We start from the raw sequence: 144,179 nt of genomic DNA on the forward strand, positions 1-144,179 counted from the left end.
GAGTCATAAGGATTAAAGGCTGAACACTGTCAATCAGCTGCATTTACAAGTTGTACTTAATTGAATGCTTGTACCAGTCTTTTGTCCGTGAGAACTTGTGCTTTCATCTAGATATTGCACGTAGTAAGAGTAGTTTAGAAGCATTAGGAAGTAACTACTTTCCCCAGGGAAAAGCTGCTTAAACTCAAATTATAATTGAAGGTACTGTAATGGCTGCAATCAAACGGTAAATTTAGTTTCTTCATTTACAAATGTCATGAGCTAGCGAAAGGCTAAGTAAGGTCATTTGGCTTTATGTTTTATTTTATATACTTGAAAGTTAAATTTCAATGGGTAAATGAATTTAAAAGGTTAAAAGTAATGTCTAAATTATATATGAGGCAGAATGGAATGGGAAATAAAAAAAATAAGTTTTACTTATTCATTTGCTTACCCTTTTTGCTTTTGTACGCATCGGTGTATCATGAACGTATCGCGAGGGTACATCAGATAGAAAGACTTCAACATCATCAGGCACTTCTTCAAGAAAGTTGGAAGGAACCAGCCCCTTTTGTCCATTAAGTTCACCCTGCAACATGGTGAAAATTTCAGTGAGTGCTTCAAATAAAGCAAATGTAAGTTCTCAAGAAAGCACAGAAATACTCTGGACTATTTCAAAGCACGTGTGAGGAAGACAAGACACCCACCTGATTAAATTATTCCTCTTCATGAGGGAATCACAAAGTAGTACAATAAGTTAACTAGTGCTTAAAAGACTACGGAGCCCCTGTATTGATTGATTTATCACACAGGGATCGGCTGAGTGTAGATTGTTCTCCCCCGTGACATGCCTTACCTGTTAGACATCATTTACATGTCCACACAGATACACGTAGGATCAGCATGCACACTTCCCAGCAAACTAAACGAGGCAAATATGACTTATAAAATGCCAGAGGTGGCTCTGGGCCTCATGACCAAGGATCCTCAAAAACGTGCTAAAGGTGCAAGAGTGGCCGTTGCTCAGTGCTGCGTGATCTCTCTCAGCTGAGAGAGTTTCCCGGGTTCTGCCGCGCGCAGCAGCGGGAGCGCTGAGGGTGGCTCCACGCCCCAGCTCTCTAACAAGGCTGGTTGTGACCTCAGTCCTGTACATAGCGGGCGTGGCGATGCAAATCCCAACAGGCAGTGGTTCTGGACACGCCATGTAGGTTGACTTTCTGTCCACGGAGGATCACAGCTACTCCCACAACACAACAAGCTGGAATTGTGACCTGAAATTCCCCCAAGCTGCCATTTAATCATCCGTGCTAGTTAAGACTGCTCCAACAGTTGGCAGCAGTTTGACATGACCAAGCAGAGAGCAACTCACATAGTAAAAGCCATCTTCATCAATTTCCCCAAAGACGGTGATAATGTCCCCTGTGCAGAACGTCAGCTCAGCCTGCAGGGAAAGCAACACGTGACAGTACGTTTTGTTATGCCAGTGTTAACATTTTCCTTACTAAGAGTAAAGCCATTAATATTTTTCCCTCTCCATGTTAAGACACAATTGGTGAATCCAATTGGAACCTTGAAGAGCAAAACTATTTTTTTAAATTTGCTTACTTTTTTAAAAAAAATTGCTAAACCTGGCACCTCTCTCCCTAGTTCTGGACACCCACAGGACTCCCTACAACAAACAAGCTGAGTGCAGCCAGACTGTGGAGCTACTCAGAACTCATCTGCACGAAGCCTTGCACGGCCTGAACAAACGTTGAAGCACTGAACTATGCAGCTTCAAAGGTCCCTTGAAGTCAATCCCTCTGAAAGGAGGGAACAAGACATACGGGTGGGACGTGGTTCAGGCCCACGCTCTGTACTGAGCTGAGCACTGGGGCTAACGGGTACCGGAACAGCCGAGCCTGCTTTTCCTGAATCACAAAGCTCCTCCTGAGCTGAAGTGTGGAGCTGTACATGATCCTGTTCAATAAAGGCTTCATAACAGACACCTCCAGTCTGGGCTCTGCAGAGAGCACACCGGGCTCTTAACTGCGGAACAGTGACACTTGTGTCAATACCTCTACGTCAACGTTAGGAGAACTTTCTCTCGGATCGTAATCGTACAGTGCCACCATCCTCCTCGTAGACGCTGACTGCTGTCTGCCGCTCCGTCTGTTTCTTTCTGTTCCAATCACAAGGAGAGGAAGGGAAGGAAAGCTATCAAAGTTATTTTGAAAAGAAAAACAAGGTGCAACTTTTCCCCGCGTCATTTTCACAACAGCGCAGTGACAACGTTGACATTTCTCTCGCATAGTGATAAAAGATCACGGATTACCAAGCCTATTAACACAGATAAAGGTTTCAAAACAGCACGTAAATTCCATAAATAATTTTTAACTGTTGGCTCGCCCACTTTATTCTAAGCCATTAAATCCTCTGAATAGTATATAGCTAAAAAAATCAATGTTCCAAAATTTTCAACCATTCTTGGTTGTAAGAATCCGAGGTTACCAGGGTACACTGAGCCAAATGGTCAAAATTCATGTTTGTCTAATTTTATTCAAACTTCCACATCTACTCTCTATTCCCTCCCCGCTTCCTAATCACAAGGAATTTGCGCCTGGGATTATTTTTCCACTTTCTGCCGGGAGACTGGAAGGACAAATGGGCACTCTCAGTTGTCCCAAGACATAGTCAGTATGCAAGCAGTCTGCCATCTTTTCAAGCCTCTGGCTACAAAAACACTTTCTCAAGTACTGTTTAATTTTACAAGTTTCCTTCGTGAGGAAAGAAGTAAAATTTGTAGTTTCCAGGAACCACAAGAAATGTTTATTAATTGATATTAAACATTTGCAGAGAAGTCCAAAATGGGCTTCATTCCAAATTCGAATGCGATTAGCATGATTCTTGCGGATGATTGCTGCGGCAAGAGGAACATGCTTGTTAGTGCTACTTACAGGCAGGCACTGAGGGCAGGTCGGACGAGCGCTATGCGGTGTGACAAAGGAAACCTGGGGTTAGGAGGCACCTGTGATCATTCTGGCAGGAGGGTGACCAGGAAAGGTTCAGCTAATGTAGGAGCAAGTCCTGAGTGCGGCATGCACCCACAGCTCTCGTGTCACCCAGAGCTGACATGGAAGCATTCAGTCAGAGGAGATCACTTACTTTTGCAGTGGGTGGTTTGGCGTTATTTTCCCAGCTACCAATGCAAGGGATTTACACAAACGCAAGGAGAGATCCAAAATGAAGGCACGAATTGTAACAGACACGGGACCTGATCCCCCTGACTCCCCAAACCTGGATCAGCTGACACCTACAGAGTGTCTCAGAGCCACACTTTCCACTTCCAAGTATTTCTCTGGGGCGAGACACTGCTCACTGTTCAGGGTCAAGGGCCTCTCTATGACCAAGAAAAGATTCCAAAAAGGACCCTACAAGAAATTGCTACGTGACAGTATTTTCCAAGTTCTGGTTTCCAAAAGTTCAAAGGCATTAAAAAAAAAATTAAATCTAGACAGTTCAAATCATTTCAGCTAATTTACAGCTTGAAGCAAATTATTGGTTCTTAGCACAGACCTCTTTTAGACTTTCTGGATCTGCGGTGTACAGAGCGTGTGCTCTCTTTGAAACGGTCACAGTTGACTTCAGGAAAGGAATGCATACAAATAAAAGAAGAAAAGATGTCAAGCTGTTCAAAGTTCTGTTTTTAAGGATTTCATGTGGGCAAAGGATTAAGAAAAATATAGTCATATGAACACAGCATGTAAAGTGTCTGATAGGACACTAAAAGTATGAGTAACAATATGAGACAGGCTGGTAATGAGAGCCTGCTTCTGCTAAAATCCACCTGGGCAGCCTCTGCGATAGGGAGGGTCTGAGCACGTGGATCTCTGCTATTCAGAATTGTATTTGGTTTCAAATTACACCAAACTAACTATTCTTTCCAAATTCAATAGTAAGAGTTTGTTGGGTTTTGGGTTTTAAAGGGCTACAGTTAAAATCCATAATAAACAGAACACATGTGATGCTTTTAAAGTGCTAAAATATTTAAAGGTGAACTGCTCTGGGTGGGTTGCAAACAGCTCGCTCAGAGACATCCCAGAATAAAAAGGATTGTTTAAAAATGTAAGGTAGGACAACATTTCTGTCATAAATTGCCTCTTTCCAAACTGAAGACTTTCTGATCTCTCAGCTATTTCAGGAGACATTGCCAGTTGAGCACAACAAAAAAAGTCCAATTATATTTGCAAAATACGACTGCTAGACAGCTGAAATTCAAATTATGGGGAGCTACGTTTCATTTTCACAAGTGTTCTGTATCAACAACTTGCTGGCTTTGATAAGATCTGAGAGCACTGAGCAGCACTTAAAACAGTAACCGGAGCTGTTCACGAAGGTATTTTCTGTACCCACGTGTGACCTCACCACTAGAAGTAGAAACATATTTAGACACTTCTTCATCCCGTTGGGCCCCCGGCTGTGTTTACGGCTGTACCTGAAGCAGGTTTAGGTACCTCCTTCTAACTTCAAATGATGCTACAACTCCTCGTGCAGGCAGCCAGCCCGCTCAGCACACCGGCTGCTCCCACCGTGCGCCCGTCACCAGTTTTTGTCCTATAAATGTCCCTATAGGTGTATATGCTCCACCTGCCTGGAGGAGCAGATGGGCAGTGGGGTTTACAAGTGCCTGTGGGTGGGAGGATTTGTTGTATTTACGTGGCCTAAGTAAATAAATACATAGATTTGAATTAAGAACCCAGTTAAGCATTTAAGAACTTAAATCATCCCTCTCTTCCACAGACAATGGAGAACCTTAGAATACCTCAATACCTTAAAAAAAAAATCCAACAAAAATAATTTGTCTCACATTTACTAATATTTTGGAAATTATAAGGTTTTATTCAATCTAAGAAAACAATTGCGGTAGATGTTTTTTTAGCAACCACTTTTACAGTTCACATTTAAACAGGACTGAAACAATTCCAGCCCTCTGTATCATGTTAAAAATTTTAAAACACGTGGAGGTAGTTGTATGATATTTATTTTTAGAAAGAAATCTAAGTTAAAATACTTGCACTGTGCTTCTGTGTACACCACTGAACCAATGATGTAACACAAGTGGTTCATAACACAGAATTGTTTGGCCAAACTCTGCTTTGTAAAGGTTACTGCAATATCCATAAAATCTTATACTCTGTAGTGCTATCCCAAATGAGATTACACATAACCCTTTGCCACCATCCCTTTAAATTATTGGTAAAGTAGGAAAATGTAGAAGAGTAAAAATAACAAAAAATAAGTGATTCTTTTTATGCTTTGCAGCAGTGAGCATATCACAAAGCAACTCAGCACAGCACACTCCAAAGCACAGGGATCATGTTCTGTGTCTAGAAATCTTTCAGGTCACAAAAACCATTTTTTTTTTGAAGAAAGAAATGAGTGGAGTGGTGGAGATACAAGTCTTGATCTGCAGCAAAAGATGTGACCAAGATTAAAAAATTAGTTGAATAAAGTCATCCAGATACTGACACAGAATGTATCCCATGGTGTGGTAAATTGCTGTAAAATTTAGATGCATCTGCATGTAAGAAAAACAAAAGGCAAAGCGGATCCAGCCAAGTTAACAGTACCCAAAAGTTAGGAGAAGTGAAGTGTATCTATTCTCCCTTACCAATTTTCTCAACTGGTGTGTTCAAAGGAAGAAACCCTTGCTTTAGCAGCTGATCCATCATCTCTTCATCATCTGCTTGGATCTCCGAGACCATGTTACATGGGATAAGGCCAATTCTGGTACAGGTTTCTCCACGATAGAATCCATCAGCATCTTTGTCCCCATAAACCTGTTGTTCAAAGAGTGATAATGTTGGTTAATAAAGGTTTTAGCGTTTAGGAATTTTATTGCAGGCTGAATGGTTACTAAAGCATACACAGATGACTATGGTTTGGATGTGGAATTATATTAGTTTTTGACTACTCTCGCTTATGTTACAAACTGGGATTGTTATATTAATCTCAATTATTACTTCACAAGCAGAATTTGCACTTTGTCAGCACTGAAATGCACAAAAAGTGAGCGACACCATTAAGAGTCAGCAGTTTCTCTCTGTACACTTAGCGGTTTGCGCTGCTGCTTATGGCATTATCCACACGGCATCATCTTTGGAGCTTTGTGAATTAAATCAAAGATGAAGCATTTGCAAAACTATGATGAAGTATTGTCATTTGTCATAGAACAACTTGTATGTGATCAAAATGCCTACCTAATACTTAATATACTTGACATGTGGTTAAGCTCTGCTATTGTCTTTCCAGAAAACATGAATTTATGTATAATGTGGCATGGCTGTTCATCAATAAGAACAGGTAAATCCAAAATTGCTTCAACTTTCCAGAGCAGGAACGTTTTCTAGTTTTAATCATTCTGTATCCATGACTTACCTGGCACCACCACACAGTGCAGCACGTGTGGCCATAACACACGGAGGGGACAGACTTCACACAGCTCGTGGTAGGACTCACCCTCCACATCCCACTGCTCGGGTAACGTACAAAAAGTATTTGGGGAATGCAAACCAATTCCAGCAGCAGATCACAAAGTAATCACCATGGTCCCAAATATAAAGTAAATATCTGATGTGAGATCTCTCTAGACTTTTCAGTGCCAAACGTACAAATTTGTGAAGAAATAATTAAAATACCTGAGTGAAATGAACATTCTTGTAAAGAAAAATAAGCTCTTAAACAAGTTTCACAATTTTGGCGTAAATTTTATATCATGTAAGGAGGTAAGCAAAGTATTTATCATCTAAAAAACTGTGATTTAGGATGCAAACATTTGTGTTAGGATCAAAGTCAACGCAGTGGAAGGCAGTCAGTATTTTAAGGACTTTAGTTACAATTTTATCTTTGAAACGGGTAGTGTAACAGATTAGTCTATATTTTTTCAGGTTCTCTTTCAGCTCACAAATCTCAACTACCCTTGAACTACCAGCAGCTGCTCCTTCTGCCTCTCTCATTTCTGCCCGTTTTGCACCAGATCCATGAGCTACAAGGCTGCTGGAGGAGATGCTGACATTTGCTGATTGTACAGAAAAACCTGCTGGCTTTTTAAAAGCAGATCTGCAAGCTGAACAAATCTGTCTCACAGCTGTACAGTCGTAAGATGAGGCAAGCTGGGAGAGAGGGCTGGCCAAAAACACTGGTAGAGCCTAACACTGTCCCTGTCACTCGAAGCAGCGCTGACTTTTCTTCTGCGCCCTGTTTACAGGCAGCCTGTGTGTTTTATATCAAAGAGAAAAGGGAGTGGTTTTCCCAGTTTCAGAAAAGGATGACTCTAGAAGAGAAATGCCTAAGTTCTGCACTTCAATTAATCTTAAGTATATACTTGCTAGGAGTGTACATTGTTTTAAAAAACTGCAGCAGCTCTGGCACATCTGAGAGCCCAACACTAAGCACTCCTGTGGTACCTCTGCAGGAAAAACTTCCTCTCTTGAGCAGGTTTTCCTCCGGGGTTCATGACAATGGACATGGGGGGCTTCACAGTCACAGTTTTGGTCTTGGCACCCAAGCCCCTAATTGGGTCTGGTCCCAACTATCTGCAGCAACCCTGAGATTTTTCCGCATTACCTAATTATTTTTAAATCATCAGCACTAGATATGAGGTTCCAGACCCAGTGAGATTTACAGCCTGAACCTCTCAAGGCAAAAACCCTTGGATTCTAGTGACACGAGCTGCTTTCTCCACAGGAAACAAAAAGAGACTCTGTTTGTAAGACTGGGTCCTTCATTTCCTTTGGGTTTAGATCCCACCTTAATGATCTGTCCTTCTTTAAATGGCAGCTCTTCTTCTGCAGCATCAGGGTTTGGGGACATCGTCAGCGGATCATAATCAAAGAGTGCAACAAATATTCGAGTAGAAATATCTTCTGTGCCAGGATCTGTTTCTGACTCTTCATAAATATCTGGAGAAAGATGGTCATGACCACCATAGCCATCTATGAGAGTAAATTCAAAAAAGAAAATTCAGTTATACTAGTTCGCCTCATCTTTCAATTGTTCCAGTTAATACTTGAAAATTCACGTTCAGCATTTCGATTAAAAAAACCCAATAACTTAACACAGTCCTATTAAGCTTAGTGTGTTGCTTTTTAATTTTTTTTTAATCAGCAAGTTGTTATTTTTTTTAAAAAGCATATAAAGTCTGCATGCAATGAATGTGGTAATGATCCCCTACACCACACTGACATTTATAAAAGTGAATACAGCTCAGGTAAGATAATAATTTTTGTTAGATTCCCTAGAGGTTGCCATAAATTAATGAAACATGTTAGGAGTGACATAATGATGAGTCTGCTAGGCTTTATCATTACTGCAAAAATAATCATGCTTTGGATCCACCTGTTTTCCAGCAGAGCTGCTTCTGCTCTTCATGGACACAAGAAAGCACATCCCAGCTGTGTTGACAGACCATGTTTTAGGTACCAGGTTTAAAACATGGTTGTAACTTCTCTCCAGACAGGCAAGAAGAGACAGATTTCAGCAGTGCTACTTATGCCGGGGTTGGAACTACACTACTTATGATTTTGTTTAACTACAGTCAATAGTTAACATAGTCAGCAGTGCCCCAAACACCAACAAGACGTGATAATATCCAGGAGAAATGGTTAGCTATGACTGCATTTAAAACAGGAAAGATCATTCACAACTCTTAAGGCACTTGACACTGCACTGAACTGTGTCCACTGCGGGGCACCCAATCAATCAGGACATAAAACATGAAAATTGACATTTAGTCTCATATATCTTTCAGACTTTTCAGATGACCTGGAGAATGCATTTAGTCCATGATTCAACAACGTACCTAAGGATGGACTTCAGAAAAACTGAATTAGAAAACGAGGCCAAACAGCTCACAACGACTGTTTTGATTGACGGGTTTCAGAGGCTTTTAATTCTGTTTTGAAAGAGCGTGTGGCAGCACCTTCCCAAAAGACAGGCTCTTTCAAGACATATGAAGTCCCCAAAAATAAACTTCTCAAAATCACAAGCCATTTCTGAAAATCTTGGCTTATTGTGCAAGTCCTGATAACTTCAGTGGGAGTCACGTACTTGAGTTCTTTGCTGAAACAACACTTATCATCCAGTTTACAAGTTCCTTCAAAATTAATAAATTGAGAAAGTGATGCTCTGAATTATAATGATAATATAGTCAACTATATAATTTTTTTCCAATTTTCATATTAATATGATTTTTACTCGTATTTTTGATAATAGTTTGAACATTCAATATGGAACATTTTAGATAAAATTCCTCTTTCTGCCTTTACATCAGAATAATTTTGTTCAATACTTGATATTTTTAAACTACTAGAAAAAATTTTCAGAGGGTCACAGCTTTAAGGGAGCAGCTACTAACTTGGGTCCAGAGCACAAGAAAGAATGTGAATAGGAAAAAAATGCAGAACAGCAAAAATGCAGGGAAAAAATCCAGCCAAGAAGCTTTAGGCAGGCACAAAGCACAGAAAGGAAGTGTTGGAGAAGGGCACACTTGGGACAGAAAGCAATGGGACACAAATGATGGCATTCTTTGTTTTGTTGTCCTCTCACAGTCAGGCTGCAGTCATCCTGCGATTCACACTCAGGCCCACCAGGCAACGTAAACCAGGTGGGTTAAAGGGTGTTTTGGTTTCTTTTAAATTAAAAATATCAATTTCTAATCCAACTCCAACTGGGGGTTAGGTGCAAGCATGAATTATAGCCAAATGTATCTGTTAAAAGCACTGGTCTGTGACAATCTGACTGAGAGCAGTCACTTCAGTGAACCATAAAGCAAATAATCTCTTGATAAGCTCATTAGCCACTTATTCTTTCAAGAGGTATATATGTATGTCAGATATACATACACATATATAATTCTGTATGTAAAATTTTAGCCTTCAGATGCAGTCAGCCAGATTCCCAACTGATGCACAGTTGCAACCACAGCTGCACTGCATTCAGTAGATATACACACGCTGATGGCCTGGTTATAAGTCAGTCAGATAATAAATTATGATTTAACTAAACTTTCAGGTTCCCTTTGGTTTCATTTCAGATATTGACAAAGCCTTAACAAGTTTCTTAGTTCTATATATCGCTTGGGCTGCCTTTACGGGTCAAGTGTCAGACACTTCAATTTACTGTGTTATGAACTATGAAAACTGAGTGGTTGATCATGTAATGATTTCTATGGTGATGAAGCAACAAATACTATCAGTAGTGGGTATAACTGCCTTACTCACGTAACACAAGTTTGTCATTATGACGTAATTATTCCTAAAAATAAGAATAATTTTTGTCTTTGCCAAGCGACACAGCCAAAGTCCTTGTGTGGTCACTAAGAAGACCCCGAACCTTGGTTTATCCCAAATCATAAATCAGAATAACGTTTGGCAACTGCTTCCTATTGTAGGACACGGGGTTGTGATATACCAGCTACTGTTTGTCCCTGCCCGGTCCGTATGAATCAAGTGGGATGTGGTGGCTCAGATGAATGGCCGTTCAGGTGTATACAGTAAAGACTGACTGGCAGTAGTAGCAGCGTAGCTTCACAGAGGTTCATGCAATGCGTGTGCTGGCACTCGGCCGAGTAGGGCAAGGTGGCTGCACAGCAGTTCCAGGACAGAGGACTAGGGGCTGTTTGTCCCTTCCAGCTGAGCTGGAGAAACTTACCTGAGAGCGCACGGGACTTAAGAGCTAGCTCCCCTGGCATTCTGCTTGGCATGCAATGCTGTCATACAGAAACCGCACTTGTTAACACGCAGCTCTACAACGTGTCTGTCACAAAAGACGAAGAAGGTTGGGCATACCGTATCTATAGTCAGGGGCCATGGTACGCTGCTGAGGCCATTTCTTGTGTCCACCAATGCTGCGATAATAAGCTTCTTCTTTTACAGGTGAAATATTTCCCTCACTACCTGACCAAGACCAACCGCCTTCACTGTTACTGTCCATTGTAATTTCTACGGAGAAAAAGGGAATGATCTATTAAAACATATGGTATAGATGCCTTTGCGGAGGCTCCTGCGGGCAGGCCTTGCCTTCCTATTTTTCTGACTTCCATGTAGTAGGAAGGCTAAACACCACATATGCCTTGCCAGGTGACTCAGCCTCTAGACATCCTTCTTCAGCAGGGCATACACAGAAATGTGTATCTCCTTTTTAAAAACATCTGAATTTTGTGCTTTTTAAAATTCACACAGTGTTTGTTAGATCTCTGGATAGGAATCACCTCTTATGATGAGGATTAAACAATCCTGCCTGCCAGATCTGTAAAGTTAAGAGTATTGGAAACTGTTTCACCTTCTAAAATCTCAACCTAAACACAAAAATTAATTTACTTCAATCCTAGCTGCAAGAAGGTACTTATCTGAAGTATTTATAGCTTAATGGAGAATATGCCTCAAGAATTTAAATTCTGGAACATTCTGGAGAAAGGTTTAATCATTGGAATCCTAAGAACATCACAGCTTTGAAGGTCCTTCCCACTAATTTAACCTCGCAGAGCTGCCCTAAGAATTTCCATCACTAAAAAGACCCTTTTGCTGAATAACTCAGTAAAAACTCCAGGCATACATAGGAAGGAATAAGCTGCTGCCAAGAAATTTGGAATCCACATTTTTGAGCCATATGCTGAGGCCAACAACAGCTTCATGTATTTAAAAGCAGTCTAAACTTTGGCTCAGTCGTATTTACTTTCTTCATTCCTTTCATTTTACTCTGCTTTTTGCTTTGTGGAAATACATAGTATACCGACACAGCTATAATAACCTCCTTCTTCAAAAACCATACTTGCAGCCCTTATTCATGGGAAACTTCCTCTGTCAGCGGGAGTTCTGAACAGTGGGTTCAAATTTACGCAATGCTCTACTCTATGCTTTTAGATGCCCTACTTTTACCATATTTTTATTTATCTGAACCCTTGATACATTTCATATCTTCTAGATTTTTTTCCAGCAGGCTTACAGGAAGCAACTTCTGTGCAGAGTTTTATCAAGTGTTCGTATTTGCTCCACCTGAGCTATTTATTACAGCATGATGCTGAAAGCAAGAAATGTTGCATACGTATCTTTCAGCTATTTTACTCACTAGTCCTTTAAGCAGAATCAGGACTCTCGAACTCTAAACCACATAAAGTCTTTCAACAGCCTCACAGTAAACATGTTTTTTGTTAGATACTGTACATAATGCTCAGCAGTTTCCTTTTTACCAGCATTGGTCAATACTGTAATTTATTCCTACTGGAACATTCCCAAAGAGCGCTCGTGGCTTGTACATAAAACAAAATACACCAATTCACTCTTTAAGTTACACTGAAGAAAATAAAATCCGAGATTTTGTTTTCTATTTCATTATCTGTTTGAGCATAGATTGACTATCAGAAGTTAATTTCTTTATCTGATTCCTAAGATGTTGCTACTGAACTACTAAACAGTCATTCCTTAACTATTTCAGTGTCCTAATTTTGTTGACAGAAAATACGTGGTGATAAATTTAAACACTTGCCTTTTTTAAAAATTAAAAAAGAAAATTAAAAGGAATTCCAAAGGATTAATTCAAACATGTCTACTCTCTTGCTTTTCATAAAAAAAGGTTTAGGAGATAATATAAAAAAAAAGTTACATAGCCCAAACATAAACCAGAAATCCTGACAAGAAAAAGGGTGCTTTCAGAGAAGAAGAACAAGGACATGAAAATCTAACAGTATTCACACCATCACCCAAAGCTATGTGGTTCAGCTAACAATAACCTGACAATAGAAGTACAAGAGCCTTCCTGGAGCGAATTCTCCCCCGAACCATTTTCATACCAGTGTAATTCCACTGACATCTGTGAAGATTATCCTGGTTTACACCAGGATGTGGGACAAGGATCAGCCTCTGACCAGTCATGCTTTACTGAAGACACTAAGAAGGTTTCATGCATTATAGTTGTGGGTGCTTTCTGTATGGTTTCAATAATCATTACTACTATATACTAGATATCAAAATAACTGTGCCCATTAGCAGGATTTTACTTTTTAATTTACAGTATAGGCATTCTAGTGTGAATCTGTGAAAAGGGAAAAAATTTCAATGTTTAAAAATATAAGCATTCCCTAATGATCAGTCTCTTTCCTTCTGATAATCCCGTTTTGTAATATCTCTTAATCATATAAATATCAGGTGAGAACCGCCTAACACTGCTTCTTTCTCCTCCTGATGATGCCCACAGTATTCCCAAGGTGACATCCACATTAGGGACAGGAACCAGATCAGCTTTACATGTTTACGGAGGAAAGTTCTGCAAATAGCTCACAGAACTCTTTCTGCATTTATTTTTGGTGTGTTTCCTTATTTTCAGCATGAATGTTTCTTAGTTATCAGTATAGAGTGCAAGTTTTAACAGATATGTATTTGTCCATAGTGTCTTGATTCCATTATCTTTTCTGCACTACTTTTTGGATTTTCTGGTATACACCAGCACATAGTTTAAGTCATAAGTAACCCAGAACAGAGATGATTCTGTAAGAAGCATCATATGTGGTAAATATACGCAAGTTCTACTAACTTGTTACATTTAACAGCTTCCATTCTTGCTGTTAAATTCCAAAAAGTAGTCAAGAAAATGGAAAGTGAATGCAAAATGATGATTGATGAATGGAAGGATGGATGGCTGAATGGATGGCTGAATGGGTACATTTATTTTATGGATCAAATAGTAGCCTGCCTTCAAAATTCTTCTCAGGTAAGTTCTAAGCTTAACCAAGCTTCAATACCCACTAAATTCAATGAAAAGACTCCCAGTGATGTCAATGACTACTGATTCAGCCCCCTGTGAGACCCCAGTACACCCAGATGGAGATATTTTTAGTTCCATTTCATCCCATTTAAACTAAGAGTAACCACAGCTCAAGACAAGTGTCTCTTATTTCTTTTTCAAGGACTGCTTTCCCAACTCTGAGGCTGCAAAGAACAGAAATGCACCAATCTGTCCAACTAACCAATGGAAGGGACCAACATTGGTCGAGACCTTTGTGGCACTGCACTGCCATGAGAGGACCTTCGCCCTGCATGCTCCACCCTCTCAGGCCGTCCTGCGGATGATGGATTACCTAAAAGCTAAAAAACAACAACAGAAAAAACAGGTTTGTGAGTCACATGCATGGTAACATTACGGTTATATGGTTGGACATTAATCAGGTCAATCACATTCGGAAGCATAAGCTCTAAAGGCAACTAAACTTAGTTTTTAACTGAAAGGTTAGCTGAAAAGTAAATACTGTTGCCTGGCAAACCTGCAAAAGAAAAAATGGTTCCCTGATTTATGGCAGAGTTTTGTAACCAGCAGTCACACATCAGAACAAAAAGAAAAGAAAATAATAATTTTTGAAATATTCTTTTGCCTTTGTTGTTGCTGCTAAGATGACGTTTTATCTCCTGAAGAGTAGTACAACCAGTGGAGACCGGCCTGCCCTGAAAAGCCAAGCCTTTATTCGGCTACACAGCTTTGTCCGGTCTGCAGCACGTGACCAAGTGTAGTGTACGCCCTTCTGTCTCGGAGCACACTGCTTTTCTATAATGGCCTTCAGTTGTTAAAGCCTTTTAAAGGTCACTGGAACGTGTAGAAGGGAATGTAGACACACTTCGTCTCACACCACAGCTGTCTCTGTTCACTGCCCTTGCAGAAAATGTTGCTATTTTAATAACTAAATGGTACTGTTTTAACGCTCTCCAGAGTTTATCATGCAGTCATTGAGATTAATACGGCTTGGGCATCGATTTTAACGGGAGAAATTTTTAAGGATCATTGCAGCGTAAACCGCTAGGTTAGAAGAGCAGGCAGCTGATTTCTACTCTCAGATGAAACACATTAGATTTGAAGCTTCCACTCTGGACTGTTGCAGACTGAGAGGTTAAAGAACTTGCTTTGGTCTTTAGGGAGCGGGGAAGCCTATGGATGCATCTATCAAAGCGTGGAGACTCTGCTGTAGATTAATGGACAGAAATGCAAATAGGCAAGATCACGCAGAGGCATCCTTGAAAGATATGGAATGGCCCTGGCCTCTCCCATTGGCAGAAGCTGTTTGCCTGCATTCTCACGCAGAGATGCAGTCTGCAACTTCAAAGGCAAGAAGAGATGGTCTAAAAAGGAAGGCAAAGTCGTGACAGTGCAGAGATAAAGTAGAAAATGGAAATAGGATGAAACCTGTGACTCCATAAAACTGGGTCACTGTCACACTGCGGGGAGAATCTTGATTCTTGTCCGGAGATGTTTCATGATAAAGAGCACATCCTGAAAATTCTGGGAATGAGTTGAATAAAAACAACATGATGAAATGAATTCTTTGACATTAAGACAAAAAAACCAAAAAAACCTGATGAAATATTTTTCCAGTTAAAATGTAGCGGTTTTTAAAAGCAACATTTAGATGGGCAAAATAAAGAAAAACAATCTTTTGGAAAAATTATAGTTCAGCTAACCCTTAATTAAAATTTAGATTCAGTTGTCCTTTAATAAAAGCAGCCATTATTTTAATTTGTTCTGCGGGAAAGTAATTGTAAAGCAAATTAAACTGATTTCAGCATGACACAAAAGAGGACTGTAAAGGAAAGTGCAGAATACTAAACAAAAATGAATGGGGAGGAAAAAAAAGGGGGAAAAATGTAGCAGACAGGTCCAAAGGATGGACTCTAAAAATTAATTCAGAAAAAAAATGAAAAGAACAAAAAAAAGAAAGAAGAAAAGAAAGATAACAGACTGATTTGGCAAGCAGACGTTAGAAGGAAGATTTATTTCACACACCAGAGAGTCTTCTGCATCTCTGTGGGATGGCTTTGCAAGTAGACCAGCTGCCCTAGAGTCACCCATTTTTAAGTCGGTCTTCCAGCCTCCCTGAACATCTTCATTAGACAAATTATCTGTTCTATTACATTTCTGAGTGTCATACTTTTTCTCGTAAGTGGGCTTGACCTGTTCACTCCTGGGCTCTACAAAGGAAGGACCCAGGTCACCAAAATCTTCTTCGATGCTGGTTTGTCTGGTTAAAGTTTTCCTGCGAGCAAGTAATGGCCTCATGCTCTTCCTGCAGGAACAGGGAGCAGTCTCTGCACAACAGCTAGATGCAACATTGGCAGAAACTGCATCGCAAGTGTATCTGAAATTAAAACGAGATTCTTCTTCTTCACTTCCACAGTCTAGTCCACTGTCTGGGCTTCTTGATAAGGATCGGCTATATTTACATCCTTTGTCGTCTGCAGCAAAATCCTCCATGCCTGAAATTCTGTGCTTGGCTGGGTACCAGAAGTTGTGCTGCTGGTCTTGATTGTAGGGCCTAGGTGGTCTAGAGTCTCTAGCTATTGTGGGATTCTTTTTATAGGCCATACCTAAACCCTGCTTGTATAGTAGTTCAGAGTATTCACCATCCTCTTCAGCTACTTCTGGAATACTGAAAAGCTTTTTACTGTGATGTATCTGCTGGGAAAAGTCAGGATGTTCCAAAAAAGTGGCTTCAGTGGTCTTATTCTTATCGCACTCCTTAAGATTATGTAATGTTAAAAACCAGACAGGGAACAAATAGTGTGTGACAAAAATAAAATGGGAGGGAAAAGGGAGAAGAAAAGAAAAATAAAGACAGAATTAGTTTTAGAGCAATGGCAAACATAAGACATGCAGCTTTATTTAGTGAAAAGGATGTCATGCTTTGAATGAGAATCTGTGAAAAACAAAGACGTGATTAAGAAGTTGCTGGGTGTCAGATATGACATGAGAGGTCAGTACAAACAACTGAGCGATGCTCTTAACAAGAATAAACCCATGCATTTAAAAGAAAGCAATAAAAGCTGTGTACAGGTTCCAGCATGGTGAATGAGAATGGCACTAAAACACAGCACTAATGCTTTGTATGTACCTTGCCCCATGCCAAATTTCTATTTAATTTTTCTTTGTAACCAGAACTTACATCTGAGCATGAAAATTCTAGCAAACCTCCTGCTTTGCATCTGTCGAAGCATCCTATATGAGTAGGAAATACTCCTAAATCTCCTGCCAGAGGAGAGCTATTCTGCAGATATTGTTAAAGGAGCTCTAGTTTCGTTTGTAAAATTGTAAAAAAACCTTTAAAAAAACTTTTAAACCTTGGCTTCCACAGAAAGAACTCTGAGAAGCAGGCTGATCTCTGATATCATTGCACTGTCATCAAATCTCTCATCATAATCTCGTAACTGCTTGATAAAACCAGTATTTGAAAATCAGCCTATTAGCAGAAGATAGTGCAAAAGTCCCTGTTTATATCAGAAGTAGGCAAAAACTATACCAGCCTGGGTAAAAAAAGCAATTTGAACATGAGAGATACATTTTGTAATTTTTCTATTATATTTACACAAAACATAGGTTGGTGTAACAGAGGAATCCTATGCAATATCTTTGTTGGACTCTGAGAAGATACAAGAAAAATTATGCAGGAGCTGTTGGTTTTGATTGACATGGTTTATAGATTCTACATCATGGAGATCACCTCTCCTTGTACTTCACTCAATGTCCACATCAGGACGGTCTGTGGACACAACAGCACCCACAAATAATAACAGGATCATCTTGGAGACTTCAGCGATCTCTCCAAGTGTGTTAAACTTAACTAGGTTTTGGATGTCTTCCTCTTTCAGGCATTAGGAACTTTCTCAGTTACTTTATGATTATATTTGGTTCACCTATTTTCATTTATTTTAAAAATGTGTAGCACATTTGTGAGACTTTTGAGACAAACTGCCAGAGAAGTAAAAAAGAAAAAAGTCAATAAATATGAGCAAGGATAGTTTCGACTGGAGCTCAAATATCCCACATTCTACTCACTCACATTGGGTAAGTGAGTAGAATGTTCCCTTGATCACCTGTGTCAGCCTCTGTTCTAGGGAAACATTGGAAGGAATAATAATAATCTCTCAATAAAACAAATATATATCTGCCTGCAAAATACTTTCTTGTTACTTGAGGTTGTCTATTAACTCGAGAGAGAATACTCAATTATAGCTGTAAGGGCATGGCTGGCATACCTGCAGATGCAAGAGGAACAGAAATCTGACTACATTAAGGAAAATTCAGTAAACAAGTTTATCAGGTTTTTGTAAATGACTGATTTTGCAAAGTGAAATTGGATCTAGCGAAAGAGGTGAAAATTATTGGACACTTTGGGACCAGAGTCTGACCTGCATTTTAGATCAGAAAACGTCCCATCGTGGTGGGCCATATTCTCCAAATGAGACTCAGACATCCATAAGTCTCTCTCGAGGAAGCACTCATACACTGAATTTCACTTCTGCAGAATAATGAGTCAACCAGCTCTACCTTCACATACTCTACTACATCAAGAGAAATACGCCTGCAGACTTCAAGCAGTCTAAAATGATTTACTACACCAATAAAGGGTTTGGACCTTTCTTTTTAAATATCACCATACTACTCATACTAATTTAAAACTGAAGAGTAAATATACTCTCTGATGCATAAAGATCAAGAACAGTCTAGGTATAATTCACCTTTCCGCAGAGGAAAGGGACAGAAGCAGCACGCAGAAGGATTTCAGTTTCAATCTGTATGTTAGCAGAATAATAGAAACACTGATTATTTTTTCTTTTGAAAAAATATCTATCTTATTCAACATAGTATTGGAATAAAAGGACTGAATTTATAGTACATGAAAGCAGTTACAAGAATGGTCAAAACTTGTAAGCATGAGATAATAGTACTGGGTTTTTTAGTTAAATAACAGCATATTGGAAGAAAAATCAACCTGTGGGCTTCCCTGTGGTTGAAATTATCCAGCATTCTAAGAAAATGCAATTTAGTGTAATTGCTAGACACATAAAAAGCAAATACAATTTACATGTACAAATACAGTATGGGAAATATATATTCTGTATTGGGTAGGTTCTACATTCTACATATAGTTTTATTGTTTTATTAAAGTTGTCTTTCATAATGAATATTCCTGTGTAGTGTTAAAGCAGTATTTGTGACAGGTGTTTCCTGTCTCTGGTGATTCCTTAATACTCAGAACACAGGGATTCCTGATAACACATTTATATCAAACAAAGCTGACCAACTCCCTTTCACAGAATCATAGAATGGCCAGGGCTGGAAGGGACCTTAGAGATCATTTAATCCAACCTCCCTGTCATGGGCAGGGACGCCTCTCAACTACATCAGGCAACACATGGGGACCGAACGGGGATCGAACCCGTGACCTTGGTGTTATCAGCACCAAGCTCTAACCGACTGAGCTTTAAAGCATGCTTTGAAGCCTGGAGAAGAGACAGCACTCGGAACAGGGACAAATTGCTCGGGCATGAAAAGCCTAAGTTTCTTTTTTTTTTTCTATTCATATTTGTTTAAATATCCTCACTCAGAAACAACTCATTGGCTGGGAAGCACATGTAATATATTGTCGTATAGACACGAGAAAGGTCCCCAGATATAGAACACAATTTGCAACTTCAACAATTACATACATGAAAAATAGCAAATTAGTTAAAAGGTTAGTTATAAAATAATGAAAAAAAACCCCAGTAATTAATAAAGCAGCCTCGATATCATAAAGAATGTTCACCTCAGCTCTAGGTCTGTACGACAGCGTGAGTTTTAATGGTCTGCAAAATCCATAATTGAGTAAAAGAAATGCTTTGAAGAAAGAATCAAAATATGGAGATACTTCTAAGGTTTCTCTGCAGTCCCACTTACCTTCAGTGCATTGTGGGAAGTCACACTGACTCGTCGCCTTCCTCCATCCTCCAGCTGCATTTCAGAGTACAGCTCTTCCTCATCTTCTTCCATAATATCAGACAAGTCAGAACCTCTGCTGCTCTCTGTGTGGTACTCTTCACCATGGCAATAGTGAGGCTAATCGACAGCGTGAGAGGGAAACATATTTACTGAGTGTAGAGACGAAAATCCTTGTACAACAGCAATGAGGACCACAGCATTTCCTAGGTTTGAACATCACACTAGCCAACACATAAAAATTACATCATGCAGCCTGCTGGTCTGTTCTAGTGGGGAGATCACGTATACGTATACATTTTTTGCCCATTTATGCTCCCAATTCAAGAAATCTAATTTTAATTCCATAGGTGATACAAACAATTATGCCTGTATTCAGAGCGCCAAATCTAGTTCCAGTCTTGATTAAATTCCCTTGATTTAAAGAGGTCCTTCATGCTTCAGTGGACTTGCTGACCAAATTGTACAAGCCCTAGGATAATTCACACATCATCTGTTCTTCACAGCTGTTTGTTACATCACATTGTAGTTTAAAAGTGATCAGCATTTAATTCTTGCAGGATGTTACCATCACTGTAGGATATAGCTGATGGAATTTGAAGATTTCATTCTCTTAAATGCTGTCGGAATAGACTGGCTAAAACTTTAATTGTCCTTTAAACATAGTACAAATATTTCAAGTTCCTATAAGTTTCCAAGTAGTTGAAAGATAAGGAGGAAAAAGTTCTACTGAATTGCTCATGTTAAATAGGAGTGGCCTCTGTCAAACAAATCAGATCCTAAGCAAGACTCATTGTTTTTCCAAGGCCAAATTTTCAAATGGAGTCATCTGACTGTCACATTGTAGTAGAATGTTTGAAGAAATAAATGTTCTGAAAGTACTAGAATGCTAGAAATTACTGCATTCCTTCCCCCAGCAATACTTATGAAGAAGTAATTTCTGTGGTATCAGATCAATTCCCGCAGCTACGTAACACGCTGATATCAATCAGTTCCAGCAATGAGAGGAAAATGTCTGCAATAAGCAATTTCTCCAAAATGAATACGGATTTGCCCTCAAAATACAAGAGAAAGGTTAAATGCGGTTAAGTATGGTTATCAGGAAAATGAAGCTGATCCTGAGCTCTGAAAAATACTCTAAACTTTTTACACTGATAAGATTGTAGGTCCTGTTAGAAAATCTTGGCCTCTTTGTGTCCAGAATATTTGGAATTTTATACACAGCTACAGATGCATCTCACCCCAAGCACATTTTATAAGCATAACACAATTGCCACATGTTCAGAACACTGGAAATTTTGAGCACTGTTTACAAATTTATAAATGCTTGAACTTCTATAATAAACAGGACCAAAATTCCAGAAAGTCTCAGAACTGGTCTGAGAAGGAATGCCATTGCTCGGACCCTTCAATGTGGGAGGTCACATGTTTTAGCTAATAAGATTATTCCACCACGCCAAGACATAAGAAAACGTCTCTTTGCTACAATTCACATCTCTCTTGAAATTAATGTAATAAATTACTTTATATTTGTTTTCAGTGGGATCAGACTAAAAGCTGTGCAGATGTGCAAAATTCTTCTGGCAACATCTTTCAATTCATTGCTGCATGCCAAGTATATACAGTGTTGGTTTTCTGCTAATTAGGATTACAGGTTATGGCTTTTATGGAACACAAAAATCCTGCCCCCTTTCCCTTTTCCAGCAGCGTGTTTTCATATGCAGACATGCATATGCATTATACAGGAAAAGCCCAGAGCCCAAACATGACATACCAGTTACAGTTTCCATTTCAGTTTTTTCAGCTTCAGATTTTCAGTTTCCAGTGCTTAAGACTGTTGCACGAATAACGATCCATAGGTGCGAGGTGCCAAGCGTTCAGTTCCCATTGGACAGTGCCGTGTTCCAGTAACAGGACGTTCCTCTGCCTCCCCACAATTTAGCTGCTTTTTTGTATAGTTTACCAATACGGCTACAATAATCAGATGCTGGTCTGGATAGTCTACTGAGCTTCAGACAATACTTATTTCATGTTGGACACCTGACACAGTAACAAGACCAGGCTACTTACTTGCTTTCCAAGTTCTGACCCTTTCAGGAAGTCATCAACTGAAGCCCCCCTTCTTTTGACATTAGGAGAATCATAGCCATCTTCCTCATCATCTGAGTTAGTGTACTGGGCTGCGTTACTCCTTTCGCTAAAAACACTCCTCCTCTCCATCTAATAAAACAATAAAACAAAAAAAAAATAGAAAGAAAATCTGAAGCAGACTTGTTCCTACAACCAAGGGAAGAAATGGCAAATACAAAACACAAGGACTCAAGAACAGAAAATTTAAATATACTTAAGGTTTAAAGCAATGTTAGCTTCTCCTGACTGTAACCTTTCAGGAATTGTCAAGAAGTTTTTACTTGTCACGTTACACTCGCTCATGAACAGTTACATGCTTATTATATATGACCATCGACTCAGTTGCTAGCTTTCTTCCCCGCATCACTTCTGTCAAAATTCTCAGTATTCTAGTCAGAGACTGCTAATGAAGACACTGTTTCCCCTTGGCAGAGGGTTAGTCGGCAACCTCGTCCCTACAGCATTTTGACCCTCAGTACCAAAAGATCTATGGAATGAGATTTTGTGCTCTTCCTCTGCTCTGAGGTGACTCTTATCCTCAACTACTGATTTCTGTTGCTTACTCTCATGACAATAACCACCAGCCAGCTCACAGGTGAGATGAAGGGCAGGGAGAAGACACAGAGCTGCTTCTGCAGCAACCAACTGCAAGGGAAGACTCTACTAGTGGGGACTAAACATGACAAGTATCATTGGCAGAATTTGATCTAATTTGGAGTCAATCCATCTGTAAACTTGTGCCCAAATCCCTGAATAAAACATTTCAAGCATCACTAAAATTAATGTAATTTAATATGGTTCAGAGCATATGTTCTATCAGCAATTTTCAAAACTAGAAGAAGTATTTAAGCTCTCTTTCCCTACATGGTTAAATCAACTTTCATCTTCAGAGTGCTAAAGAAACTAATTACCTTTTCTGTATTACATTCATCACAGTTTATTTATAAACGATGAAATATACTCATGCTTATATATGTATTTAGCAGACCTTATTAATCCAGAATTATTCATTATTCAGCTTCCCAGAAGCTGTAAAGACTTCCACTGTTTCAATTCTGTTCCAAAACCAGGACAGTCAATAAGCTGGAGATAACAATGGGAGACCAAAGACTAGGTCTAACATCTAATGACCATCTGATGAAGGACCAAGAGAATGTGTGAAAAAAAGTGAGACCAGAGTTTGAAAGAAGTAACGGACAGTTCTGAGCAGCTAAGAAGGAAGCTGCCCAGGGCACTGGAAGCATTTAAATGTTGTATGCCTGGGCAGCAAAACCAGAGCATGTTGTTAGGATGCATACGCAGCAGTTACGCTGACCCAAGAGTCTCAAGTATGGGGTTTGAATTAACTAGCAAGCATTTGAGGTGCTACAGCAGCCAGAGGCCATAACGGTCTCAAAACCAGGGAGACTTCTGTGGGAAGTGATGCTTCTAGCAGCTACAAAAGGAGTTGTAATGAAAAGCTTTCACATGACAGCTATGCTGAAGCAGTTGTGAAGGTGCAGCACTGAGAAAGGGGCACTCTTGAAGGGCAAGTATGTAAAATTGAGCATACAAAATAGTGCTTTACGTGCATCAAAACTGCTATTTGTTATTCTGAAAAAGCAAATGGTTTCAGAATACAAACACATTTCTTATCTGACTGCTGGTTAGATTCCCTTATAGAAGTGAGGCTTTGTCCTCATTCTGTAAATTGTCAGAAAAATTAGCTTTCACCATAAGTTTGCTTGGAACTTCTATCTATCTGTCTATTTCCAGACCCATTTTTAATCTGTCCTTTATTGTTTTAGTCTCTTTTAAAGTACTTCAGTACTTGGCTGACTTTACTCGCATCGACACAAGCCTCCCTTTTGACTCCTGCAGGATCTAAACACAAACTTTGATGATTACTGCTTTTTTCCTTGCCCTCTCCCCCTGCCCCCCCAGAAGTAAGGTTCTCCATTTTTCAAGACAACATTTCTACTGAAGTTATGGGGTTTCTATGCTGATCAAAGGCTGGTAAATGCTCTTTCTTGTTACAAGAGTATTTGTAGAAGATGGCACAGAATTTTAGCACACTGCTGCTTCTCAAACTACGGATCTTCAGGGTTTAGGAATGATTACCTGCTCCTTAATGATGAAAAAATTCTTTGATGGAAAGTGCCACAATGAATAAAGTAAGCCCAAAAAAGCCTTAAGAAAAAGTTTGCCTTTACCCTGTTGCTCTCTGCAACTCGTTGTGCAGCTTCTCTTGCCATGGCTTTCGCGACAGTATTTGGGACAGGTGTGCCTTGAGGTTGAGGAAGGATTCGGTTAGGTGATGGAGACCTCCTTCCTTGAAGCGGGCCGTGAAAGTTAGGAGCAGGTGGCTCTAGCATGTGTCCATGAACAGGGGATGCCGAACGAGTCTGCTCCCATGACTCATCCATTTTTAAACGTGGACCTAAATGTTCTTTGGTTTCTGGGGCTCCGGCACTTGCTAATGGCTTAGATTTGGGAGCAGTTCTGGGGTGAGGGGTTGGAGGCACCAGTAGGTCAGACGGAATGGCAGCAACAGAAGAGTCCACTGATTCCCCTTGTGCAGAGAGGGTTCGAACTGTGACTTCCTTTGCTTCCAAACTCCTTAGTCTCATTAGTTCCACCAATGTGTTCTCTGCTGTTGGAAAGATCACCTCCGCCACCTAAGTACACAAACAAGCCATTTACTAGCATGAAGACATCCACCTCCCTCCCCTCAAGCCCACTGAAGTACAACCTTCAAAGTCTTAACATGGAGTGAATTACTGCCAACAGAGTGGGCTGCAAGAGCCCACAGCAGGGCTCCACACCAACGAGCACCAGTTGTTTTTAATCTTCTCAACCCGTTTGTCCAAAAGCTAAGTGCTTATAAAAAGGAAGATAACGAGCAAGTTATGCACAAACAAAAAATAGGTTTCACTGAAAGGTGAGAAAACATTCAAGTGCTGTCACATAGTTGTCTTTACCTGTCAGCTGAAGTTCACCTAATGTAGGTGCTCACCACAATGCTGGAAGGAGAACTCACCCGTTGACCTTTTGCATAAACCCCATAGCCTGTGACGCTGGCGCCATGGGAGGTCCCTGTGGCTGTCAGAGTTGGTGGTTTCCAGGACACCTGTATGGTTGCAGGGGTGGACCCAGCCCGTATGGTAACATCTTGAGGTGGAGCTGGAGGACCTAAGAAAGAGAAACCTGGTCACTCTTGAGCCTTAGATCAAAAGTATGTACATCAACTGGTACACCTGCAACTTGGAAGTGACAGATCTCAAAGCACTTTTCACACTTTTTTATTTTTTTTAAAAAGACGACAAAATTTCCTTCCTGCAGTGATTACATAAAACAGAAGCACAGGCTCAGCGGGCCATGGAGCCAGGAACTGACCCTCAGCGTACAGCCACTAACTACGCCACATTTGTTTGCAAGATGATCTGTACTTACAACTTGCTCTAGCCTACTTTTATCCCTCCAGGCTGTATGACTGCTACTTACTCTGAATGCAGACGATGTTAACAGAAAAATATAGGGAGAAAAAGGCCCAGGAGTGGCACCGCTAGTGGAAAACCGCTGCAGGTGACAGCAAGGGACTTTTTGGTATATATCTCTGAACCGAATGCACACTACATACTCAGAAATCACTTTCAAATTCTGTCTCTCTGGACCATCAGTGGCTCCAGGTCACAATTTACAGGCAAGAAGCCCACTGACACTAAGGCACATTGTGGACTGCAGGCTGAAACTTTAACCTTTTCAACAGTCATCATGGTGGTTTAAAGGACAACTGGACTCAAAGTCTTTTCTCTGCACTGAAGAAAAAAATATACCTACTAATCTTTTAAGGCATTTACAGTAACTAAGTGTAGTAGCACACCAAATACATCCTTAATTAAAAGACACTATTATTCTATTGTAAATGGCTCTACTTTGGACAGAAAGTCAAAGTAAAAATATCATAGAGATTATTAGCTCATGAATATTTCAGGCATCCTGTTGAGTTAATTTAACAGTCAAACCCTGAGAAGTGTTTCATGCTAAAACATTTGAGAAGCAGGGTTCACCTGCATCCATCTCTGCTTAATCGCTGGGAGAACACAAACCTTGCTTGCTGTGAGTTTGCTTTTGCCAGTGAACTAGGCACAACCAGTTTCTGTTCATCTACCAAAAAGCTACAAATATTTTAACTGTGTGCATTCATTGCTACCAAACAGATCATGATACAAGTGTAAATATCACACAAGCCTCAGCCTCCACATATGCTGGCAAATGATCAGTGCATTTCAGTAGTTTGCTGTCACTGAATTTCATCCTCTGGTGGGCAAGGATATAAAATTCTGGTCATGCTCAGGACGCTACAGGCACAACATGAAATTTTTGCCTACACCATCTACTGCATCTATAACGTATTTTAAACTTGAAAGGCCAAAGTGTGTAAACTGACCTAATATTATTCTGGCCAATATGTAGAATTTGATTTAGGATTGAATTTCAGCTTCTCTGACCATCCCATTTTATCCAGCAAAGCTCCTCAGCTTACAAAAAAGAATACATCTGGTCTAGTCCAGTGTGTTGCCAATGACAAGGACATTAATCTACTCCTGCAGGAGAAGTCACCTCCAAAAACCAAACAGTCCCCAGGGAGTCTATCTTGACCTTCACAGGCTACAGCAGAGATAGCTTTTATAAAGCATAATGCCCAAGGCTTAATACAGTTTCTGTTTACCCCCATTATTAAATGGGAAATTACTTGATAACTTTTGATGGTCTTGGTCATGAACATAAATGTTTCTTTCGGAATTCTGCTACAGTCTGGTCTTCATTAATTTATTACTTAAATTAGCTCAAAAACCATAACAGTCCCATTGGTTCCTATCCTGTCAATATTTATGACTGGTTTTAGATCTGAGCACCCAAAAGAGAACTTTTTAACTTAAAGAGAAAAGAGAACTATTTTAACTTAAGCAAGTCTAATGCTTTGATGAATCAAGAAGAGGGGTTCAACTGCTCAGAAACTAAAGAGTTGTCACTCATCTTTGGTCCGACAGGAAGCAACGTGTTTTCAAGTACAAATCATGCAAAACATGATATATCTATGCAAAGAGAAAAATGAAAAAGTGACCTCTAATTGTCCTGTACTTTTTATACAACTGCTCTCTCTAGCTTTGAGGTATGAAAAGTTATCTCAAGTTCATGTTTTGCTGAATGTATTCCTAAAAAAACTCTGAGATTGATACAGTGTGAAAATTTCACTGACCCCCATTCCCTTTTCAAAGTAGTTTTTCTATAAGGATACCACTGAACTGAGCAGTAAAGAGCAGAGCTTCTCAGCTTCGAATGAAGCAAGGACATGTATTCATTTGTGAATGTTTCTGGAGCCCCCTGAAAAATGTCAACACCAACATCAGCAGCTGCCTGTGGCCAGGGGTATTGCAGCTCATGCTGCACTGCGTGCTAAACCTGACATTCACCACACGTAAACCCTTATGTGACATCACTCACCCCCTAAAGAAGCACAATAACAGAAGAGTCCCTTCGCACAGAATACCTGTATTGCTCTCTCAGCATGCTCTAAAGTCATCTTTGAAATACGCTCTTACAATGCAGATAAACTGCAAGGTATTTAAGGTGGAAAAATAATCCAGAGTCTGAGAGAAAAAACAGTATTAGTTACATTAAAAAAACTTTATCTATTTTTCTCTTTCTTTTAGTTGTAGTTTGGAAGAAGAGACGTGATTACTTGAAGCCAGTACTATTTGCAAGCCAAAACCACGATACTGTGATGATAACTCCCATTGGTGACTCTGATTTCATAGACATCCCTTTCTCTTTGTTTCAATCACTTTCGAAATACAAACATCAGCCTCTAATGACTTCAACAGTTGCATTTGATTTTGCTATATAACAGTGCAAAGGTGAAATGGTTTTGTAAAAATGGTCTCTGTGAGATGAAGTGGGGGGGAAGACTCTGGGATCTCTGGATCTAAAAGCAGAGGCTCTGCTGCATTTCAGCTCCTCAACTAAGAACAGCTCATTTATTGCTTTAGCATACTGCAGCGACTAGAGGGAGATACAGCATGTTAAGTGTTTGGCCTGAAAAAACCTCACTCAAAAGACCTTTCCCAAATACAAGGAAGTCAATGTATCTAATCAGTTCAAGCAACCATCTAGGCAGTATCTCTCAGCTGCCACAGAACATATACAAAATTTAAAATGCTCCCCCTCCTCGGAGATTTTAAAATAGCACTACCACTTAACTCACTGAAATGATTTAAGACAAGAGTAAATGCCTGAGCTGAGAACATTTTTACTGAAACTATAAATCAACAGCATCAAAAGCAGCAGACGTACAAATTGAATTCCTTTTCTACTCAACCAGCATTGCTGTCCTGCCTGCCTCCTCACAGATAAGTCACGGAAGCCAAGGAAGAGACCAGAACTAACTAATCAAACCCCAGGAGGGAATCAGTGAAGCTATAACACAGCACACGCTAGTGAAATTTCACTTGCCAGGAGAGTCACTTGTACTTGACTCTTCCTGTTTCCGAGGCATTCTGAAAGTCTGAATATACAAGGAATCTTCTAATTGTCCTTGATTAGAAAACCTTGGTTAGACGGATTTATAAGGAGAGACGTTCATGTTTTTAGGTACTGCCATACACCTCCAAAATGACGAGATTATCCTTTAAACACACAGGATTTCTGCTCTAGTTTTCAACATTACTTCACTGTTCTTAAATACCGGGAAATGACTGGTAACACTTGACATTCCTAACGTAACAGCAAGGCGAGGAAAAAAACCTCAGACTTTCCCAAACACAACCAATTTGTCACCTTTACAAATTCAGTTGTACAATACGATTACAACTTCACAACCAAAATGTATTTACATCCCCTAAATGACTGTGTGCTCCTGAAACACGGCCCTGTTGTTTTTCATTACAGAAAATGACTGGATCATCTGTGTAAAAGTGCTTTAAGACACCCAAATAACATACAAATAACATGTCTAGTAAGTGTTTTTTCTCAGTGTTGTTCACACTAATGAAAATGAATTACTACCAGAAATACTATAACTGGACAAATGATATACAAATGGAGATTAATCTGATAAAACACTTAGCGTGTGACCTGTGATGATGATAAGCAAGGCTTTCACTAGTTTATCTCCTAAAACCACTTCAGTCCTTACACAGGAACAAAGAAGAGAATATTGCAGGACAGGAATAAATACCACAAAGCAATCTAATGATCCTCCATCTGCCCATGAAAGTGACAGAGATTACAGCATAAAGCTGAAGGTTTAATTAATTTATCTAGTATTTTCAGAGAAACTCAGCTGGAGAGTTTTGAGATAGGGAGAAAAACATCAAACCTGCTGGCAATGTAGAAAATTCCACAAAGGCTTCCTTTTTTTCTCGTTGTTCCAGGGGAAGCTGCCAGGGCATTTGATGGGGCTTTGCCATGACCTTCACCTTGTAGGCCATATTGGGCTTCAAATTAAAAAAATGGTACTTGTAGCTAGCAGCCTTGACAATGTCGAATTCTTCTTCATTGAGAAAGATCACATGACTGTAATTACTATTTGTAGGGAGCCAGGACAGCTCAGCCGAAATCTGGGTTATATTGTCCACTTTAAGATTAGAGGGGGCTACTATGACATCCTTCCCAACTAACAAAGTGCACTGCAGTTCATCTGAGTTACCCTTGTTTGTAATGCTCTGAATTGATATTCGGTATGTACAAGTAGAAATGTTAAGCTTTTCTATAAGAGCTTTTGTTCTGTTTCCCAAGGCTATGTTCATCCGTACTTCTTTGTCAACCAGAACGTTGTAGCTGCTAATGGTTCCCCATCCGGGTGGCACTACCGGTGGCTCCCAGCCCACAATGACACTTTTGGCTAGTTGTTTAATAAGGGTGATTTTTCTAGGATAAGGCACAATGTCTTCTCCAATTTCATCAATGTTCACATCCAGAGTCCCTGCGCCATTGCTGATTACACTAGAGTCTTTGTGACTTGGTGGACTTATCTCCAAGAGATCTCCTTCCAAAGTAGGACCCGAATGGTTGATAAAATTCTGATCTTGTTCACTGCTTAATGTGCTTGATAACCGGGTCTCATTGTCTTGAACGAAATCCACAAAATTTGAAGGGACTAGTCCTCTTTGTCCATCTAGAAGTTCCCCTGGTGAGAAAGAACAATGCCATTAAAATCCGCATGTGGGCAAGATAACATAGAAATGTAAACCGCACATAAACAACATTCACAGTCTGAGAATGTAAAGGCTCATTGAGGCAAAACCCAGACCTTTCAGTAAGATTTCTTGTCAACTTAAATCTTACCAGTAGGAAAAGCTGACAATATTAAATATCTTATAATTAGCTTTGCCTGCAAGGAGCGGCTTTGCTAGTGCAGAAACTCTGTTAATTAACACAATGATGATAGGGGTAATTTTAGCAACTGATTTGGTAGTAGATGAAGGAGAGAATCGGGAACATGTTTGACACATGAACTGATTTGAATCTGCATGAATTAGCAATAATTCACAGATGAAAAAAAAATACCTTCATAAAACCCATCTTCATCCATATCTCCATACACATAAAGGTACTTTCCTGCCGTAAGAGGGAGCTCTGCCTCTGGATTTTCATTTGGTCCATCAAAAGGGTTGTAACTGCAATGGAGCACAGATTGAAATGTTCACTCACAAGCTCTACATATTGGAGTACAGAGCAGAAAAAGGTGTACAGTTCTGAGATCGGACACAAAGGCAATTCCTCAGTTCAATCTTCTTGCTTCCCTTCCGAAACATATATTCTCTGTGGAGTCTAGGTCAGTTTGTTGTTGTGAACTCTAATTGTATCACCAACAGGCTGCCATGAAACACAGCCTATGCACTTGAGTGCTAAACACTTCAAACCAACATCCTTTTCTGTACTCACACACTTCTCACTCGAGTCTCTTTGAATACACTGGTCAAAATCTTCTTTATTTTTAAAAGTGAATTAAAGCAAACTCAGTTGTGAAGGCCTTTTCCAGTCCCCATATTCCTTTTTTTTTATATGGCAGTTTTTTACACAAGTTTATTAACTTCAACACAGACAAGTTAAATAAAGTAAAAAACAGTGAGTCAGGGCTAAAACAACCTTCTCACAGACAAAACCTTCTTATAAGTTATTTAAATCCATATCCATCCTGAAAGAAATTGTTAGTAACAGAAATTTTTATCACAACAGTACCTTATACCTGAAATTTTAATGTGCAAAGCAGAGATGTAAGGAACTTTTAAATCTTTCTTGCATTGATGAAAAAGCAAGTTACAAGAACAGACTGAGGTATCCTCTATAAAGTACAAGGTACGTGTTCTGATCTCATTTAGACATTGAAGGCTAGAAATACAGGGAATACAAAAAACAGCCGTGCCATGGCAAATTTCTCTGACAATTAAAGCACATGGAAATGGCACTGCTTTGCAGCCAGTGCACACAGGAAAGGGGTCTGCTATTTGTAACATTGGTTCCAAGTCATAATTCAGTGCATGAATAAAAGTGAAGCAAAACCAAATACTGAATATTACAAACGCGTATTAGATATGTAATGAGCTGGGTTTTTTACCTATAACGGGCAATGCAAAGATGGACTTTCCCAGAATATCTCTGCTTTGAGGTATTGGAATTCTGATCATTATCCATCTGTAGATTAAAAAAAAAAAAAAAAGACAATGTGATTTCAAAAAGACGCATGCACTGTTTTCCTGACAGGCAATATAAAATAGACAGCAAACATGCAACATTTAAAAATAAATAAAATTCTAAACTGGAATTTACCTGGTTAATGTGACTTAGAAGGGCTTAGGCTAAAAAGGAACTGCAATTTCAATTCTAACAGGGCAAAGAAGTTGAGGTAAATTCTTGACATCTTGCTAGAGATTCAGTCTGAGACCGGATCTTGTTTTTCCTCAAAAGCTAGCCTTGTGCTTTGCCCTTTGGTCAGTGGCTGGAGGAGATGTTGTGTTGACCACACCACTCCCTTTCATGCTGCTGACTGAAAAAACAGGCAGGACTCAACCATACCAGTCTCACTGACCACCTCACTTTCCTGACGAAGCTTTTACTAATGTCTTCATTAAAGCATAGTAAACTGAGTTACTCCAAGATGAGCCGTTGTAAGTGATATGCCTCATGTTCCTGGCCATAGTACAGCTACATGAGCACACAGACAACCTAGGCTCAGAAAACAATAGTAGAAACGTGATGCTAGTGACTAGGTACTTAAGACAAATGCTAAGTTTAAAGCTGGTACAAGTGTCAACTTCCAAACACTTGGAAACAACGAGTATCATGTAAAATATATCCTCTTGCCAATCGAATCCAATCTGCAGCAGCATCTGTTGGATTTCACCCTTTCTCCAAGCCTAGCAGTGCTTTTAAAGCAAGAGATGCACTTCTTTCCGCTTAGTTTACAGGACACTGCGAACCCTTTTAGGAAAAATAAACAACTTTTCACTTGAGCTTGAGAGATCTTCAATTAAGGCAGAAATACTAAGATTAACAGTGAGACCAAATAATATAAGCTGTCCAAATATTAACCAAAATTTTATAATCTGGACAGAGTGAATATTGAACTGCTGCACTCAGACCTAAACTAGCCCCTGCTTGGTTCCCAGTATGGAATAAAAATGCACCAGAAAAATATTGAGTTGAGTTACTTTTCCTCTGAGTTAACTCTTAAGAGGTGGGTTAACTCGTCGGGTTAGCACAACACACATTATTCTGCCAACACTCTACTTCCAGTGAGAAGGAGAAGGTTAGCCAGCGATGAGGTGTCTCCCTCTGTGTAGCATTTCTGGATAACAGCAAATTTTCAAGGGTTGTCACCCCGATACCTTTTCATGAGCATGTCACAAAGATTTTAGATTTATTTGTACAACCTCCCCCTGGGTTTGGATACCTCTAAAAAAGAATGGAGCTTAATTTCTGTGAGCTTGCATAATGTAAGTATGTATCACATAATTACACTCTAGAAGGCACACAATGAACAATTCTGCAAAAGAGGGCTTGACATTCTCAGTGAGAGATAAACTCAGAAATAATAGGAAAAGGGAATTAAATTTGACGTGCGCTTGTTCTGTTCCTTGCTGTTAGTTCTGCTTCCCTAAGTCCCATCGCTAAGCTGCTTTTTCTGGTTTGACTACTTCGGGCTGCTCTTCCTGTGTCATCTTAAAAGAGCAATGAATGCTCCCACTTTTCAGTAATGCTGCTACAAATAAATATATGCATATTTATTTGTGGATAATCCTTAACTATGCCCATGGAATTCCTACTATGCAACAGTGTAATACTTTTTTGAATATCCTACACAATACTTAGGATTGTGATCCATTTAAAAAACTTTTTGATTCTATGAGCTTCCACAGGTTCAGTAGCAATGAATATAATATAGATAGAAAATATGCTCACAGGTTCAATTTATTTACTTCTGTAAAGATTAAGAATGGGATTCAGGACTAAAGTGAGGGAAAAAATTTGAAGACCACTTCCTCACAGCTGTTGGCCTATATAAAACAGACTTAGAGTATTTAAAATGTCTCCTATACCTCCTTATATTTAACATTTGTCTCAAATATCAATGATCAAATTGCTACAGCACCTTTGTAAAGCGCTCCTGAGCTTCCTATTGGCTTCCTACGAGAATTCTACTGAAAACCAGAAAACCTTTCTAAGAAAGGAAGGACAGAACTTTTCGAAGGTACAAGGAAATACATGCTGTAAGTTGAATGGTGCATCAAAGTCACACCTTTTGGTAGGTATAATAAAATAATTATAAACCCACTGAACTTAGACATACATCAAAACAGGCACAGACGGAAATGCTGACTTAAACCTCTTATGCACAGAAGCAGTACAACGCTCTGAAGTCACCAATGAAATCGAAGGTTTTCACAGGAGCTTGAGGCTCTCAGACACCCATTTTTTTTTGCTGTGTAGCTAGAATATCAGCTGGGACTTCTTTGAAAATATCAGTTAAATTCCCACTGGTCATGTTCCCACGTTATCTCAGAAAATGAGAACATTCATGTCTTGACTTTTAAAAAGCAGGTGGATCAACCTGCATTGCTTCTCCGGAGAAGACTTGGCCCTATAACACACATTTTCAGTAACAAATTTAAAAAGACTCACGTCTGAATCAAATCTGCATCTTGGGGAACCAGATCTCGACTTGGATAGGAATGTAGGTTTGACAGACAATTGTTCTGGTTTGTCTCCAGATATTTGAAGGGGTCGTATAAATTCTGAGATTACACAACGACTTCCAGAAGGACTTTCATGACCTGGCAGTGAATAAAAAACATATGAGAATAAGTAATTATTCCCAAGCAGAAACACTCTCAGCTAATAAGCAGCAGTGCGTTATCCTCTCCTCCTGTTGGAAATAACTCCAGAAAAAGACTAATGTAGGTAGACTGCAGAGCCTAAAAGTAGCTGGGCGTACTAGTTACCAGTCTTTTGCTAAATTATATAAGTCAATATGTAATGGAACATCAAGTAGAAAGTGAAGATATTTTAATTCAAAAAAATCAGAGATAAAGTTTCTCCTAATAAAAAAACAGTCTACCTTTGTTTTGAGCACCTTGATATCTTTGAAGAAGTTATCTGATATGCTATTTTATGTGCCCAGCGCTAAAAAGTTGCTGCTGAAACCCTTTAATTTCCTTTGGGGACTGGGTTGTATACTGGAAAGCAGAATGAAGTTGTTCATTTATCTTGTACGAAAGTGACTGAAATGCTAATGATTTAGCTGGCAGGATATTAATTTTGCAATGAAGGGAAGTGGTTTGGCTTTAAACCAGTAAGGGCAGTACGTTCCAAGAGCACCTGCTTCATATTTCTTAAGAGCTCCTTGTTAATACCAGCACTAAACCACATAATTTGATCACAGTGCCAGCTCTCCAGTTTCTAAAACATAGAAGACATAGGCTGTGAAAAAGGAAAAATCTCCAGAAATTCTTTTGGAATATCTCTATTGTGCTTTTTAAAAGCACTTCAAAATAAAAAAGAAAAGACATTTTACACTGTACATTTAAAAAATCTAATGAGGCAGCCTTACAAGAAGCTGAACACTCTTACCTCCTACTGGCGCAAGTGAAAACCAGGGCTAACAGGGAGGAGAGACAAGTAAAAAGAACACCTATCAAAGACTGCAAAAGAGACTAAATACAGGATAATGTAAAATACTTCCATATCTTTTCCCTTTCACACTTAGTTTATCTTCAAAGCACACAAAAACAAGCAGGAAATTGTAAACTGAGCCTAATTATACTTGCAGCGTCAGCAGAACTTAGAGCAAGGCACAGTCTAGGGCATTGCTGACACAATCAGATATGCACAGAGCCTTCTTTTTTTCTCTCTCTCATTAACATAATGAACCTGTGCTCTAATTTTTCACACCCTGGATATGTGTAGGTTCAGCATTTCCTCTCCAGTTCTGCCCGAAATCTGTATAGCAATGTTTTGCTACTGAATTGCAAGCCTCCCAGACACATGGTACCAGGAATTATCAGTGGAACTTCTTTATTCATATTGCAGAGGAGAAAAAGCTCCAAAAAAAATCATCAGAGAGCTTTTCTAGTGTGCTTCTTAGTCCAGTTTGATTAATTCTCCCTGCATCAATTACATTTACAGCAGGAGAGTTTAAGCACATTGACAGCAGGGAAATACACAAGTCATCATACAAAAGATTAATTACAACCAGCCTTGCTTACAGCAACCGCCAGGCTGAAAAAGGGTACATATTTTATTCTTGGAACCTTTCTCACATATATAACAAAAAAGTCATCCCCATTCAGAACCGTTAAGCCAATTTAGCTCCTTCTGTTTGCTGTTAATGTGCTTGGCATGTCAGCCTGTCAGCGCCAAGCCTATAAATAATTGGTCCAACTGTGATTATTCAGTCAAAGGAAACTGCTGTTTGGTCTCATACCTCCTGGATTTTTCAGGTGTTGTTATTAAACTAGTTACACTGCGTACAAAATCTGGACAAAGATTCTTGCTTTGCGTACATATAGGATGATAACCAGGGTAAGAACACACATTATCAAGAACCTGAGGAATATGAAGACACTGGAAGATGCTCAACTGTCTGATTTTTTCCACTTCTGAAACCTTGAGTCCTCAATACAAAGGAGAGAAAATGGTGTGGTAGTTGAAACTACATCATGTGAGTGGTCACACCGAGGGTTCCAGATAGTGCTAGTACCTAGACACAGCCTGTTCCGATATCGTGCTTTCCATCTGAGTAAGTCTATACACTTGTCCATCAATGTATGTGGAAATACAGCTTCTGCCCCAAATCTAGATCTGCAAAATGCAAAATGTCTTCCCAAATGGACTTATTGCCACCTTCAGCATGCTCGGTTTCTTCATCTGGCTACTCATGCAATACAACATCTCCCTGCTCAGTACAACCTGCACCAGGGGCCATCAGCTCCTGTCTCTTTATGAAAAAGTGTGTGAAGTAACAGAAGCTCATCCTCTAAGGCTCTTTCCCATGCTCTAGGACTGCTTTTATCTGCGACCACAGTGTGACCAATTTCTTAAAGCAGCTTAAAAATTACTGTATTTTCAAGGTATTCTAATATCTGCAATAAATTGTAAAGAACAGATTTTGGGGTGAGCTATACCATACAATGTTAGCAGGAAGTTCCTATAAAGTTCTGATAAAAATGGCAGCATTTAAAAACTTGCTTAACTTCACTGCCAAACTAAGTAGTGATTACAAAGTAGGGTCTCTTGTTCATCCAAGGCAATTTCAGAGATGTCCCTGGGCTTGAACAACAGAATGTTGAGGAATCAGACCTATAAAGATTGTTTTAAAATTTCCTAACTCATTGGAAACTAAGAAAATAAATGGCACTTTTATATTTGCACTCTGGAAAAAACTAAGTTAAAAATGAAGAATACAAGTTAGTAAGAATGCACAGCAGCTTCTAGAAATGCCTCTTTTCCCTCTAAATACTAGAGAATAACCTTATAAAGCCACAGGTTTTTGTCTGTAAAGTCTCATAAAATCCATATATGCTCAAAATGGCCTTTATCTTCCCATGACTGGCAAATTAGGAAGTCTGAAGAACACCCTTTCAAAGAAGAGCACCTTAATTTAAGTATCTCAGCAGAATTAAAGCTGGCTGTAGCCATAATACAATCAGATTCTCCGTTTTATTTATTGGAACCGCTGATTCATTATGGGCTCCCTAAATTATCTAGAGAGGCCATTTAAATGAGCCTTTTATCTGATGAATAATAAATCTTGGGGTTTCTACATCTGATTTTGACATTATTATATGTTTAGAGTGACCTTTTTACATTCTAATCTATTCTGGCTAGGTTTATTTCATTTCCTGATACATTCAAACATCACCAATTAAGGCAAAGCAGCTGGTCATAAACTGATCTCATTTCCGTCACTTGCTTTGCTTTGAAAGCTGTCCTTGTGTTCCCCCTTGTGTTCTTTCTTTCTCACACATAATAAAAATAATTACACTTCTGGTTTGAAGAACTTGCTGTAGCATTACCATCATTACTGTGAAATGGCTGATTTCAATAAGTAACAAATCCTGCCCACTCGCTCAAATATTATTTTATTGTTATCAATGCATTCATACTGAGAATGAATGTTCTCCAAGGATTTCTGATGTTTACACACTAGTGCTGCAGGCCCTGAATTGCAAATTTCATAAAAATCAATAGATTATAAGAAAAGGTTTACAGAGGAAAGCCTTGAAATTACTTTACTACAGACCTAGCTGTGTTTTCTTTGGTTTTAGTGAAGGATTTCTTTGAAGATTTGTTTGTTATGTTCTGAGGGGTTTTTTTTTTTAAAAAAAAAAGCCATTGTCATTAGTATTTCAAGAATAAAGAAAAGTTAGTTTGGAGAACTTGACTGAGGATCTAAAAAAAAGTTTAATTTATTTTTATTTGAGGATATTCCAGAGATACAGACAAGACCTTCACTAGTTTCCTAAAGCACATTTCAACACCTAATTACCTTTCCTTTACAATTAATTGTTGCTTTGAAAATGCTGTCTTTAGAGACATGAGGAGCTAATCCTGCTGATATAAAAGAAATTTCTGCTAAATTCTTACAGCTACCAGGTAAAGCCTTCTGAATTTAGAGCACTTCAATACCCATTAGGTAAGACTTGCAGCTCCAGAAAAGCCTATAACCTAACATGCACTAAAGTGGGCAAGACTGCAAGCAGCTCGAATTTTGTGTTTAAAAATCCAAGGCATACAAAATACAAAGTTAGTGAAGTGAAATGAAGGAAGGATGTCACCTTGGTTCCTTTTGACTTGGTTTCACATTGAGTTTAGCACCCTTCACTGAAAATAACTGCTCATCTGTAACGATAGGGAAATAATTTGTGATTTCTAGGCCCTATGCCTCAGAATTGTTCTAGAAGCTTAGGAAGATTTAATAAAAAAAAAAAAAGTCAAGGCTATTTCATTTTTCTGGTCCCTCTTCATACTTATTTTAAAACTACTTTGGGGGAATCTGTAAGCACTAGAAATTACCTGACAAGTGTTCTTTGCAGAACAAGGAGTTAAAGTCAATCTAGCATGGGTGATGCAGAGCTGGTCAGCACACTCCTCAGTGTTGTAACACACAATCTGACATATGATTAACATGTAAGCTATTTTCAAGTCCTCAAGTAACCTCTTGCCTCGATCTTTGCTATTTTCTAATGTATAATGAACTGTTAACAACGACACTTAGGAGGAGCAGATGCCTCTGGCAACAGATGACCTGGTGACAGTTCAACACAGATCCTGGAAAAATATATACTATGTGGAAGATACTAAGCACTGTAAGTGTAAGAACAAAACTCAAATCAACAGTATTTTTGTTGTGACTTTTCTGTTTCTAAAACACCTGGCAGTTAAACATGCAAATACTATTTTAAACACAAAATTTTGAACATACCTTTGCACAGTTTAGTAAGCAACTGTAGGTACTGTCCCTACTCAGTTCTGTTCAAAAACATCCTATGAAAATCCTCTCCAACTAAAACGACTTTATGACAGAATTTGTATTTGTGTAAACAGAGTTTGCTTCCATTAATTTCTTTTTAATGTTTTACTTTCAAGTTTTTATGGAGAAGTACCTATTTTCTTTTGAACAAATGCAACTTAACCAAAAATATTTTCATGTTTGTCAAAATATTCCATTCAGTTTTCACATCTTCTGCCCAGATGTATTTACAAATTTCTGTTATTGGTGGCTAATGCAGTGAGAGGTTTCTATGCTTTCCTTCCCCATGACCTGCTGCTTCAACAAGATAGCAGACCTGCTCCTGGGCCTGAAACAGTGAAGGTTTTACAATAAAGCCTGTATATGCAGACAATCTTCCTTCTTCCAAGAGAAGTAGATATTTACATAAGCAATGCATCATTTTATCACTGAACAGGTTTCTAATCTCTACACCTAACAACAATTAGAATTCTGCTCACAGTAGTGCCTGAATAAAACTGCAACAACCTCAGCGAAGGCTGAAGAGATACTCTGAAATTTGAACAAGTCACAAAACAGAACAGGAGTGAATTCTATTCTCCATTTGTACAATCAAACCCTATTTACATAATTGAGTTGCATCTTAAAACCCACAGGGCAGAACAGATACGTACAAATAAAATGCTGGTCCTTACCTTTGCCTATAGAAGTTGCTATTCCATTCATTAACTGGGATAGAGATTTACCGGGAGAACCAGAAATATCTGAGGATGCCACCGTGCTGCTGCTCAGGAGGTCAATCTTCCCTGCTTGCTGTCTAAACTTCTCCAGTTCTCTGGACAAGAGGTTAAATTGCTCGCTCTGTGTCCGGCATTTCTCCTCTAGCTCTCGGACCTTGGCCTGCACACGTGAAAGATAGCACAGACATTTGACTGAGATCAGAATGACCGGTGACTGCCTCAGATTCTTCTTAAGTACCAGGAAGCCAGCATAGGCAAACTATTTGGGATAAAAAGGCCCACAATCCCACTTTTCTCCCCTTAACTTCTCGCTCATACTCAGAACAAAACCTTTCTCCAGACCTGTAATACTGAACTAAGTACTCCTTTCTTCCCTGATTTCCAAAGGGGAAATTTCTCATCGTGTTTTTTGACAGTGATTAAAAAAGCACAGCCAAGAACACCTGCAAACAGATCTTACAGCTTTGTGACTTCTATACACATTTGAATGTTGGTTTTGTGTGCTTTTCCAACTTTTTCCTAAAACCCAAGTATACTTCTGAGGTTTGCCCATCCTACGCTATTAAGTTGAAGCCTGCTGAATTACTAGATTAACATTTATATATTAAGAAAAACCAAGAAAACCTCCATGGTGGTTGGTGCAGAATGTAGGCCTAGCTACTGGCTGAATTCCCTTTCAAAAATAATACCCCTAACTATACATGCCAAGCCACAGAGAAGTAATTCAAACATCAGCCAAGAGGAGATTGTCTGTAAGCCTGTGAGAAGTACCAAAATGTCATCGCTGGCAAACATTTTTGGTTTAATTTTGCAGCATCAGGCTTCAGCAAAACAGAACTTGAAAGATAAGCTTCTATGCTGACTTGGGAAATTTGCCTACATACGGTTTATGAATTCCTGATGTGAAAAAACAGATGAGGTGATGGAAAAGAAAGATTTCCTGGCTTTGAAAGGCATGAGAAAGGCATGAGAAGTCAGCATTTATTCTACAACCTTTACTCAAAACATACATGAGAGTAGTGAAAAGCATGAAGAAAACCTTTTATCCAAATTTGCACGTTCATTGTACCCACTAAATTCAGGATATAACAACATTTTCAAAATAATGCGTTTAGATTTCAATTTGTATTTATAAACAGCCTGTATATCTGTTTTCATACGGTATCAGATACTCCTGAAGAGATAAAATACAAATCTAGAGTGCCCAGAGAGGTAGGAAGGAGCATATGAACAGCTGGTGTAAAGGCTGAAGAACGAGCAAAGCTCCTGAGAATTTCATGGGAGGCGCGATTGTCACGTAGGGCCACACACTTGCCCTGTACTCGGGAAAGGTGCCAGACCCCCTGGGGACTGGGGAGGGAGCACTCGTGTCTTACACGCTGCGACCCACACGCAGCAAGCAGCAACACCTCACCCAAGGCAGTGCCAGGCTTCTTGCATGAAAAGCAAATGCTTGCCTGGTGCTTTATCATGAACAAACATTGTTTTCCTTCATTAAAACCCCCTTTATTGTGTATGCCTAGTTAAACAACTGTACTACCAAAGGAAGTCTGGATATCATTTAGATTCATTCAGTTGTACTAACGGTTCCTTTTTCCTGAAAGAGAACAATGTTCTTAGTTTATGTAAGAAAAACCGCACATATTACATACCAAGAAAACGACAACATAACATACATATACCTGTACATACAGGTGTATGCGCCTATACACCTATGAAAAGATCTTAGCACAGCTAAAGATGATCAAAACACAGTCCCCAGAAGAATATAAAAATCTAAATTTCCAGCTACAGAAGGGGGTACTGTTTGTTCCTTTTTTGGTAACAAAAACATTTTTAAAGCTGCAGTGAATTTCTTTGCATTGATAAAGCACAAATGAATCTAGTTCTGCTAAAGAAGTCTCAAGGTATCTATCTGACTGACTATGAAACAGAAAACAATAAGATATAGAGACATTGTGGGAGTTTTACACAAACATTAAATGCTTTGATTTTTGTTTTTTGTCTTTCATCTTTTCACTGTGGTTCTGAGCAACCAAACTGCAAGGCTTTGCTACTTATTAAGTTGCTGCTTGAATAAGGCATCTATGTACAGTTTTAGAAAGAAATTTTTTTTTTTTAGAAAGAAACAAACAAAGCAGTAAAGTGGTTTAGGTTTTTAGATCCCCTTTTCCTAATGGACAATTTAAGGTTGAGCTATTCAACTCTCTAAGAATATATACTGACCTTTCCACAGGCAGTTATGGAAACTCTAGCATAAAATAAAAAATAAAAACATCACAATCCAGACCCCAACAAGCTACTAAGGCTGCCTTAAATATATTTTTGAAAAAATATGAATGTAACGAATTATTCTTATTTAATAATTTAAAACTCTTTGCCTTTCAATATATGCTTTCTTTGAATTTTCTTTTGAGTACTAGAATCTTCAAGCTGTTCTCACACGACAGTATGAAGCCTGGAGGAAAATGGCCTTTACTTTTTTGAATCAAGGTTGTGAGTTAGAAGTGAGAACAAAGTTAGTAATACATAAAGAAGTAATTGCCATAGTACTAACAGGAGCCATCCACATATCTATTTTTGTTTCCTGACTTCAGGCAAACGCCTGGTTCATTGTCAGCCGGCCGGACTCACTCACTGTGGAAAATCTATGTACTCGTGTACGGCACCGCAGGGCGAGTACTGAAGTACGGAATTTTTATTGTGTATCATGGCTCTGCCCATACAGTCTTGCTCAGTTTCTCACATAAGACAGAGCGCTATTTCTAAAACAGCTTCTTCAAGGGACAATGAAGCAGGCTTCGCCCATTACAAGACTGATACTGTTCACACAAGACAGATGAGACAACGAGCAACTTTCCAGGTGGACAGGCTTGAATTCAGATTACCTCACACATTCTGCTACAGAGATAGTGCTTCATAGTTTAACTGTTTACATAGGAGCAACAGCTTTCAGTGGGTGGCTCAATAAATCAATCTCACGTGAAAACAGCGCAAAAAATTATCTCTGTATTAACAATCTGAATTCAGACAAAATCCACAGTCAGAAAGCTACAATCTTGAATAAGCTATCAAACCATTCTTACTGGGCATGCTCATAAGAAATTAACTTGCAAAATCAGTATCTGTGTTCTCATTAAATCACGCCATATTTGAAGATTAATCTCCTGCAGGAAAAAAAACCCTGATTTTGGTGATTTGGCGAGGCAAATAAATGCCAAGCATGCTTGCATAACAATGGTTCTAGCACACATCCCATGCAAGGTTAGGCAGGACTATTGTTCTCATTTTAAAGGGAAAAGTGCAGGATTCAGGACAGGGAAAGGAGAATTTATGCCCTAAAATACCTGCATGCTGTCCAAGGTGTTCTGGATGAAGTGCAAAGCAATAAATTCCAAATAAAGCACAGTAAACAAAGAGATGTGAAATAAACAAAGAAATAAAAACAGTTTTGAACACTTTTAAATTTCAAAGCAAAATACACTAAAACAGTTAACACGTGTACAAACATGCATTAACGCAAATCACACTATAGAATGTTTCAGAAATCAGTACCACTGCTGATCTTAAATTGCTAAAGGCAGATTAAATAAAATGCTGAAAATTAATGTACTTAATGGGAATAAAAAGCAAAAGCTTAGGAAACTTTGATGGGGTTATGCAAATCGGAGGTCGCAGACAAATCAGCTACATAGGAATTTTGATTAGCTTGAGGGGGGTAAACAATCATTTGCCTGCTTTTTTTCCTACTTATGCTTTCCTGCACCATACACTTTTTACCAGGCATTAAGTAATAATTTCATCTCATATTCCTAAAGGCAAAGCAAACTTTAATGTATATGGTGATAATGAGAGCTTATGAGTAAAATAATTTCTGTGGGAATATTAACTTTTCTAGATTCAAATAAACTTTTTTTTATTTTTTTTAAGGCGATCCATGCACCAGAAAAACCATCTTCCGTCAAGGTATGACCAGTAAATACACAGACAGAAGAACTACTGTGAGAAGATAAAAAGACTAGAAATTACATTCTGCTTAAAACAGATTTCTAAATGAAATGTTGACAATGCACTTGCTATATCCATTATAAAGATTTCATTATCATAAGAGCTTCAGTTTAATATCTCTAAAAAATTCACTCCAGCCTAAGACAAAGAGTTTTTGCAAACCCTGTGCTATTTCAACTAAAATTGACGGTGAAGCTCATGGTTTTTGAATGGGAGTGAGAATTTGCTCATATTCTTCACGTCAATTGTATAGAAGACACATGCAATTCTAAGACTAAATTACTAGACTGTACTTTCTTTAGGATAAATTTCTTGAAGAAAGGCTTGAAATGTAATGCAAAGCCAATAAACACAACTACTAATGAATTCACAGGTAATGCCCCATGCCAGGGTCACAACTGCTATAAGCAAATGCAAATGAAAATACTGAGATTTTTAATATATTTTTATGGATGATATTCCCTTCATGGATGTCAGTATGTGCAGGTATTTAGTACCTGAAAAGTTAGTAAATCAGATCATCTAAATCATCTCTCAAAACTTAATTAATTTAACAGTATTTACTCACTAAATCAAATAGTCACTAGCAAATTCTAAAAACAGCATAGCTGGGGAGTGCGAAGAAAGGCTACGTCTGGTGATAAACAGCAATAGGATTAGAGGCAATGGACATATGGGTAGCATACAGAGAAAAATTCTGACAGGATACAAGAATAATATTCTTCGTAATTAGAGTGCCTGAAGACTGAAAGAGGCTGCCCCATGGAGGTTGTCATATCTCCATTCCCAGAGATATTTAAAAGTGGCCTGAGCAAAGACTTGAACAGCCTACAGTAATTTTGAAGAGGGACTTTCTCTGAGCAGGGAATTGGATCAGATAGCCAGAGGTCTTTTCCAAACAGAATTATTCCATGTTTCTAATTAAAAATCTGATTATGTTTCTGGGGCCCTTGATTTTCAAATGCTCAGTTGAGTCTACCTTGCAAAGATCTAGCTTTCCAGTAAAAAGAATGAAGTGTTTTCTCTCTAACATACCATTTGAAGGCTTTTCAAAGTAACAAAATTCTTTCATTAAGTTTAAAAGTTTTGGATCTTTAACATGCTGCTTTATGTTTACTAGACAGTATTTGATTAGAAACCTTAGTTAACTGATTAGTTAATTGATTGGTATTGCAGCTGTATTTCCAACCTAAATGATGATAATTCTAAGAAGTAAACAGTTCCTTCCTATACATTTCCCAAAAAATTGTACCAAAACTTCTATTCTATACAAAGAGAAACTGAGGTATGTATAGCAGTTCCAACAGCTCAGCCTAATGCACTCCTAACTGAATTACTATCTTTAAAGGATGCAATTACATTAGAAGGGAAAAAAACCCAAAACCCTATGTGTCTACATATCATCTGAAACTTTCAAAAGTCATGATACTGTATATTTAGTTATCATTCAGAATGGAATGTCCACAAGCAAAGGTAACACAAAGGGTATCTTCTTACCTCTAGCAATTGAACTGCTCCCTCATGCTCCTTCTTAGCTTCAACCTGAGCCTTGTTTTCATGAGATGAGAAAAGAGAAAGAAAGAAGAGAAGAGAAGAGAAGAGAAGAGAAGAGAAGAGAAGAGAAGAGAAGAGAAGAGAAGAGAAGAGAAGAGAAGAGAAGAGAAGAGAAGAGAAGAGAAATCAATTAATCATGCCACATGTAGTATGCTCTAACCACATAAAGTAGCATACTGTATATTCAAATCCAAAGCCAATTATAGTCTTGAAGGGATGGGTCTGCCAATACTACTACAGCGCTTTGGTTCCAAGCCACTGAAATAACTGCTTATTTTTAGGCTATTGAATCTCAGTAAAGCTTAATAGCATTGGTATTTTGTTAGACCAAGACAAGCATGCTCAACACACTGTAAGAGCACATCAGAAGCATCTCTGAAAGCCTCTAAATTAAAACTGGAAAATGAGCTTGTTTTTCTACATTGCAGGAGGTTCATAGTGTAGAAACCTACCAGACCAGCCAGGAGAAAGCAACACAAAAATTAAGCTCATTCTTTACATGCAGCAACAGTATTTATCATCTAAGTAATAGGTCACAAAACACTCAAGGGAACCACTAGAAAAGTCATCTGAAAACAGCAATACTACATTTAGGCTCCAATCAACTGAGTCAATGAAGAGGGAATAAATAAGAGCATAAATGTCTATTTCATGTAGCTCACAGTTATCGAATTTTGGTTGGGAGAAGTCTAAACCTTAAAAGCAACAAAAAAAATAGCACTCAGTAACTTTGTATTATCTTCACTTTATTTCCAATTAAGTTTTTACTATCTTCCCTGTTGAAGCTTGCCCAAGAGAAGCAAAACCATTTTCACCATTGTATCAAGATGATAGCAGTGTGATGCACTAACTTTGCCTCTCAGCTCCTTATTCCTGTAACCCAAAGACAACATTCTGAACCCTCCTTATCAGAAAACAGTCTTAAAACCCTCCAGTTTAGCAGAGGGCACCACCCCACAGTCTTTCTAATATAGTGGGCCAGATACTCCCATGATTGACTAGCCTACTCTGTTACTGGCTTCAGTGGAAGCTGGGTCAGGCCACCAAGTCACAACCAAAAACACAAACCCAAACCATACTGCACTGTCAGGTGTGGTAATAAACCTCTTTCAGCTCTGCAAACACAATCACATTTCTTCCTGTACCACAGTAATAAGTCCTGTCGCCAGCACCTGACAAAATATTGGCTCCACAAGCGTTGGCAAACATATGACGACAGATAATAGAAAGCCTTGTGTTATCCATCATAGAAGTTTAATAAAATCTACCCAGAATATGAGTTTTTGATAAATGATTAGAAAACCTGCATCAATAGCTATCTCTCTTTCATATCGAACTGTCTGTATTTAAGGCTTTCTTGGAGAAAAATACCATCTGATTCCCTATCAGCACAAAACGCTCCTTGATGAACAATATTATATTCTTCCTTTTAGGCTATGAAAAAACACAATGAAATTTTATTTATAATATCAAAATGTAACAGCAAGCACATCAGTCTGTACCAGTAACTTGCTGTGTTTAGAAGTGCACATTTCTGTGGTTCGTCAGCAACTTTATGACAGCAACAAGATACACTGTGAAATGTCATCCTGTAACAATCTGGAGTTACTACTTTCATTTCACAGTACTTTTTCAAGTAATTAGATGGCTCTAATAAAAAAAAAAGGGAAGAAAGAATTTAACATACGTGTACTAGGTCAGCTCTGGATGAAATGTAAGCCTGTAATTCCTGTTTTATGGTGGCAGAAAACCATTATAGTCGCTCAGGTACCAGCTTTATTAAAATTACTTTTCTGATGATATACATGTGTTGAATACTAGGACCAGTTAGTCTGTGCTCATCTCCACTACCATGCCTAGAGATCTAAGGGTAGCTTGGGTAGCTCTACAAGGTAGAACAGTGCACAACACCCACATCCTCCCAAAATCTTTTAGTGTTTTGAATACTTCTATCCATACACAGTACTAATCCAGTCTTCTTTCTAATTCTGTAGCATTAATAACAGCATTACAGAAATGACTAAGCATCTCAGCTGAGATCCTGACATGTCACAATGGAAAATAATCTGAGCTTGGAAGGGCTGAAAATAAAAACTGGAAAAAAAATTTTCTTATTTTGTTTTTAAGTGGTATGTAGAATGAATATCACATGGGGATTATGTCAAGAGATATGATGGGCAGAATGTTCATTTAAGTTGTCACTGATCCTGATCATGAAAGGCAATAATAATAAAAAAGACACAACAGCAACTTAAATCACATAAAGAATTAGATGTTGCTGGTTGAAAATGAGTTTCTGTGCAAAGTCCTGTGAGAAATATTCCAGGTTATTGAATGAAATCAGTAAGAAGGATGAATTACTTCTTAAATACTTCCAAGTAATGCACAGATGAATTGTTATGGTGGATTTCAGTGTAGGAACTCTAAGCTAAAATTCTAGTAGAACTCAGTAGTGAATTGTTATTAGCTAATAAAAGATCTTGTATTCCATGTTATTTCATGTCCACGGAACAAGAATTAAATCACTAGCTACAGATTCTAGGGTAGTTGCACTGAGTAAAATACTAAATACAACACAACTTCATTTGTGCTTGAAGTCTATCATGCTACAGCTCAGCATAAGTGACTGGAGAAAACACTAGTAGAGAGATTTGTGTCCTGTTGACAATCTGTAACAAAAAGACCCACATAATGTGGATTTATTACAAGAATGCAAAAAAAAATAGCAAAAAGAAAAGGTGTACCTTTCTTTGAATTCTTTGCTTTGCCAAGAAATTGAAGTCTAAAATTTATGTGGAAGTTCAAAGAGCTGAGTATAACTAGAAATGGCATTCTGAAATATGCCTATGTAGATTAATCGCAAAAGGCTGAAAGAAAATAAACTGGAAGATTTCACTTGGTCGAATGAAGCTTTCTATTTCAAGCACACTCTATTAGATACATCTTCTGTTCTGCTGATAATGGCCCTCCGAGCCAACATTTTCTACTAAATTATCATTAGCATTATTATTTCTGTGTTTTAATCTAGTCAAGAAATTGGAAAATTTCAACATTACTATTGAAACAATTGCAGCTTTAAGTGACTTCAGTAAGACTGAAACTCAATATCTTTTTTTTTTTATATTGTAATGAATATTGAGGAGATGCAGTGTGAAAAAAAAAAAGTCTTGTGAGAATAAGCTTGGAAATGAAGTCCTTAAAACAACTGTTTAGTTCATGAAAAAGATCAGCTGTCATATGAGTATGCTGACAAGGATTTACTTTAATCTAGTTGAGTGGAGAAAGTAAGAATTGACAGTATCTGGGAGAGGGAGCCAAAGAAATCCTAACAAACCATTAATATGTCAGTGTGAATGATTAAGTGTTCCAGCAAACTGACAAGGAAGTGGTGGATTCCCATCAATATTTCCCCAATCAATACTTCGATTGCCATGAAATTAAGACCAGATACCTTCCTGATGTTCAAGGAATTCAAAAATATTTCCAAACCCAACAGAGAGGGAAGCAATGGAAATACAAAGGAAATATGTGTATTTGTGGCACTTTTCTTCCTGTTGGGAAATACAAGGATTTAGGTACACTGGTCAGGTTAATCTTCACTGACACAAACATTTATAAATCAATTCATATAGTGATGTAAATCCAACAGTAATTATCCACTTGTGGCAGCTGCGTCTGCAATCAGACATAAAAATCCAGACCAGGAACCAGTTTGGCGGCTGTGCTTCAAGTTCCTTCCAGCCAGGAGACCTGTTCCACGATCTGTGCTGCGCTTCGCTACTTCACCTTTACTTTCCCTTTCCCCACTCACCTTCTGCAGGAGTTCAATTTCCTGCTGTTTGGCGTTGAGAACAGCCAAGGCTTGCTCATGCTCCAACTCCAGCTGTTGCCGCCGTTCAGCAGCCTCTCGCATATGCTGTTTTAAAGGAAGCAGAAGAACTAGCAGGAGACTTCAGCTTATTCTACCTGCAGCCAAACATGTCGTCATCCCCAGGCACACAGATGTTCATCTCAACATAAAAGTTCTCTGGTATCACTGACAAACAAGCACAAACCTGGGTAGGATTTTAATTTGGTTATTACTTAGAGGCATATTACCAACGTTCGACTCGGGCATTTTGACAGCAGTCTCTTTTAGGATCTCCAGCTGTCACTGTCAGCAATGTGCCTCTGCGATGCAGAAGTGAACCCGTTTTACCCGTTTTACCCATCAGGCTCACAGTGATAGGTGGCATCGTGCTGAAAAACTAAAGCTTTGGGAAAAAATACCTTGACATGTCCCTAAATGCCTCTTTTTCTAGGATACATGTTTGTGATTTGTTTTGCAAATGATGAGCCAAAAGAAATAGCTCACCTTTGCTAACCTCTGCCTATTACTTATGTCCAATTAGACAGAGAAAAACAGGCTGATTTGGAAGAAAGTGACTATACAGTACTCAAAACCTACTTCTGAAGTACAGTTGCTACTAATGATTCAAAGCAATATGAGAAACCTTCTTGGGAAAAGCACAAGCTGAACAATGTCAAGATACCCTTTGCAGATAGAAATCTTTTTCATTACACGTTAATATGATTCTCCCAGTATCATCAGAACTTTCAAACACCCTGTTAATAAACGGGAGTTAAGAAAGATCTCTTTATAGATTGTGATCTCTTCTCTGGTGAAACTCGTATTAAAGACTTTTATTTTCCAATTACATATTATTCCCATAACACTCTCAGAGCAGAGGCACATGTCTTATCTGCAGCACCATGACTTATTACACACAAACCTATTAGGAATCAGCACTTAGAAACACAATTGCGTGGCTGAAATTGATGAAAATAGCCCCAAACATTGCTTGTTGTGTAAAAGAGAAAATTTTATCAAGCATATTGCTAACCTTTAATGAGCTGTTATTCTCTGTTACTCATAACAAAGACAGACAGCATAGTGAGGCCGACTTCTCTCAATCTATATATGCTTAGAAAGGAAGCAGAAATGTCTCCAATATATTGCTAAGCTTTAATGAGCTGTTCTTCTCTGTTACTCATAACAAAGACAAGACAGCATAGTGAGGCCGACTTCTCTCAATCTATATATGCTTAGAAAGGAAGCAGAAATGTCTCCAATACTCCATTTCACCACTGGTTGGGATTTATTTATTTTCATTTAATGTGTTGATTAAAAACAACCAAAAAAAATCAACAAAGATTTGTTTAACTTATCAGTTTTGACTCTCAACTATGGCTTGCTTTCTGGGAGTTTAATGAGGATTCGGTATTTTGACTGTAGACATCTGTGAACTGTGCATATTGTACAAAAGTTAAATGGATCTGCGCGTGGGTAGTATCCATTCTCAGTATTTAATAATGATCAAAAATAAGGGTCACTATTCCCATCTCATCTGATTGAACACAACCTATTTTGCTAACTAGTATTACTCGTGATTTAAATCAGAATGAAGCTACATTTATCGACCTCAGCAGCTTTCGTCAAGTCTTTTGTAAAATTTAACACCAACAGAGTATCAGCACATTTTACATATTCAAGAAATGGTGGGGCGATCAATTCATTCTTGTACCTTTAATTAAAAGCTTCAGTTATCACAAAAACAACAAAGGTTTTACTTCACTCACTCGAGATTTAGTACTAGATTTGCTACAGCATATTTCGATACCGTTAAATTGTTATTACTATTACAAAAACTACTACAGAACATTTCTTGTCCTTTGCAGAGATCAAGAAATGATTAATAGAGTGACCATACATTGAATCTAAAAAATGTAATGAATAAATAAATTGTGATACATGATCTGTGAATCCCTCCAGCTTTTAATTTCTCTTTTCCTAAAATATGCATTTAACGATCTACAGTTCACAGTTTTTAAGGTCCAAAAATACCACTGGTCATCTATGTTAACCCGAAAGTGTCTCTCAGATCTAATTAGTATCGTCATGATCTACTTAGTACTGAAAGCAGCAAGGATGTCTTCACCCCAGCATCTGTCCCTCCCCTGGCACAGCAACTAAATGTTCCCCAAACCAGAAGGAACTCCTCCCCTGCCACTCTGCTCACAAACTGCTTCCGTCTGCAGATCTGTTTCGCATTTCCTATCTGCACATCAGCTGCTGTCATTTCTTCTTCCAAGCCTGAGGGGAATAGGTTAGGGTGGTGGAGGTGGACAGCAGAGATTGCAGGAAGAACAGTGGGCAGAAAGCTCTGAGCTGCTGAATTCCTTCTGCATCCTCCTTCAGGACTGACTTTCACAATGATCACACTGCTATGGTTTATGGAGGTGGTGGCAATCCACTTGTCCTTCCTACCACTGTCCTTAATATGAAGAAGGTTAGAACTTTCTAAACACGTAAATCTGCACTTCCCTGTTTGCACCCTTTCTGGAGGTCCTAATAACGTTACTCTAGCATCAGAAATCAAATCTACATCTAAAAGAGCACAGAAAAAAATACAGTAAGGACTTCATATTTCAAAACAATTGGCAAATAATGATCTATTCTTCAAGGACAGTGTGAATAAGAAACCTTTTCAGTGTATCTTTCAGATCAAAGGCAAGAATCCTTCTAGGCATCAGAGAAAGATGGGGGATATCGTGCATATCTCAGTTTTCTTTCGAACTACAGAGCTAGACAGTTGTACAGTATAAACTGTTTCTGAAATAGCAGTTAAGGGACCTACTCAAACAGTTCTTGCTATTCGAGCTTCCGCATGGGCAGCAGAGGGATTTGACAATGAACAGCCCACCCTAGCTCCAACCATTTCACTGGTTGCACTGTATTACCTACAGCTGCAAACAAAACAAAGAAACCTATTCTTTCCTAGAGCAAAGACTTTTACAGCTCTAAAATGTGCAACTGGCTAATGCTAGAACAAACTCAAACGGCTTTCAAGTACTAGAGTCTTGTTTCTGAGACAGAATTCATACCCGATGCTGAATGGGGAGCAAATTTAATTCTCACCCAAGTACTCTTATCAAAGGACTTGTCATCTGTGCTTGCAGATGGGTGGGTGCGGTTACAGTGGAATGAACTGAAGAGCCGGCTGCACACGTCAGAAAATCAAAACTGTTCTATGGGAGAGGCGCTGTGAAGATTCTCAGAAGTTAGCTAATTCAGCAACTCTTCATCTTCCCTTTCCTGCTTTGTTGATACATCCTGAATTTCTCAAAAGAGAAACTCAGTTTCTCTTTTGACAGGGAAAATAGGCGAAACATTTATGAAATCTTTACAACGGTTGGAAAGCTGTAAACCATTTTTTCAAACTACTAACTTCCCGAGCATGTGAGGACATACATGAAATACACAATTAACTGCATCTACTTGGGTGTGGTTTAGTGCTAAAAAGGAGATTCAGGATTTCAAGTCTGTTCAAGATGCTCTGCCAGATCAGAAGGGTTCTGCTCAAGGGAGAGGACTTCTGAACATGGATAGTCAAATCTCTATATCCACCAGACAATTTTCGTTTCACTGAAACAAAACTTCAGAAGGAGTTCTTAAGAAGAACAGTGAGATTCACAGAATGTTTCTCCCGCAAATATTATTGCAACAGCAGCTAAGCAAAATCAGCCAAATATCCAGATTCAGCTCTTCTACAGAACAAATTTGGAGGAATCATTAAGTCAAATGCCAGCAGATAACCTAATTAGAGAGTGGAGGAATGAAAATTGTTTGGTGTGGCCAAAGAAGAAAGTACGCTGCTTAATTTGTTTGAAAAAAAAAAAGACAGTTCATCATTAGATGAGTTTCAAGTGTTCAAAAATACACAAGCCTAGCAAAATAAGTATCTAAACAAGGTACAAGAAATGAGTTGTACTCCTCGTGAAAGCATTTTTTTAACAGCTCAGGAGGCCAGCCAACAACAGTTTGTATTTTTATTTGATGAAATGAGAATTAATGCCAACTTACTTAGAGTAAAGTCTAATCCTCATTGGTTTTATGAGCCATGAATTCACGGTTCATTTCTTTTCAAAACTTTTTTCCTCTTATCTTTCTACTATGTGCTCCTTAAAGAACTGAATTTCTGCAGCTATCAAGCTGGAATGCCACAATCATTACATGGAGAGCACAGGCAAGTTATACCTTTCATATGTGTCGATCCCACTTTTTATAGGTACTGGCCACATGGCTCATGGTAAAATCACAAATAAGTAATAAAGGTCTGTGGAACTGTTCGTTTTCTATTCCCCAAAAGAAAGGTCAATAATAACAGAAAAAGTAAATTATCTTCCATTGATAGAGAAAAACCTCCTACTTGTTCCTTGGGAAAGTTGTAGTAGTCTAAAGACAGATAACAGTGTATCACTCCGCTATTTAATTAAGCAGTTTAATTTCCCTCCCCAGTAGATGTACTTCGTATTTGCACATAATTCTAGATTTATTCCATCACTACTACCTACTGACTGGTAAACAGCACGTTGATAGTTCACTGCACAACACATTAACAGTTAACACCCTCTGGCATTGCCTAGTATGTGATTTCAGCTGCTCATATACCTAGAAGCTGCTGGAATAAGTTGGTTTACAGAACAGTCAGCTTACTTGTCTGAATTACAAACAAGTGTTTACAAGTGTGTTCGCTCTCAAGAATTCACACCGCAGTCCTGACCAGTGCAGTTATTCCACTGACACGGACAGCTGTAACTGTATGACATTTCCCCTCTCCCCTTTTTTTAAAAATAATCTTAGTTGCTTAACTTTTTTCAAGGCATGTTTTGGTAGCAGTTTTCCACATCACAGCATCTGTATTTTCTACAACTAAGCAAGCCTGGGAACTGTGGCCCATTCAAACCAGTTTGCATTTCCATGACATCGTATGCTTCCTTCCACTGGCTCTCTCTACCCATCACATCAGACACCAGCTCACTGCCTATGGGGCATTTTTCAGACCCTTCTCCATTAATACTGATCCATCTATCAGGTTTGGCTTATAGACTTACTGACTTCCATCTTTATTTAACCAATTACACTTCAGGGATTTGGCTGCTCCCTAGCAAAAAAATATTTTATTCCCACCACTAGAACTTTTTTTGCACTTGGTTTCAACACAGACAAACTGCTGTCCCATGGAGTTACAAGGTAAGTGATAAACCCTCGGTTGATTCCATTTGCTAACTGAGTTTTATTCTCACTCTACCCCATCATGTCAGCTAGATCTTGTCTCTTAGGTTTCCATGGTGAATTCCACTATTTCAGAGAATCAGTTTGTCCCATGACATTACACACAATAACCAGGAAAACAGAAGCAGGATGACATTTTTAACTACAAACCTCTACTGAAGAATACACTTCGGATTCTAAATGCAATACTGAGTTTTTCTAAGTTGAAAAAGAAGCAGCAAGCTGATGATGTGAAATCAATTGTGTATCTAGAAAACAAGCATGGTTAGACATCAGCCCACTAAGCTTCTCTAGAAGCATGCTAAAAGAAGGGTGGCTATGTACCAGGCACTCTAATTCTTTCTCTCTAATGAAACAACAGTAGGTTTGCAACCGTGTCCTGACAATGGGATGCGCTCTGCACAGGCAACATGACCTGGTACCAACAGCTTCTTTCACAGGCCACAGTAACATTTTGCATCAAGTTAGGTTAGCAGACAAAGCTCTCTTTAAAGTAAAGTATCTTGGCAGTTGTTGATATTTCCTTCATTGGCAGCCAGTTGTCATCCTTTTCTTCTTGAACTGCCTCAAAGAACTGTACAGTGAAAACCTACATCCGGTTACTTAGAAAGTATCAGATAAAGATCTCTAAATACGTCTCTACTCCAACAGTCTGAGATCCCTTGTAGGTACCTGGTCTACTGTATTCCACTCATTTCATCATAACTAATAGGGGCATTCAGTTCCCTAGTTTGCAATGCACTTATGTTTCTGTGACTCACTGAATGAACATCATGAATATTAAAAAACCAACAGAAGTACTGAATTGTTGCACTTTACAGCATTATACATACCTTTAGGACCTGCTCTAAGTTCTCCAGCTTGGCTTGGAGCTGGTATTTTCCCTTTAGAGCCAAATCTCGTTCTTTGGTCACTTTGAGAAGGGTTTCTCTAAGATGGTCATAATCTGATTTTACCTAGAAAAAAGTAAAATGTGGTTATTGCCCAAACAGCTAACTAATGAAGGGAAAACTATATCTGACACAAACATTTCTGCATGTTAAAATGGAAAAAGGAATAAAGTTCAAAGAAAATAGGAAAGAAGAAGACAAATGGAAGGGAACGTTCACTGAGGAAATTGTGGGCAGCTCATATACACATACGTATGAAAAACATTTTCTTTCAGCAAGGGCTACAATCTGGCAACTAAACTATAGTTATGTGTACGTTATGTAAATTTAAATAAATATAACACATAAAATAAATGACAATCTGGATCTCAGAGATGTCAGAGATGGTAATAAAAGGTAAGAAAGCAAAGAATGATCCATAATATTTTTAGCAGAGAGTGTTTCCTTTGTTAACTGCAACCCAGCTCTGAAGGATCAACACTGGTGGCCAGATCACTGACTGCAGGAAGGCAGAGCAGGACAAAGTGTCAGGATAAGGCACAGGCTTTAATCGTCATGTTTCCTTCTAACCTGAATTGAGGAAGTGACAAGTTCTTTTTTCCCATTTAATTACTCTAATTTCTTGGGTCTTTTACAGAATGAAGGGCATTAAGCAATCTCTGGCATGGATATCTCCTGGATATTTTCTAAAGTGATGTTTTGGAAACTGATTCAGCCTTTCTATTTGCCTTCTGGCTCCAGTTTGTTAACTTGCAAATTTTGCCATGGACCAAACAATCTAAATGGTTGCAGCCAGCCCTCATATTCATCTTTGCAAGAGAGCTCTTTAGAGTGCAGTGGACTAGAAAAAAGAAAGAGGAGAATGGAACAAATCATGTTTTCCACAAGAATTGATGCAATTATTGTCAACCTCAGGATTTGTTTTTTCTGTGCACAGATTTCTCTTTTCCTCTTCCCTAATTTCTTTATAACTAAGGGAACTATTAAACAATGGATTTTCAGAATCTATTAACTTCCTGCATCCTTTATATTGTATTTCATTGCTCAGATCAGTCAGTGTATATTGTTGAAAAATAATGGACTGGAAAAAGGAAGCAATGAGGTATCACTATTAACAATGTAATTTTATTATCGTCTGTGATTCTCAATTAATTTAGTGAGGATGCATGAAGTACAATATTTTGAACAAGTTTCAAGAAAGTATTTTTTTCCTCAGGCGTTCCCTGTCTCCAAAACAATTGATACCAACTGACTACCCTTGTGAGGAATTTTCCAACACTTACTCATCATCATAGTCTGGATAATTTTTTGGGAGTTCATGACCAGGTACCTTTCAGCTACGTGTTTTTCACTGCTGGCAGTGAAGGGGCTACCAGAACAAATGGTTCTTACCAGACTGCTAATGTTGTTTTGGAAAGAGATGAATTAAAGACAGGTAGAACTCTAGACATTTTACACATCCCAGGATCTTTCATTTAGGATCTCACAGAACATACCTGAATTAGTTACATTTAGGAAGACACAAATGGTTCTGATAATTTCTCTACTTTCTCTTTTGGCAGATCAGCTTTTGAACAAAGTTCTGTGCATATTTTCATTTTGCAGGTTGGAAAGAACATAATTAGATCTACTAACCACCTTCCGATAATTACTCTTGTTATTTCCAGCAACACTAACAACTTTTAATATTTCTACGAAGCACTCTTGCCAGATCTTTCTCCTCTGAAGATTATATGCTACACAGAATGCTGTCATATACACACTCATATAACCCATAAGACAGCACAAACTTGAGGAGTTTACCATTTGCCTTTTTGTTTGTTGTTTAGACAACATTTGTTCTTAAATGTGAATTTAATGCTCTCTCCAAGCGGGCTGTTTAAGAACATATGGGATATACATGAACTTGAATTACACACACAGCGCATCAAAACATCAATGCTCCCAGTGGCAAAAAACAGTTGACCTAAATAGAGTGCCATCCTGAACAGTTCTAATTTCATGACAGAAACAAAGAACATTTTGATCTGTGATGCTTCGCTGTTCAACGCATCAACCAATTTATTTTTCCTCCCATACCTTCATGCTTACTAAACGTGCCTTCATTTGAGCCAGTTATGAAGGCCAGAATACTGCTGTAGTGTCTTCCACTTCCTGAACACTTAAATAGAAACCAGCTATTGAAAATCAGGACACCAAAATGAACCGGCCGTTTATTTAATTGGTGAAAAGCTCCATTAGCTTTATGACCCACCCTTTGCTTTAATTCTATACTTTAGAGACATGCAAATTTCTCAAACAAGTGATATTGTTCAGAAAACATTATTCAGAAACTGCCACGAAAATGCTATGATTTCAGGTATTCTGGAAATAAATTTGGAATGTATAATGCCTATTCTATTTTCACATAAAAACACTAGTAGCCATACATATTTTGATGAGCCGGAAAAAAAGTCAAAACCCAATGTCATAGCACTCCTAAGGACACAAAATCCTTCCACAATTACTCTACTTTGGGAATGCGACTTTGTTTCTCTTATGCAAAGTACCAAAACTAAATCATGTAAATTATGTGCAATTTTAGCTTTATTTTGTGAATTTAAAGGTAGTCAGCCTCATATCTACTCGTTTTTAGAGTCAAATTTCAGCAATCACATTGTGCAAAAAAGAGCAGTAGTTTTATCTGTACTACATAACAGAATGCATAAACACTCCTCCAACCCCATTTGCTTGGATAAAGTTGGCCTGTTTTTCAGGCCAGCTCTCAAGGGTGAAGAAGAATAAATTATTTTAGGCAGGTTTTCCCCTTCAGGGCTGAGCCCTAACTCTGTTAGAATTCTGCTCCAACCTCCACATCCAAAGCTGTAGAGTTTCACACTTTCTGAATAGTAAAATGCAATCTCAGCTGCACAACGGATCACGAACCTCATTGTGTGTGGTAAAAAACCCCACACAGCCACAACCAAACACAAAAACAAATGAACAGGAAAACCCAAGTAACTCCCTAAGAAAACATTTATGCAACAAAGAAAACACAAGGTTTGTTAACATTCAGGGTATACTGCAAAGGTTGTATATTGTTAAAACTGTTAAGAGAGTACGCTTAAAGCAAGTCTTTGATCCTGTTGAAGCTGTGATATTAAATCAGTGGCACAGGCATCCAGAATTGTTGCATTGTATCTTTCACAGTATTTAATATATTTGAAGAAACAAACCCCCATAGTATGACAAATGCTGACACTACAAACAGTAAAAGGTAATTTTATTACTAACTTAGTGGGTAATGTGACAAAGGTTGGCATTTTACCTTCACATTTTAAATTGCTTTTACCAGGTTTTTTGATGTACCTCAAGCTCTTCAGTACAGTAGAAGAAAAACATTACTTATAATAAAGCATTATTAACTGCATAGTTCTTCACTTTCTGATAGTAAGAGGGCTAACACTTTCAGTGTCACCAATGTACTGAGTCTCCACTGCATTAATGCTGCACGCTATTCCCATGTCAGCTGGAATATAAAACTGCCTAAGTAAGACTTTATCTTTATGTGCTTTGGGAAGTAAAGGCGCCGTGTAAACAGCCATAAAGAGACAAGAAAACCATTAGGAAAGGGAGATATTCTGGACAGATGGATGAATAAAATTAGGCGATGTGATGATACACATGGCTTCCTCCTATCATAAAGCATTATCACACTGTTATTTTATATAAAAACAATTGAAATTCCTCAGTAACAGGAAATTTCAGGTCTGCTTGGATACCAGATGCTAGACACAAAATGCAGAGTACATGCCTAGCCACCTCTGAATTTTAGCAATTTGCATTGTTTCAGGGACTTAATCGGACATCCTTTGGTTTGGAAATTCAGCAGTGGCTGCTCTGCGACACACGCACATCAGATATCAAAGCACGCAGCTACCACTGTTTTGCAAGCTTTGAGGATGGGCTTTCATCAGAGCCTGTGTGAGCTACAGCTCTTCTGATATGAATGAGGTTGCCGAGCAACTCACTTAAGCCCTGTAGAAATCCCAGATTGGAGTTTTATTTTTAGCTAAATGTAGCCCTGTAAAGTGGCTGCTTCAGGATGTTTCTTCCACTGAACGCATATGTGGTGAGGTAAGGCACATCGGCTTCTCCTCCCATGCTCGTCACACCATGCAGTATTTCCCATAGATATAATCACACTGGAGGCAGGAAGGTATTTTTTTTTGTCCCGTAACAGGCACAAAAAGAACTGAAGAAAAATGCTTAGTATTAAAAGAGATTTTATATCAGGGCCTGGAGGAGCTAAGACTGTGCCGTGTGCCGTGTTGCAGGGGAAATAACAACTCCTAGAGTTTTGGACACTTGCTGCTGAACAAGAGCTTTTCAAGATTTTATTAGGAAATTTAAAAATAAGAAGAAAAATGCCAAAAGGTAGGAAAAACACTGACGAGACAGCAATTACTTCTATCATAATTTTTTTGAAAAATAAGAGAATTTTCCAGTTAAGGCTCATCAAAATCACTGGAAAAGTCTTTTTACCAAAGCCTAATACCAATTTACAATACTAAGCAAATATGCATCAGAGGAATGATGTACCACTTTAAAAGCTATCACATGTTACATTTCCATTTGAAAATAACAGTTGTTCATAAAATAGATTTTAGTAATTTATTTTTAATTAAAATATTTTACATTCTCAAGTAGGAAAAAACAAATCAGAACAAAAAAAAGACTACACAATCCACTTTTACCCACCCATTCCTATTTCTCTACCAAATGAATGTACGAGACCTGTGCTCATGATGTTACCTGGTCATATTGCAGTGCTTTGTGGGACACAGTTGCATACTGAAGGCTCAGGAGATTCTTTTCTTGCACAGCATCCTTCAGTTTATTTTCCTAAAGTACAAGTAAAGAGCGTTATACACCATTTATCTCCATTACAGTATATCCTATTAAGTACTTAAGGAAGCAATGTTTTTGCATTATTTGGTATTAACAAACTATTAAGAGTAATATGAGGCAAAGAGCCAAAGGCACTGAAGGTGCAGAAGCAGCAGATTAGCTTGCAATTACAGTTGGCTTTATCGTAAACCCACATGTTTTCAGTAGATGATCTGATTAAAGATGTGCAAGCGAAGAGAGATGACCTGACTTCACAAGCCTGGTGCCTATAAAAATAATAATAAAAAAATCTCGCTGTGGATGTCGGAAAAAGCTCAAACCTGACTGCCTCACTTAGAGCTGGGAAGAGGAAGAAACCTGGGTCCAGCAAAAAAAACCCCCAATGGCATCAAACCTAGGTCTTCAGAAGGCATTCTGAGGGCAAAACCCAGCAACTGGAATGTATACACATGTACATATTTTTATATTCACATATTGCACGTCACTTACAATGTATACCTATTTATAATACATGTATATATACATATTCTAATGCAAACATTTCAAAGTCTAGATAGAGAATTTATGTAATACAGTGGCAGGCAAACATGAAATGCAGAGGGAAGTCAAAAGGTATGTAACCTACGCCTAAAGATGAAGGTATTAACTACAGCCTCAGAAATGTATTTCTTTATTTATTTAGACAGCACTATAAGGAGGAAAAAAGGAAAAGTAAGTAAAACCTAAATATACAGTCAAGGGTCAGACTAGAGGAGTGGAAATGCTTTGTCAGGTCACACAAATCAAAATACGTGCAGCTCAGGAAAAAAAAAAGCAGAATCCTCTGATATTTCCAACAATTTCCTTTTTGCACAAGTTCACAAAGGTAGCTTAAATACTGACATGTTACAGCACCATCACTGTACAATATCAGAAAATCTGATAATCTGTGGAGAGCCATTCTCTTGACTAAGCATTAAGTGCTACTGCATGGAATGAAATCAAAACGACAAACTGCAGAATATTCACAGTCGCCTGATGGCTGACACACCTACCATCTCACACATCAGCAGCTCAGCAATTATAATTTCTCAAGTCTGTTAAGTTTGTTGCTCAGGGAGCAATTACAAGTGGCAGTCAGGCTCTGCGAGATGCTAGACTGTTCTGAGGGCAAAAGTGAAAAGAATTTCTTAGCTCATGTTGCCTTTTCAAAAGTGTGAACTAAATAAGTAAGTATTTTTATAATATTAACAATATTAACAATAACAGTTTCTTGGATATGCAGATAAATTACTGCAGCCTATTAACTGCTGGAAGTCACTTCTAAAGCGTTGTGTGCCTACTCTGCACTTTACAAGGTGGAAATAACGCTACCTGCTCTTCCACCCATCACAACCACAGGCTTCTGTCAAGCCAGATGACATTGACTTTAATGGATCAATTTGCATGTGTTCGAAATAAATACTGCTCAGTTGACTTTAATGGAGAACAAGTTACAATGAGTTACCAGGTTTTAATAAAGTTATTAAAAGGAATTCAAGCAGAAATGGGGAGGGGGGGGAGGAGAGGAAGAGTAATTGATGGCAATCTAGGCCAGCATCTTTCACACCCTACTTAGATTCTCCAGAATGGAAAAGGTTATGAGAGATGGCACAGCGACTGGGCTGGCTGTTAGCCCTACCTAAAGAAAAGATATTTTACTATGTTATTTCCAAGGATGAGTAGAAATAGGGTAGTATCTATCTCAGTTTCACTGGTCCGTAGTTACAAGCCTATTTCTTTAAACTTGTATTTCTGTTCAACATAGTGGCAATTTCTCTCACTATTCTTTCCCATTTGTCAGGATAAAGCCTACCTACGTTCCCCATCACAACCAAATCTATAAAGATGAAGAATCACCTGAAACAGAAGCAGGAATTACTGGAATGTTTCTAGCCTGAAAAAAACACAGCAACTAAAACTCAGGTGCAAAATTTCCACTCGCAGTATTTGCAACAAGGATAGAATGAATTTGCATATATTATCAGTGTGTTTAGAAGTGACACAAATACATGTACACTTAGAATATTTAGATTGTTTGCTCTCAGAAAAAGCATTAAGGAAGAAAGAAAAAATGACTTGTCAAAGGCTCAGAACAATAACATGGTAAAAGCCAGAAACTGAACCAAAGTCTTGTAAACTTCAGCCAAGTTCCTTTATTGAGCTACGTCTTCTGGAAATAATCCAAGTCATAATTACTGTCAACTCAGAAATTCCCATAATATTAGCTTCAATTTGATGACTAGAGTCATCTCTCAACAACAGTGAATGCCTCCAACAGAGGCTCCGACAGAAGGATGCTGGTAGATGCAGCTGCAGTAGCTGCTGTAGTATTATTGGGCGCATCCCTGAAAGTACCCCGTGATGTGGTTAAATGAGGCAGCACATACTGCTGCCCAGCGGGGAACACAAGCTAGTTTCTGTGTAGTACGCATGAATAGTGCTTCAACAAACAGTTATGTTCTCCTCCAAAATTTCTCGTGGCCGGTTTCTCCAGTGTTGAATGCTTCCAGATGCTGCTACTTGGAGAAACACACTGACAGTACTCATTATCCAACTCCTCATCATCTCCTCATCTCGTGTGTCTGTGAAATACCACCTGGGTTTTTGCAAGTGATAGTCATGCGTCATTGCAGTTTGTGGTGTTCTGCCTAATCCATTAACTTCAGTAATTTGGTCCCTTAACAACATTTTCCACATTAGTTAAATATAAACCTTCAACAAAAAAAGACCAAAGTTAATCTCAGCTACCCTAAAACTAAACTCCACCCAATAGCAATCCATATATTAAAAAAAGAGAATTGAAGTCATGTAGAAGGAAAAAAAAAAAAGACATTTTCTTCCATGTACAAACCAGAAAACTCAGATTTCTGGTCTAAGTTCTTATTAGTCCACAGCCTGTCTCTCAAAGTTGTCAGTTTGTGGCCACTCTTCTCAAAAGTGCTGTCATACCATCAGTGTGACACACCATGTGACAGGTCAGAGCAGTACACAACAAGGTGTTTTTCATTTGGAGGAGAATTCAACATACTTAATTACCATTTTACTATGCTGTGAGTTGTCTTCATTAGGAAAGAGCTTTGAAACTTCAAACACATTTTAAGGGAGACAGATGCCTTTTGAAAATCCCAGCTACTCGCACATGAAGGCTACGCTTCCTTAAGATGCTATACTGAAATAAATACAGTATTTTTCCATTTGCTCTCCTTTACTTGGCAGCTAGCACTGAATGCATTAACAACAGGGCAACACTTCTCGCTTTAGCTCTTAAAACTGCCAATTCCAAACAGAACCTCCAAGTCAACACAAAGAAGAGGTCAGCAAATACACAGGGCAGCCATCACAAATGACGGGCTTACTGGCAATAGGCTGGATATGTGCTTCTTGCCTCCAGCTTGCCTGCGAATGCTGCAGATTCTCCACTACAGACTGCCACACTCTCAGTTTAGTTAAGTTTATCAAATTCTGAAGGGCATGTGCAAAGAGGCACCACTGTGCTATTGCTTGGACCCAAGAGGAGATTTTGTGGGATTTTGCAATTAATTTTGGAGTACAACATGACTGAGCTTTTTAAACTTTTTGACAATGAATCAGTACTAGTCCAAAAGCCCAACCTGTGGAAAATATTACCATGCATTATTCTCTCATCCTTTCTATTTTTTAATAGAAATAGCTTTTGACTTCTTTTATAAATTTAATGGGAATTTGTCCTTTCTTCCTCTGCTGCCCTCTCCACTGTTCTTCATTTATTCACAGTAGGCAACAATTCTGACAATTTAATTGTGCCTAAGAAGCAACATTTTACTAGAGTCAAACAAGGTCTACCGTTTAACCTATGCAAACAAACCCACTGCAGCTGTTAATAAAGACAGAGTGAAGATTAAGGACTCATCAAGCCAGTTAGTCCAAGACACTGTATAAAGGCAAATGCTGACTAAATGTTAACAGACTAAAGTGCAAGGGAAAAGGAAGCAGTACTTCATACTTTACAAAAAACCTTCTCAACAGCTTACAAAGCCTTGGCATTGGCTTTCAGTTATTAGTTGAACACTCTGTCACCTCCCTTCTAATGATGTTGCTACATTACACCTGTTTAAAAAACTCAAGGGTTTGAGGCAATTTAATTACTAGCCTAGCAAGTGTCCACAAATTTTACAGAGAAATGAGTGTGAAAAATCAACGATAAGGCAAAAAACCAACAGAAGCTGTATGTAGAACTATTTTATCTTCCACCAGAAAAAAAAGTATTGTCACAGATTACCATCAATTAGCTACAGAACAAACCAAACCCAAACGTCTAATGCATGTAGGCAGAAGTTGCACCGAGCTTAGACTGCTCCTGCTTAAGCTTTTATAGCAAGTTAAATACATGAAGTGTAAACCATACTTACGTATATTACACACGGGGTGCTATGCCAGTCAAGCTGTATTATGTCAGGACCATAATAAACATAATTTGCAAAAAGAATCTGAAATTACTTCAGCATGTCAGACAAAATTCCAAACAGCGAGGATACTTCCTGCTGGATGTAAGGAGTGCTTCAGGCATTCAGAGCTCACACAGGCATTTTGATTTAAGAAAACAACACTAAGGATGATCTTTTCTGAACCTGCCAAGTAAACTGAATTAGAAAATTGACAGCCCTCCCGAATGTATATAAACACAAGCAGTCCTGCACTGTGATATTTTTAAAGGGGTGCCCAGAGCACTACCGGGATTTAAAGGCTCACGCACCAGTACATACCTTAAAAAACATGAGATGATTAATAAAGAAACGTTCATGAAAAATTAAAAATAAAAGACATAAAAAATAAATTATGTTACCTTATATATAAGTTGCATCTTTTTAAAGTGCAGAAATGAAGGCAAAAATGTATGTTTGTCACAGAATAAAAGTAAAAATTCTCCTACGGATATGAGGAGTGACTACAAAAATTCGTGGTAGGAGGATGACTTCTGGAGATTTAATACAATCTGACACCGCTGTCTGGGTAACAAGGTTCTACATTGCCTGGAGAAAGGCATCTGTTGCCCTGTGTGCTAGTTTGCTCATCCATCAATTATTTTTGTTTAAAAAAATGTTATACACTATTCATTTATTTGTAGCTCCTTTTCTTCGAGACTTATTTCTGCCAGTAACCTGGAATGACTGTAGTAGAACACTCTGATTATAATCCCCTGTGATAGTTTTCTATTTTGATGGTACATGAATAGAATTAATCCAAGAGAAAAGTGAAACCCTCTAGTCTACAGGTACTTAAAAAGGAAAAAGGAAGAATCTTCTGGTCTTTTCTCATATATTTTTGCCCTGCAAATGACTCACTTCTAAGGTCAGGTTCATCACCACCAATTCGTTTTTTTCTTCTTGTAAGAGCTGGATTTTACTGACTCATTCTGAACAGTACACAGTAGAACTATTTAAGAATCTCAACATGGACAAGCTAACACAGGCACAGCCCGTACAACAAACTGCCATTAAAATCTTTCTGACTTTCTTTTTGTAATTGGCATGTAGATGATGCAAGAAAAATACAGGCTGTCCCCCATCATTCTAGCCACTTTGTAAGACTGCACTGCGCAAAGTGGGACCAGACTCCGGCAGAGAGCACGGGCTTTCCCGAGAGATCTGCTGTTCGGTTACCGTTGACGTTCTGACACCATTTTCGTTACACCCGACAGTTTTGGGTGTGCAGCAGTAAGATAAAAGCATGATCAAAGAAAGCCAAGATGTCCCTTCCCTGTTCCATGAAGGGCACAGTTCTATCCCCTACTGGTTCCAGAGTTATCAACTTTGACAGTTAGGAAGTTGCACTTTTAATAAATTACATATTATAAGTAAGTTAGTGGAAAACTATTGAATGCAAAGAAAAATAATCAAGCTCAGGAGACTTTATTCTGAGGTGTTACACTATTTCCATTTGACTGTTCCTCTCAATTGTCATGATGAAGTACACATTAGCAAGTAGTACAGGAAAGTGGTCAGAGATTTTATGATGATGTTAACATTTAAAAACCAAGGAATTTCTAAAGAGAACATTAACGGGCGTACATAATTTTTTTCCACTACTGCTCTTTAGATAAAGGAAGATCTACTCAGAAGTGCTTGCATTCTAAATAAAATCACTTCGTAATTTGACTTCCGTCATTTTAAAAATAGGAACTTTTCCATGCAAATTATACTTTGTTCTAATAAAGGAAAACAAATGCAGCTTTACCCCTCTAATTAGTAGGCTGAATTTAGCATGAGAAACACTATATAAAAATAGCCTGTCTTAAAAACCACAACTAAATAAGGAACACAGAAACTGTAGCAGTTCATTGGACCTGGAAATCACCAGTGTCTTGGCACTACAGCAACCAGGACCAGATGTTACAGAGGCTCAAACAATTAATGCATGGTATTATTTTTCACTTCAATAAGACTCTTAAGATTACAGGCTCTGTGCTACCAACTCAATTCATTCATACTTTTTTTGTCATATCCTTTGGAGTATTAGCTTTTCATGCAACTGTTTCTCGTAACGTGCCCACACAATCCTTTCTATCACCTCAAATCCATTACCCACACAAGAACACTGACTTACATGATGGAGTAATCACTGCTATGTTTCGCAGGATCAGAGAGGAAAAGGACGTATCAACATCAGAGTCACTTGAACTTCCAGAAGATTCCTGCATTTTAGAATCACGTGTAATCATATTTGATTTGCTACTGTTCAGACTATGGCCGTCAATTAAAAATGTCCATCTTATTTTCTCCACTTATGTCATGTTCTTACTACGTGCCAAGATCCTCTCATCTCTTTTAAGAATGACAATGGGTGAAGCAATAACCTTATATCTAAGTGCAATGATTTCATTATAGCATCCATACTCGTGAATAACTAACAAAGCAGACAGCTGCAGCTGTTCGTAACGAATTACCAGATATGCAAGTTCTTGTCAAGACATTACTTTTTGACTTTATACCTACCATGGCTGAAGGAAGTAATCATAAAGACAGTAAAAAAAGCAGATCTTCCTCATGATAACATTATTTAGTATTTGCTATTATGTTTGGGGTTTAGGATGCCTCCTCCATGAGGTACGTGGAATGCATGAACTAGGCTCTATACTCCACAGTATAGTTGATAACTGAAGAATCAATTCAAGGCAATTTTAGGCCTGTCAACTTCAAAGAAAAATAAGGGGTAAAGGAGAGGTCAATTCTCATCAATAATGTGTTATTATGTATGTTAGCTCAGTAATGCTTTCAGGCTTAGGCTGTTCCAATAACTAAAATTACGCAATATCAATAATGCTTTCATTGGTGACCCTGTAACAATTATTTTAATGGATATAAGTTTTAACATAAGCTTTGTACCAAAGTAATTCTACCAGTGACAACATAGCTTTTAATTTAGCCACCTAGAGCACTTATCCAATGTGCTTTAGCTTTTGTTCAGGCCTCCTGAAAATACCTGCTCACCTCAAGTTAGCCAATCTACTACTTAGTATTTCCTTTAAAAAACAAGCCCATTTATGTTCCATCTTTCAAATAACATCCAGCTGCTGGAAATATAAACGCAGCCAAAGATAGAGTAAAAATACATTTTCGGAGCCTTTAGTAGTGAATTAATATTGCAGCAGTGTTTTCCCTTGGACAATATTAGAAAGTCAATCAACTTGACTTGGGGGCTGAAGCAAAATCAATATTTATTCAGGGGGTTTTCTTTCAATTATTTTTACACTCACTTCACAACACAATAAATTAATCTGTGTATCTGAGAGACAGAGGGTCTAGTTCTCATTCATCATGGCACAGTTCTAGTTTCTTCAGGGACAACTTACACCCAAGGGAAGGAAAAATTATCCACTGCCAAGGGAGAAAGGAGCAAACAAGGTTCCTGGTTATGTATAAAGACACAAAGGAAACACAGAGTGGCTTAAATGTTAGTCCCACTCGAATCCTGGTATCAAGCTGTCATGGTCTGAAGGGGACATTCTCCACTGTCCCCTTAACAAATATGTTCTTCTTATTTTACCATTATACCACATATTTTTTGTTTCACATCTCCAAGTGGTAGTAAATTGTTCTTTTGCCGTGAGTCCAGTGGATGTGTCAAAGATCTAGTTTTTTTGGGTTTTTTTCTGTAGGACAAACTAAATGCCACCAAATATTTTAAAAGAATTAAGATACATAGTGGGGTTTTAGTGGTTTCTGCACTCACACTTTGTGGTAATTCATAAGAAACTCGCTATCCACACTTGCTTCGATTTCATCAGTGGCAGAAAAAAAAAATACATCAGCTAAAAAACGTGAACAAAGTCGTTCTCATCACCACTGGAGCTCATTAGGGATGAGGCTGCAACAGAAAACATCTATTCAATTATCCATTTGCTGATCCACAGAACACAGAAGCCTGGTGAACAGCAATGGGAACTTAGGAGATTTCAGCAAAATACTTCTAAAGACCACGTACGCTGGTATTCTGCTAACACACCAGTTGCAGATGCTTTTATATAGGAATAGCTCGTGGAGAGATCTTGTCAAATTTGATTACATTCTCAAACTCTTTGTGCCATTTCTTACAATAGAAATTTCTTATTCTTACCAAAATAGAACAAGCCATCTCTTATTCTATTTCACTGATAATTAAAATGCAATTAGTTAGATCAGCTTTCACAAATATTTCTCAGAAAGCTTTCCTTTGTCATGCACACAGAGAGAACAGCAACCAAGACCAACTGTTGCCATGGTAACGGCATGCCCCTTCAGGTGAAAAACTGTGGCACTAAAAAAAAGATGTTATGAACTGAACCTAAGCTCAACAAAGCTCAACAAGCTAGCAGTTTGTTTTTTTTCATAGACTGCCATATTTTTAAGCAAAACATTTAGAGAGGCAAATGTTAAAAAAACCCATATGAATTCTGGTGATATTAGTAATTGTTCAGTTTTCTCAGAGTAATTTTATTGGGCAGACATATGCACTTATATGTTGCACATTTTTGGAAATCTCTAGGTGAAATTTAGCACAATTGTTAAAAACTGTAAGTGACTTGAAAACAGAAGATAATTTTTCCTTTCAAGACAGATCCAAGAAAAATATGCTGAATAATTTTAAAGGTTAGACGCCAGAAGCATCATTCAAAAACAGCTCTTCATGCTCCAAAAGTTCTCTTTTTAGAACAGATAATATTACAGCCTTCAAGTAAGGCTGTACAATCAATTTTTCATCTTTCGTTAAGATGGCATCTATAAACACTAAATAAATTTGTGAGTTAACTAAAATAAAGTATTACAGGCCACTGTAATATTTTTATAATGATTTTTTAAGAAAAGCTGTACAGAAACATATTTTGGTCCTTCTATGCTCCAACCAAATCTTCCTTAATGAAAATTATCTACAAGTAAGTGCCCACCTCAAAACACTTCATTTCCATTTACAGAGATGGGAACAACGCTTTTCATTCCTTCCTGTGGGAGAACAGTTGGGTAAGTCACAAAGCCTTCTTTTCATCTGCAGGGCTCTCGAACAATGGGAAATCACCATCTATCATACTCTATTAATCAGAGCTGTTTTCAAACCATTTTCAACACAAGTTGAAAACTAGGAGAAAAAATGGAACTTTATGTGATTTTTTTTTACATAGCTCAACATTAAATCTGAAAGGTCTACACAGTGTGTACCAAAAAAAAAGGAAAATATAATTTTCTCCATCCATGTAGCAAAATGTAACACCTTTAACAAAGTTAATAGTTTTATTATGTCTGTATTTACAGCGCTATTTTTCTAAGGATTCTCAGGAAAAATAAATCACAAAAAAGTAAGTTTAAACAGTCTGCCAGTCATAATCTTAAATTTATTCATTACACAACAGTCTTTGGGCAAGCAATGAGCGAACTGTGCATTCATCCTTCCTAAGTGCCAAAAGAGAGAAGACAGCTCTGTCACCTCACTAAAGCAATGCTCTTATCCTAATACTCGATATCATCTGCAGTTCCATCACAAGGACATCAAGGCAAAATGTAAGAGCTAGCAAATATCAGAATTCATAAAATTTGATTATTTTATTTCAAATATTATGTCATTATTTTATTACTTGAACTTCAGTTCAAGTAATAACATCAGTAATGTACCAAACTTCATATTAGGCACTACCCAGTTAGAAGAAGGTCCCTGCCCAAATGTATTATTTTTTAAAGCATTAGAGTTAGAATCAAGTCTAATTAATACATAATTTTTGGAGGCAAGAAATTCTCTGTCTATGGAAAAAGAAAAGTAGCTTTACAGTTTTTAAACAGTGGCTATTTGAAGAGACTTTGCAGCTTGGAGTTTTAAAAACAATGTTAGTAAAGAGTTCAAATGAAGAGAATGACCGCATTATCTCCATGAGAGTAATGTGTATATATATATATCTCTCGATATACATACATGCTGAGGATGTCAATAGTTTGTACAGTAAACCTGGGAAAAATACATGGTAGCTGTTTTTCACAAAGAAAAACTCAGTAATTAAGATTAAAAAATAGTGATTTTGGATTCCTCTGCTGGTTGTAGATGTTGCTGAAAAACTGGGGCAGTCACCAGCAATGAACACTTGGGAAATGTGGTCGTAGATGATTTAACTGGCACCGAACAGCAACATGAAAGGAGAGTCAGGGAAAGATACTAACATAAAAATCCTCCAAAGTATCACACTCTACACAAACATACAAATCTTTGAGCCATTAAAATCCACCACCACTTATTATTTCGCTGTCAGAAATCTGTTCTGCAATCTCTGTAGTCTATTAGGAGAAATTTCCAAACATTTTTGAGGAGAGCAGAACACAGACGAAATATTTTGTGTTAACATACCCTAAGAAACAACAAATCTAAACAATGGATTTGCCACGTTACTTTTCCTTATCTTATTTTTCCTAAATCTAAATAATGCTCCCAGGAAGATATGTATTTACTGTTCCGCTCAACATAGAAGAAATTAGAAATTCAAAAGAAAATTAAATCATCAAGGCCCCAATTCAGGCAAAGAACTAACTGTTTAAGAACAGTGGAATGTTGAAGCAATTTATCCAAACCCCCTAGTATTTTTCCCTTCATTAAACTCTGACACAAATCCAAACAGTGTCCTGACTGCTTTCAAAAGAGTCGAAAATCATCAGCTAGAAATCTGAATTATTTCTTCGCTCTTTCCAAGTCTTAGCAAACATATTGTTTGGCATGTCCGATTAATCTTAAATTTGCTTCAACACAATTAATTAGGTGTCTATTACCCTCAGTCTTAAACCATTAATTATTTCATTACTTAGAGTTATATGTGGTAGCAGCGAAATGTATTTCACCCCCACTTACTCAGAAAGCAGTCCTGGATATATGCAATGGCTTCCATCTTCCCTCCTTAATGACACAGGCAAACACAAAGAGTCACAGTTGCCTTCTGCTCATTCAAGCTGTACCGCATCATACTCTTAAATTAAAATTAACCTCCCTCCCTAGCTGAAGCTGACCTTTTAGCCACTGCCTGGGAAGAGAACATCACTGCCCTGGGGCTGCTCCAGGGGAGGGCTTCTCCTGCCTGACACCTCGCAGCCACCCCACGAGATGAGGCGAGGCGGAGGCACATTGAAACGGGTAATTTGGCAAGGGATGATTAATATTATTTATACAAGGAAGGCTGGCAAGCCCCGCTCAGCTTCTTGCTTCCTTAAGTACCTGAGGCAGGGAAGCTCTTTGTGATCTGTAACATCAGTAAATATTTACATTCTGGTTTGCTCTTTGTAAGTCTGTAATTAACTGCTTGAAGCCGAACAGAGAGGTTCCGTGAGCTTGCACTCGGTTTCTGTACCCAGCTTGCTAGTACTGTATCCCTGAACTAGACCAGGACACTTCGGGGCTTTCGTATTCATTTAAACAACTAAAGTTTATTCGTAGTTTTTCTCAAGATAAAACCTTGACACGTTAAGGAAGCACAGAGTTTATGTTTTTGCTGCTGGCTCACTTATTAAATGAGATGTGTAAAATAGATACAGACACTGCAAAAGGTTGTGTATATATACACTCTTTTTTTAACATACACACACATTACTCATATCCTGAATGTAGCTTTTAAAAAAATCTATTTCTCAAAGTCAGTTCATATAAAACTTGCACTAATTTGTGTCCTCCCTAAAAACATATGTCATCTTTGTCGTTCAACTTGTACATTTGCTGATATTTAATCAAAGTTTTATATTTAAAATATAACCAACTTGAAAACAGCTCAGAAGTCTGAAGACTACTAGGGCAACCAACCAGGAAGACTCTAATCAGAGCACAGAATTCATCTTCTGTATAAAATACCAGTTGATTAGTAAATAATCCTACTTAAGGAGAGAAATGGAAAGGGGAGGAATAATGATGCAAAATATTTCTGATTTGTGTACAGGCAGAAAATACATTTTGACTCAACCTCCTGGTTTCAGAGCATCAGGACAAAAGTCCCTGGGTATGCAAAGGGGAAATTAAAAAAAAATAAAAAAATAAACCCTAGACAGTGAAAATAACCATACTCAAGGAAATCTCTGAAAACAGTGAGACAATGTAAAGGATTACTACCACTACTGGAATAGAGTATTCCACTTAACAAAATTAAGTGTTGACAATTTCTCATGCTGAATTAAAGATCCAAATGAAAATAATTCCAATGTTAATAATATTTAGCTTTAGGGCTTGTCATATTTAATTTTTTCAGTTCAGAAAAATCAATTGTTGTGGCAGCTACAAACGCAAAGCCTTGTGGAAGTTCTCACAAAAGGCTTTGAAGATAGGAAAAAAGAAAGAGAAATACTGAAAAACAGTAGTCACAAAGAATATCGTAGTTTTCCTCTCTTTCAAATTGCTACTCACCAAAACCATATAAAAAACACTGTTCCTATGCTTATGCATTTAAAAACTTACTTCTAAATGAATTAGGACTTTAATATCCCACTACTCGAACCGAAGGATACTGTCAGCTACCTTATGCTAACAAATATAGTTCTAATGCTAACTTCTAGGTTTTCTTTTGTGACAGAAATTAGGATGTTTTTAATAATAACATTCTCCATACTTCTCTTGATCTGAACAGTACCTTCATTCAGCTATCACTCGACTTCAGTCTAGAAACCTCAAAATGGCACAGTTTTTTCAAGGAGACTGTATCAACATTGACCAACTAATCAAACACAGTTTAACTGATCATAAAGATTTTTAAAAATTATTTAAAATTGGAAATAACTGATGGAGTACATATCTCTTATCTGGTCTGAGTCACTGAAGAGCTTTTAAAATAATTCAAAGACTGTACAGCCTAGACCAAAAGGCTGGTGTCCAATTTTATTTCAAGTTTTAAGTAAGTACCAGGTCAGTTTGAGAAACAGATAAATGAAATCATGACTTGTTTAATAAAGGACATTAATTAATTATTAATTATTAATAAAACCTAACATGTTAAGATTGCAGTCAACACCAGGAACAGTAAGACCAACTCACTGTACTGTTGAGACTTCACCCATTTCCTTCTTTTTACATTCACAGACATACAAAGGGACAAGACTATTTTTAGAAACACCCACAGTAATATACAACATCCCAAAACTTGAAAGAGAACTAATTCAGTTAAATTTCTGGGAATTTAATTCCAATTTCATTTCACCTGAACTGATCTTTCCTTAGCAGTTTCTGTTACTCACATTCTGTGCGTTATCAGTACACTTGAGGGAAACAATGAACAGAAATATTTTACCTTAATTTATCTAAAAGTTGTTTGCCGTATATTTCTTAAAACTATCTAAATAGCTTTCTCATGAATCACTAACTGGAAGAAAGAGAAAATATTATATTTATTAAAATAAGCCTCATGTTTCATCTTCATATAGTAACCTCCTAAGGCATACAGACAATATCAGTATAATTTCTTAACTCTCCCAACTCACCAATTGAAACCAAACCTGCAGCTGAAAATCTATCCATGAAGGAAGAAATGGATCCCTCAAAAGTAATTATAATTCTCTGTGCAAAACAAATCCTTGGAGAACATTTAAAAACTACACAAAAATTTCCAGCACTTCAGACACTTGAGACCAGATACTGTCAACTGTATTTCTACCTGTCTATTAGGAATTTCATTAACATTTATTTTTTCTTCATACTGAAGTACTTTTCAATTATTGCTTTTTTCCCCCCCCCCGATGTATTTATTTTTAGCAAGGAATGCTGAGAGATCTTCATTCCTCAAGCAAACTTATTAGCTCTAATAAAGCCAAAAGAAATTAGTTTTGGTTAAATATTAACAGATAACAAATGTAAGCGATGCTTCTGAATTGCAATGGGCTGAATTTCCAAACAGAAGGTTAATCAAAGAAGAGGTTCAATTTATCTCCCATTTTGAATAAAGACTTTGAAATTAGGCACATGAGGAATCAAAAAGACAGTGATAACTTATGTGCTTATATGAAGGCTATCAGGAAACCTGAGGAAAAAAAAAGTAGACCACAATATAGAAGGGAATATTCAAAAGAACATAGCTTAGCTGTATTTCGGAACATATTAATTCAATAGTATCGATCACTATTAGCTGAAGCCCCTATACTTCCACATAGCATCCCAAATCTATCACTTTAACACAAAAGTAAATGCAGGTAGCTGCTCTCTGCATCTTTTAAATAGACTGTGATAATAGTTATGTGTCCATTTTAAATGTTGTAGCGTAGGGACACCAAATGCAAATGATGCCAAGTGTTTTCCCTTACTGAGATCTCAGTGAAATCTCATCACACTGGCCCTAGGTTTATATGAAGCTCAGCATCGCTGAATTCTGATACAGCTATCAACAAAGTGGAGAATGAAACTGAAAATTAAAGAAAGCCTCTGATGGCTGCACATATATTAACTATTCTAAAACATAAATTTTATAGCACTGATTCTTTTTCTAACCATCTACTGAACAATGCCACCTGCCTGCAAGTAAGTGATTACCAGAGATCACTGAGGTACCAGAGATCAAACGTCTTGACAGATCCCCCTGCTCCAGTGACAATCAAAATGTCTGTCATTCTACAGGTATAAGAGCAGAGCAGAGATTAGTCTTTCTCCTAAATTTCCTAACGCAGAGTATATAGCTCCAGAAATGCTATTTAAAGAATTCCTGTTGCCTGTAGCACTAAACTAACTTCTATTTTCACAAAAACATTCTGACAGGAATGTACAGCTATGGGAATCATAGCACCTCATTGCAAATGATAGATGAGACTTAAGCACCACTGCTAGGCCAAACAAAAAGAAAAATCTAGACATAAGGAATTGTTATGTGTTGTTTTTTGACTGCCAAAACATAGCCCAGAGAGCTGATCAGCTTTGAAATCACCTCTCCTGCTTATACAAAGGAAACCACAATTTTGCTTGCTGTTTCTGTAAAACTCTTTTTTACTCTGCCAGTCAGCCTACCTTTCCCCTCCTTAAAGGATAACTTTGGACACTCCTGCCAATGCCTTTCCTCCTCTATTGCCAGATTAGTGTGAAGCCTAATAGAAATCAGGGATAAAACCTGCTTTTTGGAATGCAAACTCAATTTTCATAATAAGTCAATATTTTCCTACTTGCAAAGACCAGTACCATTAATACGAATGCAAAAATCTGGTGTAAGCATTTTACGAGTCAGTCATACAAGCTAGAAAGAGATCAATTGCCTCTTTGCATATGTTCTGACTTTCCCTAAAAAACCGTAAGGAAGACAAGAAAAGCATGATCAGAGATGGCAGGTCTCCCAAGATGATACCAAAATGAGCTTTTTATCAGTCTGAAGGTCCATCTTTGCATCTATGGTCACAGGGCAGTCACAGTCATGTATTTAAAACGAGGTGAACCTCAGCAACATAAAATCATGGGTCTTTAAAAACCCAACATACCCAGTAGCAAGGTAACACTGGAAAGAGGAACTCTTCATAGCAGAGCTAGAAGAAGAGCAAGTGGTAAACAAAAGGAAAAAAAAAAGCGCCATGTTTAAAGCATAGCATGGAATTTGCAACTAAAGCATTTTTGTGAAAAGCCAAAAATGAATATGTTGTAAAATACTCAACAGTCAAAATTCAAACACCTGTCTCAGCCTGCAAGATGAAACACACACACTTTCTCTCTCCCTCCATGAAAGACTTCATGAAACCTTCTGGAGTGCAGGATGTAAAAACAAGACTTAGCATTTAATTTATCCTTTTCCTAAACAGCAATGACAGCGTTTTGACTTTATCCTGAATTCGTGCATCCCCTCATTAGCGATCCCTTCCCTTCATTAGTGGTTTACTGTTGTTCTATTTAGTAAGCTTCCAGCAAATTAACACTAAATTGAATTCCATAGAAAAAGATGTTACAGGCTTTCTCTTCCATGCCTGATTTAATCACATTTTCTTCTCTATCAGTTTACGCTACATTTAATGGTAGAAATTACTTTAAAGATTGATTTCTGATGATTATGCTTATTATAGTTCAGAGGATTATTATTCCTGTCTATCTTTGGCTAATTCTCAAAGAAAAGATTTGATCTGGAACAACTTGTGAAGGGCAAAAGTGATATTTAAACAAAAGATGATTTCTTTTCCCTTCTACTTCCTCTTTACAGCACTACACCCAGCATGTGGCAGAAGGCTTGGAAGTGCTCACATATTTCCTTCTTTCACAAATAATTCTAGCAAATGGTGGAGCACAGACAGAAGAACCAGAAACAAATCAGTATCCTTACTTTGATTTACATGTAGAATAAATTCTTCTCATTATGGACAAGCAATCGACCTATGGCCAAGCCTACACATAGAGACATTCCTATAATGTTTTAAAGTGCTCTGAAATTCTTTTAAGAAAATGATTATTTATTGGCAATATGTAATAAATATAACCTTTCTTTCTTTAAAATGTCTCCATAAAAAAAAATTATGGCTTTTTAAAACCCTATGCTCCAAACTGGTTGAAGTATGATAGGAGATTATCTGCTTAATCCATTTCTTTCACTCAGGCATTTCAGATTTCATGCTGCTGTGCAAAGTTTAGTTCTGCTTAACAGACCTGTGAAGATCTTCACAAAGCAGAAAATGAGTCAGGAGAAAAAAATATACAGCTTCAGGGTAGTTTAAAAAAAAAAAAGTGTAGTGAAATTGAGTAGTGGGAGAAATTGAGAGTTACATCTCTTACTGACTGTAACTAGCCAGAGAATCCATGTTACCTTTCTCCTTTTATTTCTCTGCTGAAAAGGTGGCAGCTGAAGGACCCTTGTTAACTCTATTTCTTCAAACTTACGACTCTGTTTCAGTTGTTGCCAAAATGGAGACTGCCCCCTGATTAGGAGCTTGACCAAATGCAAACTACTGTGGCCCTCAAATACCCAGATGATGCTTTGTTTATCCAGAGGAAGTGAAACTCGCTGCCAGCAGGTTTTGTACCCAGTTTTCACACCTGATTCAGGCAATCGGAATCTGGGCCTTTTTACTGTTTTCAGCGTAATTCAGTCTTGTATCACCTTAAGTGGTCTTTAACTACATAATTAACAAATGACTTAACATCACTTTATTCTTTCTTTGAGAATGACTGGATTTAAGTTAATGATCTGTCCATTTCTCCATCTCTTAACCATTGCTAGCAGAACCACATGTAGAAAATGAAAAAGCAGTTTTCCTGAGGGTCCCAAACTGCCCTCAATGAAATGATATGCTTCTGCAGGGCGAAGATGGCAAACGGAACGCTATGGCGATCTACATCTCTGTCATAGAACAAGTGAAAATCCCTGTCGTTCCCTGGGCAGGTTGGAAAACAATCCAAATTTTGAACTTTTTTTTTCTCTGCCAGATTGTCAAATGGCATTCCTTCTTCTCATGTGCAAAATGTGTGTTGAAAGTAGCTCAAATGCCAAAATGTGTCTAACCCTGCTATAATGTGGTACAGAATAATTTCTAAATTTAGGAAGTAATTGCTTTGCTGTCCAGTGAAATGTACACTGAAAAAATAATCTCCTCTAGGCAAGTCCTCATTTTAAACACCAATTCAGACTTCAGTGAAAACAAGCACTAAAGCTCTGGAAAGAAAAAGAAGCTGCACAATTCCATTGTTGCAGTTTACTGTTTTCATCTGTGCTCGCTCTGTATCACAATGCAATCAAAATAACAATATTCAGTGCTTAAATGTCATCCAATACATAGCAGCAAAGTGCTTTGCAAATAACACTACACAGTTCTCCTGGGTAATATTCCTTCCTGTGGAGGATTCTGACTTTCCCAGTTGTGGGTTTTATTAGAATTCTGAACAAAAACTTGACATTTGAACTTCTTTGTGCAAATGAAAGGAAGGAAACGTTCTTGTTTTAAATACAAGCTACCTGACACTGCTGCCCTAGAGCAGTTCATTGCCAACTTGAATCTTGGGAGCATCAAGTTGTTGATTTCAGGAATTTCAGAGGACAAAATTCTTCGCTTCTAAATTCTGAAAGAGACTGGAGTGAACAAACAAGCTGGCAACAGAATAGTTTGCCATCTGCCAATTTAAATTACTCTTTCAGTAGCCCTACAATGTGGGTTTCAAATACACTGCCAAATCCCCAACCAGCTAATTAGTATCATTCATCATTTTAAGAAATTAACAGCGATGGTCTTCAGGTATTTATCCTGTACAGCTTTTAGCTTCACATATATTTGATATTCTATGAATTAATACAAAATAAAAGGTTCAATGATAGACACGTTCTGCATTTAAACTATGGTTTTACAATTCATAGGACTGGGCATGAATCCCGCTGGAGGAAAAAAAAGGCAAAACAAAAACCCCACAGACCAAATTTACCATAAATTTTCATAAGCATTCAAAAAGAATCAAGCTGAAACCCCAGTGAAACTGCACATGCCAGTCTGTGAACTGAAATCACAGGCAAAGACAGTATGAAGGATCACCAACGAGTGATAAGCAGAAGCCTCTGGAAAATACACCAAACTCCCAAAGTACTGTCACCATCAACTACTGCCTGGTTAGGGGAAGGGGAGGAAATTCAGTCCTATTCGTAACAGTTTGTATACGTGCACTATCTCTTGTCTCCTACAATAAATCCCCTCAGTCACCTTGCTAGCCACTGACAAGACATGTCCCTGCAAGTTTTCAAAGACAAAATCCTTTTAATGCTTTTGAGGTGTTGATGCATTCTCATTAAACATGGGCAAATCGTTCACAAACATATGGAAGAAAATCTGCAAGTCCCCAGCAGAGTTCTGCAGATTCAGAAATTCACTGTTCTTTACAAGGAGGATCATCTGCTCTGGTAGTAAAACGTCACCACAGATTAGAATCGTAGAATTTACACTTTTAGTAAGAACTCATACTACACTGGACCAGAGCTTTAAACATTGCAGTATATCCCATGTAGGTCTGTGTCACTATATAGGTACAATCTGATCTTGTAAGCCTAAGCAACACACTGTCGTGCAGAAGTATCAAGGACATGACAAGCAACTATCAAAAATCTCTTATTTGATCTTCCTGGTTTATCATGAAACTGCATTCATTTACTTCGCAACTACAAAATATCACAAATTAAGCCTCTGTAAATTCTACATTCTTTTTTCATTTTGAATTTAATCCATTTCAGTTCATGGCCAATGTAAATATGAGTATTATCAAAATGATCCATAGAACAAATTAAAATAAAACCCACTATACATAGTAATTTTGTGTTTTGGAGTTCAACAGATACCGCAAATGAATACAAGAAAATATGTTCAACAAAAGGAGACACAATTACACTTCCACTTAACCTTCATGTTGAGCAAGTCTCTCTTCACCAGCACCCCAAAAGAAGCACGCAGTTTATTTCATTTCATTTGCCCAACTATCCACTTTTTTCATACATTTTGTTAGAGAAGAGAAAGTGGAAATCATTTAGTTTAGTGCTAACTTGAGGCCAGTAACTTGACAGAAACCTGTAACTCTCATCCACTGAATCCTTCTCTTTTTCTCAGTTTAAAAAATAGATAATAAATATGTAACAAAGCAAGCTCTTTACTTTAGTATTCACTGCTTTCAAAATTTACCAATACTGTTGTTATCTGACTGCAGAGCAGAAGATAAATAAGTAGGAACGACCAAAGGCCACAGAATCATGTTGTGCCTACCATAACTATAATAGCTGAATAGCTGTGCAAAATCGCTAACCTGTCAAATTCCTGTTTAGTACTGGCTATATAAAGAGGTTTTTTCAGATGTGAAAACCCTGTGATAAATACGGTAGTTAGAACTGTATTAGACCATTTTGCTTTAGGATCTGTTGGACTTCTGTGGTTTGGCTTTGTTCATCTGTTTTTGATTTGAGGTCCTGAGTTGCTGTTAACTGTACTAAAACGTACACTGGTCCTTAATCAGTGACTCTTCAAATGAACATATAGTATAAGAGTAATAGAGGGATTTCCCTATTCCTCTGAAAAAGCTTTATTACACATCCTCAGTGTGTCCATGCTATACAGGGACAGGCAGGTACACAGGCACAGAACGGCTTCTCTCTTCAACCGAGTGAGCTAAGAGAACAGGGCTTCTAAAAATAATTTGTTTTGTTCAGCAATAGCTTTCATCATTATTCTTATTTTTGCTATTCTTGCAGTCTGTGAGGAAGGCTAATTTTTCTTCACAGATCTCTGTATGTGTTCTAACAGCTCAACCCAGGCTTTGATTTTTCAGCCCGCTCAGGAACAAGAAGAGGCATTTGCCAGGTGGGAGACATTAATGTCATTTGAATTAAACCTGCTTTAGAACTTTTATTGCCATATTCTAAAGAAAAGATTCAAAACAGGGATCATGGGGGAAGAAAACGGGGGGAAATATTAAAGCTGTTGCTCACTAGCAGGAATAACCATCTCACTTTTATTCACTAACTTCTTGCTAGCAACTGAAATAAAATGAATTTCTTGTAATGCACCACTTACGTGCAATCTAGTTACACACAGTAGTCATTCCTATCGAATGTCTATCCTTCATTCCATTAACTGGCTGAGACTGTGGGCAAGCAACACTCTGCCAGAGAATGAACCATTCTCTTGCAGAAACCTCCTCATTCATTTGCTATTGCATGGAAGATCCCAGCCCTACCCCACAGCTTCTTTGTGATCATCCGATTCACAGCAGGACAGAGCTCTGCAACTGCTGGGCGGGACACAAGCTCCCTTCTCCTTCATGGACAGATGCTCTTAAAACTGTGAAGTTTGGAGAAGGACATGGCTGATGAAAACCAGATGGAGAAATCAGCCACATGCCCAGAGGACTTCTCACGATTCACAGATCACAGTTGGCAACCTGGCCTTGCGAAATTGTAACAAACACATTATTACAGGACTTCAGTAGCTTCTTATTTCATCGGTACTTCAGAATTGTGGAGTTTTGGAGTTTTTAAATAAATTTCATTTTTGTACCACACATCCATTAATACAGGGTTCTCAAAACAGCACATGTACTATCTGCAATATACAAGCAAAATCAAGCCCTTTAAATACATTTACAGATAACTCAGAATATTTTTTTAATTCTTATTCAAGTTGAAAGTATTATTTTGACAAAATGAAAATTTGAAAAAGCTTCTGTTTTTCTTCAGTCATCATCAAACTTTTATTCAGCATTGACCATTGCATATCTATTACTTTAAATAAATCAGAAGTATATAAATCAGAATCTGCAAATGGAAATTTGCACTAAGCACTGTCAACTTGAAATGACTAAATAAGATTTTGGATTTTTTTGGTTGTTGTCAGCTCTATCAAACTCCTCCTTCTGACAAGAATTCACAGAAAATTCTGACGTTACCAATTCTATGGTTTCTGTCAGAGGAACTGTAGACCAAAAATATCTAGTTTGCTAAAGCACAGGTGACATTTTTATACATGACCCAAAAGAGCAAGATTAAAATCCTGAGTGGTTTCAAATGGTTAATATTGACCCTAAAAAAAAAAGGGCTTCACTCCTTATGTTGAGATAAAACATTACATCTAGCTAACATCCCATGGTGTTCAGCTACTTAAACTTGGTTTAACAATTTTTTACAGTGCCTTCCCTATTACTCTTTTTAGCTTACTAAATATGGTGCTACTTTTTTTTTCCAGAGGTAGAGATTTCCCAATAACACTTGAGGGGTTGTCTTGGTTTTAACTTAATTATATGGTAATGTGCTAAAAATGCTGTTACATGGGAGGACTGCAGTCTTACTCATTTTGTAGATAAGGACGCAGTGCTATTTCAGGAAAATTATTTCCAGAATCTGAATAGTTGAGATATTGTAAAAGGGTATGTCCCAGCTCAGCTGTCAATCTAATTTGGTTAACGTGACAAGAAAATGCACTCACAAGTCTAGAATCCAAGATACAGAACTGAAATTAAATTCCAACACTGAAGTTAATAAAATCCCACAAAACAAACAAAAACCCCCCAGTGGTACAGCAACAAAGGGAAGTGAGGTAGGGAAAACTAATAGTAATTTTCTGTATCGGTGATGTTCTGCAGAAGTAGTTTTGTCCCTTCAGTTATCTACCATGGAGAAATACATAAACTTCAGTTTGGAGTCAAAGATTTGATTCATCAGATTTTTCTGTTCTCTAAATCATTTATCTACAAGTCTCTAGCTCTGAAGTTGGCAGTGGTTTCATTGCAGACATAAAAGCAGGCAGAATTTACATGGCATGCAGACATTGCAAGGACATGAAGAAAACTAGACAGATTTCTGAACCAATTTCCATAATTTTCCTTTGGTAAGTAAATTCTTCTCTTTCAAGGTAATGCTTAGCTGCATGGCAAAATAGAAACCATTCTACTGAAGGAACAAAATGAGGTTTCAATAGAAGAAATGCGTGGTTGGTTCAGAGGCCTGAAATAATTCAGAAAGAATCAACTTTTTCCCTTTATATTAGTTCTGCTTGTTTTTCAAAATACTGCCCAGACCAGCAGAGATCTTTGAGTCCTCTCCCACCACCACAGAGAAAATATACAGAGAGGTATGAGCCCAAAGGCTTTTCCCCAGTGAATAAGCTCCAACACCAAGAACTCTGTAGGAGCAGTGGAGAAGAATGGGCCACAGAACTCGTAAACAATTCTACTCAGAAAACCAGAGTAAACCCTCTTTCTTTCTCAATCACCTTCCACAACTGATGACTAAACCGATCACTGCCAAGCAGTTTTGAATTTGTTTGGAATAACAGAAAAAATTACAGCCCAGAATAATACAACTCCAGTGACACAGTAGCCACGTAAACCAAGAACATAGTAAATCATCCGTGTGTACGCCCAGTGAAACTGCTCATAGTGATTGGTTAGTGCTGCTATTTAAAATGACTTTCCGGAAATGGTTAAAGAGACAGTGCTTTGCCACTGACACGTGTGACAACATTTCTGCGTACAAATCTAACCTGAAGACTATTCCACAGCCATATGAACTCAGTGCAAAAGATACGCACAAGACATATCACATCACACCCGTTCTTCTGTATCAGAGAAGCTCTACTTATTTCTGTCGTAGGGAAGTTGTCTCATTCTTACTCAAAAATCTGCTTCAGCAACTGGAAAGTTTAGTAAGTATCTGCAGTGGTAAACCAAGTAAAATGCAGAATTTAAAGCTTTGGACCCAGTGCAGTGGCAGTCTGCATGTTGATTCTGGAACTGATGTCAATGTGCTTGGAGAACATTTACACTATGGGAAACGCAGGATTAAAATGCTAATCTTAGTATGGGTGCTGTTGCAGCCTGATGTACTCTTCAGTTCTTTGAACTAAGCAACTGTAGAAAATACACAGCACTTTGAGGCAGAAAGCTTTCAGAAAATAACCTCTTGTGATAGCTAAGATTTTCTCCTTGGAACATGGCTTAACATAATTTTGCCTGGGTACAGATTCATTTTAAGAGACAGTGCCAGACAGTGATGTAACAGACAAGCAGTAAGAAGCACTTTTATCCTGTATGTACCCTTCGTACAGTAACTTCAAGGAAATGTAAAAAAAATTACATACCTAAGGCTCACACAAACTCTATGCTTAAACTGTATGCTCAAAGGCTTAGCCATGTAAAACACTCATGGAATCAAAAAAACCTGACTTTAAACTTCTAGCTGGACTGCTCTCTGCTACAACGATTTTGACCCACACAATAATTCTGTTACAAAATTCTCTTGACCCTGCTATGGCTTTTTTATTTACTTATTCATTTATTTTTAGAAAAAGAGAAGGGAGGAGGCATTTTGTTTTCTTAGCTCTTCCATCATTCTTTCAGAAAAGAAGATCAAAATTTCCTTTGTGTTAGAAATGTAGTATTTACTTTTGAGCAATGAGCCCTTTAAAATGTGGTTGCAGTGTACACTTTATGGTCACTATGAAATATATAAAATCTAACATATTCAGGATGGTTTTTTACATGTATTCCTTTTACCTGACCTCTCGCTTCCAATCATGTACATCTGGATTCATGGAAAGAAAGAGCTCCTTCAAAGAAGTCCACAGCACAGTGATTGTGAGACCCATTAGGGATTTTAATTCATAATTTCACTCAGATGGATTCCCAAACTGACAAAAACAGGTTATCTCATTTCTACAGGAGTTCTTGGATGAAAGGAGACTTTGTTTAATAATGTTTTGGCACTCTAGAAAATCTAGGAGGCATCCATTATTCAGTCAGCCAGCCTATAAAAATTACATGACTTTTAACACACTTTTTAATTGCTTTTAATTATTAACATTTACATTGCTCTCAAAATGACAGAGTGTCTCTGCTGGAGACACCGTTAAATTTTTAATAACGCTGGAGAGCAAAGCAACTAATGTCAGACTGTAGATTTTAAACATACACCATGTTACATACATGTGTATTTATAGATATAGGCTTATCTATATAAATAAGTATAGAACTCTCTATATAAAATACAGAAACAGAAAACATATATATATATATATATATATGTCTTCATGCATGTATCCTTAACGAAGTCTCATGACCATGATGCTCAGATGGTAAAATAGAGATTAAGCTCAGAAGGCTTTTGGGCTCCATGTGCTTGAACAAAAATGACTGCCTAGACCCTTAAAAAGCCTGTCTTACTATAGTTTTATTTTGTGGAATTTTGTCAGTTAGGAGAACAGCTCTCTCTGTGTCTCACTCATAATGCTCTTCCCCCATTTGTATTTTAACAATTTATATGTCTTTGTATGCTACATCTTAAAATTAATTCTATCCTTGTTCTGGGTTTATTAACCTTAGAAAGCAAAGGCAGGTTAAGTACAGTAACATTATTTTGTTATTGAACTTTCTCTTCTAATTTTTGCCAGAAAAATGAAATTATCCTGGTGGTGTCACCATCAGATATCTTCCATTTTATATGACCTGCTCATTTCAGATAAAGTTTATAGATATGTTTGCTGCCAAGCAAACCTTTTACCTTCTGAAGTTTCCAAACATCTATTCTCAGAAACTCATCTCTGTCTGCAGTGTTAACCACAAAAGAGTAAATGAGCCACAACACTGCTAAGGCTAATGTCATTAGGTTGCCAAGAGATACCTTGAATATATTTCAGATTGACTCACAGCTAAGTAATGCTATTAAAACATCCCCACAGGCTTCTTGTTTTTTCTTTTCTAGAAAATAATTCACACAATTACAAAATAGCTAAAACAATTTTAAAAAATACTAGAAAGCAATGAAGATAGTTCCCTCCACTATTTGGATATGAACACACCCAGTGCTCAGGCTCAATCCTTCCTCTAAGCATCTTTTGCCCCGGTCACTCACCCTATCCTTTTAAAAGGATGTGTCACGATTTTGACCTTCGTCTTGCTATACCACTTTCTGTTTCAGCCCTGGATGAGCCTCAATCCTCTGACAGGAATCCTAAGAGCATGTAAATGAAAGTTAGACTCCCTGGGAAAGACTTCAAGCAGTTTGGAGAGGTGGAAGTACCTCTGAACTCTTAAGAGATTAGAAAATATTTATCATAGGCAAATAACACAGAGAAATTCGTTTATATGCTTAACGAGAACTAGGAGGCATCTTTCCTCAACAAAGGAGTGAGTCTCATAAATGTCCAACTTTCAAGGCTTTAAGGAACTGGAAAAACCATGCAAGAAAAGTATGAAAACTGAGTTTGTCTGAGAGGATTGGAAAAAGAATAGTGTTCATGCAGTGCTAGTAAACAAGGTTCCAGTTTCCTTCTTCTGAATAAAACCTGCAAACAATACATCTTGGTTCAAATCCAAACAATAAAAGAACCCAACCTTGCATGACACCCAATGCACAACTCTGTGTGCCAGAGATGCTCAACCTGCTAAAACTGCCTCCTGAAGTTGTAAAGTTGGGTAATAAGAGATTAATTACGTAATTCAGAAATTCTCAGAATACATCTTGCCACTATTGTTACCTTTCCTATTAGGGTGTATTAAATTTTTCTACGTAGACTTCAGACCAAAGAATTGCCAAATTTGCAAAGTAGCCAACATTTTCTACAGAGAGAAATATGAACAGATTCTTTTATAAATATATTTTTGTCAGTTTTCTTTATCTTTTATTTCTTCCTGTCTTCATAGTCTTGGTTTACATTTCAGAATGTGACAGGAGCAGGCTGATTCCACTAAACCAAATAACAGGTATTAATTAATGGATCTCGCTTGTTTGCCAGCTCCTACAAGCAGAAGGTTAGATAAAAATGTATTTACAGCAGAATTTAATTACCCATTTTCAAGCCACTGGCCTCCTGGCAAAAGTCTCCCAATGTAGTGTAGAATAGGATTCGGATTAAGAATTAATTTACTGTCAGCAATGATCTGCAATTTAATGGCTTAATCAAGTTTGCTATGAAATTGGTAGGGAGCTCTGGAGCCTAATACTGCCCCAGAGCCTGCTGCATCCACAGACAGGTTTCAGAGATCCATAAAGTAATCATCATGAAGCAAATCCAAGAACTCTCTCATATAATCAGGAACTGCCTCTAGCAAGCTTACTAGTCACACTACAAAGTCAGAGCTCCTGGGTTTGAAGTTCAGTGCATACATTTGGCTCTTTCCTACTCTTCCAGCTAAACCTCCCAAAGAAACCCTACTTGCATGAATACCAGGATTAGCATGTAAATACAAGCCAGCATGTGACTAACACATTCAACTCATAATGCAAATATAGAAAACTGCTAATAAAAATGACAAAGGTTTTTAACACATAAATGCTTCTTTTAGCTCTATTCAGAATTTCCATACACTGGGCAGAATGATTACAGAATTCTTTCTATAGGAGCACAGCTGAAGATGGAAGTAAGAGATTGAGACTTTGGAAGTTACAGTCGAGATAAAATTAGCTATGAAGTGAGCCTTTTGTTTGTTAGAATTTTGAAATTTAAAAGATCTTGATTATCTATAAAAATAAAATCAATTTATTTATAAAAATAAAATCAACTGACAGAATAATAAAAGTTTAAGTGCTGAAATAAAAAATGTTATGCCAGAAATAGGAGGATAAAAACTATTCTCTTGAGTTTTCAAGGCTAAACTGGAAAGTAAAAATCACTAAACAGGACTGGGGTTTTTGCTAAACCCAGGACATCAGGTTTTAATGATTTTGAAGGCTTTAATCTTTTAAAAAACATGAGTAGGTTTCTCACACAGGGTGTTTAGCTGGGCTGAAATATTCCAAATGCTCTGCAAATTATCATCAGTTGTCAAAATATCCTGGCAGAAACTCCTAGAAGTGCTTTGAACACCGTATCATCACAGCACCTTACCTATTAAAAAAACCCTAAGTCTGTGAGTCATCCTTATGTCCCACTCTGTCACCCATCCGTATTTACATCATATCTGGCACAATGCTGCTAGTACATCCAAATGTTTCTTTTTGCAGCATCAAGGACTGCTTTTTTTATCTTCCTCCTTTTTTTCTGTTTTTCTCTTCTGTTTCCATTTTTCCCTTTTTAAAAAATAACTTCAAAGCCTTTCCCCCTCATTTCTTCTCAAAACAGAGTAATACACAATGTCTCTAAAGAAGCATTACATCACTATGTGAATTTTACGAAACTAATGAACTTAAGAAACATAAATACACAAGTTTTGGTTCTTAATTCCTAAGTATGAAAATGAACATGGATACATGCAGAATTTTCCTGTCAGGACCACCATCACCAAAAGATGACGCACAAGTATGGAGCAAGAGTACCCTCCCTCTTTAAAGTTAGGTGAAACTCATGGGTTAACAGTGATGAAACTTAGGTGTAAGTGAAGATCCAGTACAGGCCCATAAAGTAGAAATTTAAGTTCATTTGATTGTTTTTGTCAAGAAAAATCTTAGCTAATAGCAAACTCTTGTAGTAGTATTTAGGCTAACAAATATTCTGTTGTCAGAACGGAAGCATGTGCCAACGGTAAAACAATCAGAATTGTGAAATATCAAACTAACCTCACAAAAAAACCCAAAACGCACAGACATGATGAACTACATGTTAGATGTAATACTGTGGATGGATTTTTGAGTAGTGATAATTTTTATAACGTAATTGTTTAAATAAAGGCAGTACATTGAAGAGATGAAGAATGCATCTCCATAAAGAAAAAAAGCTAAAGCCTTAAATCATAGCTTGCCATTCCTAGTAAGTCCTTCCTGTAGTATTTCTCAGTTGAGTTTGCACAAAATACATAAATTGACGGTAACTCCTTTAATGAGCGTGTTGAGAGTACTGCAACATGGAGTCAGACATTCAGAAATGTCTCATGAAGCGTTTGACCACATCCATTCTAAATGGAGAAAGTTATGAGAAAATTATTCTGTATCATAGTTAAAAAGGCTAATTAGCTTTTATTTGTAAGACTGAGCTTTAATCCTTTAGCCTCGCATCCAATCAACTGAGTTACCAGCTAATAATAATTTCTTAACATCTGTATAGCTCACTGGACTTCTAATACAACATTTTCTTAAAAAATACATTGCTTCCATATATTCTACAACACTGCTTTGATTAGTGATCTGCAATGACATGTTTCTCATACCATGAAAACTTCTTCAGAAGCAAGGAAAAAAAGTCTCCTTTTTTACTTTAGTTCTAGAGGGTTCCTGCACATTCTGTTTTAAATTCTATAGGTCATTTATTACAAGGATATGTTGTGAAATATTATGGTATTCATCCTCTGAACTCGCCTCCAAAGACAGCTGAGAATATAGTTGTTAAACTCTTCAACATCTTAACAAATAAGTGTATACTTACCAGAAAAGCAGAATGTTCATTCATAAAATATATGCAAAAATCTCTTTTACTGCATTTTATCCTTCCTTTGTCAACACAGTGTACGTGCGAACATGGTTATGCTCATCCAGAAACTGCAAATTTCCAGAGCACATGTACAAAGCTTAGAGCATGCAGCAATGATGGCAATGACAATCCAAGTGGGTTTCAGTTGTCCTAAAAATCATTTTCCTGCCCATTACGATACTGTTTACAATTACAGCAGTGAACTGAAAACAGCAGCTCCTACTTTTTAAACTCCCCTTTCTTATCCCAGACACCATGTAATGAAGGTAGTAGGCCTAAAAATTCCCTCCACAACTTCAGCAGTGATCTGACACTGGTTTCTGTGCCTGCACATCAGCAGTCTGGTTGGTGTCCCTTCTCTCCACAACAATATCCCTAGCATTATATGCAGATGGTATTACCACAGGTGATTTTATCGATCCCATCACAACAGGAAACTGGATGTTCTTGACCCTTCAATTTTTCCAGACCTTGATCTAAATTTTTAAACTGCCAAATATTTAAACACAAGTTACACTCTCTCCAAGTTACACCATGATGGACTTCCTCTCAGCATGAGAGAGCAGTAGGCATAATGCTTTGCTTTGTAAATTCAGAATTAATTTTTTTTTTAGTGTGCAATCATCTTCAAATTTGCACACTGAACGCCTTTCTAAACAGCTGCAGAGGACTAGCTGCTAAGAGCAGGCGACAGCAAAGCCCGCTGCCACCTCAAGTGGGAAGCTAAGCGGCAAACCCTCAGAATCCCAAAGGCACAAAAGAGCATGCTTGTCCCAATTTTTTCATGTTGTTTTGGCATACTTTAAACAAAAACAAACCAAAAACCAACAGCACATAACTCATTAATTATAACCTTTCAAAAGTGTTTTCCTTTCCCTAAAAGTGTTAAAATTTAGTAGAACTGCAGCCAAAGTTCTAATAAAACTATTTTTAGCCATTGCCATGCAGAGAACATCATGAAGAGCATCATCTTTCTATTAATGCAAATATATTTAAGCAGTCAGTGCAAGAAACTAAAATATGCTAATCACTGTTTCTTTGGACTCCAGTCTCTGATGTCTTTGCTGATGTGTACATATCATAGACAGGCTAAGTAAAGCAAACACTGTCATTTAAAGTGTCAATAAGTATTCACAACTCTACAAAGTGACAGCCATATGAATATTTTATTGTCACATTTATATATTTCAGCAATTTCCACATTCAACATCTTTTTAATATATAATGTTCTTATTTTCTGGTATCTAAGCTGAATTTCCCCAGTGTGTTATAAATGGAAATGCTTTTGCTAGTCACATGCACTGTTTTTCTTTTTAAAGTGATTCAATGCTGATGAAAGGGGCCAGATTGGTGGCCTTGCACATTGGAGTTCCCTGTTAATCCACAAAGAAAACAAGGCACTGCCAGGACAGTAGCTGGGCCAGCTTCCCTCCAGTACATCTCCATTTACATCCATAAGAGAAAAATAAAAAACTCCACATACTTATCACATCTCTAATGCACAGCCTGACTCTGCCTGCTCACATCCTTGGCTTGCTTCTTACTTTTCCTAGCAGAGACAGTCATGAAAGAAAGCGATGCATTTCTGGGATTGGACTGCTGCCCATGAGCTGCTTTGTGGCACACGTTTAAATCCCACCGTGTACATCACTCTTAGGCCAGCAAGTCTATCTTCAGTGTGTAGTTAAAAGACTACATGAATTTTATGTAATAAAGCATGGAGGTAAAGTTACTGGGTCTTACTTGGCTTCAGCACTCCTTTTCCAAAAGCAAGGCGTTCTCATCTGGGTGGAATGACAGATACTGTCTGCAACAGGTTGCTATGAGAAGAACCAACCTACTAAATACAGATTACGTAACTCTAAATTGTGTCACTATTATTTATGAAAATGAACGTATATTTTATTAGCAATGTGGCCAAAATATTGAAAAACGTTATTCTGAACATTAATTACCTACCCTAATACATTTATGGCAGCAAGCATCACATCTGAAAGACAAGGCCTGGACACTTGTTCAAACCATCTACTAACTCCTAAATTATAAAACTGAACTAGAAGTTTGCAGAACAAGGACAAATTTTTAATGACACACAAATAGGTCAGCAATTCGGGAAGGAAATGTTAGCATGGAAATAAACAAATTGAAACATAGGATTTTAAAATACCAGAAGTAGCTTGGCCAGAACTACAGCTACATGGCTTACACATACGGCTACAAGAACACAACAGAGCGACGTGGCCAGAAAGAGTTTCATTGTGCGGTGATCGCATTTTTGCCTTGCTGAAACAAACAGAATCATAGAATGGCCAGGGCTGGAAGGGACCTTAGAGATCATTTAATCCAACCTCCCTGTCATGGGCAGGGATGCCTCTCAACTAGATCAGGCAACATATAGTCTCAGTTACGCCTTTGAGACCATGCACTCAAGCCAAGACACTTTTGGCTCTACATGAGCATATTTTTAAAATGTTTTGCTAATTATTTATGTAGCTAATTATCTCCTTGCTATGCCGAGCACGACTCACTTCCCTCATCCACCCACCGCCTCTCAGGTAACGATGAACTAATGGTTTGAATGTATTTGAAACTATTAGGTTTTTAAGCAGGAAAAAACCCCGCACAAAACAGTACAGCCACTTTGGAGGAACATTCAGTGTAACCCAAAAAGGAGATCTCACTGTCAGTAGATTTGAGAAGCAAGGCGTTTACACTGCAACTTTCCTCCAGATATAGAAATACATCTATGAAGGTTTCTTCAAAAAGTAATGTGGGGACCTTACAGACAGCTGTGTGCATAATGAGAAAGAAAGAACATCCCAAGCTTCAAAACTTCAGGTCCTCCAAAATAAAATAACACAGTGGGAACACTTCCACACTTGCTAGCCTGTCTTTACAAAGAATAGGCACTGTTAGTACTTACACGAGTCAGCTACAACTACACACACCATCTGAGAGCCCTGTTCTGCAGAATCTTATGCTTATCCAAGCACATGGCGAGCTGTCTGCAACATCAGTGCAATCCCTTGTGTCAATTACTTGCAATGGTAAATAACTGAAATATTGCACAGGCTTTCACGCACCTCACTATTTATCAGCAATTTTGCACGTTGCCAGTGCAGACTGAATGTTTTCAAGTGTTTGAAGACACTCAGAGCTTCACACGCCCAATCATAATCAATTAGAAACAGGACTGGAATGCTTCTTTGAAGAGCAGAATCACAACTGCTGCTTCAAATCAAGAGTTGAAGTCTGAAAACCATTTGAACAGACAGGAGGAAGTTTCTATTCCTTTAGGAAACTGGTCTTGTCCAATTCCCAAATTCATTCTATTCTCATCACAGTACTTTACCCTGAGAAAGTAACTTGCACTATTTTCTGATATCAAGCGAATCTTCCAAGTTGCAGGAATGTTTGCTGAAGGACAATGCTGAGGACTACAGTACTTTCAATTTTAATTTCAAGTTAATTTACCATAAGAATATAAAATTCTGGGACTGTAGTCTGCAAGACATACCTTGTCAGGTTTAAACTTGCCACAGAAGAACTTTTTCTTGGTTTTTTTTTAGACCAACAGTTATCAGTAAAGTGCATTTTACATTTGGAATCTGTACTAAGATCGTCAAACATAGATGCAAATACAGAATCTGTGCATATAAAATATGCATAAGTGCTAAGCACAGATTAACACAGGAATTTGTAAACTTCAACATACACTAATTATGGTTGGTTCACACATCTCAGTTTTTCTGGTTACATTTGATGAAAGAGGACAGCTCAGAAATACAGTTTTATACATCTTTTTGACATTCAATATACTTTTCCCCATTCGCCTTTGATCTCTGATGTACACTACCAAGACATGGGCTCATCATAGCCTCTAATATCCATATTCAGAAAGGGATTTAATTTAAAATATCTTTCTCCCAGCTGTGCTGCCTTTATAAAGTGCTGTGCACTTTGCACAGCGTTTATATAAACTGGGATTTTTGATCCAACATTTCTGGTGGGTTTTTGCCAGGGAAAAGCAAGTCTGGTAGCTCTGAGCAGCCTTCTTGCAGCAGTTCAAATCACTAACCGTTCTCCATAAAATGAGTGAAAAGTTTGTTCACACAATGAAGACTACTGTATTTTTATTCTCTTAGAGAACAATTTGATTACTCATACAGATAAGGCTGGATCTTGCTCTACCTACTCCTATCACTAGCCTTCCTGACCTCAGGGGCACTACTGGTAATCAGAATTTGGCCTGTATCATGTGAAAAAAAATAAACACCAACACCAGCCAGAATACTTGTAGATATTTAGAAACAGAATACACTCTTCTGGCTTTACGTCAGAACACAGATTCTGTTGCCACTCAGTCACTCATTTGAGTAGTGTTTGCAATCTCTGGCCATGTGAAGGCTGTTAATGAGTCTCTTACAAATACATTAACGGACCCAGTCCAGTTCGAGAACTAGGAGACAACTAGAAGTTGAAGAAGCAGTTGTTTCATAACATAAATCACGGCACCAAAATTAGTATTAAATTGTTAGTATTCTGGAAGCCTCAGCACAAAATCTGAAATATTGCTAGACTTGAATACCAAACAACCAACAACAGAGGCATTACTGCTGTTCCTACTGGAGGAAGCTTTGATGAGCACGATCATTTTCATCATCTGGGTTTGATGCAATAACTATACGAAGGTAAAATATAAATTTGCATACATCTATAAAGAGTCAATCAGTCCCCTAAATTATTTTTAAATTAAATCTCAAGGCAAAATCAGAGAAACATTATCTAATTCACCACTGAATTCAGTAGTATCACCACTTAGCTGGAAGATTTTAGTGTAGGCTTTAATTTTAAGGCTTATATTTTCTAGTATCACCTGAATACTTTGTCTCCAGCCAATTTACTGGACAAGAAACCTTGCAAATGAAGCTACTACACAATTCAGCAGACTGACTCATTAGTACAAAACTTAATTAAATCAAGCTCTATCCTCAGACATACTATTTTGTCTTAAAGACGATTAAACAAGAGGCAAATGTAATCAGGATAGGAAAAAGTATAAGCAAAAAAATAAAACTTATACTGTGTTTCAGAAAACTGAAGTAATAAATCACCTTACTCTGTAAGGTTTTTGTTTTGCTGTAACTGATAATGCATTGAGATTCTTCAGCTTTCCTGTCTGATACAAGTATTAAATTTGTGGAGACAATACAGGATAAAACCAGGACTGTGACTGGACAGTATATTTAGGAGAAAGATAATATATACAGCTGAGCTTATGCAGATGGTGGCCTTCCATCATCTGCATAGGTGAGGAATAACAGAAGACGATGTGTGAGATCAATGAAAAGATCCATAAACACAATGTGTAGATTAAAAATATGTATATACCAAATGTCTCTTAAACAGAAATCCAACTCATATCTCAGGTTCAGAGAATAACTGTTTCAGGGAAGGTGGAACCTTTGAAGGTTTGCATCATCAGCTGTTGTTGGCTGGATACATTTAAATGACAGAATACAAAATTCAAAAAGAAAAACCACGCCCTGCAAACATTACGTAGGAATAAGAAAAATCAGCATTCATCTCCTGAATCTAGGAATAGAGATAAGAAAGTTTCATCATTCTTGTCTGTTTAGATGGGTTTCACTGCTCAGTTATCTCTGTTATACTAAGATAATTTTGGAATGTCTCCCAAATCAGCAGTCACAAAACTCAAAAATTCTAGTTTTCAATATAAGAATCTGTAGTCTGAATATATCACACACAATAAAGGTTATCAGAAGGGCTTTCATTTGAATTTTACAGTCCAGCAGGATTAACAGATGTATTCCTGAGAGAAACAACAACTACAAACCTACACTTGAAAAATATGCAGCACATTTTTTCCACCATTAGAGCAAGGCAGCCCTGCAACCTGCACAGGCAAAACTGCCCGGAGCCTGCTAACGGCCTGACTGCCCTATGCTCTCTTGAACATTCGAGCACGCCTCATCTCCAGAGCTGCCTGAGCAGCCATCATCACGTGTGTGAACCACTCAATCCCAGGCAGCTACGTCAGCGCTTGACAGTACCTGCTTCTGGCTGGTGCCCCTCCTGACCTACCCCGAGTGTGGCTCCGATTAGTCCACCAAATAGAAAAAAAAGATGGACATTACGTTACAAGGGTGTATTTATTAAAAGGTCATATTTGAGTCAACAATCTACTTAAACTGAGGGAGTAAGAATGTTATGTTCTAGGCAAGAAAGAAAAAAGGTCATCTTGCCTTCATGGCTACTAATTTAATCCACTCTTGTACTCGACGTGTCTCCTTGTTTGAGCCTTTAAATATTTTTTACTGCTTTCACCCATTCAGGAATGTAAAAATGTGCTTGAACTCTGATTAGAAAAACATGGGTTTTTAAAATCACTTTAAGATCTGTTTTTGAAGGAATTCTCTTTACAGCCTGCAGACAGGGCAGGCAAGAGTTAATCGAGAAAGTATCCAGAGAGATGGAGGCTATATAAATCACTCCATTGATATGAAGAAGAAAACTGATGATGGAATGGTAAGGGGAAATAAATGATTGAAGTAGCTCATTGGCACTCATTGCTCTAAGTTTAAAAATGCTCAAAAGACACGCAGAATTATAAAATTTAAAATACATTAAGATTAACTTCAACGGTTATCAAAATCCAGGTACTGGTTTTGACCATGAATACTGTTTTCATTGCTAAAAATTCCAAACAGTACAGAGCAGAAGAAAGACCGCTAACCTTAAAAAGCTCCTTTCACAGACCCACCTATCTAGGCTAAACACTAAGTATTACATCAGAAGCATTCATATTTTTTCTTATACTAATATCCAGCCTCATTTTTCTGTCATCATGAAAAGACTGCAAACCATCTCTGAATAGCTCAACATATTTACAAAATGAAAAATAAAAATATTTTTTTATTTCAGCCCAGTCTTTGCCTATTATAAAAATCTACTGCTCTGACCTCAGTAAACAAAGGATCCAAGTGAATGTTTGGAGAGAATGACAGTTACCTGCTTTGCTCAGAGACAAAAGGCTTAAATGGAGCAGAGTGTATTTTAGAGGAAACTACATATTGCAAAAGACTGAAGCAATTACAGTTTTCCTGTCATGAACACGTGATTGAGGGCTATATCTCAGCAAACTGCTGTTGTTATAGAAACTCTGCTGACACGTTGCTACTATGGCAAAAGTGGCATTATGCTCACACTAATGTCCTTTTTATCAACCTCCATTCAAAATTCGGGGCACTTTAATTTACAATCAGGGAGCTGCACGTCATTCACTGCAGCTGCAGGCAGTCTCAAATGCTGCTGTTGCCTGGTAACTAACAGGTAACTGGTGTGAGTCTGTTATATTTATGTACACGGAAAGCTAATGACAGAAGGCAAAGGGAACATTTGTCTGTAGATAAAAATTCGGTCTCTGTTTACTGAAATAAAGGACTTTCCTCTTGCAGTGAAACCAGTGCTGAAACATACAGGATCAGTATGAAAAATTTGCACTTATTTCTTCTGATCTTCAGTGTAAAGATTATTTCTGCAAATAATCTTTTGTTTATTCTATCCTCAAGACTCTAATCCAAACCACTGCTTTTTGTTTTACAACACTTTATGCTTTTTGAAACTGTGAATTGTATGAAGGAAACGAACATCAAACTTCTCACTAACTCAATGGCGCCCCATTTTTGCTGCAAGTTGGTCTTTTCTAAGCGTACTGGGTCTGGCTCTACAAACAACTACCTATCTCCTCAAATGCCTTCTGTTAAGGAAACTTCTACACACTAAGTTAGAAAATTGACTTCACTTTTTTATTGCCAGAAATGTCTTTCGCCAGATCTTAACATTCAGTTCACATCCCAGCTACATAATTATTCTTTTCAAAAGCAGAGATGCAAAGAAGGTATTAACAGTCGTTCAAAATAACACATTTATGCACTTTTCTCTTGTCATATTAAATATAATTACTTCTGATGCAATCAAACTCATATCCTTCAAATGGATAAATCCAGCACCAAATTTAGAACCTCAGGCTTCAAATATCAGGCTCTTAAAGTAAAGCTTGAAGCCTTTACTTTTGGTTCAGTGAGGTCCAATGTAAGAATAGTGAGAATGTGAGTTTTAAAAATGGTATCTTTTTGTGAATTTTCTTTACATTATTCTGTTAGTTATTGATTGCAAAGTGCTTTGAAGGTCAAAGGCAATGTATGAACTTATAATTCAGTCACCAAGAGCTGTGGACCATGTAAATGACCAAGATATATGCTCCTCAGAACTCAATATCGTTGGAAAATAAATCACAGGATATTATTATTTCTAACATGTTTCATATGTTACAAAACAAAACGTAGTGATCCAAATGATCCATCTGCAATGCTGATTTTAAAAAGAAATAGAAATTTATCCATTTATGTATTCAAATATCTTTTTACTTAAGTGAAAGTATTTTATCTAAAAGTTAGAATTTGAGGCACCTCACTGGCACACATACTCCCCTCAGGTATACTAACATTATCCTATAGCTTTTATAGGCAAAGGGCCCTTCTAAAACATTCTTCTCCAAATGCAAAAGGTGCCTGAAAACAGAATATGTGCAAACAGATAGAAATCCCACTGGAAAATATCTGCTACATTCAGGATCAAGTGTCAGGATGTACACATGAAAACAGATTGGGATGTGCTGGTCATAACCGTTATGCACTGGATCCTGCACTTCTGCATTCACGCATCCAGACCAAAGCACTGGAATTACTATTTAGATCCCATTTTTGTTTTTTAAACTCTAATTTCATGCTTAAATTATGTCCCAAGTATGTGTATTATTTAAGTACTACTATAATTCTACAAGATTCTAAGAAATCAGTACAAAATCTAATGCTATAAAGATGGTGAAGCTAAACCCTCCTTCTCCCAAACACCCTTCAGAAAACGCCAACCCCCTGATGTTGGTGCACATGCAAAACACCAACCAACCAAAAGCAGCAGCACGGACTGCAAAACTAGACTTTTTTTTTTGATTTATCAGTTGCCCTGAAGTAGTAAAAACAAAGACAGGACTCACTGAAAACTGCCAGTGTTGGTGCTCTTGATTCAAGGTGGTAACATGAGACTCAGAACTCTGGATGTCTTCTAAAATCTGGGTGTGATCAAATATTTGCTGTGATGCTGCAGGCTGCAGACATGATGGATCATTTCCAGACTGCGTAGAATAAAACAAAACAAGCCAAGTGAGCAGTTTGTTAAAATTGCATTCGTACTAGCTGTCTAGCACTTGCTTTTGCTACCGCACAGAAAAGTCTTCCGAACCACATGCTCAATCTTCACATCCCTCTTTTTGCAGCATTCAGGTCAAAATAACTGTGTGTAAAGGTGTTAGAGTTCTTGTAAGAATAGTTTTAGAAACAAATGGTATTGAAACAACGGCTGTGAAGCAGTAAGGCAGCTTTCCATAATAATCGATTTGGATTGTATTTCAAAAACTAGAAAATGAAAAGATTTGAGCAGAAAGATTAAACTCAACAAATTAATTTCACATGAGCCCCCATCTTGGCAGAAATGGCTTCACTTCAGTTACCACTGTGAGAGGGGAGGAAAGAGTTTCAGAAACACTCAGGATCCAATGTGGTACACTGTGCAGGCAGCAAGGGAAACGTGACAATTCCTTCCTTCCACCCAGTAAACAGCACTAGATCTTGTCCTGTCTGCATCCTGCTAAATGCTACCCAGGTATCAGTTCCCACTTCTGTTCAGCCAACAATTCCACCTTTCATCCCTCAACAGTCACATTTTTACAGAAGCATCTCTGTGCTTCTTCCTTATGTCCCCAAAAAAGCTTCGCTATGAGCATTTTCAAAGGTATCCAACTGTCCTTGAAAATCTCAATCGCTGCAATACCTCTGAAAACTAAGTAATATTAAGCCAGGGAACACACCAAGGTTGTGTCATCCCCACCTGTGCTGTTCCACGACTTCCTCTCACTCTTTTTTCTGCCTTACTAATCTTCCATCATCTGCTAAATGGTGAACTTCTCAGAGAAGTCACTCTGGTTTTTATAGACGTAGCACAACACTCTCTGGAGTCTGAACTTGTGCTAAAAACCACAATATAACAGCAAAGAAGAGCTGACATATTTATTGGCCTCAGTAGATAATAAGCATGAATAAGTTCTTTCAAACACTTTAAAACTTGTATTTTTCACTAAAGTAACTTTGTTTAGTGCCCCTCCACACACAAAATGGCAAGGCATATGAATTGCATCCTATACGCACAAGCTAAATACCAGAGGTTATTGTCTACCAGATTGTTCAGAGTTAATGACAGATACTTCCACTCATACCCCCACATTTCCATCTATTTTTGAATGTCTTTACTTACATAATGTTTGATGTCTTCATCAGCACCAATCTAATTCTGATGGCAACACCAAGGCTGTACTTGTGGGACATGGGAAATCACACTGAAAAGCATTCATCCTTATATTTCTGTTAGGCTTGGGCCTGGAAGCACAGGATCTTTTATTTATTCATGAGTTTCCTGAGAACTAGTGGTTGCTTTGTGTCAGCTGAATAGGATCGTAATTCAATCTTCACTGGAACCTGTTTATCTGACTGACTCATTAAGGTGCAAGCTGACTGCTGAAGAACTCTGTTTCATAACAAACAAGCCTTTAGTTAGGGGAAGATGTTTTGGGAAGGCAATTTATGAGTTTATCAAAGTTCATTTTTGAGAGATAGCACTATTTCTTAAAAACATAAACAAATGAAGTGAAGCAATGCACACAACTGTAACAGCAACATTTCGCTGCAAGGATTGTGTCAGTGGGCAGCAGGATTTTTTATGGGCACAGGCCTCAAAAACACAATCTCAGAGCTGCAGGCACTCTGGAACAGGATAGTTTTTAAAGTGCTGAAGGCTTGGTACTCAAGTATAGGATTTACAATCAGCTTTTTGAACAGAGCTGTTATCATTCCTCTGAATGGTGTTTCCAAGGGGCTATCTGAGTATAAATGACAAGGAGTCAACTAGAGTTTCACAAGTCCACAGGTCCAGTCTTGCTATAAATGCAGGTAAGAAATGGCCTCCAAGAGCCACATGCTTACGATAAGAGTTTTCACTCAGGAAAGTTTCCGGTAACAGAAGCAGCACCAATAGTTGACCCTTTATGAACAGATCTTTTCCAGAGATCACTGCTATAGCACACACATGATATGAGAGTCAGCTCAAGAAGCGAAAGGGACATCCTAGGAGAATCACCCAGGAGAAAAAGCACAAGTCAGGAGCCAGACTACAGTTACTGTTGGCTGCTGCTCAGCAGCTCTGGAGCCAAAAGAGCACAGTAGTGGTTTACAAAGGAAGGAAAATACAGAGGAGTTATGCTCATAACAGCAAGTAAGTCTGATTTTACATTCATTTTCACAACACGTCCCTTATAAATAAGGAGCAAATATAAAAAATAGTTGCTAATTTGGGAGGTGTATATTCCCTCACGGTTTTCTGAACCCTGGTGAATGCTCCTTTAAAGTTCATCCTCTGATTTGGAGCTTTGTTATTTTGGTATCTCAATTCTAATTTAAAACCAAGACTTATCTCTTGGAAGGAGGAGAAAAGACATTCCAGGTGTTTCTCTGTCCCACTGGTACGAAGCCCTACACTCTACAACCTGACTCTTGACTAGATAGGCAGTTATCTAGTTTATTGTTCTGTTTGCACAGTTTGAAACAGGAACTACTTCACAAATAAAGATTACAGTTTCCCCCTGGGCAGTATCAATTTTTGAGGATAAGCATCTTTTCAGTTCACAAGCAAAGTGTGCTAGGCAAGGTCTTTCACACAATACTAGAGCTACACCACCACTAGATGAAAAGGGAACCTCTGAAGACCATTGGAACACACAACATGGAAACAGATGGTTATAAAAGATGAGTGAAGAGATGCAAATACATTTACTCAAATAAGTCTAAATAGACTCTCTCCTTGCGTTCTAGGAGTTTTGCCTTCCAGCCTTTCCTATCCTTTACTATATTAATTTAAAAATCTTTCTTGGTGCTGCTTTTATAGCTGATCTTTTGGCAAGTATTCCAGTGATCTTAACTAATTTAATCTTTTTCCTCACCCCATCCCTACACAAAACCTTTTGCTTATACTCACTCATTATATAACCTAAAAGTGATTAAATACATGTGCCTCATTAGTGGCTATTAACCGAAAGCAGACAGTATCATAAGCAAGAGTTCTGAAGGCGTATTATCTTAGGGTGACTGACCTCCAGAGAGGAGTAAGAGGCAAAAGCGACATGAGAGTCCCAAAAACTGCATCGGAGATATCCTGAACTTTAACATTAGTTAGTTATTACGTTATTTCATAATAGTCATACAAAGTCTTGATACATAAAGGTGCAGCACAATGAGACTTTATTATGGTCCACTGCAGATCTAACTCTTTATAAGATAACATTTCAAGCTAAAATCAGCAAGGTCCAAATGTTAGCACAGGGTAGAGGTCTAAATCTGAACACTGACCTGCTAAGGGGCATCTATAAAGTCACACCTTCATTAAAGTTCCCTTAAAACTGTAAGTCACATTGGAGCCTTAAATGGGATTTCATGCAGCTTACAACATCCAATGTATTTTACGACAGCTAAACATCTTCTGATTGGTGGTGTATAAATACCTTGCCAACTTTGAAGATAAAACAATATAGCTACAACCCCAAATTACACTGATTTTCCTTATTTGACAGGGTTGTGAAACAATGTTTTGGAAATTACTCTGAAATTCAGCAGTCGACTTTGATCTTATACTGCAAATGACAAATGCATTTTGATTGAAGAATCAGTAGCCAAGTTATATGAAAGACAGTAATATTCAACACAGAAGGCAAAATGTCAACACCTATAAAGTTACCGTCTGCTGAAGCAGTTCTTAAATGTTGTGTTTGTAATACAAGACGCTTCAATAAATCCCTCATAAAATACATTTCAATCTTTCCTCTTAAATTGAAAGGATCACCTTGACCAGCCTTTGCTTTTAATCCATATCCTTTCTCTTCTGCCTCTATCACAGGAATGTTCAGTATTGGTGAAATAATTAGTATTACAGTGCATAATAATTATGCAGCTCTATGCTCTTTGTGGGTGTGTGCACAGGTGCAGAGAAAGATATATTTAATCCACATGGTAAGCAAGACAATATATTTTATTTACTGTCATTAATTAATTTATTACAACTTATTACTGTCCAATTAAGTCTAAGTAGGTAACAATAAGACAAACCCTGGACTAGCACCACTGTTGAAATGCCTCATCATTTTTAAAATTAAAAATACCACGGAGAATAAAATAATTATCTGTACTGTGGTAAGGCAACGCAGTATTGCAGTGTCAGTCAAGGGACACTATTACCCACAGCGCAGGAAAATATTGCATGCCTCAACAAGCTTACAGTCTCTGTTTGTCCACAGTAGTTCACATATGGCATCTTTTTTAACAAAACAAAAAATTATGAAATTTTACATCTGCCTACATATTTTCACCAATAAGAAATACTGAAACTATTGTGACATTGAAATAGCACTACATTACGTGCAAAAACGTGATCTTTATGACAAAAAAAAAACCAAACCCATGATGGGTTTCTGTATTTTAACTAAAAACCAGCGTCATCACTACTTCCGGAATCTCTCCCCTCCAATTCCTCCTAGATCTAGAGCAAAGAACTGATCCAAAAATCAAACCAGCACATCTGCCTGCAGCTTCCAGGGATGGTTCCTTAGTGCAGTGATTTGGCTGCAGGCTAACATGGCTAACAGACAAGGGTTTATTTTAATATGAAAATAAAATTTTGAAAGGTGCTACACGAATGTTCTTAGAAAGGGTACACACACCACGTTTGGTGCCAGTAAAGGCTCGTGTAAAGTCCTCACAAAACATCTCAAATGCCATCTGGAGGATCCATCTCCTGACATGTCTCCATCAGCAAGGCAATACAAGCTTGTTTTAATTATGCAGTATTAAGTTAAATATTATCCCCCATTCTTATCACAACTGAGAATATGGAAATTCTTTGATGATATTTGTCCTATGATTTGAGAGCTTCCTGGTGTATTTAACTATCTCCAGTTTTGTACTATTACTTCATATTTCAAAGTCACAAAACAAATTAATTAGCAAGATTGTGCCACCTCGTCCTTAATCTCATTAGAAAAGACTAATGGCTACAGAATCAATTATTTCACAGAGATTACTGCCTTACACCATTAGCCTTTACATCACACAGGCTCATTTCGAATTTTCAATTCCATTGTAATTTCCTGAACTAGTTTAATTACAACCCTTAATTAAGTCCCTTCTTTAATCAACTTTATAGCAATGACCATTCAATTATGACTGCATATAAAATAAGAAACAAAGAGCAATTTACAAAACTGTAAGGCCAGCGCAAGAGCTTTCACAGTATTCGGCTGGCCTTAACCTCTGCTCCAAGAATTGTAAGCATCTCTTCCTTTTAAATATCCATAATGAGCTTATAATAAATACAGAGAAACTCAACATTTTAGGTAGGGTTTACGAAACCATGACTGATAAATTTTTGATTTTGCAGTTCCTGAAAATCCAATGATTATATTTACATACTTTTTTGTTTAGTTCTTTAGTTCCTTTCTCAGAGAGCTAAAAGCTAATTTATGTTCCTGCCTTATTGCCGTGTTGCAGATAGAACAGTCATATCCTCCTGATGGGTAGATCCTACAACTTGGGAGCTATTTTTGCCATTGCTTTCTACTTTACATCACGTACTGAGTCATTTTTTTTTCACCTGCCTCGCATCCCTCCAAACTTCTGTCATTACCAAACTTGTTGGGCTCTCATCAGCCTGTTTCTTGATTAGAGCAAAATCTTGCCATCCCAAACACACAACTTGCCCTTCTCCATCGTAAAGTAAGCAGCTATTGTTACTGTACTCTTTGTTTATAAATTATTTTTCAGTTTTCTATGTGCTATTCAAGAATTGTATCTCTCAGGAAGGCTATGAAACACCAAACAGCCCTATGCAAAATGCTATGAAACAGCAAATAAATTTGGAACACATTACTCCATTGGTCTAGAGACAATTCTGCTTCTGTTTTATTTGCTGATTTTTTTTCCATCACATTATAATAGAAATGTGTCATTTCTTGATAAAGAGCCTAAATGGTTTTTCACTTAAATTCTATCTTTCATATTCTCATGCATAACTGATAAAACTTTCTAGTGACTTTTTTCTTTAAGATCTATTAGAGTAAATGTACCAAAAGTAAATTAGTAACAAAAATGAGAAATGCCAATACCCTCTCTGCATGCAAATTTCTTCTCTTAAATACAGAAATGAGACCAAGGGAATCCTATTTCACTGAGAAAATTAACAAAAGGTCAGAAAGCTTGATCTTTGTCACTGGTGTACTCTGTCTGAAAGCTGAACCGCCATTTAAATATTTATAAGGGAGAGCTGTAATTGCAGGTTGAGAGCTGTGAGAGAGGTCTGCGTGTACAATACAAGAAACTGAAAATATTCATGACTTGGGTGATACTCCACCACAGGAAAATTTGGGTGAAGGAAACGAGTACCAACATGCCATTTTAATCATCTCTGAATCCAAATACATATGAAGGTGACCTGAAACCTGTTAGAAATTCAGCTTACTAGCTACAGAAAAATGGTGAAAACAAGAGATTCAAATGATGACAAGCACAACAAACAATAGATGAAATAGAAATCTTTCACATTTCTGAGTATTTTTAATGGAATAAAGAACAAAAAAAGACATGGGAAGAAACAACAGGCCAAAGTTGAGAGAGCACACAAAAACATTCCAGACCCTACGGCACTGTTAACTGGGCTTGCTACTAGCAACAGAGCTGTGTCCCAGCAGATTAAGGGTTCTTATTAGATAATCTCCCTCCCTGTCTGATTTTAGTGCCTTTAATTAAACTAAATTTATACTTGTCCCTCTAGTTTGTAAACTAGCTTGCTGAAGATTCTTTTCAAGCAATTTATTCTATTTGGCACCATAAGAAAACCAATAAAACTCATAGAATTCACAGTCAGATCTTCCTACACAAACACTCAGATAATATGAATCAAGGTGACCAGCCTAGAAGACACCAGCAAGATGCACTAAGCCTATGGTCCACCCTGCCACCCTTTATTTGTGCTCCCTTCCTTTCAACAAGCCCAAACACACAAATGCTCCAAAAAGAGGCTCTGCAGACCACAGCAAGCCAAAGACAGCATACAAAACCCATACACAGGTGAGATCATATTTTGAGATAAAGATGCTTAAAGAAGTATCTTGCACCAAACTGGATATCAGAAATAGATGTAATTGCAAGATAAATTATATATAAACTGTTTCTATCAAATAAAAAGGTACATTGAACTTGATAGGACTAATTCTTAAACATCCAAAGAGAATGAGTATTTAGCTTAGATGTAAGAAACAAATAGTCTCATTATCATCAGGCTGAAATCAGGCACATTTGATCACTGGTAGTGCTCATTCCACCACTGTTAGAACGGGTGACTACCTGCACAGACTCTACCTAGTTATCTAGGACATTGGAAGTTCTGAAACCAAGCCGTCCTGGAAAATCATATAGTTTCAAAAGAAAGAATCACAATTTATGAAATAACTTTTTATGAGTATATAAAAAAAAAAGTTAGATGGTTAAACAAGCTAACATCCCAAAATATTCCACTGATGACACCTGGTGGAGTTGCATAGTGATTTCTGTCATCTTTCTCAACTAGACCACAGGCAACCAGGGTATTAATCTTTAAGACAACAGATCATGTGATGATCCACGTTACATGTTGAATTCAGTATGAAATATTTAATTCCATTTTGCATTCCTGATCTTTCAAAGGAAAATGCTTGTGTGCCATAGGATACAGAGACGTAAATGTTACTTTTTGGTACAGTGGCAAAAAAGAATAAATTAAACTATAGAATATGCTGAAGCAGGTGCAAGGCATCATTACCAATCAAAGTCCTTGATCCAGAGTAAATAATCTTAAAATATATGATCCATGAGCAAGCTTATCAAAAAGTGTTAAGATCTCACACTTCACTTGGAGTGTCAGCGAGGATGAAAATTGAGGTAAATATTTATAGCAGCGCAATTAATGAGTTCACATCTGTTAATATAAGTACTTTTTTTTTTTTGTGATGAGACTGCTTAAGAAAAAGATTTCACATGTAAAATATCCACCGAGAGCTATTACAGACACTACTTCTTGCTCAGGAAGTCTATTCAGCAGCAAATTGCTGGAGATTAGAAGAATGTGCACACAAAATGTAACTGTGCTTTTATCTTGTTCTTACATTTGTCCAAGCAGACTGTTGATCACAGCTGAAGGAAGTATATCGAACTAAGTGGGCCTTTGCTCAGAATATCACGCTCTTAGAATTATGTTAGATCACGTTCCATCATTATTGCTCATGCAATTACCATGATTACTTGAACATTCATTATTCTGTTCAGTGTTTCTGCTTTCAGTTTGAGGTTTGTGAAGCATGAGAGTATTTCAAGACTGCCATTTCAGCATTCCTAGCTGGAACACCCATTCAAAGCATATTCATGTAGACATATAAAATCTTCCATTTATGCCAGTATTTCTTTCAATAAAACATTATCTATGTCATTAGTCATTCAAAGCAAACAAAAAAGAAATCGGAATATTACTGCAGTAAAGCAACTGATTATTTAAATGAATAATATTTTTTCAGTGAGAATGAGATAGAAAGAAAAAGGCAATATATTACCTAGCTCTAATTAGACAATATCAATAGTGAACTGTCATTCTAAGAGGCCAGATGTTAGCAGCAGAGAAGTTTTAACGTTAGGTTCCATAGAATAGGATCTTCATTTCATATGAGTTACTGGGCTCATGACTGGCTCAGATTTGGGTGACAATACACTTACCTCATTTCATATCAATATAATTTAACTCAGTTATAGAATCCATCTCAGTACTCGATATTTTTTTCTTTGTCATCAGGGACAAGAATGGGATTCAGGGGATGCAGATCTACCTGGCTCCAAAGACTCAGCCTCTGACTTTGGATAATTCATTAAGCCTCTTTGTAAGGAGGAAAAAAATTATTCCCAAAATGCTTGGCTTGAACAAACTATATTATTAACATGGAACCACAGAAGTACCATAGTGATGATGGATTATACAAGTATTTCAGTAGGCAAAAGAACCCAGGCATGATACGTAAGCTGGAAAAGTGATTCCTAATTGTACATATCAGAAGAACCACTCGCTGATGGTGACTGATTCCTTACATGTCTGCTCAAATATCTTTCCAATCTTAGCCAGATAGAACAATTCCCATTATGACAGGAAATAGGAAACACTACAGAAAAAGCTAAGTTTAGCTATAGGATAATTATATAGATAAAGCTCTGGGTGAATGGTGATCTTGATTGTGAATGGGAAGATTGTTGTTTAGAGTTTTTAATAAATAAATTTAAAAATTAGAGCTCTCTTGTCACTTGCAACTCAAAATAAGAAAGAACAATAGGCTGTACTGGAGGCTATCCAGGCATGGAATCACAGCACTGGAACAGAAGCATCCCATAGTCTACATTACCAGAATAATAAAATAAAACCAGACAGCTGACACAAGAAAAACACTTGATAAGCAATAGAATGCAAACCCCAAGCAGTGGGAAAAATTCTAGAAAAAAATATTATTTATTTTGATTTGATAACTGAACTACCTGGCAAAGTAAACTACTTCCTTCTAAATTTAACAAAAATTAGCTGAAGCTTGGGCTTTAGAAGAAAATTAAATAAGTAAGAATAATAAATATTAAAAAGGTAAACCCCTACAGCTACCACACAACTTTAAGAGAGAAGTGGTATAGTTTAGGACACTGGGTGTGGCATTAGAGGAGCCCTAGGATTTATTCCCACCTTACTTCCTTACCCTTCCTATAAAACAGGGAAGTAACATCTCTTTTCTACTCAACTGTTTCAAAAAGTTGAATTCCAGCCCCAAAGCTGTATTTTAACAGTCAACAAACATAGCATCCATAATAATGGAGCTGCTCTTGTACCATTTACCTGGTACGTGGTGGTCAGGTAACAGTAATCTGTACAGTCACACATTGGTCACACTTGTGACAAACCCAGCTTGACCCTCCTCTCCTAAATAGAACATCTGGCAGCTAAGACATTATGCGCACTTTCCCGCACGTGCAGCTGTTATACGGAAAGTTTAAATTGCAATGCCCATTTTAAACAAGCCAACTGTTTCCCTAGGGAGTTCACAAATTACATGAAGCCACTGCTCCACGAGCAGTGGAGTCTTCAACAACTATATTAATGCAATTCTCAGGCTACTCTGCCACACTTTGTCCTATCAATGATCACCATCCCTTTGTGCTCCCTCTTCTTGAAGCAGATATGCTGTAACCTACTTAGCACACACACACCTCCTCCATCAAACTGAAAACTCTTCTTAAAAACTAGCACTGGTGGGAACTCCACTGAGCAAACTCATATTTACAAAAGCCTCTTAACACTTCTCATATGCTTGCCTTAATTTTACTCTTCTTTATGCGTTCAATATTACGTTGGTTTGACTTTTCAGCTTAAAAAAATCTCAGTTACTCTAATTTTCATAATGACTCTTGCTTTAGCTGACATCAGTTCTTCAAAGCACTGCAGTCTTGAGCATTCCCATATTTTTAGCTACTGTGCCAAATTGCTCTGGATTCAATTATTTAAACACCTAGCTGCAGAAATCCATCCTAAATTCAGTGCAAGAGTCTGCTGGCAAAGGTTTTATGATAAATTCAAAGGTATTTTACTTCGATACCTTTTAGACATGAGGTCCTGATGCAAACAACTCCTGTGTTACTGTCTTACATCTAAAAAGCACTCCTAATTACCTCCCTCAAAAACTAGAATACCACAGAATATGCCAATAAACACAATGGCAAGAGCAATAAATGTGATTGCTGGGAAAAATACCAATCTTGGCATCTAGATGAAGTCTTTGCTTTATTTTTTTTAAACACTCTGAGATAAAAAGTACAAGTATAAACTAGGACAAAGATGCAAGTGACATGTTTGTGCTAGTAAGTATTTATTTCATGAAGTACAAATATCAAATAATTTACCCAAGATACAAATTAGAAAAAGCTTATTTAGCATAAGGCTGGATAATTTCTTCATGTTATTCATGCTGCAAATATGTATGCAAATACGTATGAGAAACCACTCTTGTGATAAATGTGCCCATAATTGTTTTTCACAGACTATAAGGAAGTTCTGTATTACCCATCAACTTGAACTTATAAATCTCCTGCCTAATTAAGAAAAAAAGTCTTTATGAAAATTGGATATCCATCAATGTTAAATCTTTTAAAATATTTGTTTTGATATGAAAATTCACAACATCACATATTAATACATACGCCACATTCAGGTTTTATAAAACTATAAAGGTTTCCATGGTCCACATGTCAAGATACGAACAACAGATCAGAGCTGTCACAGCTATACCCCACTCAGCAAAGCACTGACACCTCCTTTTCTAGCAACATGAATGAACGAGATACTGAATCACTCTGCAGAAACCACACAATTGCAAAAATAACAGCAATCTTTTCCATGAGGCTGTTGATTTTAATTTAAATGTGTTATGTATCAGCCAGATCGATTTTTCTTTAATTTACACGCATGTAACTAATACCTTTCTTACTGCCATTATCCCTGAGTGATAACTACCTGAAGTCTAAGGAGAATCAGGCCTTTAAGCCCTAAGTATTAGTAACATAAAATGTAAAACTTTTAAAAAGGATTGGAGGTGGCTTTTTATGAGAAAATGACAGTCGTGAAAATGCCTAACACCCTTTGACATAAACAACAGGACCAGAACTAAAGATTCATCTTGATAAAGAGCTCTGAAACCCCAACAAAAGCCCCAAGGCATCTGATAACAGCTGGTACCATTCATTAGCCAAACCATCTGAGTTCGACATCCCTATTTTGGCAATAGCAAATGTATCATTTTTGGCAAAAACCAGAATCTCACACCACTAGGGAAACAACATCTTGAACATGAATTGCAAAGTCCCTGATTTCACTATCCTGCCCTATGTGGAGTATCTTCAATGACTTACATGCTAAACGGTAGTACCACTGTTAATTTTCTGGTCACCGGATATCAGGGCTCCGTTGATAACTATAAATTATTTCATGACCAAGTTTAACTGCATCTGCCAAAACAGAAATTGAACCTGCAGAGAGAAAGCATTTTTGTTCCCAGCGCAAGTCTTTGACATAAGCCTTGCTGGATCCGTGCCTGCGTAGGCAGCCAAAAACATTAGCAAACAGACTAGCCCTACAGCACGGCCACCTGAGCACTGCAGGCTTCCCCCAGCGTTCCAAAAACACTGCAGCCCACAGCTTTAGCTCTACAGGTGAATAATCTGTCATCCTGGCCATGCACTAATGGGCTAATCAAAAGAGATTTTCAGCCTGTGGAGTATAAAATGGCACTGTTTGACTCTAAAAATCAGAGAGATGTGTCAGTACCGGACTTGAGCTTTCAGGTTCTAGCCACCACTGTAAGAAACACAAACGATTTTTCAGATAGTAAGAATTTTGGATCATCTACATGGAAGTTATGAATGATGCCTCAACATTTAGGAGAACCAAACATTTTTCAAAATTTATGCAAATTGTAGAGATTAAAAGTGTTTAATATTAGAAACCAATCACATCTTTATACAAAATTGAATATGTAAATCTTCATGGGATTATTGTATTTATCATTGGGGTATATAAACACCTACACTTGATCTAGTTGTCTGGGCCCTCTTACAGTCAATGGAAAAATGGGCACTTCTAAGATGTAATTTATCTCCATTCTAATAGAGATACTAAAAATAGAAAGCTTTCTTTCTCCATCTGATTTGTATAACTTATTACTGAAGTACCATACTGCCCAAGCATTAGTCATTCGTCATGGTCCCTCTGTGATGGTGCTATAACTGGCTCTTTCTCTGGCTAGACTTACAGCAAATTTGCCTTGACCTCCCAGTTGCTTTTCTTGTGAGTCATTTAACAGACCACCTGAAACCCATATACATCCACGCTTACACCGTCATTTCACATGAAACTGTGCCTGTAATAGCTGCTGACATTTGTCTTTTTTCAGGGAAGCTCTTTGAATAAAGGCAAGTTAAAAAACTAAACTATCACAGGTCCAGAATTAAACCCAGGAAGTAAGAATCAATTTACTTTGACTTTCCTATCAAGTTTTACGAAGATTAGTTAAAGGATTTTCTTTTTCTCCAGCCTCCATCTGCATCCTGTATAAGCGAAAGGATAGAATTGATAATATGCAGGTCACATCTATCTTCCTCTTTGATCCGGTTAATGAAATTGAGATTCATTACAATTTTCTGCTTTCCATCATTTAAGGAATGTGGTTACTTTGAAGATTCCTTGAAGCTTATAATATTTTTCCTCATAATCAGATTTTATTTCTCCTGGAGATCTTATTTCTTTATCACTGCCAGTATAAATTGTTAATATAAATCTACCCTCTAAAGCAACCTAGACTGACTGAGCTCCACAAATTTAATTTCCATCTTGAATTTGCACAGAAATTTTCTAGAAAAGTTTTTTGCTTTCTCTGTCTTTTACACAAGCATCATGTATTTCTAACCACTGGTACAATACTGGGGTAGCTTTTAAACCATGACCTCACACAAGCTGAAATGGCTGAAAAGGTCTCTTCATCAAGTTAATGGTTCAATTGGTACTGAAGCAGCTCAGGACACCACCATTTCTCTATCAGAATTTGGAATCCACAGTCATGTTGGGACTGTACACGTGTACGTAAAGCGAAAGATGCTTCTCTCCGAGAGTTAGTGACAGGAACAAGACAACCAGGGCACATAACAGGAAAGGCCAAAGTCCAAGGCCGCAACTGGCTGATGTACCATCTGTGCAATTCCTCTGCAAAAAGCCTTCCTACCTACCCCAGTCCCAGCTGCCTTTTTGCCCATGGACCATCCTCTGCTCCATGGTCCCGTCCATAAGACACATGAACGTAGGAAGTAAGAAGCAGGTCAGGTTGACACTTAGCATATGACATCAGTGAAACACACCACGTCATGCTGTAAACAACAGAGAACAGCCATAGGTGAGAGAAAAGAATGAGTTAGCTTGTGAAAGTCTCAGTTCCAGTGTGACAGATTTGAGAGGTCTGTAAATAGGTTGTGAAGCCCTTGTTTGGACGTTGTCTGGTGTGTTAAAAGCAGCACCACACTGTCTCTTACGTGATTTGCTGCCAAGCCTTGCACTGCCACTTCCTTCCTGGAGCAAGAGAACAATACTACCAGAGAAATCAGAGTACGATCTTTACACTGACCTTCCACCTCTTTACCTTCCGCAGAGCAGATTAGGGAACATTCTATTTTAGTTCTGCATGAAAGCCATTAGCGCAAAGATTGGAATACATGAAGAAAAATAAGCAAACAATAAAACCACACCACATCTCCTTTAAGTCTTTACCTTGCATGTTCCACTGGCAAGCTTAGATAAGCACACTAGAGGGAAACTAAGAATGCTCCAGACGGTAAAGGTTAATATTGCTGCGGTATGGCTTGGTTTTGCAGTGATTAGGCTTGCTGCCAGCCTGATTCCTTCAATGTTTTAACTATCTGCAGCTTGAGTGATTACATTAATAAACTTCCAGTGCAGCCAGCATGCTAAACTCATGCCACTGTTCATCTAGGAAGAGAATGGAAATCTTGAAACACACTTTCTCTCCTAAATTCTAAACAAAAAAGGCAAATCCTGACCTCATTTTCTCAGGAAGAACCCATTCCTTAGAAACCTCCGGCAATGTCTTGATTCTCAGCAGGATTTTTAGGACCAGGAGAATTCCGTCTCTGCCAAATAAAGAATTTCTTTTTTCTTTAATTTTTAAGGTTGTAGCAGCAGATCTAACATTCCTACCTTCACAGGTCTGCGTAATTCAGATCCCAGTCATAGTAACCCTACAAATTACAGTTTGAAAACTTGAAGGCCAAAAGCATACACCTGTGCTATTCGAGCTAAGAGAATAAGTCATCAGCTATGATTTATAATCAGAGATGAATTTAGCTCAGCCTAGTTCAGTCCAAAAATCTCCAGGTCAACTCCAAAATAAACAGAGCCCTAAGTGATCAGACTGAGGTGCACACAATTCCAAGAATATCTTACAGTTTGTAAGATATCAGATTATCGAGTAAGAACGAGGAGCAATTGAATCCTGTTATGTAAGAAACATGTAAGAATATCTTCACATTTGGATGACAGGCAAAATGTTTGCCAGCAACACAAAGGAAGAATTTTAAGCGATGTATTACAAGTCACATTGCTTCACCTATTTCCCCGAACCAACAAAGGCTACTTCTTTCAGTAACTGTAACAAAAGCAGTTTACTTTTTCTGCAACAGGAAAGACTCCCAGCTAGCCCTAAATCTTGACTTCTGCCTCCATTGTATCCAGAAGGGAGATAAATGTACTATTTGCAGAGCGAGTCAGACAGAGTTACTAGCTTCCTACAAACACCTGTTAGGTAGTCAATAAAAGTATCTGTGTCTTTTCCACAAAATGTTGTTTCATCACTTCAACTTCCATGACTACTGGCTGTATACAGCAGTATACAAACATGCAGTTGCATTTGTTTGCTTGTTTTGTTTTAATTTATGCATCAGGAAATGACTGAAAACTGAAAATGTTTCATATATATTTTATAAAACCCTACACATTTACCAGTCAGTTTATTCAGCATGGGTGGAACATCAAGGTTTCATTCTTAGCTCTGTCACTGACTCACTGTAGAAATTTGGGGAAATCATGTGCCCTTCTAAGAAAATTGGGATAATAAGCCTTTGTAGGAAACAGATGTGCAGTAAGACTTTGTTAATTAATGTCTGTAAGTACTTTGAAATCCCAAAATGAAAGACAAGATGGAACATATGAATCCCTAAAATATAGTAATGGATCTATGGAATCATACATTTAACACTTTTTAACCATTCATCCTGTGCTTGTAAAAGGCAAACCTACTGCCAGCCCTTTCTAAACAGACTTAGATGCACAGAACCAGAAGCCAAAAAAATCTTGAGACTGTGCCTCCAAACCTTCTTTCACCTCACTGAAGTGGAATCATTTAAACACTATCAGTGTCAAACAAAATTGCCTGGAGACAAACATGCAGGTCATGTACAAAAATAACCTGATGACTAAGAAAACAAATAAGCTTGTTCTCTGTATGCCTAATCACTTGCAACCTGATCTTCAGGTTGGGCTCCAGCTTTTTAAAGACTGAAAAGACGGAAAGGGCAGCAATAATCTATGATGACCAGTCCCGGTAACCAAACAAATCTAAAAATACAGAGCAATGGCAAAAAGGAGACCATCTTTAACTTGAAAAGCTCACTCTAAATGTAGACATTTATTAGCATGACCTTCTCTTTATGGAGAAAAACCGAATATCTATTAATTACTCATTCTATTTGAAGCATGTGCACAAGAGGCTGCCACTCTAAATTGTCTTCAGTTTTCTGCCTGCTCTCCCTCCTCCCTTTGCATGACTTCGGCATGTATGTTTATTTTGAGACATTATTTGTTATTTTAACCTGAATGAAGCTTTACTGCTAAATTTAGAGATGTAGCTTTAATTTTCGCTTTGTAGTTGAATCAAAGAAAGTTGGCATTATAAGCTATTCAGCTTAAAGGGCATTTTGCACTGCAAATTTCTTCAAACTCTGTTTCAGAATTAGACCCAGATCCCTCCTGAAAAGGAGAATTCACATGTATCAACTGACTGAAAGAAGGTCCCTTAACTCTTGCTTGCTCAAATTAATGGATCAAAACTATCATTAACATCCACCTAACCACCTCTCCAGCTGATCACTTTTAAGAAAGCATCCTTGAAATATCCTGAAGTTTTTTTCAAGGAAGTGGAAATCAAGACACACATCACTAGGAGAAGCTGGCAAGCATGTATGCATGCAGGAGTTTATTCTTTTGGAACGCATGCCCTGGGTGCCCACGGCCAGGTTCTGGCAGCAGAGCTGCAGGGGCCTCTGTGAGCAGAGGCTGGGGCTGCCCCACACGGATCCAACCCATCATAATGGCGAAAAAGCAGAGGCAAAAGAGCTCCATTCATCAACTCATCAGGAGTTCTGCTCATGTTGGCCTCCAAGAACTGGCCTGAGTTTATGACACAGCCACACAGGTCAGAGCACAACCTCTACTGCCATTGTTGCAAGTCTTCCAGAAAAAAGAACTCTGTGACAGCTTCAGGTGCTGCACTAGCCGGTTACTCATTGCCTTTCGCGAAGAGACTGCTGGTGCCTTGCGTTTGGTTAGCATGAAGACACATCATGTTTTAAATTATACTTACATGGCTATTAGTGAATTCTATCAGCTGTCATGTTCTTTAAATCACTTCCCTATCTCTTCAATTTAATAGCAGATGTTCCCCTCTGGGTTTGCTATTCAGGTGTCAAATTTCCCTGGATGCTTCCACAATCCCCGCCCCTTACAGTCTTCATGGTTGGCTTTCACTTGACATAAACCCTGAGTAAGTATTCTTGAGATACTACAAATCATATCCCAATTTATTGGGATTTATTTATTAATAATTTGAAATAACAATCTGCTTTTCCCAGGAACACCTTTGGGAATACCTTAAAAATGAACAGCAGAAATATTCACAACACAGCAAATATTATGGCACTGAGAGATTAGGAGAAAGCTAGGACTTCCAGAGCAGACATATCTTTTACTTAAAAACTTTGTATGTTAAAATATTCAGGCACCTACACTGAGAAAAAATACCACAGGCACCATGTCAAGATTGCGAATGTAAAAGGGGTTTTCTTACACAAATATTCACGTAGCGGTTCGAAGAAAGGGTTGAGAATTACTGAATTCAGACAGCAAACAAGTCCATGAAGCCCTTAGATAAGGCAAAAAGAGAAGCTAGGTTAAACCACAGACAGACAGATGCTACTGATAAATCACACTAAAAATGAACAGTTTTACAACATTGTTGAATGCTTCTATCATCTTGACAATCTTTTGGTGTTTGAATGGGAGCACTAAGCGCTAAGTATATGCTTAACTTCAAAAATTGTAAGAGGCAGAATTAGTGATGAATTAGCAGAATTAGTGAGAATGAGATTATTACCTAGTTGTTTTGTCACTATTAGACTACAAAGAATAAGCTCTTTTAGTGTTCTTTCACAACCTAAGCTGCCCAAATTCCTGGTTTATTCATAGAGCCCTTTCTTTTTGCTTGTTCCAGTTCATCTTCTGTGAACATAAACCCCACATGGGCACAAAGAGCTAGAGCTTTAAAATGTATTTTAACTATTTCAAAGTGTAAGTAAATTTTTTCAGTCATTCCTGATGGAAATAATACAGTTCCTTTTTCACATTTCTCTCCTTCACTTTTAAATGTGTATGGTAATTTTAGGAAACATGCAACACAGAGTAGGATGTTGTTATAATTCCCCTGAAGTGTTTACTTGATTGCATTATTTATGTAACAGTAGTCTATTATCAATCCAACAATGATGGATAGTGATAGTTAAATGTTCCTATGGGACTTTTCAGGTCTTCCTCCATAAAGTAAGTTTGATGTGACTATTAAAATCCAAATGTATTTCTTCCCATGCCCACTTATACTGGATTATCAGTGGGATTGATGCATGTGAGGAAAAGATTTACCACTTATCTGCCAAAGATATCCTGCACCCACCCATTATGAAAGGAAACCTTTTCAGCCCTGAAGCTATTCCAATAAATTAAGAAATACCAATAACAGGAACAACATGGGCCTTTAAAAGCACTGCAGCACAAAGGCATGCATTATTCTAAAATTATACTTCTAATGAGTGTGGCAGATAATAGAAAAAAATACACAGGGCTACATGTCTCAAATCTGTATTTTCCTAAGTACCATGATTGCTATGAAAATTCCGTCCTCATGGCAATTACTACACCCCACAAGCCAAAGATCATTTTTATCCTAAAGGCATATCTGATGTCAAGGACAGTCCCATTTTCCTTACTTGTGAATTTTGGTTTTGAAGGAGAAGTAGTCCACAAATGCTAAGCTTAAAAAAAAGCTAAATTGTAGTATATTCCTGAGGACAAAGACAGGACCAATCACAAGGAATTACAAAGGATACTGTTGTTTACCAGTATGTAATAATGTTTCTGAACTCAGTATTAAATCAACCAAGCTATCACATACATGAAATGATTATAATATGCAAGTCTGGACAGACACTAGGAGTATCCCTTCATATATATGGAAAACAAATTGATGTTACCTTTTAATTCTGTAAGTTTATCATCAAGGTTTTTTTATTTATCTCACTCCATTTTCCACTTTGCCTTCTCACTGCGGTTTTTTTCTAAGCCTCTCCACTTCCTTCCTTATTCAGTTGCCTGGGAAATCCTAGAGCATCCGATCTAACTTCTACTAAAAAACTGTACACAGAGCTACAAAGCAGGCAAACCAGGCTGGTCGAAACCCCAAAAGAACATCAGTGTGAGTGAATGCTTTGCTCCAGACACCTTTTCTTGTATACGAAAGACCTCCCTCCTTTGCAGAATAAAATGAATATATTACTAATAATTTCCTCTGTGTGGTTGCATGACATTTTCTCTTTCAAACAGTAATTTCTTGTAGATGAGGGGACTAAAAAACAACATTGGTATTATAACCTCTCCAAAACCACAAATCCACTACCTCCAGCTCCTGAAATAAAGCAAATTGAAAAATTAATCTCTGATTTTGATTTTGCTTACTGTGGCTAGATAATTTCTCCTGGGTTTTTTTTCCAAAAATTCACAAACACTATTTAAACAGTAATGTACATCAAGATTCTTTGGGATTGTAAGGAAAAGGGATAGAAATGGACATACCAGATCAGATCCCAGACTCATGCAGTCCAGGCAAAAGTGGCTATCAGATGCTTAAGAATAAGGCACAAGAAAACCACGGTAAATTCCTGTAGCATTATCTTTAGTCTCCTATAAGGTCTGCAATAAGATATGATAAATCCTAACAAAACACCAAAGCACACAGGGTTTAACATCCCCTCCGATTCCACTAGAATTCAGTTCCATCCACACATTACAGTATATAACTCAGTCATGTTCGGGAAAATTTCCTGTTACTTAGTCACAGGAAATCAGAGCTGAGAAAATATCACTTTTAACAGCAACAGAGTCTCTTAACATGATATTAAAAATTGACAGCACTGTTTGTCTAAATGTATTGGCAAGTTTTTGCTTAACAGACTAAATTTTAAGTTTCACAAGCCAGAACATGGGGACAGAGCAGAAAGAAGGCACATCAGAAAGTGTCTAAAAAGTGAGGTAAGGGGGAAGGAGGAGGCTTCTTCTTTGTGCTCCCTGAAGTGCATCACTCGGCTGTGTCCAGCAGTGTATTTGGACTGACAGCTCCTGGAGAAGTGTTCAGTGCCTCCTTAGCTGAGGCTGATGCTCAGGACATGGCCAGCAGCTCTTCCTGCAGGTCAGAAATAGGAAATGCTCCTGTTGTTCAATGTCACACAGTTGTTGCATCAACGTTGACAGTTATGTTCAATGAAATGTGGGCATTTATTCACAGTACACAAATATTATGTGTACAGTAATATTAACGGCTCTCTGCTCAGAGCAGTTCTTCGCAAAGAATCCATAAAACCACCTGAGCCATTGGTGTCAGCAGTACAATGACCGTATTTACTCTTTGATTCTTTTAGCTGTTATCATCGTAGGCAATTTTGCTTTCTGTTTTGTGCTCTATTCTCAACCGTTGTGTTACGACAATTTCCATAACCCGCATACCAAGAAAAAAATATGTATGTACAAAACTTCTATCATTACACCACAGAAATATCAGCAGCTTGGAGCTCTTTATACTTCATTTTCTTATAACAGTATTTACGGAAATTAAATACAAATTTGCCAAAAGGAAAGCTAGAAAGGTTGCAAGCTAAGTGCAAGGTTTACAGTTTATGATAATGAGTACCTATCAACATAAAAACTGGTAAAACTCTCATTTGTGTCTAACAACTGGGATGAATATCTACAAAGAAGTAACTGAGAAGGGTTGCTTTACTCTGGCTGCATGAGGTACTTCACCTTTGGGAAGTAAGTACAACACGAAGGATCTATCCTTCCTTCCAAATCCCCTCTCCTTTATCAACACTGTTTATATAGGATGTTACTCATGGATTTATAAAATCCATGTTTCTGTTTCCTCCCTGATAGGAATCCTCAAGAAAAGACTGTCACAGCTCCTGCTCCCTAACACTCATCACTGGCAAGGTACTACAGAGCACAGGCAGTTTAGACAAGACAGACATTGGATGATTGCTAATAGGGCAAGAAAAGATCTTCTATCATGAACCTTCATGTTTCATACCTTCATTTGTTTGAGTCAGACACTTGTTGCATCCCAAAACAATTCAGGACATAGCTTGCCAGAGAGACAGCTCCTTTTTTCTCTCTGTGACTGTAAAAAGGACATTAACTGGAAGAGGTCCATATCCTGAAAAGCTCATCTATGCACATGATTAACAGAAACAACTGCCTTAATGACAGGTTTCCTTTAAAATACAAAAGGGTTAGCTGAACCCATCTGCCCTGCTACATGAACACAAAACTGCTTTACATTTGCTTCTTTGTTCTCATCCTAATTCACCCAAGAGCCAACAACCATGATAACACAGCAGCGGTAACTGCACCCACATAATCTTCAAATAAGCCAAAGCTACCAAATCACAGGGAATGTATGGTACATCCATTTGTACAGCTGATTTAGGACTGTTCAGCAACTATCCGTTCTCAGCAATGAAACATTTGCAGTTTCAGTATACCCAGTAGGGTAAGTAGGCAACCATTAGGAGAATAGACAATCTGACTATAGACACCATGATCTATGATAGTAGTATTTTTAAAAAAAAATAATACAAACTCTTTATTATGAGTAGCACGTAGGCAAGCAGTCAATTAATGTAAAGTGAAACAAAAGAAAGCCTGTTTTGAGAAGATCAATACTTGCCCCTCATCCCTTCTTATACAACATTTAATTAAGAGAAGCAATACAATGCATAACCCTGCTGAATGATCTTGGGCAGATAAACCTGAAGCACATTGAAAATTTCTTACCTGCAAAATGAATACAATAATATCAACCATCATTCTTAAGCATCTTGTAAAAAGCTTTTACTGCAATTTGCTATTACAAACTAAGTGCTACTCTAGAACAAAGTGTAGGTTCACACAAACACAGATTTCAATAAGAAATTATAAACTTGAAAAACCTGATCTCCTAAAAAAATCACAACATCCAAAATTTCATCTAATCATTCCTAGTTTCTAACTGCAACTTTTGTTGCAAGGCTACAGCAGCTCATTCCCAGTGAGTCTTCCCAGCAGCTAAAGAAACTGAGGCAGAAAGATCTGTGATGTAATTAAGAACATGCAGCATGACAAATGTCAGAGCCACAAACAACACCCAGCCTCCAAGGCCCACATCCTCGCCAGGAAACCAAAAAGAAACTGAATTTCTTCAGGGCCCAAAGCTGGTCCCTCAACAAGGGAGTGCTTAAGCTGCATTAGATAGTGTATAAATATATTTTAGGCAGCAAAAATGTAAAACCGCACGTGAAGTAGGGGGGTTGGACTAGACGATCTTTCGAGGTCTCTTCCAATCCCTAACATTCTGTGATTCTGTGAGAAGATGGTGCTGTTCAGAATAAGTAAGAGGAGCTATTATTCTATGAGTGGATTCACTGCTGTCAATTAGAAAAGTGCTCCTTTTGCAAAACAGCAACCTAATGAATTACCATGCATTAAAAATTGATCATCCTTACACAGCATTTTTTTAAACTTCTGTATTGATTTATATTTTCATTTTGAATAATGCACCAGAGCCCAATTAAGATTCGTAGGAGGTGAAGGGGTGGGGAGAGAGACTGAGAGGTTTCCTCTGTTTGTTCTCTTACTCTGGTCACTTGAAAACTGAAAGGAACAAACCTATCAGGAAAACAGAAGGGATCCTAGCAGCCTGCATTTAATATTCATTTGATCATTACCTGGCATGTCAGAGTGTTTAAATCTAACCCCTCCCCTCTTCTCCCCTGCAGGAAAGGCAGACAGTACAGACTGCAGAGCATTTCAGGGAAATAAGACAATTGGCCTGACAACCGAGGGCACAAATCTTGTGCCAGAACAAACCATCCACAGGATTTCTACAGTCATTGTACATAAAAAAACCTGATCAGACTGTTGGCTTCAGACAGAGCCTTATGTCAGGCCCAGTATGACACAAGCACATTTTCCCAAACTACTTAAAGGTTATGTAATAGAGATCTGCAGAGCATTAGCAGTCACATGACACGTCCCACTAAGATTTCAAACTGCCACCTACAATATTTAATTAGCAAGCAGTAAACAAGAGAGAAAGGAAGAAATGCACTCCTAGAATTGACAGAGAATATTCTTAATGTTCTAAACTATATGCAGAATTAAGGGCAGGGAAGCGGGGAGAACAGAAATGAGGGTTTAACGAATAGGTAAAACTGACTGCCACAGAAGATGGAAAATGCAGTAAATGGGACAGATCAAACAGGAGTTGCTTGTGACAGTGGCAACTGTGAGCTCCATCCAGCTGAATTCTAAGCACCATCAACTCTCTCCACCTTCAGTAAGAGTTTAGCCTATAAACACATCCCCGGAGATATTGTGCTGAACTCTCTCTCCTGGTGTAAAGTGGCACAGATCTGTAAAAGTCCCTGATGATTAATACGAGAGAATATTTTTAAATGAGTTGGACAGTGTACTTACTAGAGATGCACCTGCCATGTCGGTGAAGAGGCACCACGATATTCCATACAGTAACAAAAATAATATTTTTCAACTGTGTAAGAAGGAGGTAATTCGCAAGGAGCTGAAATAATGATGCCCCAGTCAGTGTCGACTTCTGATTTTTCTAAGCCAGCCCTAAACAAGTTAACCTCACTTGAAAAGAGTTTATTTTCCTTCCACGATTGGCAAGAGAGGCTATTATTGTGATTTTTTCCAACACATATCCAGTGCAAAAACTTAACTGAAGCCATATATAAAAATTATTTATGCTCCTTAGCCAAAAAAACTAATAAATCAGTCCCAGTGGAGGTGGAGCATGGAAGGAAAGGAGTGCTTATGCTTACTGGCCATCAGCTCAGTCTGCTCAGATCAGGCCTTGAGGAAAGTATCACACTGAAGTGCTTGCTACAGGATGATCTTTAAAGAAAAATCATGCAAGATAGTTTCTAATTGTCATTAGGTGAGAACAGAGAATAGAGATTGTGCCATACTATTATATTCACAATGCCTTCCTCTTTGGTTCTTCATGGTAATATCACGCACTGCTGCTGCTTGTATAATCAACATCAAACATTTAATATAGTAACACTTACTGCCTTAGAAACCAAGTGTTACACTATTTGCAAAATATAAAATATAACATTTTATGACAATTTAAAAAAAAATTTTAAAAAATCAGACCTACAGTCCCACTTCCCCTGTCCTGACTTTTGCACTGTAAATGTTCCTACCAAACCACTCCCCATCAGGGAAACTAAGCTCTTCACTCCAAACAGAACATATCCATGAGCTTGTACCCATGAACGTACAAGAACGTACCCATGAAAATATTTTTCTAGTGATCAGCAACACACAATGCGGATTTTCAAGTGAAGCCTTCAATGGGATTTAGCATCCCCATGGAGAAAACAGACTTTGGCCTGAAGATCTCATTTTCTAAGCAGGTAAACTAGAATGTAGTGGAAAGAGTTCATTATTATTACCATCTAAAGAAAAAGAACAGAGCCTGAGATACACTAAGCGCTTTGCCCAGGGCCATTCTCAGAATCCGTGGCAGAGCTGGAAGTCACACTCTGATTTCCTTACCAAGTGCCGCATCGCAAGCACAAGCCAAAGCGTTGAGCCAAAAGGCTATAAATCGCTCTAATTTCCTTACCAAAATGCCAACCACAGGTGGCTTTGCAGAATGAAGATGTTATTTAACAGGATGGTTACAGTTAGCACAGAAACCCTCGGTGACCACATTCAAACTCCAGTGTCAACCAGCTGCCCCAGCAGATCATTAACTGCTCTGCCCTTCGCTGCCATTTCCCGAGAGCCCACTCCGTGCAAATAAACCTGACAAAAGGCCTCTTTTTCTCTGCTGCACAGAAACTGGTTTCACAGCACATTGCTTTGAAGAAGTTGCATTTTCCAGCACTGTGGCTACATTCCAATTCTATTTTTAATTATGATATTGGTATCTATTTTTCAGTTCTAACAGCAATGGGTCAGTGCTGCTGTCAGCAATGCTCCCTGACAGTTCTTATCTGTGGTGAACATTCAGCTCAAATATCAACAGTCAGCCACTCTGACATATTTTGCAGAAGCAATGAGGGCCTGTAACAATTTCAATTAAATGAAACCCAGCCTTGATTCTCATACTCTTTCAACATAAATATTGAAAGGATGGGACAGTGATGCATGACCAACTGGTTTCTTATTTCAGAATAAACTCAGCATGATTTTGGACATTTAATTTTGATATGTGCTGGGGCATTTGGCATAAAGGAAACCCCTCTATACCAGAGGACATTAACTATCCAGTGATCGCAGGTGTCTTATTTCTACTCCTGGCAATCCAGAAAGGCTTGGACTTTTGTCATAAGCTACTACCAGAGTGAACACTGGTTCCATACGCAGTATCACACACCTATCTAGAGTATACACATCTAACAAATATCCAAAATAGAGTAAGTTGACATTGAAAGAAATTCCTATTTTGTACATCTGCAAAAGTAGATACCTAGCTTGTATCAGTACAAGACTGGCCACGTATAGAGATCCTTCAGATTTCTGAGCTTGTAACTGTCAGTTAATTAAAGCAGCATATGTCAGCTATTCAGATCATTTTCATGCAAAAATCTGTGGCGCTGCACTGTCCCATATTTTGTTCCATCTCACTTCCCCTACCCCTAAAAACCATGTGCCATTTTAAAGTTGTAAGTTGGTTATAATTCTAGAAAATTCAACACATTAAATTTCTCAGAAGGGTGCTCCGGGTACACTCAAATATATAAAGCTGTATGTAATAACACTGCACTCTGTTCACTGCCTCTAGTATACAGTCATGCTGTGTGTTAGAAGGCTAGAACACATTCATATGTACAGCTACAAAAAAATCAGCATTGCTCTCTGGTCCACACACAGCATGAGCACTTCTCTAGTTTCTGTCAGAGTAGGTCTTTCTCCTATTAAAAAGAAAGTACAATGCACAAAGCTACTGTTCAGGAACATCAGATTCCTTTAACAAAAATTACAGAGTCACCTAAAAAATATCCAACACTCTTCTTTAAGGTACTAGAAGTAATGTCTATGCGTTTCAAATGATGTCTACAGTGGTGAATCCTGGCCGACATCCGTAAGATTTGATCTGAATTGCCTTCCTCATCTGTCAGCCCTCCTCTAATAAAAATGTAGCACCTCCTGGATCAAAAAAGCTGAAATATAAAGTGACCACAATAACTTTCATATCAGTTCCTGTATATTGCTGGGTTTCATTATATTGAATTTACAGATATGCTTTAATTTCCACTGTCCCACTTGGTCTGCATTTTAATATTTCATGGTCTCTTCTTAAGGCAGCATTTCTATCCTTCTAACCAATAGTCCTTATTTGCATGTTGATGATGACAATCATACTATTCTTTCCCTGGATCAGCATACTTGGTACAATTTTTAGTGTGAAGATCAATGGCTTTAATTTTAGGTATTTCTTCAAAATATATCCAATTACTTAAGGAGCAGACTCGGTATTTACTAGATGCAGTGACAGACTCGGTAACAAGTTATTCCACTGAGTTATTTTATATATAAACTCTGCATCACTACCTGCACTGGACAAAAAAGCCCAGTCAGTGTTTTACCACTAAAATAACAGACAGCCATAGCTTCAAAAGAAAACCCAAAGCCTTCATATGCACTTGCATTTTCCTCAGTTAAAATTGTACTCAGACCATGTACAGCCGTAATGTCGACCATCACATCACTCTTGGAAAGGCAAACCTTCTCTGCCCAATGCTACAGGCAATAGCCAATTTTGAAAAGAGGTTAATAAAAAAATCTGCAGTATCCTCTTTAATACTGAGCACAGCACACTGGTACGTGCTCACTAATTAACTGGTATTTACATGCATATGGTGTAATAAAATGTTATTATTCTGTTTTACATACTCATATACACAACGTATTTCCCACAAATATTGCTATGTGCTGTGTGTCTACATATATATGTAAAAAAATCTGCAGAAGCTCCCCTCCACTGCAAAAGGCTGAAGTATTTATTGGCAATTGCTCTAATTTAGCATTAGATGCCAGACAAACCACATATCTGTATGGAAGAGTAGTCACATTGATGACTTTGCCATGACACGACAATATACATCTGCAAAGCAAACAGATACTGTGAATATGCACTGTGCTCGGGGGCTTGGGGGAAGGGGGGGTGTGAATGATTACTAACTTTGCCCACAGACACTAACACAGAAAAGAAACATGGCACCATCAAATCTGTCAATATAGTATTTATTTTATTGGAAACCCTAAAAGTGACTGGAAAATGACATCAGATTTAAACATCAATAAGAGGAAGGATGGAATAATCTAGCAAGAGCTTAATCCCTTTACCTAGTGCTTGTGCACGAAACTAACACATTTTATTATTCTAAACAGCACCTAGAAGGAAAGATCCAGTGAAGGGCATCCTCAGATTGCAGCAGAATAATAAAGTTTGTCTGCCTCTGATAAGAGTTACTGCTGCATTACTGCTAACTAAAAAGAGGATTCTCCCCCCACACACACCTACAAATCTTCAGCCCTCCCACCCTCGTTTGGCCCGCAAAGCGTTCCACAGAAATGGCTATTTTTAGAAAAAGTGAAATCTCAGCATACCTTCAAATCAAGTGCTTCCGACGTTCAGCAAGATCATTGCCGAGGGAGAGCTGCGGTCTGCTCGGGCAGATCACAGCCGCGCAGGGCACGGCGGCAGCCGCGGCGGCCCCGGGGGCCCGGGCGACAGGTGTGTTTGCAGCGCCAGCATTCAGGCTAGAAATGATTCATTAGTTGTCTGCAGGGAGGCAGGGGGAGAGAGAGAGAGCGAGCATCATCGGCCATGCAGCAGCTGCCAGAGCCTATGAAACAGCGCTGCTCGCAGCCACCGGCGCGCACAAAGATGGCTTTCCCGATCCGCCGGGTTCTCGTTCACCAATATTAACCCCGACACGGCAGCAGGAGCGCGGCAGCAGCAAGTGGGATCGCAGCAAGGGGGTGTTTCAGTGAGGGGGGCGGAAGAGGCGGGTGTTGGGAGATTTTATTTTACCTCCAAGTAATGCTATCACAGGATCTTCTCAGTAGGTCATCTGTGGCCTACTGGCACGAACCAATGAACTGTAAATGTGAGCTGCAATTTTTTTTTCACTCCCCAGCCTGCCCAATGGAAGGCTTAGAAACTCAAATGCAGAAGGGCATTAAGGCAGATTACCTGGAGCATCCTACCCATTCCGTCTTTCCTCTTCTCAAGAAAACTATATGCAATATACTCACACAAAACTTCTTGTGCATCGACCATCTCCCCAGCAGCTAGAGGGAGACACTGTGAGAGGATACACGGAAAGATTTTTTTAAAAATATTTTTTAAAAAAATTAGATTTAATCTTTATTTTCCCTTTTCTTTTATCCTCACAGCAGAAATGATCTGACTTAGAGAATCTGAGCACTCTTGGGAGTGCACTCGCTATAATGTACTTGAACTCTCAAGGCTGATGAGGGTTAAATTATCGAGAAAACATATGAAGATATGTTGAGTGGAACTTCTTTATTTTCCTTGCAGTATTTAACAGGGGAAGGAAATAGTGCAATCTCAAGGCACTATTTTATTGAATTCTGTTACGGTATCTGCAGAAATACATCTTTGCATTTATTAATGTTTCCCTACTTTAATTTACAGTTCCTTTCCAAATATCAGTCTTCCCCACACAGTTTTGCTAACAGGCACAATGAGGAAGAGGAGGTAAATTTTCAGAAGAGTTTGGCATTAACAAAAGGAGACAGATCTCTCCCAAAGACTAATAGTTCTTGAAGAAGTTCTCCAGGAGCTAGTGGCATCAGATGCTTCACTGGAAGGTATTAAGAGCCATGGAAGAGGGATTCATCAGTTGATCTTTTTCTCAAGATTTCTCTTAGGCAGATTTCCAGCCTATGATAAATTTGAACCTTGGACTGTGATTTTTACTAAACAGCTAAGGAATCCTTCCCAAATGGCATTGCCTATATTTCTGGATATTCCAGTTCCCAAGCATCAGTCTATTTGGACATGTTATTAAGATCATTACCCCCAAAGCTTATAGTAACTCTCACTTCGATTTTTCAATTTCTCCGCAGAGGTTTAGAATTAAAGTATGGCGCAGAGTATCACAGTGTAATCTTCAAAGTAACTGATCGTTTCTGAAAAAAATCCAGCCCTCATTATATAAATGAAACAGCTAAAAATGTGCTCCTTGGTTCTGAGATATTGAGGAAAAAAAAAACGAGAGGAAAAGGTTTGTAGACAATGTGTGCTTTCTTCCTTGAAGGTCTACCTTGGTACGTTCTAGAAAAATTAGTTTTCTGAATATCAAGTCCAACATCTAAAAATAAGTTATCCACGACCACTCTTTTGTGCAAATCTCAGCCCCAAATGACCTTCCCTGAGATTACTCATGACTGTAGAGGGAACAACAAAACTGGTATTTTCGGAGAGAAAAGCTGTTCCTACTCAGGATCATATGTTCCTTCCCAGATTAGATTATGGTTTTGATCATCAGGCAAGTGCACTCTTACTTTTATAACCAGTTTGTGGCATAAATTGTTTTCTTTTTTTTTAAAAAAAAAGTCTAATTTTGGCAAGTTACTTTTTTTTTTCTTAGTTAAGCTACATGGAAGCTCCAAATGCAAAAATTCCTTCTGACTATGACTATATTGGTACTTATCAGACTGTGCTTCAGCTGCAGCATATGACACACAGTGATACCAGAAGATTCCAGAGGACTGATTTTGGAAATCTATCTTGTCTAGGCTGGAGACTAGATTAACAGATCTCTTGCTCTACGTGCATGTGTACAAACAAACCGAAAATTTGCTAAGCCAACTTGATACTTGAATGTAAGTCAGATCAGATGTAAAATGGCATTATTAATGCTTTACACTGAACCAACTCAACTCTTCTCATTCCTTTTCATAAGTGGATTTAAAACATGTATATCTATACACGGTATGTGTGGTTATATGTATGTATGTATAAAATACACAAATTATTAAAAAATTTCTGGAGGTTTCTTGTTTTAAAAACATGGGAAATTATATGAACAAATTAAGTCGCTTTGAAACTAAAATAGCAACTAATTCTCTAAACTATCAGCACAGATTCACTGCTGTGAAGATTTTAAAACGATCCTATCTTCTGATAGACAGTTTTCTTTAGAAAAAGAGATAGAACATAGGACATCTTTCCACCTATGACAGGACTCTGTGAAATGCTATTTTAACTATGCAACCTTTCACAGGCCATAATGAATTTCACGTTCTTTCCAGTCTTTCTGAATTACATGAAACTGTTCCTTAAAACATATCCTAAAAGATTAATTTTCTTCTTAGTTCCCTTCATATGAAAAATAAATCTTGCAGTGCATTATTTCAATAAAACAAGCCAAATCAATAATAAACCCTTCCCTTCCTAACTGCATTTTATACAGTGAGATAGACTGAAAAAATACTAAAGGAGCTTACCTTGCTAGCAGCCAAAAGACACACAGGGCCTCCTGTGGAGATGAAGGATAGCTGCCTCTGAAGCCACAACAGCTCTTTCTGAGATTGTTTCAGTAACTCCTCTGTGTCGCCTGGCTTCTGCCCCATCAGCCCTTCCTGCATGACAGGAAATTTTCGATTTCTTTTTCCTCAAATATATGGTGACAGTAACATATGATTTGTCATAGCTGAATTTCTAAAGGAACAATAACATCTCCTGTAGCAAAGTATCTATATTTATGCGTGTGACTGTGCTTAATAATCCTCTGCCATCTAAAAAGCAAGATGCTTCTTCATAGCATGAGCAACGAAACATCCTACACTTCGAGTAACTTCATGCTTAGTAAACTTCCTCCAGTTATTAATCAAGCCAGGTTAGGTCGAAGTAGAAAATAACATGTGGGAACTGGAAGAAGTTCCTCTTACCTATGCTGCTGTAACAGGGCCCAGAGATGGTGCTGGCAGGGCACGAAATTAGTACAAGGCAATACTGAGAAGAGTTGGATGCTAATATAGTAATTATAAAGTATAGAAATGCCACTCAGTAATCCAAAGTATGAGTTTATATCTTTGCTGAAAGTCTGAGTTTGTGGCTAAACCAAGAAGTATTGTGAATTCAGACCCAAACACGCTTCTACGCGTGATAATTTACACAACATGTAGCATGAATAAGCTATCTGTTTGGCTGAAGAATGAACAGAAAAACATTTTTTTTACTTGGTTTTACCGCCTTTATGAATTAACTATTTTCAGTGTAACTGTTTACCAGCAAAATCAGATATTAAGAACAGAACTGTATTTCTACGTACCCTCAGGCATCCTAGCTGATTTTTGAGTTCTTCACACTCCACTTGCAGCAGTTGGATCTCCAGATCTTTCATGCTTTTGGACTGTTTGTTGATATTTTGCAGATGCTGGGCCTTAACATTGACAAAGTGCATTTTCTGCTTAAGAGGAAGTGTTCTGGTAATTGTTTTTGTCATGACAGCAGTGTTATTGGATGACATTGCCAATGAAATTGAAGGGCTGACATCCTGGTAAAGAGAAAATACATTTTTCACGTCATTTTCGCTAAAGCTGTATCTGAGGGATTCTTTCAAAAGTCATACCCTAAGTGCATTATTTGAAAATTTTCTTCCTCAGATCTTTCATTCAAACAGTAAGTGAGCAAGAGACAATCTCACTTGATCAATCACCAGTAAAGAGATAGGGATAACACAAAGAACCGAAAAGCAGGCAATTTCTTTTCATATTTTTTTTTCCTCATTCAGTGGATGCCAGCCAGCCATAACCACTCTGAGTACATAGATACCGGTGTATTTACCACTTGATGGCAACATAGTGCTGCTGCTCAGCCACCACCTCTGGTCCTTCACTCAGCAGGCTGTCACACAGCCAATTAAGAAGTCACCCTTGCTGTGAACATTCACCTCACCTGGAAGCTGTGCTCCAGCTACAGGCAAGATGCTGTGTTCCAAAAGGCGTGTTTGACCATGCTGCAAACCCTGCCCTGGGAAACAGCTGTTCTGCAGTCAAACCTGCTGTCTGAGAGTGGTGGAAGAAAATGAAGCTCTCTTCTGAGACGAGGCAGTTCACAGCTCTTTATGCCCCAAGTTTTCTCGCTTTGCACCCAGTAATTACCTCACTCCTTGACTTGTCCCCATGGGCTCTCTCGTGCAATGAGAATACCGCTTCAGCAGCAGTATGAGAGCCCAGCCCAGTGACACAAGGTTGATTTGGCAAGATAATACTCAGCGTCACGTAATTAATTTATTTTTGATGTGTTAAAACAAAACAGATATTAGGTGCTTCAGTGTAAGAGCCTCACAGCCCTCCAGGCATTCCCGTTTGGTCCCCATGTGTTGCCTGATCTAGTCGAGAGGTGGCGGCCCTGGCGGCAGGGAGGCTGGATTAAAATGATCTCTAAGGTGCCTTCCAGCTCAGGCCATTCTATGATTCTATGATATGAGTTGTGCTGCTGAACGCACGGACGTTTTGCTAAAACAAAAGGCATTCCCAGAAGTCAGCAGGACTGTAACAGAAATTTCCCTTCACCGAATTCTGTTTCTTCTGGCTTTTTTTTTTTTTTTTTTCAAATGAGCAGAGTCTAGATATCTCAATATAACAACAAGTTAGTGAGAAACAAAGTCAAAAATTAGAACACCACCTTTTCCCCCCTGCTCTTACCAGGCTCAACCTCACACCTTCATCCCCAGCTGCTCTCCCTTCCCCTTCAGCAAAAGGTCCCCACAGGCATCTCCATCATGGCCGCATCCATCCCCCTGCCTGTGTCTCCTCCTCCTCCTCCTCCACTGGGTGCTTGCAGGGCTCTTCCTCGCACTTTTTTCCCCTCCATCTACCAATGCTTTTCCCTTTCTCACAGGCCCTTTTCCCAGATGCCCCACCAGCCTCTCTGTGGGAATCGGCTCTGCCTGTGGTGGGATCAGCTGGAACCGGCTGGATCTGGAGCAGGGCAGCGCCTCAGGTGGGACCGTGCTACCCTGGGATGTGGTCCCTCACCTGGCACATCCATTTAACATCTAACCCAACTCCGCAAGCTCCCCACGAGAGGGTGAGCAGTCAGCGTTCTTCTCTCTGGCAGCAAAGCCCCAGCCCGGCCCCACACGTGAGGGAGGAGGATGGACGGCAAACGAGACCCAGATGTGTGAAGGCTGACTTGAATTGAGTTTTTATTTTTAAAGCCAAAAAAAGAAAAAAAAAAAAGGCTCTGATTTTTGCACGGTGAAAACTTGACTGCTCCCAGCTGGGACACTGGCAGATCCTTAGAAACAGATCATAACGCTGACCTTAAACACGTAAATCAGGTGTTACTCTCCAGCAAATGCGATTTCCCTGCTCCGAAACAATTAATTTTGTCATGAATGAAAAGAGGTAGAAAAACTGAATCAAACTGTGGTGTGTTATTTCTGCTAAATCTGCACATGAATATTTAATAGGCAAGTTTCTTCTATTAAGCATTAAACTGTTGAGTAAATTACACAGTAAAAAGACTGAGAGTTGCCAAAGACTTAAGTGTTCATTGATTTTTTTAAAGCAATTTTTATCGTGTTTTTATCTACTACAGGGAGAAGCATTGAAAGCTCTGGAGAGCAAATCCATTAGTGAAGAGAAAAGATGAATCAGAGAAAATACGAGATAAAGGCCCCTGTCCCTAACACATCCCAATGTCATTGGAAAAGCAGTTTCTGCGCAGATAACCGGGGTGCTCCGTCTCCATCCCAAGGACATCTTCAGGCTCCCCTCACCACCTCCCTTCCCTGTGCCAGTCCCTGATTTGGTGCTTTTCAGAAAGGCGGTGATGCCTCTCTTCCACAAGCTTCATGTGCAAACTAATACTCTGGAATCATGACAAAAGGAATTTAACATCGGTTAAAGTCAGAGCATATCTCGTAAAGCTGCCAAGAGTTTAGTAGTTCAGGCTGCACCATAAAACCAAAACATACAGATTGGGGAAGCAAAATGCGAGATAAAGTCTCAGTGCGTCAGGGGCTGGGGAGGGCGAGGTCGGGCGTTTCACCTGACGTCACCACTTCTGATCCGCATCGATGCCATGACAGCTGCTTCAGCGACTGGCAATAAAGCCACTGGAAGATTTTAGAGCTTGTAACACTCACCTGGCTCTTCTTCACATTTATCGTGTTACTTTTCTGTTTGCTTCTGCCCTCAGATCTGCAGCGTGGAGACTTTTCAGATGTTTGTTTTTCTTTCTTGTTCCCCTTTTTGGACTGCGGAACAACATACAGCAAGAGCTCGTTAAGATGTATTACAACACATCTAGAATGTCTCAGTGATTCTGTTGGTCTTAAATCGGTTTGTCCTGGCATGGTAAAGCACAAGTTTCAAAGTACAGACTGGAAGCTCGGGAGGGTTAACGGGACTGATGAGATGACGCATTCAGTCGGCAGGAGAGGCCGTTAACACCAGCCCCGTTACTCGTCCTGGGTCTGTGCAGCCCCAAGCACAGAGTGAACTGTGATGCAGAATGGGAGACCAGATACCATGGCAGCTCAAGGAATAAGAAATATTATTAGGAGGAATTTGTTCCTTGAGTGGCATTTTGTCTCTTTGTCAATCTCAGGAAGAATCTCACATTGAGTTTATGTGAAAGATAGATAAAACAGCAGGGATGTACGCAGCGTGTAGTTAAATGGTAAATGGCACTGCTTCATCAGATTACTCAGCCCAAAGAGGGCACTTTCTGCTGCATCTCTGGAATTAAGTGAGATAAAGAAATGCACAGATAGGGACCTTTGTTCCTTCTGCCGTTACCCAGTACAGAATGATAGGGTACAAAATAAATATGCAGTATTGTTTTAAGTGCGCTAGAGATTTTTGCATTGATTCCTTTTTAAAATTTCGAGGCATGGCTGAAATCACATGTCAGTTTTACAGCATGCTACCTTCAGTGCAAGACAGTCTTGTCTCCTAAAACTTACAAACCTAAATACACAACATAAAGCAGCTAGGGCAATGGCCTCATAATGACATTGCTCAGTTCGAGGTAGTTAGTACTCTTTCTTTCAGGAAGTTTGAGCCCTCTTTCCTCTGTTCATGGATGTTTAAGGGAAATTTCATAATGGAGTTGTCTGTTGTCCCTCACTCTGTGTGCTGTCTATAAGCACTGGCAAAGCAGCTGGGTTTTTTTTACTTTACATAACATTTAATCTTGGATAACCAAGACCGCTCCCAGAGGGTAAACAAAGTGACCGAGATCTCTGTTTTTGCAAACACCACTACCCTTATTTTCATCTTTTCTCTGCTGATGGTGAGTCAGGCTGTCTCTGTTTAGCCAGCATGACTTGGCATTTTGTAACACTCGAGGTGTGGATTTCATATCTGAGAAGAGTTGAACCTTGCAATACTAAGAAAGAAGCTGTATTCGGAAAGGAAGTTTAGATTCTATTATTTTCTCTAACCAGCCCTCAAAATTATCTAATTACCTACCAGCAGAAGATGGTAGGAGGAAAAAAGCAGCACAACAAGCCAAACAGAAAGAAAAAGTGAATTGGTTCTATTAAAGCAGATAGCTGCTTGGAATTGAAAAGAAACCTTTTATGTAGCTGCTCTGCTTTTATGTCCCTGTCTGTGAACCAAAGGTGGTCATTAGAGTTGCTCGTAGTACAAACACCAACCATCTGTCACTGTTTTAGCTGTGGTGATCTCTGCTATAGGCCAGGGTGCTTGGGAGGAATCCAGAAGTCTTTTCTGAAAAATTAAAACAATGTATATCTATATATGTATATCTATATATACATCGATCAGCGTGTATCTATATTCTCTGAACTTTTCCTTTTTTCATCTGATCTTCCACTGGCGGGAACCCACCACATCTAAGATGACATTGCAACTGGAGGGCTAGCAAACAGGCTTAACAAATGCAAACAAACTTGAGAGGGGAGGGCACAGGGGGCTCTTTGCAAAGAAACTTCCAAAGAAACTTACTTACATGTGAAATAAAAACCCGAGCGGTTTTGATGAGAATGACACATTTAAAAAAAAAAATTAATTCCCAGACCCTGAATAAGATTATCTGTATAAGCCCAGTTGGTACAGCAGACAAGTATGAATACCTTTTCTTTAGTTCACCACTGTACTTGGATAATAAAATCAGATTAAAATAGAATTAAAGCTGAGTGAGCTCTTGGCTGGAACCTGAGCTGGCCGCAGGTGTAGATAAAGTCAGCACAGCTCCTTGCGACTGACGGCAGTGAGGGCAGAAGGGAGATACAGCTGATGCTGGCAGGAGCATCTTCACGGCAGCACCAGTTGGCTCTGACGCCATAGACTGCCACCCCCAGGAAAAACAAAAATTAAGGGACTTTCTATTTCCGGACCGAGCTCACACCTTCTTTTTCCCTTTCTTTTCCTGTAGACTATCTCACTTTCCAAAAGCAGAGGAAGAAATGGGAAAAGCATTTTCCTTTCCAAGCTCTCGTTTCCAAACCAATGAGGTTTGTGAAACCTCACTGCCTCCTCCTAAAGCTGTCAGATTTCCCTCAAACTGCAATAAAATCATTCATTTTAATAGGAACATTAAACACATATTCTTTTTTTTTCTTTAAATAACCACTATTTTACAGCAATTCAGTTTTTACAGTTCCTCAATATGTTACTATATTGTGTTGTGGTGCTACATGTATCAGTATGTAGGAACAGAATTGTTAAGGTTGTAACAGATGGCAATGAAACAGTTCCCCTTTAATCACAGAAAACATATTTTGATGCCATTAAAATAATTTCAGACTTACTTTCCTAGTACTAAATGATAGGGAAGTCAACGGGGGCACTTATTTATATCTGTGTAGGATAAAAAGAATGTTTAATGGAAAACCAAGAAAAGCATCCTGGCCTACGAGTTAAGTCTGTGAGTCATTCTGGGTAGCACATATTTGCCTATAGCTTAGCAACGAACCAACTTCGATGAGAAAAAAATGTAAAGAGCAAAATATATTATCTAAACCCAACTCTTTTATATGGATATGTGATTCCAGCTGGACCATAGGAAAACATAGAGACTTTGCCTTTATTTTCTTCAAACTCATTTGAAGTTCTCAGTAATTTCTCTTATTTCTAGGGATTAAAAAAAAATAAATATATCATATATATATTTCAACACTTGCTGAATTTTACCATCCTGTGATTTTATCTGTTTTCTTTCTATGACTGATTTGTTCCATGATTTTATTTGCTTCATATTGGAAGGAAAATCAGGCCCAAAAATACACTAGGGGAAACTGTATAAATGGGAACTCTGACAAAAGTCTTATAAATAGCTTCAAAGTCAAGTGAACACAAGTGTGCCCAGCTGTCACGCTCTGGGTCCAAGCAGAACATCAGAGCTTTTCCCCAGCTTGTCCCGGCAGAGTGGGTGACTCTGAGGGGTAGATCAAGTCTACAGGCACAGGACAAGATTACTGTAACCTAAAATTAGCCTCCTAAATTCATACACAGGCTGTCAACTATCCGACTCCATTTCAGAAATTCCACTCGCACAGTATTCTGCTCAGCATTTCGAAAGCATTTTGTAGAAACTTGCTATAGTTCTTAGAAAGGTTCTGAACCTAATTTTAAGTGAACTTTTTTCAAACCCTGCCATCAGTAACTTGAGGAACTGTGTAAATACGTGGTGAGAAATAGCTTTGTATTGTAGGAGTAGACTAAAATACACTCTTCTACGCATGGAAATTTATTTAAAAATAAATGTACCACTTTGTAGGCAGCTTAGGGAGCAGAGACTTCTTTCATGTGGGCAACATGAAAAGGAGCTACAGTTATTTTAACAATGAATGCCTAAAATATATGCATCAGGGGCAATGACATCAGTTCACCAGAAATGGTGATATCACATGTGGATAGTATGGCTGAAGACAGACCACATGAGCATTTTGTATAAATGATATTATGATGCCCTGTGGCAAACCCAGAGGATACAGACAAACATACTAAACTAGAATTCTTAAAGTGAATTATTTGTTGCGGGGATAAAAGTATTTTCTCAACAGAAGCGCAAGAAATATTGATTTTTTTTTTAAAAAAATGGATCTACAACTCACTTCAGACTTAGCTAGGCACCACAATTTACCTACTATCAAAAGTTTCATAAGCTCTAGAGTCACAAGCTCTAGAGCAACTCTTCTTTGATAGAATTGGTATCATGATTAGAATCACACCATAACCAAAATACCTCATCTTTGTAGCCATAGGAGGTGTGTAAATGTTATGACCTTTATAGGTCACAACGAAGCTGCATTCTGGTTGTGCTTGTCTTCCACATACTTCCTGCTTAAAAATACATCTCTGCTTCCTAAGCTGCCTAGCATTAGTAGGATTTTTGGGTTTTAATCAATCATTTTGCATATTAGAGGGATATCCTACAATATAAAACTTTTTATTAGTAAGGTTTTAAACACTTGCTTATAATTCCACCCCTCCAAAAAAAACCCAAAACCAAAACAGCCAAAAACCCAGGCAAATTTTCAGACAAATTTTGGCACGTACTGGATTGGAAATGGTTACTCACCGCTTTGTCTTCCTCTTGTTCTTTAGTCATGGGCTTATCTACTTCTGAAAATGATTGATTTGCCTTGGGGGAATCCCGTACAGAATAGCCATGATCCAGGATACGACCAATTGCCTTCTTCTGTAATAGAGGCAAAAATGGCTTGAGAGCATTTAAACTCTCTAGAGAGAAGCCTAAATTGGCTTACAGGACTTCTGACTTTTAATAAAGTCAGCCAGCACCATTTCGCTAATTACAGCTTCAAGGTAATAGATATATTACTCAGATATTTCTTCTTTCCTTTCTATATGCCTTAGATGCCTTTGTTTCCTCCTTTTCCCTTCCAAAACATTCATGGCCTGTCTTGCATCTTTAATTCAAGCTTTGGAGATGCTGGGTGGGTATCCTGACACGCCTGTAAAGGAAATTGCCTTTCCCTTTCTCCTCCCAGGGCTCTTCAAAAGACAACCAAGATATTCAGTCACAGAATGAATAAACATGGCTCAAAGTTTCCCTTTTCCTCTAAGGAGTCTTATTGCAGATGAGCAGCCAAAGTGCTTTTGAACCTTGGAAGCTGGTACTTTTGGTAAGACAGCCTCCAAAAGGTTTAGTAGGTATTGTGAGACAATAGGTCAAACCATTGTCACCATCCCTGGAGGTGTTTAAGAGACAGGTAGATGTTGCCTTGAAGGACATGGGTAGTGGTGTTGATAGGGCTAGGAGAAGGTTGGAATCGATGATCCTGAAGGTCTCTTGAGGCCAAAACTAACTCCCTAAAAGCAGCAGCTCTGTGCCTTTCCTTTTGTAGAGGAAGCAGCTTCCTGTCTGCTCTCAGAGATTCGCCACCCAATGGGAGCAGTGAAGTGTTTTATATCCAGTAATAACAGATTTTTCTTACTTTGGTATTTATAACAGCCGAGTATAATGGCCATACACCAAGGCAGTGTGTGCCAACTAAAGGCACAGCAAGAGAGTGAATCTTCGCATTTCAGCAGTGTTTTGGAAAGGGAGTAATGTTCCTCCCATTTAGAATTTTGAAGGAGGTAAATTACATTTTCTTAAGCCAGCAAACTAAAAGATTCATACCAGGCAAAACAAAATGCTGTGCATCCATACCTAGGAACATATTCTGGGGTTTCCTTTAAGTGTATTTAAAAATTAAATACAAATTTCTACTGAAAACCTACACTTGATATTTCAAACAGTTTCAGAATGGGGTAATGTAGTGGCTGCAAGTTTTGCCCTCAAAAGGAGATGGTGCCTTCCACCTACCTTGCTGTTTTGTTCTAAACTGCAGGCAGTCACCTGATTTGAGACAAAAAGTCTAGAAAATATTTCAGAAATCTCTGCACAGACAGAGCATCATGCTTCTCCCCACTTAAGAAAGAGCCGAAGAGTGAAAAGAGCAGAATATGCAGCTCCCAATCAGTTGAGATGCATTTGGACTAGATCTTGCAGGTCTTTTCCAACCTAAATGATTCTGTGATTTATATGCTGAGAAGCTAGATACTAGCTTTCACTGCAGTCAGTCCACAGACTGCTTAGTTTCAACAGCATTTTGCAAAGGACTATTTAAAAATCGATGAAAAAGCAATTGAACCAAAAGTATATCTGCAGACCACATGCAAAACACAAAAGGCCCACTGAGTTTTGAAATTCAGTGTTCTTTTTTTCAGAAAACGTATCAAAAAATAAAATGGAGAGTGCATGGTGAAATTGAAAATTGGAAAAGAAGTAAGAAAGAAAGAAGGTCTCTTTCCTGGAAAAAAAAAAGCTATACATTCCAGCATTTCAGTACAGAATCAGTAATTCAGTTCCAAAAAACCACTTCCCTTATCTAAAATCATTGGTCAGGTACCACATCACTGAGACATGTACATCCAGTTACGACACTTAAAGTAACACCCAAAACTCACAGAAAGAGAAGCTTTTCTTGCAACATTTGTATAGAAAAATCCAATGTGAGCTTCCTGCTTCAGCTGAAGAAAGCAAGCCATCAGAAGCGTGACTGCTCCTACTTAGAGCCACACGGGGCTTTCTGTCTAACGTACCCTGCGTTGTCCAGCTGGGACTGGAAAGCTGGTGTCTACAGGAGCTAAACTAAAAGATTCATACTGAACATGCAAGTTCCCCAATGCCTGTATTGCTTGTTTACTGTTGGTGTGAGTACCCATACTGGCTTTTCTCTGCAGTCTCTACTTGCATTACATGCTTCAGAAGGGCAAAAGATGTACTTTCTGTGGTTAACAGGAGCAAAATATTTGGGAGGAATTAGCAAGTTTAAATTAGAATTGTGCTTACTGGCACAATACATTAACGCACAAATTTTCATTGTAGGAATCACAGGTTTAAGTGTACTTCACACATACGCCTAAAGCAAGTACCTTTGAAGTTAACAGGTGTATTGCTGTGAATTTCAATACGAGAGGCTGTAGAAGTCCCTTCTTCAGCAGAGAAACTAGATTGAAGCAGCTCATTTGTACATGAACAGATATTTCAGAAGCTCACTTAGCTGTCTCTTTATTTACTTGTAGCCTTCCCCACTATTTAAACGCATTCTTTTTAGATTTTACTTCGTACCAACCATGTGAAACCCAAGACTGTATTACTTAATAAGCCTTTTGAACTTTTAACTTCTACCATATTCTGGAATGGTTTTGTGTCATGCTTAAAATACACTCCAGTAAAATTAAAATATACTCCTCCTCATGCTGTCTACTTGCCTCAAAGGAACAGAAGGTAGGTAGGAGATCAGCCACCCTTTGCAGCATCTCTTGAAGTCAGTGGAAAGATTCCTATAGGAGTTGATTTGATTCTAAATAAACAGCCAGCCACACTGGAACAGAAACTTCGAGCCTTCAGCCCCTCTCCGAGATCAACGTTTCTCTAATCCTTTTCTAATCAGTAAGCCACTTGAACCTGGAGAAGCATCCCCGCAGTCAGCGAAGCAGTTCTTCATTGGCGTACCAAATGAAGATCCAGCCTGTGACAGAGATGCATCTCCTCAGAGACGATATGTGATTTAGGCATTGCTAGTGATGTGCTTTAGTACTGTCTATGTCAGCAGCAAGCTCACAGACAGATATGAAAATACTGCAGAAATTTTTGTTAGCTACTAAAACGCTAATGATGCTCTGAATTTCTTCATAAGACTCTAAAACCCCAAAAGTTAGTTGAAACAAAATTGTCATGACTCCCAAAAATAAAACAAGCTGTGAGTTGAATTTCACCTCCAATAAGATAAACGATGACAGAAATATTATTAGACTAATGCATGTATGTTAATACTGTAGTAGTGCTCCTATAAAGCTCTAACAGCCTTTTATAGGCTCAGCTTAATTTCATAATTTACTGTTCCACATCATGTTGAAAAAGCCTGAACCTAAAAGCCTCCTACCTCACCAAAGTGAGCAGGTGATTGTCATGTGACAAATGCTATCCAGAATGAGGGCTCAAAATTGTGCATTACAGACAGTTGCACCATTCCTCTAAACAAAAATGGGCAAAGTAAATATAGAGGAAATTGTATGGCAATACTCTGAATTATTGAAAGGCTAGCTATGCAGAACAAACAAAATTAAAGGGTCTCATTATCTTGTAAATAATCATTGTAAATAATGCTTTTGATAATTACTTCAGTTCTCAAAACACTGGTTTTTATTCTCCTCTGAGATTCCATCCACTAACTCTACTCTGAATAAATTGCCAAAAGGGAAAATCAAAAGCAGAGCAAGCATGTGAGCTGGAAATGTAATGTGTTCTTGTTGTATAAACTGATTTAAACCCAGGATGGTTTGAAAAGTGATGGGGTTTTTGTTTCTATTTTAAGGGTTTTTTTGCAAATTTTCAGGATAAAAGCAGAGTGCAGGGTTTGGGGTTTGTTTTGTTTTCTTTTTGGTTTGTTAATGCAAGATTTTTTTCTTCAGATTGCTCTCTGATGCAGTTAAGATTCATTTGTCAGCACCTATATTTAGCCATTTAAAGATGGTTGACAGTAGCATGGACAGAACCAAGATCATTCTGTATCGTGGACAACTGTCCTTCTTAACTAAAGACACATCATTGCCAGTTTTCTTCACTACAAATACCATGAGCTAGATTCACTAACAGAAGAGACTATGCCTCTAAAAGCAACTGCCTAAACGAAAGGAAAGCCAAATACCAAAAGAAGAAACGGGCAGAAATGTGCGACCTGCAATTAGATGGCTCAATAGCTAAGGAAGTCTGCATTTGGAAGAGTGAATAGCTTTTTTTTCAATGGCTTTCTGTCAGTACTGCCAGCAATTAAAGCAATGGCATCAAAAAGTGGCAAATATTTTCCTGGCCAGGTCTCAAGTCCATCTGCAGCACTGCAGAAAGCTGATGTTTACAAGTCATGGTATTTTAAAAGGCCTTTGCCAAAAGTCCATTAAAGAAATAAGCAGCAAGAGGAAAATAGTCTGCAAAGCAAGTTAGCAATGATACAATCCAGAAAAGGCACATTACAGAGATCAGCAGTATCTGAAACTGAGAGAGAGAGAATTAATTTTCACAGAGGTGATTACTGAAATTTTGAAAAGGGAGATCAACAGCAACCGCAAAGCCTAGAGAGAATTGAGACGCAGTTTGCGGAGATGCATATGTTTTTTTCAAATCAAGCAAGTTTTAGGGCAGTTAACAATAAACTAAATTTCTAAGCAAGTCAGACTACTGCTCTAAAAGATGCGTGTATAACAAACCAATACCGAATTCAAATTGTTTTGAAGTTTTATTCACCTGTGTGCAACCTGGTCCTTTTTTTTTTAAACATAAGCAACCCAATTGATTTCCATGCCAACAGAAGGCATTAGCCCATTACAAAATGAGCTAAGTGGAATTAACTTTATCCTGTATATATGGATTTAAACCTTGAAAATGTTTCCTTGCATCTCACAGCTACGTTAGTGACTTAATTTGCTCATTAGGAGAAAAGGCAGTTAGAAAAATAAGATGCACAGCAGGCATCAACAGACGCAGGCCTGCTCTAGTACCCAACTTAGTTTCAGGAGTATCATTCTCCAAACTACTCCCCTACTCAGCCAAAATTTACCCTTTAAAATAAAGCTCTCGGTTAAATCAGAGCAATGAGGCAAGAGACCTGCTGCTCTCAAGGCTGCTGGTGGGAATGAGATCTTTTCCCGAGCTCCAAGTTGATTTTGCAGAGGGTACCGTAGATTAATTGCTCACACTAAATATAGTACAAGTACTAGATCTTTCCCCTAATCTTGGGTCCAGATTGCTAGCTGTGCTCAAACCAGAAATCCCAGGGCATAGCCTGGAAGAATAAAATTGGCGTCAAGTGTGTTTTATGAGAGCATTTCTATCCAGCTGAAATTTACAGCATTAGATACATAAGGTTGGGAGGCAGCTCTAAATGAAATGGTTCTGTCTGCCCCCGCTGCCAGCATTCAAAGCCTTTGCTTTCCACTCTCCCAATATAAAACCTAGCGATAAATTACAAACAAAGCAGGGTTTAGTCACACTTTTAAAGGGTAGCACCTTTCATGAGCAGGAGCCTGCTGTTTTGGGACAGTGACAGAACATGAGTCAAACTGCCAAGTCAGTCGATATTCCAGCCAACGCACAGCATCTACTTTGTGGTCAAATTCCTGGAGGTGTGTGAGAAGAGCACTACCGGAAAACCCTTGTGAAAAGCTCTGCAGAGAGAAATGCTGATTAAGATTATTAAACCAATTGCATAAAACTGTTCAGAAAATGAACAAAGAACTAAAGTAACATTCTTCCAGACCACCAAATGAATGGGACTTATAGTAAGGGCTTTGACACTTTTGAACACGTCATTGCCAGAGGATTACAACTAATGGGAGAAAAAACTGTCTCCCACATCCCTGGGTTCCCACCAGACAGGGCATCTCTTAATCCCAAACTGCTTCAGGTGCTGCAGTGCAAGGTTGCAATGGCAGTTTCTCTTCTGCGAGAAACTGAGAAATACTTGGTCTCTTTTAATGAGGAAGCAAATTCAGACCTCATGACAGTGGTAGTTTGGGATTTTTTAAAAAAAATTATTTCCTGCTTGTATTTAAGTTTCAGTTTATCAAAATCAAAGGTGTTTCATTCCCTGACGTAGAACAGTGTAAGAATCTGGTCTGATCTCACCGCGCATTGCAAAGTGAGCGGCCACACTGGATGACCTGCGGGGTTCACTTCCAACCTGAGAAATTCTCCTGTTCTACGACACGCAGACGTTCACTGTAGGCTCATGCCACAATCCAGAAAATGAGAAATCTTAAAAAAGAAATCTTAAAAAAGAAGCTAAAGATTTCTTTACAACAAGCTGTCAATATTATTACACATACATTAAGTCATGTATGCCTTCTCATTTACCAGCCTCCACATCTCATTTCAGAAATTTTAAATATAATTCCCTTAACAGACTTACCCAATGTTAGAAACATTGATTATATAATAGCAGACTCAAAAAAGGAAAAACCTTGTAGCTACAGAATGTTAACAGCTCTTTGCAGTATTACCAAATAACCTTGTCAAATATGTATTGCAGTTGCCTCTCCATTTTCTGTAAGATTACATAAAAGGACTATAAAGCGAGCCGTTACATAAACAGCACCTCTGGTGAGTCCGTATTCGTTCTGACATTCTCTAAACTGAGTTGCACTTGGTGTTTGTTTAATGTTGTCAATTCACTTCCAATTGACAATAACTGACATGGGCTGACCCAGTGTTCTCATGTTCTCTCTCAAGTATGCATATAGGAAATTAATTTTGTAGGCAAAATAATCCTTGTTTTCTTCCCAATCCACAGT

The 144,179-nt window shown here is 38.2% G+C and overlaps 1 protein-coding gene across 3 annotated transcripts; it reads right to left on the reverse strand.

Annotated features, from left to right (window-relative positions):
• Positions 1–370: 370 nt before the first annotated feature.
• On the reverse strand, positions 371–60,056 carry RIMBP2 (RIMS binding protein 2). Of its 3 annotated transcripts, XM_009868176.1 has the most exons (20): positions 59,974–60,056; positions 55,123–55,245; positions 48,986–49,090; positions 45,118–45,168; positions 39,568–39,772; positions 34,045–34,196; positions 31,481–31,557; positions 30,430–30,539; positions 29,240–30,049; positions 24,899–25,050; positions 24,072–24,536; positions 21,820–21,969; positions 19,711–19,869; positions 15,781–16,512; positions 13,979–14,096; positions 7,768–7,952; positions 5,630–5,798; positions 2,037–2,140; positions 1,349–1,420; positions 371–568 (listed from the first exon to the last, which is right to left on the reverse strand). In XM_009868176.1, exons 3-20 carry the CDS (start codon positions 49,085–49,087, stop codon positions 422–424), a joined length of 3,960 nt encoding a protein of 1,319 aa, XP_009866478.1. In that variant the 5' UTR covers positions 49,088–49,090; positions 55,123–55,245; positions 59,974–60,056; the 3' UTR covers positions 371–421. The 3 variants fall into 3 exon arrangements, with proteins under 3 accessions (XP_009866478.1, XP_009866479.1, XP_009866480.1); XM_009868177.1 differs by lacking the exons at positions 15,781–16,512; positions 55,123–55,245; positions 59,974–60,056 and having other exon boundaries at positions 48,986–49,087; XM_009868178.1 differs by lacking the exons at positions 15,781–16,512; positions 45,118–45,168; positions 55,123–55,245; positions 59,974–60,056 and having other exon boundaries at positions 48,986–49,087.
• Between the last annotated feature and the right edge of the window lie 84,123 nt (positions 60,057–144,179).

Source organism: Apaloderma vittatum, unplaced genomic scaffold (genome assembly GCF_000703405.1).
Source record: "Apaloderma vittatum isolate BGI_N311 unplaced genomic scaffold, ASM70340v1 scaffold1354, whole genome shotgun sequence".
Lineage (NCBI taxonomy): Eukaryota > Metazoa > Chordata > Aves > Trogoniformes > Trogonidae > Apaloderma > Apaloderma vittatum.

Coding starts and splice junctions, on each gene's coding strand:
- RIMBP2 (XM_009868176.1), bottom strand. CDS start 49,087: ATGCGAGAGGCTGCTGAACGGCGGCAACAGCTGGAGTTGGAGCATGAG. Junction 34,197..39,567: donor AGCAACTTCTATAGGCAAAG/GTAAGGACCAGC, acceptor ATTCACTGCCAG/GTCATGAAAGTCCTTCTGGA. Junction 31,558..34,044: donor GATGCAGATTTGATTCAGAC/GTGAGTCTTTTT, acceptor TTTAATCTACAG/ATGGATAATGATCAGAATTC.